The 144,179-nt window shown below is 40.8% G+C and overlaps 1 protein-coding gene across 4 annotated transcripts; it reads right to left on the bottom strand.

Moving 5' to 3' along the window:
• Positions 1–24,484: 24,484 nt before the first annotated feature.
• On the bottom strand, positions 24,485–90,306 carry WSCD1 (WSC domain sialate O sulfotransferase 1). Of its 4 annotated transcripts, none has more exons than XM_087957307.1 (10): positions 89,745–90,016; positions 89,457–89,548; positions 66,425–67,120; positions 55,250–55,364; positions 51,922–52,106; positions 47,902–48,023; positions 33,218–33,395; positions 30,284–30,448; positions 26,262–26,462; positions 24,485–25,343 (listed from the first exon to the last, which is right to left on the bottom strand). In XM_087957307.1, the coding sequence occupies exons 3-10, from the start codon at positions 66,849–66,851 to the stop codon at positions 24,991–24,993; spliced, it is 1,746 nt and encodes a 581-aa protein (XP_087813433.1). In that variant the 5' UTR covers positions 66,852–67,120; positions 89,457–89,548; positions 89,745–90,016; the 3' UTR covers positions 24,485–24,990. The 4 variants fall into 4 exon arrangements, with proteins under 4 accessions (XP_087813433.1, XP_087813429.1, XP_087813420.1 ...); XM_087957303.1 differs by lacking the exon at positions 89,457–89,548 and adding an exon at positions 88,905–89,001 and having other exon boundaries at positions 89,745–89,849; XM_087957294.1 differs by lacking the exon at positions 89,457–89,548 and having other exon boundaries at positions 89,745–90,306.
• Between the last annotated feature and the right edge of the window lie 53,873 nt (positions 90,307–144,179).

The following is a 144,179-nucleotide window of genomic DNA, read 5'->3' as shown; positions in this document are numbered from 1 at the left end:
TCCTTCTTCCTTCCTTTTCCTCCCTCCCTCCCTCTTTCTCCTGTTTTGCAAATTCTTAGAAAGGACCAGAGCCCAGCCTTGCTACACGCCTAATCTTGTGAAGGACTTTTTTAAACATTATTTTTTTTATTGAAGAGTTTTATACAGAAGTAAAAATGGTATAAATTTAAGAAAAAGAAAAATGGGAAAAGTGGTGAATAGATAAAGAGAAAATAAAAATAATAAAGAAGCAACTTCCAATCTTCTTTACAGCAGTTACAAATAAACTGATCATCAGTCCTATTCTTTAAGGTCACCTCATGGTTTCATCCTTCCCATATTTTGTCTTTTCTAATCCTCGGGTCCATATAAATCACCAGGTTCCCCCCCACACACACACATTTTCAGCAAAAAGTCCAAAAAGTGTGACTAATAAATGTAGTTGTTGAAATGTATTTGAATATTAATACTTAATCGGACAAGTTAAATTCTTCATTTCGCAAATTCTGTCATCATCAGCAACCATAGTTTTTTCTGAATCTCTCCATCTTGGTGCATCTAATAATTTTACTGCAGTTACCATATAATAAAACTTTGTGAAGGACTTTTTAATATTAGAGTTGGGGCTTTCAAATGTTGTGTGGGGGACTTCTGTCCTGAGAAAATTATAGAAAACTTTCTGTTCTGTTGAAGTGATGTAGAGAAAAATCAGCCACCCAATTCCTATACCTACAAATTTGTTTGAGAATTTCAGAAGAACACTGAGCCTTGTCTATCTAGACCTTCACCAAAACTATCCTGCTTAAAATCAAGGTATGCTGAATTTCCTTAACTTTCCCAATAGTAGGAGAGGAGGAGGAGGAGATCTGGAAGAAGAAGCAATACATTCAACAGTATTCACTCATTCATTTTTATTTATCAAATTCTGACCACCCATCTCCTTCACAGAATGATTCTGTGACCAATTTAGCATATGTTCCAGGATGTGAGAATAAGTTCTCCACCCTAAGGAAGAAATTTGAACTCCAGGCCTCCTCCTTCCCATAGGGTAAGTCTTCCTCTTTAATCTTCATGATGTTTTGGCCCTGCTTTATTAATTTCCCATTAAACCAATTTCTATGGAGATCTAATATTCACTCTTAAAACAGAGCAATTCTGGTTATATTAACCTCCACAGAATAGGACAGCCTCCTCAGTGTCACCTCTCAAGAAACTAATATGTCTTTCACTGGCATGGAATATAATGAGATGTTCAAATATAGAAAACTGAGTTATTGCTTCTTTCACTTAGAACATTTATCTAGCCAGGTCCTTCCAACTCCTTAAGAGCATTGCTTATAATTTACTTTTGACCTTGTTTTACCAAGATCAATCTGTCAGGAGGATATCTTTTAAAATCGTCTTTATTTTATTAGTCTTGAGTTACATAGCACATCTTTACATGCACAGATTACATTGTACTGTAAGTTGTGTGTATTTGGGGTATATGTGCATATCTTTCGTGTTGGTAGGCATGTGCAGTTATTTGCAATATATAGGTGTTAGTGTATGTGTGTATGCACTGCGTGTAAGCACCGGACTTTTCCCCTTCAACCGAAAAGAATGAACTTCTGAAAGCTAGGTACTTCAAAAAGAATTCTTTATTGAAAGGAAGTGATCCCGGTACTAGTCAAAGCAGAGTCTAAGATGCTTCCAGGCATACAGTAATAGATAAAGGGAGTTAGAACCCCTCCCCTTATTCTGATGTGGATTTAGTCAAACAAAGAACCAACATGTTAATTCCTCACCCCCTTTTCGGGGAACATATCTTAGAAGAGTTTCCCAGGGTTTATCTTTCAGAGGTGGAATTTTTATGGACCCTTCTCCTCTTGCTACCTCTCCGAGAGGTGACAGGTTTCCAGACATCTGGCTCCAGTCTTCCAGTTGTATATCATGTGAAAGTTATACAGATTCAATATAAGATTTAAGATATTCAGGTTCTATATTCTATATCTATCTATCATCTATCTATCTATCATCTATCTATCTATCATCATCTATCTATCTATCTATCTATCTATCTATCTATCTATCTATCTATCTATCTATCTATCTATCTATCTATCTATCTATCATCTATCTATCTATCTATCCCTTTAAGAGAAGAAAAAGAGGGAAAAGTACACTGCAAATGTGTAGATCGTAATGAAATGTATTAATGAAGTTTATTATTATTTATTTATTTCATAAATAATTGACTATATTATTAGGATGATAATATATCCCAGGTTTCAATGGCTGTGTTGACTTTGACTATACCTGAGAAATTAGATAATGATAAAATTTGGTTTGAAAAGGAAGGAAGGGAGGGGGGAAGAAAGGGAGGGAGGGAGGGAGGGAGGGAGGGAGGGAGGAAGGAAGGAAGGAAGGAAGGAAGGAAGGAAGGAAGGAAGGAAGAAAGAAAGAAAGAAAGAAAGAAAGAAAGAAAGAAAGAAAGAAAGAAAGAAAGAAAGAAAGAAAGAAAGAAAGAAGGAAAGAAAGAAAGAAAGAAAAAAAAATGTTACTTGCTTTGGCTACTAGATGATGGCTGGTTTTATGTTCATTGGTTTAATAGTTTTATTTATTTATTTATTTTCATTTGTCAATCGCTTACAAGATAATAGGTATAAGTATATACATAGTTATGAATACATGAAATGGGTACATATAAGAAAAATAAAAGAAACAATAGGACAGGGACGGTAGGCACGTTGGTGCGCTTATGGACAGACCTCTTAGGAAAGGGGTGAGGTCAATATTAGACAGTTTTCTGAAAACCAACAGATCAGGCCCCCTTGGTTTCTCCTGCCTGAGCAAATAGAATGTCCCAAACATTCATTGCGCTTTTAGCATAATGAATGTTTGGGACATTAATCTGAAAAATTATCCTGAGAATTCTCGTGTAAGGCCCTCATTGGAGCTTAGGGATAACACGAAAAGCCAGAGAGTCTGCAGGTTCCTGGAGAACTGATTGCACTTTGGAAGTGGGAAAACTGTCTCACACACCATCTGCAAGTTAGGGAAAATCATGCCCCAGATCATTTAACTCATTCTTTCCTCCATTCTTCTGTTGCATCATAGCAGCTCAGAAAAGGGTCAGACCATTTGAACAGATGCCTTGCAAATGGCTTTAAAAATTAAAATGGATTCTAGAATGCAAATTGTGCTTCCTTGGGCTCTTGCTCTACTGTGCAAATCATATCAGGAAAGTTTTCAACTTACAACCATTCATTTAGTGATCCTTCAAAGTTACAAAAGCATTTGAAAAAAGAGTGACTTATATCCATTCATTCAAGGGTGGGATTCAAAAATCCCAGCAACTGGTTTGCTGCCCGGTTGCTGAGTGGGCGTAGCCATGGTGGCCATGGCCTACCGGAACTTCCGGGACGGCCATTGTTTGCCTTCCCCAGGGTTTGGAGGCTTCCCTCAAGAGGGTGAAAATGGCCTCCCCTGGGGTCCAGAAGCCCTCCGAAAGCTAGAAACAGGCCTGTTTCTGGACTTCTGGAACTTCCGGGAGGGCCGATTTTCACCTTCCCCAGAGTCCGGAGGCTTCCCTTGAGCTTCTGGGAGGGTGAAAATGGCCTCCCCCAGGGTCTGAAGACCCTCCATAAGCCAGAAACAGGCCTGTTTCTGGACTTCCGGAAGTCCCATTTTTCATCCTCCCACTTATCTGCATCTAAAATGGGCCACGTGGAGAGTCCTGGGAGGGGAGGGGAGGGGAGGGAAGGGTGGTTCAACTACCAGTTCAGCGAACCAGATGTAAATTTAACATCTGGTTTGCCCAAACCAGTCCGAACCGGCTGAATCCCACTCTTGCATTCATTGCATTTATGAGGGCCATCTGTAATAATGGTAGCCCTTGACTTACAATAATACCTTTAGTGACTGTTAGAAGTTACAAGGACACTGAAAAAAAGGGTTACTTACAACTAGCCCTTGCATTATGACATTGGTAATATTCCCCACAGTCACATGATCAAAATTTGGGCACTTGACAACTGGCATGCATTTACAATGAAGGTTGCATCCCAGAGTCATGTGATCGTCATTTGCAACTTTCCTAGTTGGCTTCCGGCAAGCAAAGTTGATGGGGAAAAGCTGGATTAGCTTAACAACTATATGATTCATTTAATAAATGCAATGAATCACTTAACAACCATGGCAAGACGGTTGTGAAATCAGGTGCAATTCACTTAACAACTGTCCTGTGTAGCAATGGAAATTCTGGTTCCAGTTAAGGTGGTAAGTAGAAGACTACCTGTGATCGTAATTCTTTCAATGTTTAAATAATTCATAAAGAATCATCCATAAAGCCAAGAAGCAATGGGTGGAAAGTAATCAAAGAGAGAAGCAACCTAGAACTAAGAAGAAATTTTCTGACAGAACAATTAGCCAGTGGAATGACTTGCCTCCAGAAGTTTTGGACACTGGAGGTCTTTGGACAGCCACTTGTCTGAAATGTATAGGGTTTCCTGCCTGAGCAGGGGGTTGGACTGGAAGACCTCCAAGGTCCCTTCAAACAGGGTTATTCTGTTCTGTTGTTCTGTTCTATTCTGTTCTATTCTGTTCTATTCCTATTCCTATTCCTATTCCCATTCCTATTCCTATTCCTATTCCTATTCCTATTCCTGTCCCGTCTGGTCCCATTCCTATTCCATTCCTATTCCTATTCCCGTCCCGTCCCATCCCATTCCTATTCCTATTCCTATTCCTATTCCTATTCCTATTCCTGTCCTGTCCCGTCCCATTCCATTCCATTCCTATTCCTATTCCTATTCCTATTCCTATTCCTGTCCCGTCTGGTCCCATTCCTATTCCTATTCCTATTCCTATTCCTATTCCTATTCCTATTCCTATTCCTATTCCTATTCCCGTCCCGTCCCGTCCCATTCCATTCCTATTCCTATTCTTTTCCTATTCCTATTCCTATTCCTATTCCTATTCCCATTCCCATTCCCAGTCCTGTCCTGTCCCCTCCCGTCCCCTCCCATCCCATTCCATTCCTATTCCTATTCCTATTCCTATTCCTATTCCCGTCCCGTCCCGTCCCATTCCATTCCTATTGCTATTCCTATTCCTATTCCCGTCCTGTCCCATTCTCATTCCCATTCCCATTCCCATTCCCAGTCCTGTCCTGTCTCCTCCCGTCCCATTCCATTCCTATTCGTATTCCTATTCCTATTCCTATTCCTATTCCTATTCCTATTCCTATTCCTATTCCGTTCTATTTCTATTTCTATTTCTATTATTTCTATTTCTATTTCTATTTCTATTTCTATTCTATTCTATTCTATTCTTATTGCTATTCCTATTCCTATTCTTTTCCGTTCCATTCCGTTCCGTTCCACTCCACTCCACTCCACTCCACTACTCTACTCTACTCCATTCAAGATGGATTTGGTCAAATATAGGTAATCCCCAATTCAGTTCAGTTTGTTTTCTGACCGTTCAAAGTTACAACGGCACTGAAAAAAGTGACTTATGACCGTTGTTTCATACTTATGACTGTTGCAGCATCCCCATAGTTACATAATCAAAATTTGAACACTTGACAGCTGGTTCATATTTATGATGGTTGCAGTGTCCCGGGATCATATGATCATGTTTTGAGACCTTCTGACAACCAAAGTCAGTGGGGAAGCCAGATTCATTGAAAAACCTTGTTACTAATTTAACAACTGCAGTCATTCACTTAACAAATGTAGCAAGAAAGGTTGTAAAATGGAGCAAAACTCACATAACAAAATGTCTCACTTCACATCAGAAATTAGGGGCACCATTGTAGTCCTAAGTCAAGGACTACCTGTACGTATGTAAGCTTAATCAGCCATAAATTATTTTGGTGTGGGTTTTTTTGTAAAAATCCCACTGAAGTTCTTTGTGTTTAACATATGCCAACATTAATTTAAAAAAATTAAATTAATGACAGTTAGAACAATTAGCCAGTGGAATGACTTGCCTCCAGAAGTTGGGAACACTGGAGGTCTTGAAAATTACCACAAGCAAATATGTCAAGAGAGTTTCAGCAGGTCTGGGCTGGGATATACAAGGCATTAGACTGGAAAATAATAATCATAAAAAGCAAATGACAGAAAAAGACTGCAGCAAAAATGCTCTTACATTTTTGCCAAAGCTATCCAAACATGTCCTCGAGTCACTAAAATTCAAGTTTGATTTAAAGGAGAGAGGTCTGTGTGTGCATAGCCGTACACACATCGTATATTTAGTCACATTTTAAAATGTGCACTTTTTAAAAGGGTGTTTTGGTTAAGACGGCAGATTTATGGGAGTTGAAATGGAACCGCGTAATAAGTGAACATTTGAAGGAAACTCTAAATAATTCGGGGACATGTTCCTTAAAAGCTAAGTTGTGTTTTAACAAATAGGGCTTCCAGCACTTTTATAATGAAGGGGGTCATCCATTTTCAATTGCTTTTCATTGATGTTTTTAGAAGGCCAGCTCTTTTATATCTAAATCCATTATAAGGTAAATCTCCAGGGGGCTCAGAATGGGTAAGTGAGAAGGGCCTTGGGGAGGGTTACTCCTATTTGTAGCCTTTTGCTGTGAATTGATCTGGAATGCTTCTCGGTTCTCTGAGTTGCTCCAGTGGACGAAATGACAGAAGATATGTTTGGAACACTTTTGGAGAAAAACAGATGGGCGTGGGAGAAATGGAAATGGGAGAAAAAAAAGTTATGTGCGTACGAAATTATGCCCACATAATACTTTTGTTTTATGAGTTGCATGCCAGGTCTGAAATTTTGTTTCGGACTGATGCGTGGGTTACAATAAGGCTTTTGGGTACTAATCAGAACAGTGTCCCCAAAGTGCTTTTTTCATGAGGCAACTGGACTTTCTGGTTTTTCTTTGAAGAAGTTTTGCTTCTTATCCAAGAAGCTTCTTCACCTCTGACTGGATGGTGAGGAATGGAAGGATTTGAACTCCTTGCAAACAGCTGGTCATTTGCACTCTTTTAGTGAGTAATTAAAAAAGCACCTTTGGGACAGCCATGATCTGGATCAGGGGTCCCCAACCACCAGTCCGCGGACCGGTACCGGTCCGTGGAACAAGTCCTACCGGGCCGCTGGTTTGCTGGGCGCCGCCATCTTTTTGATGAAAAAGTGCTTCCGGTGAGCTTTTCCGGTAGAAAGCTCACCGGAAGCACTTTTTCATCAAAAAGATGGCGGCGCTTACGCTCGATGAGCTTTTCCGGTAGAAAGCCATTTCTACCCGGAAAAGCTCACGAGAGCGCCGCCATCTTTTTGATGAAAAAGTGCTTCCGGTGAGGTCACCGGAAGCACTTTTTCATCAAAAAAAGATGGCGGCGCCCAGCTGATGCCGGTACCGGGCCGCGGCATAAAAAAGGTTGGGGATCACTGATCTGGATGACTGAGAATCTCCATAAACATTCAGAACAGTAGTTATCACAAAAGAAAGAAAAGAAAGAAAGAAAGAAAGAAAGAAAGAAAGAAAGAAAGAGAGAGAGAGAGAGAGAGAGAGAGAGAGAGAGAGAGAGAGAGAGAGAGAGAGAGAGAGAAAGGGTTCAGAGAAGATAAAAAAAGATGATAAGGGTCTGGAGACTAAATCATACGATGAACAGTTGAGGGTATGCCTAGCCTATCGAAGGGAAAGATTAGGGGAAACATGATAACTGTCTTCCAGAACTTGAGAGGCTGTCACAGAGAAGAGGGGATTAATGAACTTATTCTCCAAAGCACCAAAGGGCAGGACAAAAAGTAATGAGTAGAAGCTTCTTAAAGAGAGAGCCAAACTAGAAGTAAGGAAAATTTTTCTGAGAACAATCACTGGAGGTTTTCAACAATAAGCTGGACAACCATTTGATTGGGATGGTATAAGCTCCTATCTTGAGCAGAAGGTTGGACTAGAAGACCTCCAAGTTCCCTTCCAGCCCTATGATTCTATGATTCTAAAAAGCCCTTTGTGACATGGGGTCTGGTTTACCTAAAGACCCCTTTGCTTTCTGCACATCGTATATGATTCAACAGCATTGGTGCGCTTTGAGTCCAATTTAACTAACTGGACTCAAAGCACAACAAGGCTGTTGAATCACACAAATGGTGTGACCTGATAAGATCCAGGAAGTGGGTCTTCAGTGTCATAGTAACTATTGTCAGGAATGATTTTAACTCCTCCTGAGTTCCATATTGCCCCATCTGGACCGTATTGACGCCATAAAGTTGGGTTCTTCCTTTAGATCTTGGACTAGAGTGATTAGTGGTCCTCTTATTGGATTTTGATCTGTTAATGTTGGTATTCTTCTATTGGACATTTGTTTCTGTATTGTTTGTACAGGTATATTTCTCAACTTACAGTCATTCATTTAGAGACTGTGGGAAACAGAGGCTATTGTTTTTACAGAACTGTAAGAAGACATGCTAGCCTGTGAAGAAAATATATTATATATGTTTCTAATCTCATGAGCTAGGCTGAAGCTTGAGAATTGTATCTAAGAAGGCCTTTGCTATGCTAGTAACCGGCCTTAACCAGGATTTGCTGATATAATAGTTACTCTAGAGCAGGTGTGCCAAACTCAAGGTCCGTGGGCTTTCTCGGTGCTTAGATCTGGCCTGTGGGGCTACCTTGGAAACAGCGAAGGACCGGCCTGTAGTGAGCTCCTCGGAAACTCTGTTTTTGGCCATTTATTTTTATTTTTATTTTATTTATTTATTTATTTGATTTGCCAATTGTTTACAAGATAATAAGTATAAGTGTATACATAGTTGTGAATACATGAAATGGGTACATATAAGAAAAATAAAAGAATAAGAGAAACAATAGGACAGGGACGGTAGGTATGCGTTGGTGCGCTTTATACACGCCCCTACAGACCTCTTAGGAAAGGGGTGAGGTCAATAGTAGACAGTCTAAGGTTAAAGTTTTTGGGGTTTGGGGAAGAGACTACAGAGTCAGGTAGAGTATTCCAGACATTGACCACTCTATTGCTGAAGTCGTATTTCCTGCAATCAAGTTTGGTGCGGTTTACTTTGAGTTTGTATCTATTGTGTGCTCTTGTGTTGTTATGGTTGAAGCTGAAGTATTCATTGACAGGTAGGACATTGCAATGTATGATTTTATATACCATGCTTAAGTCAGACCGAAGACGGCGTAATTCAAGGTTTTCTAGTTCTAGAATTTCAAGTCTGGTGGCATAAGGTATTCTACAACGAGTAGAAGAGTGGAGAACTCTTCTTGTGAAATATTTCTGGACTTTCTCAATTGTGCTAATATCAGATACGTAATGAGGGTTCCAGACTGATGAACTGTATTCGAGTATTGGTCTAGCAAATGTTTTGTATGCTCTGGTTAGTAGTGTGATATTACCAGAGAAAAGCTACGTAGGATTAGGTTAACAACTCTTAATGCCTTTTTTGGCTATGTAGTTGCAGTGGGCTCTAGCACTTAGATCATTAGAGGTGAGTATTCCAAGGTCCTTTACAGAGCTTGGGTCATCAACAAGATCTTGACTATTCAGCTTGTATTTTATTTTCTGATTTTTTTGCCAATATGTAAGACAGAGCATTTATTTGTTGAGATTTGAAGTTGCCATTTGTTTGACCATTCAGATACATAGTCAAGATCTTTTTGTAGGGTAGCAGTATTGTCTGTGGTATTGAACAGCTTTACATCATCAGCGAAGAGAACGCAATTGCTCTTAATATGATCACAGAGGTCGTTTATGTAGAGTATGAAGAGAGTTGGTCCTAGAACACTGCCTTGGGGGACACCACTATTGACAGGTACTGGATTTGATAGGACGCTCCCAATTTTGACCATTTGTTGTCTGTTTGACAGGAATGCTTCTATCCAATTATTCAGTTGTCCAGAGATACCATAGGATTTTATTTTTAGAGTAGTTTGTCGTGTACCACTGAATCAAAGGCTTTACAGAAGTCTATGTAGATTTCGTCTATTGCTTTGCCCTGGTCGAGTTGTGTCGTCTATATGTTTTTGCAGTGTAAAAGTTGCAGATTACAGGATAGTTTTTTTCTGAAACCAAATTGTTTATTGGAGAGTAGGTTGTTTGTCTCTAAGTGGAGGATAATGGATTGGTTAATAATTGATTCCATGACTTTACAGGTGACGCAGCATAAGGATATTGGCCTGTAATTTTCAACTAGGCTTGGGTCTCCCTTTTGAAGATGGGGGTCATATGACTGTGGCTTGTGACCATAGGTTAGGCAAGGAGCTGGTCCTGAAAGATTTTTCAAAGATTATGCTTAGAGGTTTGGCTATGGCAGTGGATAGCTTTCTTAAGAAGTAGGCACATATTCCATCCGGTCCAATAGATAGAGATGGTTTTAGATTGCGTAGTGATTTTTCAACATTGTCTTCTGAAATCAATATGTATTAGATCATTGTTGTTATCTGTGGTACGGCTAGGAAATACTGGGCATGATCCATTGCTGTTTACAAATACTGAGCCGAAGAATGTGTTAAAGAGGTTGGCTTTAATGGTGTCGTCAAGCAGTCTTTACCATCAGGTCCTATCAAGGGAGGGATGGACCTTGAGTCTTTTAGTTTGTTGTTTACAAAATTGTAAAAAGCACGGGTGGAATTGGTGCTTAGAAGGTTTTCCTCTTGTTTAATGTGATAATTGGTGCATTCGGTCTTTATCTGGTGGCATAAATTTTTGTATCGGTTTTTGAAATTGGCAATGTGATCAGATTTGTTTTTCCGCCAGAGTGATCTCTTTTGGATTGAAGTTTCCTTATTGATATGGGTAATCTGCTTTTTTGTTTTGTTTTGGGAGTTGTTGTTGGAACATATAGTTTGATGACTCTTTGACTTCAAGTAAAAATATGTTGTAATGGTCTTCAACAGTATTGCATCCAGTGAATAGAGATTGCCAATCAAGGGATGAGAGATCGTTGTCTATAAGATCATAGTTGCCTTTTTGAAGTTACAATTGGGGATTACATCATTGTGGTGATTTTTGTGTGGACGTATGTTGAGACAAAAGTCAATCATATTGTGGTCACTACTGGAAAAGGGTTCTTTAGTTTGTATTCCGTAAATTAAATTCAAACTATTGCAGCAGATGAGATCGAGGCAGTTGTTTAGTCTAGTGTTGTTGGTTGACAGTCAGGCCATGACAGTCTCCTGCAGCCCTCTGACAGAGAAAATGGAGCTTATAGGTGCGTGCGGTCCCATGAGCTTTATTTTCGCTGGCAGAGGGTTGCAGGATGCCGTCGCAGCTGAAAATGGAGCTCGCAAGGGCCGCACAGCCCCTCCCCCTTTGAGGTCCATTTTCACCAGCCGAGGGCTGCAGGAGGCTGTTGTGGCCAAAAACAGAGCTTGCGAGGACTGCGCGCACATACCCCAAGCTCCGTTTTCACTGGTAGAGGGGTGCAGGAGGCCATCACAGCCAAAAATGGACCTTGGGAGCCTGTTTTCACTGGCAGAGAGCTCGGGCTACACAGGCAGCCCCAACACGAGTGACATCAAGCTGGCCATGCCCCCCCCCCCATGGCCACACCATGCCCCCCGAGGTCAAATACAACCCTGATGTGGCCCTCAATGAAATCAAGTTTGACACCCCTGCTCTAGAGACAACCTATCATGCCCTTGTTAGAGTCAGACTCTGAGGGAGAGGAGGAACAGCCAACAGGGAGTGGAGGTGTGGCTCCAGAGGTTGTGGAGGAGGCTGGGGAAGGGCAGAGGCTGGCTGGACAGTCAGAGGAAGAACCAGGCCCATCCCCTCTTCATCCTGGGACATGCAAGGAGGAACGGAGAAGGAAACAACTTGGCTTACGAGAGAGGAAGCAGCCATGATCCCCCTCATTGGTTGCAGCTGGGGAGAATAGTATATAAGAGAGAGGTTAAAACACAGCATTGCCAGAAGCAAAGCGTGTTTTATTTTGGGCTGAAGTTACTTTGGTTGGCGTCCTTCCAACAGACTGTGCCTTGTTATCTCCTTGAAGTTGGTAATTACTTATCTTAGTCTCTTGTGGAATTTCCTTCATTGTAGTTTGTTTTGGTTTTTTATTTCACCTTTATCTCCTCATTAAGTTCGGACTGTATTGCTTTCTTTTGACTATTTTTGAGTAAGTTATATCTCCAACTGAGAATTATTGAACAGTGGGGCCAAGTTGGAGGCATTAAAGGACATTTATTTACTTTTTGGATTTTGTTACATTTGTGTTACACTCCGGGTCAAGGACCCCTAGGAACTAGGACCATAAAAGGTAATTCATAAATAAGGGCAGGGGGCGATAGAGTTAGAGTAGTGAGAGATGTAATCAGGGGCAGAGATAATGTATTCACTTAGACGTTTTGGATAGGTTGTGACGGCATGAATACTAAGCCAATGAGGAAAAGGTAGGAGGGAAAGATGTAACAGCAACAGAGAATATAAGGCAAACATATTGATGATTTAGAGAGTGTGTACACTGTACCTGTGTGTGTGTGGTAATACACCCTCATTGCAAACTGAAGAATAAGACTACCAATGTTTTCTCTTGGAAGTTTTGGCTGGTTATTGTTTCTTTCAAAACTAGACAACGAATCCCACAGAGACCATTTGAACTTGTGAGGGGTCCTTGGTGCTCTCTGAGCTTGCTTGGTTTTCTTGCAGATCGTTTCACTACCCAAACTATGTAACATCATCAGTGCTAGTAAGGAGTGTGGTTTGCTGTCCGTTTACATTCTGATGGTTTGCCCTGACAGTGTTGGTGGGGGTGAACTTAGAGATTCTTTGGCTGGACTGTTTACTGTCAGCTTCTTTGGCAGTTTGGGTCAAGGTTCCAAGTAACAAACCCAAAGCAATCAAAACTCTGAGACCTGTAGTTTCCTCAAAGTATGGATTTATTAGGAATGTCATATTGGCACAGCTGGGGAAAACTCGACTCTGAAGGACCTGAGGTTTTCCCCACCCGAATCAAAACCCAAAGTTCTTGCCTCCCAGGACACACGTCCACTCACATGGTCCAATCAGGTTGCAGTTCCAGCTCCAGCTGGCTTTTGTCCATGCCTCTCCAACACCTTGTAGGACAGTGATGGCTAACCTTTTCAGCTTGGTGTGTCGAAAATCGGGAAAAAGTGTAGCCTTCCTCGGGTCGTGTGTCACTTCAAGAAATATCAATAATTTGGTTTATGACGGATTGGGCTGGGGTGATCACACAGGGCTGTGAAACTCCTCTCCCTGGTCTCAGGGCTGCAGGTGCGGGATGTGGGGACCGGAAGGCCACCTTACAGGGCTGTGAACCTCATGGATCTCCTTTCCTCCTGTAGCGTTCCTGAGGTAATGAAACTGACAAACCTCAGTTTATGGCGGTTAAAACTGGTTCTCTGCTGCAAAGATCTTGCGGGAGCGGTAACACCACGCCTCCACGCAACAAGCAGGGAGCAGGGATTGGAGCAGAGCACAGGCAGCCTCTAAATGTGCAGGTTTTCCCCACACCAACAGGCGTGTCAGTCAAAGTGCCTCGGCGTGTCACGAGTGACACGCGTGTCATAGGTTAGCCATCACTGTTGTAGGACGTCCTTGGCTCCCATGGGAAAGAATGTTATTTTGGCTATGCATCCTCCAGCTATCTCTATCTCCCCCACTCATGTTCCCACAGCTCCAAACAGCCTGGCTGTGGCCTTGCTCCTGAAGATGCTCCCAAAATGGTTTCAGCCCAAAATGGCTTCAGGGCTGACAGTTTCTCGATTGGGATATTGTTTGCTTGATTGTTGATCTGATGTTAACCTTGGAGTTAATCTATGCTGGTCTGGGTGCATTCAAACTTACAATGGCACTGAGAAACAATCCTTCCATTTATAGTTAATAGTAGTTAATAGCAGAAACTGTGAGAGGGATCTTGGAGTCCTAATGGACAACCAATTAAATATGAGCCAGCAGTATGCTGTGGCTGCCAAAAAAGCTAATGCAATCCTAAATTGCATTAACAGAGGGATACAATCAAGATCAAGGGAGGTATTAATACCACTCTATAAAGCCTTAGTAAGACCACGCCTAGAGTACTCCATCCAGTTTTGGTCACCACACTATAAAAAAGATGTTGAGACTCTAGAAAAAGTACAGAGAGCAACCAGGATGATTAGAGGACTGGAGACTAAAACATATGAAGAATGGTTACAGGAACCGGGCATGGCTAGTCTATTGAAGAGAAGGATCAGGGGAGACATGATAGCAGTCTTCCAATATTTGAGGGGCTGCCACAGAGAGGAAGGGGTCAAGCTATTTATAAAGCACCTGTAGGCCAGACAAGGAATAATGGATGGAAATTGAACAAGGAGAGATTTAACCTGGAAATAAGGAGAAACTTTCTGACAGTGAGAACAATCAACCCATGGAACAGAAGTTGCCCTTGGAAGTTGTGGGAACGTCATCACTTGAAATTTTCAAGAGATTGAATTGCCATTTGTCAGAAATGGTGCAGGGTCTCCCACTTGGGCAGGGGGTTGGACTAGATGACCTACAAGGTCCCTCCCAACTCTGATTATCTGTTATCTCTTATGACTGTCCCAGTATCTCCACGTTGCCTGATCAAAATTCAGATGCTTGGGAACTGAGTTGTATTAACAGTTGCAGCCTGCTGGGACTGCAATTTGGACCTTCCCAGCCAGCCTCTGACGAAGGAGGTCAACTGGGGAAGCCAGATTGATTTAACAACCATGTGACTCACTTTGCGACTGCAGTGATTCCCTTAACAGCCATGGCAAAACATGTGAAATCGGGTGTGACTCTTTTCACAACTACTTGGCTTAGCTGGTCCCAATTGTGATAATAAGCTGTGGGCCAGCTATACTGCATTATTTTAAATTACTGTATTTTGCATTATGTGGTATCCTAATTTGGGATAATGATCAGATAGCATATTAAATAAAATAATAAACTTTATATGGAGAGACATGCAGCAGAAAATAAACAGTGGCATATTCTGCTGGACTAATTAACTGACTTCACCCACTCCCCTTCCACCCATCTTTTTAATTTCATATTATTGCACTCACATTGTTTATTATTTTATTCCTTTGCTGTTGTTATTTTTAATCATTTTTTTCCTGTTTTCACGTGGTAAGCTGTCCAGAGTATCCCCACAGCAAGATGGGTGTCAAATAAATTTAACGAATAAATTCTGCCTGAAAGCAGATAACAGATAACAGAAAATCAGAGTTGGAAGGGACCTTGTAGGTCATCGAGTCCAACCCCCCGCCCAAGCAGGAGACCGTACACCATTTCTGAAAAATGGCAATCCAATCTCTTCTTGAAAGTCTCAAGTGATGGCGCTCCCACAACTTCTGAGGCAAGCTGTTCCATTGGTTGATTGTTCTCACTGTCAGAAAGTTTCTCCTTGTTTCCAGGTTAAATCTCTCCTTGTTCAGTTTCCATCCTTTGTTCCTTGTCTGGCCTATAGGAGCTTTAGAAAATAGCTTGACCCCTTCTACTCTGTGGCAGCCCCTCAAATATTGGAAGACCGGTTTCATGTCTCCCCTGGTCCTTCTCTTCACTAGACTAGCCAAGCCCAGTTCCTGAATCCGTTCGTTGTATGTTTTAGCCTCTGGTCCCCTAATCATCCTGGTTGCTCTTCTCTGTACTTTTTCTAAAGTCTCAACATCTTTTTTATAATGTGGTGACCAAAACTGGATGCAGTACTCTAGGTACTGGTCTTACTAAGGCTTTATAGAGGGGTATTAGTACTTCCCTTGATCTTGATTGTATCCCTCTGTTAATACAATTTAGGATTGCATTAGCTTTTTTGGCTGCTGCTGCACACTGCTGCATCATATTTAGTTGGTTGTCCACTAAGACTCCAAGATCCCTCTCACAGTTACTGCTATTGAGCCTGGTTTCACCCAGTCTATATGTGTACTTTTGGTTTTTCTTGCCTAGGTGTAGGACTTTACTTTTCTCTACACTGAATTTCATTTTGTTAGATATGGCCCAGTGTTCTAATCTGTCAAGAGCCATCTGGATCTTGAGCCTATCTTCTTGGGTGTTAGCTATTCCTACCAGCTTAGTATCATCTGCAAATTTGTTAAGTTCCCCTTCTATTTCCTCATCTATGCCTTTAATGAAGATATTGAAGAGTCCTGGGCCTAAGACGGAACCTTGTGGCACCTCACTGCTTACTTCCCTCCATGTAGACTTAGACCCATTAAGGACTACTCGTTGAGTACAGTTTGCCAGCCAGTTGCGAGTCCATATAGTGGTGGTGCTATCTATTCCACTTATTTCTAGCTTACTAAGAAGTAGGTTGTGATCTACTTTGTCAAATGCCTTGCTGAAATCTAAATATATTATGTCCACAGTATTTTGCTGGTCTACTAATTTAGTCACTGTGTTGAAGAATGAAATAAGATTGGTTTGGCATGATCTGTTTTTAACAAACCCGTGCTGACTGCTAGTTATTACTTTACTTGTTTCTAGATGTTGGCAGATTTGTTTTTTTATTATCTTTTCCAGTATCTTCCCAGGTATTGGTGTTAGGCTGATTGGTCTATAGTTTCCTGGGTCTGTTTTTTTTTTCCTTTTTGAAGATGGGAACCACATCAGCTCTTTTCCAGTCCTCTGGTACTTCCCCGGTGCTCCAGGATTTTTGAAAGATATGGTGCAGTGGTTCTGAGTTGACCTCTGCCAGCTCCTTTAAAACTCTGGGATATAATCCATCAGGCCCGGTGATTTGTTTTCATCAAGGTCAGACAGGTGTTCTCTTACTATTTTTTTGCTTATTTTAACTTTTATTTCTGGTCTGTCTTTTACAGTTATGTTTTTGGTGGGTTGAGCTATAGTTTCTCTTTGCGTGAAGACAGATGCAAAGAATGAGTTAAACAGTTCTGCTTTCTCTCTGTTGCCTGTTACTTCCTTGCTATCTTCTCTCTTTAGTGGATTGACTGTTTTCTTGATTTTTTTCTTGTTATTTATATGTTGGAAGAAACTTTTTTTTATTATCTTTGACTTTTGTTGCAAGCCTTTGTTCGTTCTGAGCCTTTCCTTTCCTGACTTCGTCTTTGCAGATTCTGCCTATCTGCTGATATTCTTCCTTAGTTGTATGCCCTTCTTTCCATTTTTTTGTACTTGTCCTTTTTTTCTTTCAATTTGCCAGAGAGATCTTTGTGCAGTCTTGCTGGTTTCTTCTTGGATTTCTTGTTTTTCTTTCTCAGTGCTATTGTGCTGGTCTGGGCTTCTATGATCATACTTTTTAGAGTTTCCCAAGATTCTTGAGTTGTTTTCCCCTTTAGGATTTTCATCCATGGAATCTTTCCCAAGTTCTCTCTGAGTTTATTGAAATCAGCTCTTTTAAAATCCAAGACTCTGGTGTCATTATGTTCTGTTGCTTGTGTTTGTGTTATGTTGAATTCTAGTGTGGCATGGTCACTCTCACCCAAGGTTCCTGCTGTTTCAACTCCCTCTATCACTTCTTCTCTGTTTGTAAGAATTAAATCCAGTATGGCTGTCCCTCTAGTTTCACCCTCTACCTTTTGGACAACAAAGCTGTCATCTAGGTTGGTTAGGAACTTATTTGATCTCTCACTTGGTGCAGAATTAGTTTTCCAATTGATATCAGAATAATTGAAGTCTCCCATTACTATTGTTGTGTGTTTCCTGCATATGTTTGTTAGTTGGCTGGCAAAAAGGACATCTATTTTTTCTGCTTGATTGGGTGGCCTATAATATACACCTATGGCCGTGTCGTTCTTTTTTTCTTTTATATTGACCCATATGCATTCTAGGAGGTTTTCATCTTTGGTTTCATGCATTTCTGTAGCAATATAGTGGTCCTTTACATACAGTGCAACTCCACCTCCTCTTTTATGGGGTCTGTTTTTTTTAATAGTTTGTATCCTTCTACCAGTATGTTCCAGTCATGGATTTCATCCCACCAAGTTTCTGTTATTCCAACTATATCATACTGTATTTACCTTCATGTATTCGTAGTTCGAGTTCACCCTGTTTGTTTCCCAGACTTTGTGCATTTGTATATAGGCACTTGAGATCTTTATGTCTGACACTGTGTTTACTGCCTACAATACATAATCTGTGTTGTGCCTGTCTGCCCCTACTTTCTTGCCACCTGTTTGATTAGTGCACATGGTATGGCACTCACTATTAAGTGCTTGGTTTTGGTTGGCATCAAGGTTGATAATCTTACCTGCACAAACATCTATTTTGCACGCACTGGTATCCTTATTAGTTTTAGGTTGCTGGGGACATAAATGTTCTGAATCCATTAATTCTCTGTCCCTGCTGTTCAGTTTAAATGTTTATCCAGGAAATCTGTGAATTTAATGCCAAGTAACTCAGTCCCTTTCTTTGATGGATGCAAACCATCTCTTTTGTACAGTTTTTCATTGGACAAGCTGCAGACATCATGACTAATAAAACCATAACATAAATTCAAAACACTGCCAGAAAAAATTCTCAAGAAATTCTCAAGCAATCTGGGGACATGAGAGATTTAAAAAAAGGAGCTTTTTCCACAGATGACAAGTTTTAATTAACACTGACATTTGCTTCATGTTTTTACTCATTGAAAGGAGTATCTGTTTCTCTACTGTACTAGGTACCAAACCTGTGCTAGCTCGACTGCTGTTTATGTTTTTATTGTCATGTGTTTTACAGTGCTTTTGTCTATGGGTAGCCACTCAGTAAGAATTTGAGATGGGCAGCCATGATAAATAAATAAATAAATAAGCTAACGTTGCTAATGTTGTCTGTGGTCATGTGGCTAGCATGGCTATATGCTAAAGGCATATGGAATGCTGCTACCTTCCCACTGAATTGGTACCTATTAAACTACTTGCATTTGATGCTTTCGAACGGCTAGGTGGGCAGGAGCTAGGGCAAGTAACAAGAGCTCACCACATTGCACGGTGTTCAGGTCTCGAACCTGGGCTGTCAGTTTTCCACCTGACAAGTTCAGTGTCTTTAGCCACTGTGCTATCACACCACCTTAGATGATAGAGATAGATAGATAGATAGATAGATAGATAGATAGATAGATAGATAGATAGATAGATAGATAGATAGATAGATAGATATAGATAGATGATAGACAGACAGATATGATAGATATGAGAGAAAGGATAGACAGATATAATAGATAGATGATAGATATGATAGATGATAGACAGACAGATATGATAGATAGATGAGAGAGAGAGAGAGAGAGAGAGAGAGAGAGAGAGAGAGTCACTCCAAACTTAAAAGCTGATTTTAACATTGGTTTGGGATTAAAAAGAGGCATAAAAAAGCAGAGTTCATTGAAATGAATGTGAAAGAAGTCAATTTTTTTTTTAAAAAAATTGAACGTTCTCCTTAGCATTAGAGAAAGGAGGAAGATAATTCAGCCAATAAGTCTTTATTGCCTTTCTTTTCTTCCGTTGAACAAATCAATCGGACTTGTGCAGTAGAAAGCATCTCCTTTAATGAGCATTTCTGCCACAGGGAGGTGATTCACAATTTTTCGAAGGATTTTAAAACTGCGGTCGTGACATTCACTGGACTGAACAAGACTTAGGCGGTGGGGTGGTTGGAGACAAGCCAGATCTCAGGAGAAACCTGGGAAGGAGTGCCTTCCTCCCATTAAGATTTTTCTGTGAGAATGAGGGGAAATGTAGAAAAATAGGGAGAGGCGATTTGCGATGAAAGCTGGGAAGACACTCACTGAGTTTCTTGGCTGCGGTCCCTAAGTTAACTTCAATGGCACCACATGCCACCCCCAACCTCCAATTCCTCTGGAATCCTCTTCTCCTTTTGAAAGCATTTCTAAAGCCAATTCTTTCCCATCGCATTGAATGAGAATTAATTGGGGCACGGATTTGAGTCTTTGAGCACTGTTGTTACTGGAGATGTGTTGGACAGGCAGCCGAGTTCGTGATTTGACAGCACTATCTTTAAAGGAATTGATTAACACAGCAAAGATGAATAAAAAAGATAGGCTAGTGGAATAATTAAGTCAGCTCTTTCCTCTTTCGTGTTTCTTTTTTTCTTTTTAAAAGTAGAAAAGTGGGTAAGATTTCTCGCCTCTGACATGGCAAAATGCCCTGACAGATGGCTTGCAATGGTTTCTAATGTTCCTTTTTGTGGAAAACAAAGACGAGTATTACTGAAGCAATCGCTAAATTTCAGTCTTCTGCATGAAAAAGCATGCAGAAGGACTACGTTTTGTCCCTGGGTCACTGAGCTGGCTGATCATTTTATTTGCCAGTGTCTGGTGGATAATTTGGTTATACTGAGATTCATGCTTTTAACTTTGGCACCTCGGTGCTGGGAAATTTCTGAAAGCCTGTGACCTTCATAAAAGGATTGATTGAGTTAGAAACTGGTTGAAAATGTTAAGAGATTCAACCACTGCAAAAGCTGAAGGAACTGTTAGGAAAGGCTTTGTCTCCAGCATCTACTCCACCTATTTTATTTATCTAGATCATAGAATGTAGAATAATAGGGAGGAAGGGACCTTGGAAGTCTTCTAATCTAACCCCAGTTTAAGCAAGAGATCCTATATCATTCCATACAAATGGCTGTCCAGTTTCTTCTTAAAATCCTCCTGTGATGGAGCACCCACAACTTCTGGAAATAAACCATTTCACTGATTATTGATTAACGGATAACAGCTAACAGATAATCAGAGTTGGAAGGGACCTTATAGGTCATCTAGTCCAACCCCCTGCCCAAGCGGGAGACCCTACACCATTTCTGACAAATGGCAGTCCAATCTCTTTTTGAAAGTCTCAAGTGATGGCGCTCCCACAACTTCCGAGGGCAAGCTGTTCCATTGGTTGATTGTTCTCCCTATCAGAAAGTTTCTCCTTATTTCTAGGTTAAATCTCTCTTGTTCAGTTTCCACCCATTATTCCTTGTCTGGCCTTCAGGTGCTTTAGAAAATAGCTTGACCCCTTCCACCCTGTGGCATCCCCTCAAATATTGGAAGACCGCTATCATGTCTCCCCTGGTCCTTCTCTTCACTAGACGAGCCAGGCCCAATTCCTGTAACCATTCATCGTATGTTTTAGTCTCCAGTCCCCTAATCATCCTGGTTGCTCGTCTGTACTTTGTCTAGAGTCTAGATTATTCTTACTGTCAGGAAATGTCTCCTTATTTCTAGGTTGGATCTCTCCTTGATAACTTTCCATCCATTACTTCTTGTCTGGCTTTGGGAATTCTGGGAGTTGAAGTCCACAAGTCTTAAAGTCACCAAGTTTGGAGCTGTTATAGATCATTGAAAACCTGTTTTTCACTTTCATTTCCAGAACAGAAGTAGCTGCTTACTCTCTGCACATTTTATCTAGAAAATTCAGTCAAAAACCAGAAAGTCCAGCTGCCTCTTGAAAAAGCACCTTTGGGACAATCACTCAGATATTTTCTTCTTTGCAATCCAGTTATGGCAAGTCTTGAAAAGTGGTGGGATTCAGAATGTTTTACTACCGGTTCTGTGGACATGGCTTGGTGGGCATGGCATGGCTTGGTGGGTATGGTTTGGTGGGCTTGGCAGGGATAGGATACTGTAAAATCTCCATTCCCACCCCATTCCTGGGGTGTGCAAAATCCCATTCCCTCCCCACCCCACTAACCTGCTTTCCAGCTCTGTTCTCCTGTGCAGGGCAACAAAAAAAGACCCAGCCAATCAGCTGGGACTCGGGAGGCAGAGAATAGATGGGGGCGGGGCCAGTCAAAGGTGGTATTTGCCAGTTCTCCAAACTATGCAAAATGTTTGCTATCGGTTCTCCAGAACTGGTCAGAACCAGCTGAATACCACTTCTGGTCTTGAAGCTTCTTCATACAACAACATAAGCATCTCAATCCACACCCCTGTTTCCAAGACCAGTGCATAGCATCCATTTGAATCCATATCCTTCCAGTAGTTCCAACAGTTGCAGGATACGTCTCTTTAATGTACCTTTCAAAAGCAGAAGCCTTTGAGCTATTAGATCAGGCTAGATGGTGATGCAAAAAACTTGAGATAAATTCTGTTAATTTTCACAGGAAGAATCATGTTTTCCTTTGGTATGCACCTTGTTCAAAAATATTGAAGCCATCTTTCCTAGACCGAATAAGGATCAGAATTATAGACAGTTTATAACAGTGTGTTGTTTATGCTGGCTGGGGAATTCTGGGAGTTGAAGTTCATGCTTCATTATCAAAGATTCCCTAAACCTTTATGGCAACACAGGGAAAAACTACAATATCTGAGTTGAAAATCCTACTATATTTTGGATTATTGGTTTCCACAAGCATTATGTTTGCTGTTTGAACCACATTTTAAATAGTGAAAATATACTCTTTTTAATTTTTGTTAAATTTGTTGAATTACTTCTCCTTCTGATACCTTGGCAGTATGGTTTGTACGGCCTGCAGCAAGGGTTTTGTATGTTCTGTTTTGCAAATGGCCATTGTCAATTGGGTACTTCTTAATGTTTGCATCTTCTGCATTTCATTTCTCTGTTATTTCTCAATATAGAACAAGAGCCTAAGCAATTGGCAGTACTTAGCTATTCTTAATTGATCTCAGAATAGAATTGGGCCTAGTCTTTAGCTTGACCTCTTGGGTATTATTCTATCCCCAAAGCTTTTGCTGTTCTGGCAGGAGAGGGTTAATTTCTTTCTATTTAGTTAGGTCAAGGGTCTTCAAACTTGGCAAGTTTAAGACTTGTGGGCTTCAACTCCCAGAATTCTTGAGCTAATGTGACTGGAGGAGGAATTCTGGGAGTTGAAGTCCACAAGTGTCAAGTTTGAAGACCCCTGAGTTAGGTTATAGGTAAGCTTGGCAACTCTGACCTTGCTGGCCAAAGTAGCCAAAATGCTCCCTTCATAAAGAAGTGTTTAGGGATTATTACTTACTTTTCCTGTTCATCATTTTCTGTTACAAGCATTGATGGGAAAGAGAAGGGAAGTGAGATCATTCAAGCCTCCATCTTCCATTTAGAGAAGCCACTCACAGTTTTTCAGGTGCCATCTCAACCCATCTGGGGGATATTGCAGGTGAGTAGCATGTCCTTATACACCTTCATTCAGTTTAGGCCTGAATAAAGGGGCTAGCCTACCATTCTGGCACAGTAGTAGGCTAGTCCCAACTTTAAAACTGAAACCACTGTAAAAGTCTGACTCACAGACGGACACAATACAGAAGCCTGATGATGGCAGATGAGATTCTGCCGAAACATTGCTACAACTTTAAAAGCACAACTACAATGACGTGGGAAAATACCCGAACAAAGCTGAATGCCATACATACATACATACATATATATATATATATATATATATATATATATATATATATATATATATATATATATATATATATATATATATACACACACACACACACACAATATATATATACACACACACACACATACATACACACACACACACCTACCTTATCCAGTGTCACGATCCATGTCTCTTAAAATGAATACACTCCTCTTATTTAATTATTTAAGGGCCAGAAAGGCATTGTGTTTGCACTGTTTCTGGAATTGTTATTATAAACCAATTAAAGAAATAAATTTTATGAAAATAATTTCCACCAAATTAATTTCATCCCTAAACCTATAATCCCCAACACACTTACCTGGAAGTAACAGATAACAGATAATCAGAGTCGGAAGGGACCTTGTAGGTCATCTAGTCCAACCCTCTGCCCAAGCAGGAGACCCTACACCATTTCTGACAAACGGCAGTCCAATCTCTCTTGAAAGTCTCAAGTGACGGCGCTCCCACAACTTCTGAGGGCAAGCTGTTCCATTGGTTGATTGTTCTCCCTGTCAGAAAGTTTCTCCTTATTTCCAGGTTGAACCTCTCCTTGTTCAGTTTCCATCCATTATTCCTTGTCTGGCCTTCTGGTGCTTTGGAGAATAGCTTCACCCCTTCCTCTCTGTGGCAGCCCATCAAATATTGGAACTCTGCTAACCTTTTCTTTACTAGACTAGCCATGCCCAGTTTCTGTAACCGTTCTTCATATATAAATCCCATTGTACTTCCCATTATATTTGTAAATCCATATTCATATTCAAATTCATATGTAAATCCCATTGTAATTGTCAAGTCTTACAACCAATGGTGGGCTACTGCCATTTCAGACCGGCTCGCCCGTACCAGTAGTTCTGACCACTGGCTGGGCCCGCCCCTCCGCCCCAGTGCTATCCCGTCCTATAAAACTGACTCGCTTGCCCCGCCCCTGCAACCTAGCTGAGTTCCGCACCTTTCCCACTCTACTCACCATGGCTGCCACGCGCAGGAAATCCCCATTTTTTGCAGCCACGTGCAAGCGCAGATGGTGCGCACGCACACGAAGTGCATGGGTGCACACAAAGGGGACATGCACGCACGCGCGCACGTTTTCGTTTCTGCACTAGACAAACCGGTTGTTACAGTATGTGGAGTCCACCCCTGCTTACAACTAAGCACACACATACAGGATTATCCTGTAAATAAGAAAGAGCAAGAAGCACTGCAATATTTTCATGTATCAAATCCCGTATGACGTGGCGGGGGAAAAAAGACAAAGACAATTATTGTTTTTCCCATTAACTTGCTTCACTAAAAATATTTATCAGGATGAGTTTTGAAACAAAAGAACCAACAAACCAAAACCCCAGGGGAAAAATACACATTTGAATTGCCAAAAACCTCTATAAAAATGTTTTGATACTCTTGAGAAAATATTGCTAGTAGGCAGTAAGGATAAGAGAAAGGACACTGTTGCTTCCCGCCCCCAGCCACATTTCCCAGAATTAGCAGTGCACAAAAATGTTAAAATTCGTAGCCATTTATAGAGAGAAGGACACACACAGGCAGAGATGCTAATGGCTTTTGCCTCGGTTTATAACCTAATTTCCATCCTTCATTGCTTGCCTTTCATAGCACTTAGTACCCTGAAGACTGTCCAAGTCTTAAGAATTTGCATTCATCAGCAGACTCTGTGCAAATCTTGCTTTTTAAATGCTATAAAATCCTGGCCTTTTCTTTAATTTCATTATTCGGTCTTTCTTTAACAACGCAGCAAGCTGGCTGCAGGGCATCATCTGCGCAAATACATTTTTGGCAGCCCAGTAAAGTTCCTCTCACGTAGGGCTTTGTCCACTATCACAATAAACGGATCAATCACTTCTTTCATTTCCTTTGTGAAGGGTTCAAACCCTTTCTGCTTGGCTCCCGACCGCTTGAAATTCCCATCTCGGTTGTTTTCAACGCAGAGGAGCCGGTCGTAAGTCACTGTGATGTTCAGAAATCCAACCATCTCCTTCAGCTTGGGAAGAAGGGCTTCTTCTAAGTCTTCATAATGAACCACGAGGAGATGCTTGCCGTATTTAAGCCAGTCAAGCACATGAGAGGCCCACCAGGAAGCATAGCTGTTTACAAAATCAGGCCATTCTGGGGTCGAGAAAGACAATAAAGATGTTTTATATGGCTTTTTAGAGCACTGTGCAGAAAAATAATCTCTTGCATCTTCTTAAATCTAGTCAACTAACTGTCAGCACTAGATTGGCACTAGATAAGAGTAAACAGAATTCAAGAGGGGCTGGAGTTGGACCATTTCTGGGAACATCATGATTCTAGGCTGATTACTCACTTGATTCTGCCCCAAATTTTGCCTGCTCTTCTCCCATAGTAGGTAGCTATAGAAAAGTAGAAATAACATTTGAAATAAAGCTGTTCGGCTGGCTAACCTAAGAGAGAGGGCCTTTTCTGCAGTGGCCCCACGTGTCCCTCAAGGATTTGCTTAAAGCAGGGGTGTCAAACTCAAGACCCGCAGGCTGGATTGAGCCCACAGGTTGCATAGATCTGGCCCATGGGGCCGCCCTGGAAACAATAAAAGACCAGCTCGAGGTGCCTCTGCCAGTGAAAATGGAGCTGCAGCCCTCCTGAGCTCCGTTTTTACTGGCAGAGTTGCAGGAGGCTGTCCCAGCCGAAAACAGGACTTGGGAGACTGTTTTTGCTGGCAGAGCACTCAGACCATCACAGGCGCCTCCGACACGAGTGACGTCAAGCTGGCTATGCCCACCACATACACCCTTGCTCCAAGGTCAAACACAACCCTGATACAGCCTTCAATGAAATCAAGTTTGATACCCTTGTCTTAAAGGTTACTCATGGGAAGGATTCAATGAGGTCCAATCTATGTTAAAAGTGATAGCAGCTCCCAATTTATCTGTGGGCAAGAAAACAATTGCTACTCTCTCACATTGAAACCCTTGACATTCTCATCCCATAATGAATTAATCATCTGAGGAAGTTGCTGAGAGATGTTATGGGCTGATTTGGCACAAGAGAACTCGCTATCCTAGTTACCTTTACTTTTCCAGTTCTGGTCTGTGGCATATCCAAGATGGCCAGCACACTTCCGGTTGAATTCTGCCACCAACGATTTGTACGGGTTGCGTATTAGTAAGATGGCTGCATCAAACATTTCAATTTCCTTTCTGCCACTTTCGTGTGTTTTGACACAAATAGTTCTTCTGCTTCTCCAGTGGTCTTTTTCTCCTTTGAAACCTGGGCAAGAAGTAAAGACTGGGGTTACTATTGTCAGAGTCTTAAAAAGTCTCGGATACATGTTTCGTGAGAAAATACTTTCTTCTCTGTAATTCCTCCCCATATATTGAAATCATCTGAAATAGTTCACCTATATATGATGTCATTGTCATCAGGTGGTGTTCCAGGTCAAGTCTTTTTTGTTGTTATCCGAGTTTCCATTCACAGAGCAAAGTGAAGTTGACATTAAAAGTAGTCATTAAAAGCTTGGTTATTAAAAATGGTGTGTGTTTAATTGTCTTAAAGGAACGTGGTGGCTCAGAGGCTAAGACACTGAGCTTGTCGATCAGAAAGGTTGGCGGTTCGAATCCCTAGTGCCATGTAATGGAGTGAGCTCCCATTACTTGTCCCAGCTTTTGCCAACCTAACAGTTTAAAAGCATGTAAAAATGCAAGTAGAAAAATAGGGACTACTTTGGTGGGAAGGTAACAGCATTCCATGAGTCTTTGACATTTACTCATGCCGGCCACATGACCAAGGAGACATCTTCAGACAGCGCTGGCTCTTCGGCTTCGTGATGGAGATGAGCACCGGCCCCTAGAGCCAGAGATGACTAGCACATATGTGCAAGAGGAACCTTTACCTTTACCTTAATTGTCTATGATTTAAATTAATTTTCATTCTGAATTAATTAATTAATTAATTAATTAAATGTATTTGCTGCCCATCGTGTGGTTGGGTTACAGCATAAATATATTTAAATCATCAAAGATAAATATTCCTGATACAATAAAATGAAAACATCATCGAAGTCAAATCACAGTTACGAGATGGGAATGTCAGCGTTCCGAGTAATGCACCCAATGAAAGCAGAACTCCAAGGCAGGTGGATTCCTCAAAGAATGTATTTATTGGATACATCATATGGGCACAGCTGGTGAAAACCAACTCTAAAGGTTTCCATGGTTTTCATTTAATTAAAATAATAAAACTTCCCCACTTTCCAGTGTATATCAGTCACATTGTCCAATGAATATAGCTGGCTGGTTTCTCTCCTCCTTCACCAGCCACCTGTTACAATGACCTTGGTTCCTAGAGGAAAATGTTTTGTTTTGACTGTTAGCTGGGCTATCTACTTCCCCCCCTCCCTTCCCCCTCTCAGGCTTCGTGGAGACTGTGAGGCAGCACAAGATGGCTTCTGTCAGGTTCGCTTCAGAGGTGACAGAGAAGGAGAGAGCCAGATTGGGGGAGGAAAGGAGGTGAGACAAGTTGTTAATTAATCAACCATCTCCAGTGTGATACTCCTCCACTGAGGTCCCTACCCAGCAGACAGAGTCAGATCTTAAGGCCTTTATGGAAGGCTAGTGTTAACTCTATTAGGTCAGTTTATTAGGTCTATCAGGTCAATTTCATTAGGGCATCGGTCTGAATCCTGACAGTCAGTAGAGTGAGAGCCAATGTCACCTCAGGGGGTAAGATATTCCAAAGGGCAGGAGCCATGACAGAGAAGGCTCCTTAAACAGATAAATAGATAATCAAAGTTGGAAGAAATATTGTAGGTCATCTAATCCACCCCCCCCACCCAAGCAGGAGACCCTACACCATTTCTGACAAATGGCAGTCCAATCTCTTCTTGAAAGTGTCAAGTGATGGCGTTCCCACAACTTCCGAAGGCAAGCTGTTCCACTGGTTGATTGTTCTCACTGTCAGAAAGTTTCTCCTTATTTCCAGGTTAAATCTCTTCTTGTTCAATTTCCATCCATTATTCCTTGTCTGGCCTTCAGGTGCCTTGGAAAACAGCTTGACCCCTTCCTCTCTGTGGCAGCCCCTCAAATATTGGAAGACTGCTATCCTGTCTCCCCTGGTCCTTCTCTTCACTAGACTAGACTAGCCATGCCCAGGTCCTGCAACTGTTCTTCATATGCCTTAGTCTCCAGTCCCCTATTCATCCTGGTTGCTCTCCTCTGCACTCTTTCTAGAGTCTCAACATCTTTTTTATAGTGTGGTGACCAAAACTGGATACAGTACTCTAGGTGTGGTCTTACTAAGGCTTTATAGAGCGGTATTAGTACCTCACTTGATCTCGCTCCCAGCCTCCTTTCCTGGCTCCCACCAGCCAAAATTCCTTGGTTGATGGGATTTGCAGTATGCCCTCTCTGCCAGGGCAGGTAGGGCAGGCCGGTGCCATTGGGGTGAGACAGTTCCTCAAGTAACCTGGAGCCATTTAAAGGTAATAACCAACACCTTGAATTGTACCCGGACTTGATCATTTAAATATCTAAAGATTCTAATTATATGCTTGCATAGTATAATTGGTGAGCATTATTTAGCAATATAAGCATGTTATGGGGAATGGGGAATTAAATAAATGTAGTCTCAAAAACTGAAACCAAAGAGAGGGGTGATCACATTGAGAACACACAATCTTGGGTTTGGTCTAAAGAGGAATTTGAAAGAGGTTTTTAAGAATAAGCAGGGTACAAGGATACATCTCTTCAAACTGAAAACCTCATTACTTTAATTAGTCAATTCATAAAAGCAACCCTACCTTTATTTTATTTTATTTTATTATTTTAATTTATTTTTTAAAAATTATTTGCTACCCATCTCACCACTGGCCAGGTAAAAGCAACCATGCCTCTAATATGATTCATTAATACAGCCATTCTTACTTCAGGCTCAGATAAAAGATATAACCATTTTAATGTCAAAATCATAATAGCTGTGTATTTTATGAGCTAGCTGTAGCAATATTTAGCATTTGACATTTTTCAGGGTCATGTAAAAGTCTAAAAAGAAGGAGCTGTTCCAAAGAGAAACTTTTGAATCCATGCATTCAGAAGCATCTCTTTCAAATAATTTTCAAAGCATATACATCCATAATACAGGATAGATAACAGGAATTTAGAACATCTTAGCTAATGTAATTGGGCCCATAGTTATCATAACTATCCATTTCCTTGGAATTCTGGATGCTTTCGTCTCAAAAGATCTAGAAGATAGTAGCAATTGTCTAGCTTGCAAACCAAAAGTAAGCCAAGGTGGTAGAGACCATGCTGGACATTTAGAGGAGGTAATATAGAGTGGTTTTGCCCCTTAACAGACACTTGGAGATGGGCAACAATTGTGGCAGCCATTTTGGAAAATCACCTACCACATGTCCCAAAGATGCTTTTTCAGGAGGCAAGTGGACTTCCTTGTTTTCTCTGAAGGTGTTTCACTTCTCATCCAAGAAGCTTCTTCAGCTCTGACAGGACAGTGGGGAATGGAAGGATTTATATATGAAGAAGCTTCTTGGATGAGAAGCGAAACATCTTCAAAGGAAAAATAAGGAAGTCCCGCTGCCTCCTAAAAAAGCACTTTTAGGGCAACCATGACCTGGATGACTGAGAATCTCTACAGACTTTTAGCTATACAATTTGGGATGAACATCCTTGGAATAGTATGGGATTTCCAGAGAAAAAAATGCAGACTACAGGAACCAGGAGCATTACTCAGGTGACCCTGAGGATACAGATAAACCTCCAAGTGCTTCATCGACCCTCTAAAAGGATGCAAATGACCAGCTGTCTGCAAGGAATATAAATTCTTCCATTCCCCTCCATCCTGTCAGAGCTGAAGAAGCTTCTTGGAAGAGAAGCAAAACGTCTTCAAAGAAAAAACAAGGAAGTCCAGTTGCCTCCTGAAAAAAAGTGCCTTTGGGACAACCATGACCTGGATGACTGAGAATCTCTACAGACTTTCACCCACCACATGGCTCCATAGTTTATGTTGTCCACTGACTTCCAAAAGGTTGCCTGCTTCGAATCCACAGCTTCATCCAGCAAAGAGTCAACACATACCTTTATTATACAGAGTTCCATCAAAGTAATAGCTCCCTGTGTAGACTCCTGTGGCATGCTCTATCAAATGGCGAACCCACGTGTTTCCAGCTCCTGGGAAGCTCGACAAAGCAACAAGGGCTTTTGATTTGGTGGGGAGAAAATTGCGGTCAATACAACGGGTATCTGCAAGCAAATATAGATGACATATTTGACCACAGTCAAATCAAAATAGCTCCTCCCATTACTTATTAAGTTGCTTTTTTACTAATACTGTCGTAGAATAACAGAATGACATAGTTGGAAGGGATTTTGGAGGTTGTCTAGTCAAACTCTCTACTCAACCAGGCAACCCTGTATCATTTCAGACAAATGGTTGTCTAATCTCTTTTTAAAAAACCTCCAGTGTTGGCATACCCACAACTTCTGAAAGCAAGCCCTTCCATTATTTATTGTTCTCACTGTCCAGCATTATAAAGTGGTATTAACACTTCATGAGATCTTGATTCTATCTTTCTATTATTGCAGCCTAGAACTGCATTGGCTTTTCTGGCAGCTGTAGCACACTGTTGAGTCATATTGAAGTGGTTGCGCACTAGGACTCCAAAGTCCCTCTCACAGTTGAGCCAGGTGTCACCTACTCTATACTTGTGCACTCAGGTTTGTGGTGCCCAATTCTGTCTTGAGATGCTGGATGAACCAAGCCAGATTTGTTAAGCTGTGATTTGTTTTTTGGGGTGTAACATGCTATGTAAAGTGAGCAGTTATGTGGTATGAAGCCAAATTAGATGTATTGGGTGAACCCACTTGGACTCTATAGGAAATATTGCTTATTTTTAAAATGTTGAGATTTATATCTATTTACTACTTAGTAAATTTATAGCCTATCTTTCTTCAAGGAAATTTTCTTTCTTTCTTTCTTTCTTTCTTTCTTTCTTTCTTTCTTTCTTTCTTTCTTTCTTTCTTTCTTTCTTTCTTTCTTTCTTTCTTTCTTTCTTTCTTTCTTTCTTTCTGTCTTTCTCTTTCATTCATTCTTTCTTTCTCCATGATTTTTATTCTACTTGAGCCACCCACAGTCACATGACAGAAAGATGGATGGCATATAAATCTCATAAATAAATAAATCATTTTTTTTTCAGGGGCTATTGATCAAAGGGCTGATGTAACAATGGGGAAACTGGAATTTGAAAATCTCCCTTTTTAAAAAAAAATTTTTTAGCAAACACAGTTGGAGCTCTTTTTACAGATGAATGTGTTCACACTTGGACACACAGGGACACAAACCAACAGACTGTGGTTTATCTTTCACTGCAAATGGCTTTCAGGCAACATTAAAGAAGATGAACATTGATAAGACACAGTTTCAAGGGGAAATGCTCAGAAGCTCTGAAACCATGAAATGAATGCAGCTCAACCAGAGAAAAAGAAACAGCAGTTGAAAAAAACCTGTGAACCTTCTGAAAACAGCATTAAAAACACAGGAGAACAAAACAGAGTATAAGGATGAGAGTTTATTTACGTATTAGATTTAGACTCTAAGAAGAAAGATTTAGCCTTTCCTCCAGAAGTTTATCATAGTAAAAAACAGAACCTTTTTTCTTCAATGTTAAGCCCATAATTATCAGGCATAAGGAACCAAAAACGACACAATGAACTGATCAGAGTGGTATGTTTATTACTGCTCGCCTATAGGCAAGAATCTTGCCAGATTAAAGCACTCACTGCACAACTACTAGATAAATACTGCAAAGATTTAAGGAGGATCTACCATCAGCCTCTTCCTCCCAACAAGGGAGTCAACTGTTTCATTTTCCACCTCTCCTCAATGCCAAATTCCACCACAACTTCACAAAGATGGTTGCCCTAAGAGAGGGAGAGACTGTCCCGAAGCCATCCAATTTGACCTTTCTCTAGCACATGTCAGATTTGAAACTGGATCTTCTGGTCCCATTCAGGATAGTAACTGCTACAACAGGGCAATTTGAATTCTGCCTCACCCAACATCACCATATAGGCTCTTGGATACTCTTATAATGGTATGTTAAATTGTACTCTAAAAAGAGGGCAGGACCTCTAGAAACAAACCATTCCTAACCATAAGGAGGTGAACACGATGAAATGTGTGGTGATGTCCACAATGCAAGGTTCACCTTTTTCTATTTGTGTTGCATGTCTGTCTGTCTATCATCTATCTATCATCTATCTATCTATCTATCTATCTATCTATCTATCTATCTATCTATCTATCTATCTATCTATCTATCTATCCCTGTGTGTCTGCAAGGGTGGTAATAAGGGGAAATGACAAAAGACAGGCAATCTCCAGAACTTTAGTTCATGGAATAAAATTAATATCCAGCCAGGTTGATCATTGGTGACAATTCTGGAGATTGAAATATGAAAGTGTTAGTCTAGACCAGTGCTTAACAACAATCTTAGCCATTTTAAGATGTGTGGACTTCAAATCCCAGAATGACAATAGCAATCTTATATATACCACTTCATAATGCTTTATAGCCCCCTCTAAGTGATTTACAAAGTCAGCAAATTGCCCCCAACAATCTGGGTCCTCATTTTACTGACCTTAAAAGGATGGAAGGCTGAGTCAAACTTGAGCTGGTCAGGATCAAACTCCTGGCAGTGAGCAGAGTCAGCCTGCAATACTTCATTCTAACCACTGAACCACCACGACTCTTATTTAATGACACATTTCTTATTTAGTGGACACCTTACGACGATGCCTGCTGGGATGTTCTGGAAATTGAACTCCATACTTCTAAAATGGCTACAGTTGGGAAACACTGCTCTAGAATTTTGTTGAAACACAGTAAATTTCTGTCTTCTTTCCTCAATCCCTGTGTGTTTGTCTGCATGTGCATTTACTATATAAATATTAATATGATGATAGATGATATGAGTATGAGCAATGTAAGTCTCAATGGACTCTCTCCTTACCTTGGACTGGAGTTTGATAAACAAAGTGATGGTCTCCTGTATTTGAAACTTCAGCCGTACCTTTGACATTTTCAAGCCTGCTGCAAAATGATCTGTCAGAACTATTATGCAGCGGGAAATTAATTGTTGCAAAGCCACAATGGCACTGAGGCCTTCTAATAACTGCCAAAGGGAATTCCTAATCAGGAAGAAAGTGAAGAAAATCAGGCTGTCATCCATAGTGGTAAACATCAGTAAATATTAGATACCCAATTTATTTACCCAATTTATATAGCCACCTATGTCACCAATATACCACTGGGTAGCATTCAACAATCAAATAAAACCACAATATAAAAACAATCATTATACAAATATAGACAATAAAATGGTTAATAATTTAAAAATCATTTAAAAATGGAGTATGCAAACCATAAAAAGAGAATTACAGTTACCACATATCTACCATATAGAGAGAGCCAGTTTGGTCTAGTGTTTTAAGGCACCAGGGTGGAAACTGGAAGTCCGTGAGTTCTAGTCCTGCCTTAAGCATGAAAACCAGGTGGGTGACTTTGGGCCAATCATGAGGGGACTGTGAGTTCTAATCCTGCCCGAGGCATGAAAGCTGCCCGGGTGACTTTGTGCCAGTCACTTTCTCTCTGCCCTATTCCTCTCACAGAGTTGTTGTTGTGGGAAAAATAGGAGAAGGGAGGAGCATTGGGTATGTTCACTTCCTTGAGTTTATTATTTATAAAAATAATAAAGGTGGCATGAAAAGAAATCTAAAACTATTTTCAGTATTATCCACAATAGGGGAGCCTTTCCCAACCCTAGTGACATAACCAGATCCCCCTTTTTCCTCATTTTTTATTTCTTTTTTAAATAGTATTTTATTATCTTATAAAATACAAAACCACAAAAACAAATAGTTGGAAGCAAAAGGGAGGGAAAAGGGAAGAGAGAAGTGTTGAAAAGAAGGGAAAAAAGGGGGGGGGATTGACATCTGACTCCCTCTGGTGCAGTACAGTAAGGCATTAACATCCATCCTCAACTTTTTCCTTTTAAACAGTAGTACAAACCAAGGGTGGGATTCTACCGGTTCGGCCCAGTTCAGGCGAACTGGTAGCTCCAAAGATACAGCTGGGTGTGAACTGGTTGTCTCCGAAGATCAAGGTGTTTCCTTTTTTTCCCCACCACTGATCGGATGTTTCCTGAAGATCAGCTGTGCTGCGTGATTTAGATTATTTAGAAAGCAGGAAATCGTGGGATTTCTTGCTTTCTAGCTAATCTAAATCGTGCGGCACAGCTGATCCCCACCTCGTGGTTGTACTGCTTTGCCTAGGAGGTTCCCTGAGGCCCAGGAGGCAAAAAACAAAACAAAACCCCATTCCCACCCAGTCCCATGACCACCTGGCTACGTCCACCTAGCCACACTCACCTAGCCAGGCCCACAGAACTGGTAGTTTAAAAAATTTGCATCCCACCCCGGTACAAACTAACCATTTCTATAGCAACCAATCTATCTCATTGGTAAAATCCGAAGTCCAAAGTTTCATTGTTTTCTACCTCAAGCACAAGGTAGAAACAGAAGGACTTATTTTCTTTTCTCCGATCAAAACAGTCCGATTACCCATCGCCGCCAGCTCCATCAACTTTTGCAGCCATTCATCCATGGTGGGGATCGAAATTGTCCTTCCAACGTAACCTAAACCCTGAGGGACTTTCTGAACATTAAGCAGGGAAGAAGCTACCCTAATGAGGGAAATTAAGTCCTGAGCTCTTTTGAACTTCATTTTCAACGTGTTGGAGCCTTTTGGGAAAGATGGTGTCAGATGAAGAGGATTAATGAGGCTGTCTGTGAGGATATTGAATTTAGTAGCTGGAACATTAAAGTGTACAGGAGGCCAGAAGACAAAGTTGTAGTTGATTAATTAGAGAATGCTGACTGTTGCAATCTACGCTATGATTGTTTGATGTGGGTGTAAAGGGGGACTTTCCCTTTTCCCTCTCCTTTTCTGTGTGTTCTGTGTACAGGTAGTCCTCAACTTATGACCACTATTGAGCCCAAAATTTATGTTGCTAAGTGAGACATTTGTTAATTGAGTTTTGTCCCATTTTACAATTTTTCTTGCCACAGTTGTTAATGAACTATTGCAGTTGTTACATTAGTAACACAGGGTTGGGTTTTGTATTTTTTTTGGTCTTTTAATGACCCTGTAATCCCTTGCATCGGGATGGAGTCAAGACAGCTGAATGCAGTTTAGTGTTTACTGGCCGGATGCCCTTCCTATCGCCAATGCGGAGTGCGTTGTGCCCAAAGAGAGAAATATCTGCCTCTACCTAGGTTTGAACTCACAGCCTCCCGATTATGAGGCGAGAGCTTCACCTCTAGGCCACTATCATTCACGGTTGTTAAGTGAAATCTGGCTTCCCCATTCACTTTGCTTGTCAGAAGGTTGCAAAAGGGGATCATGTGAACCTAGGAAACTGCAACCATCATAAATATGAACCAGTTTTCAAGCAACCAAATGTAAATCACATGATCATGAGAGTGCTGAAAAGGTCGTAAGTGTGAAAAATGGTCATAAGTCACTTTTATCAGTGCCATTGTAACTTCAAACGGTCACTAAATGAACTGCTGCAAGTCGAGGACTACCTGTACTGTTTAATTTACCTCATGATGTTTCTGTATTTCTGACTATCTTGTGGGTTTTTTTTTTCTTTCTGGATGATGACAAATACTGCTGTAAGTTTGTATGTTCAATATATTTATGTATATAAAAGATTACAAGTTTGTTTTAGTGGCTCCAACTTCATCTGAACAGCTACTGCATAATTCGATGACACCATCAACTGACCAAAACTCTAAATTGTGCAATCTAACACAATGTACAGTGTATCTACTCTGAAGTAAACCCCATTGAGTTCAATGAGACCAACCCCAGCCAACACATGAAGGATAGAGTTTATAAATTAGTCGTAAAATATCTGTCCTCCCCTTAGACAATCCTATGGAAAGTACCAAAAGCCAAAAAGATATGACTGCTCTTTAGAAGGCCAGATCCTGAAGATGAAACTCAAATACTTTGGCCACCTAATGAGAAGGAAGGACTCACTGGAGAAGAGCCTAATGCTGGGAAAGATTGAAGGCAACAGAAGAAGGAGACGACAGAGAATGAGGTGGCTGGATGGAGTCACTGAAGCAGTAGGCATGAGCTTAAATAGACTCCAGAAGATGGTAGAAGACAGGAAGGCCTGGAGGAACGTTGTCCATGGGGTCACGATGGATCAGACCAGAGGTGGTATTCAGCAGGTTCTGACCAGTTCTGGAGAACCGATAGCGGAAATTTTGAGTAGTTCGGAGAACCGACAAATATCACCTCTGACTGGAGATTTTACAGTATCCTTCCCCTGCCATGTCAACCAAGCCATGCCCACAGAACCGGTAGTAAAAAAAAATTGAATCCCACCACTGGGTCAGACACGACAGCAGCAGCAATCTGTCCTCAGATATTCATTTTGACACAAAACAATGTATTAAAGATGCATACATCTGTAAATAGGTCAAAGTAATCATTACGATTCCAGAAAAAAAATATTCAAATCTAATTCCTTTCTCCCTAACTTGTATCTATTCATAAATCCACTGTATGTGCTTGTTCTGATTTTGCATTAAACCTACATTTTTTATCTAAGGAAAGAATGTGTGTTTCTAAAACTGTTGAGGGTATTTGAATAAATACCTGTGCTAGAGATGAGAATAATTTTTACTGATCTGTATTTAATGATGGGGGGGGGGGGGCAATGCCAAAATTATACAATTGCACATCTTGCAAATGCTTATAAAATAATCCTCAGGGTTTTACAAAACAGACTTCACAGAATGAGAATTGTCAGGGATAAAAGCTGAATTCAGAAAAGGAAGGGATCATATTGCTTAGCATCTGATGGATAATAGAACAAGCAAGGGAAATTCAAAAATATGCCTACTTTTGATTGATTATTTCAAGTCTTTTGGATGGATTACAACTAATTATGCCTAGTGTTTAAAAACATGGATATAACAAACTAGTTCAACAGCTTATTATAAAATTTGGATGATGAGCAGGAAATGAATCTTGAATGATAGTAATTAATTTGACCTATAGTTAGAATGTAACTGTGGCGATGAGTGTACCATTGGAAGATCTGAAAAATCAGGTTAGAATAGATCATTTGTGGGAAAGCGTATCTATATGGTCATTAGGAGTCAACAATGACTTCAAGGCCCTTAATAATCAGATGATTTAAATAAGAAAAGGGATAACTGAGACTATGAGACTAAAATAAGACTAAGGATGTTGGAGGTCATAATGTAAGCATGATTAAATGTATATATGTGTATATATATATATGAACAAATGTATATAAGAATGTATATACTTGTATCATATTAGAATGAAAAACAAAAGTTATGTCAAAATGACTTCACCATGTTCAATGTTTTTAAACGTTATGTTTAATAAAAAACTACCGTGTTTCTCACAAAATAAGGCCGGGCCTTATTTTTTTTTGACCCCTGAAAAAACAGCTAGGCCGTCTTTTCGGGGATGACTTAATTCCACCCCCCTTGCATCCTCAGGTGGGCGGGCGGCGACAGCTTGGATGTTGACCTCGGCGTTGGTGGGGCACTTCGTATCGGGAGACCTTCCGCCACCATTGCTTTCCCTTCTCCCTTGCTGCCACGGCGTTAGAGCAACGCCACAGTGTTTGGCGCAGCCATGTGCGGCCTGTCAGGGCTCCTCCCTGCAACTGGAGCCCTGCAGAGACACTTGGCTTCAGGCGCTCCTGTCGCCGTCTTCCCTTTGCCTTCAAAGGTAAAGCCAATTATTTTAAAAATGACGCCCTACTACAACAAAGCCTCCCCTGCCCGAGAGGGCAGCCCAACCCCACATGAGGAGGTAAATCTCCCGGGGCCGCAACACAGGATCGGCCCACCTCGGGAGAAGTGCCCAGCCGCCATCCCTGCCTGGCGCCGGGCAGAGCGTGAAGAGCTTCGCCTGAGGTGCCCAGCACAGCTGACAGGCAGGCCCTCCTTCCCGGCAGCAAAGCGCTCACCAAGGCAGCGAGCGCCTCCCCGCCGGACCCTCTGCTCATCCCGCCAGGGCCGCGCCAGAGCTGTGTGGGCTGGGCAGAGCCAGGAAAGCGAGCCGCGGGTGTGCGCCCGCCTGCCAAGCAAAAGAGTCAGGCCGACCTGAGCTTGGCTTCCTTCTCAAGTCCCTCCAGCATGAACCCGTGGGTGCCACCGGGAGAGGCTGCCTGAGGCAGTGATAGCGCCCACCCATCCGCGGACAGGGAGGCGAGGTGATGGCAGCGACAGGAGCGCCTGAAGCCAAGTCAGGTGCTGGATCATATTTATGATGGTTGCACTTTTCCAGGGTCATGTGATCAGTTTTTGCGGCCTTCTGACAAGCAAAATCAATGGGGAAGCCAGACTCACTTAACAACCGTGTTACTAATTTAACAACTGCAGTGATTCACTGAAAAACCGTGGCAGGAATGTTCATAAAATGGTTAAAAAAAAATCACTTAATAATGGTCTTGCTTTCCAAAAGAAATTTTGGGCTTAATTGTGGTCATAAGTGAAGGACTACCTGTACATATTGTCAATGCTGTGGTTCTCCCAATTGTGGCATAGGAGTGTAAACATTACATTATTAGAAAGAGCGAACAGAGACAGTGATGGATGTCTTTGAATTGAGGTACTAGAAAAGATTGTAAAGAATGCCTTGTATACCAAGAAGAACAAATCATTCAGTGCCAGACAAAGTAAAATTGGATGGCAGTAGTAATAAAGCTAAAGTTTAAATACTTTGGGTCCATATTGTGAAGGCAAAGAGTTATTGGAAAAGAGCTTGATAAAAACTGAAAGCAATAGAAACAGATGCCAAAAGGTGGCTAGTACTGTGTTTTTCCCAAAATAAGACGCAGCCAGAAAATATTTTTTCAGGATGCTCGTAATATGGGCCCTACCCCAAGAATACGCCCCAATTAACATTGTCAGCCTGATGGACACATTTACCACATTTCCTTGAAAATAAGCCCTAATTCAGGGGTGTCAAACTCAAGGCTGCATCTGACCCACTTTGGGACTCTCTCTCCCACCTCATAGGGTTGTTATTGTGATGCAAATAAAAGGAGAAAGTTTGGATATGTTGAATACATTTGCAACCTTGAGATATTTGTAAAAATAATACAGGTGGGATACATTTTTTCCCTGTAATCCTTTACATCGAGGTGGAGTCGAGCGACTGAATGGGGCTGAACATTTACTGGCCGGCTGACCTCCCTGACACCTATGGATAGTTCAGAGCAGACCGAAGAAAAAAATAGAAAAAAATGAGCCCAGAGAAAAAAATATCTGCTGCCACCTACGATCGAACTCACAGCTTCCTGACTGTGAAGCAAGAACTCCACTTCTAGGCCACCACGCCACTCAAAGGTGGGATACAAATTAAATAAATAAAATGTGTGTGGACTTGAAAGGAAGCCTTGTGATCCGGTGAGTCTTATGGCTGAGAAGATGTGATCACCTTTGTGGATCAGGGCATCAGGAAAGAATAAGTCTATTCTTTTTCCTATCTCTGCAAAACAGAAGGTCAGTTCAAAGCAGGCAGCAGCTATCAACTACCCTATATGTGCCTGATGAAAAGGATCCAATGCTAAAGAAAACCCAGGCTCTCTAGGTAATGATCCCCTCCAAATGAGGTAATTTATGAAGATCCCCTAAGGCTTTTTTCTAATGTTCCATCAGCATGACAAGGCATTAAATAGTTGTCAACATAATTGGGTTCAAACTGTCCCCTTCTGACTTCCCCTTTAGGTTAAAATCATGGCGGGGGAGAAAACTGTGGCTCTCTTTAGTCCATTTTAACAGGCTAGAAATAAATTTAGTTTGATTACATGTAAAAAATCCATTTTCTAACAGAAAGGCATTAGCAGATTTTCCTTTTCCTTCATAGAGATGACGTCTAAGGAAAACAGTGAGGTTTATCTGAGCAAGACAGAGCTGTGATTTGGACTGCTAAATTGTATCTTCTTGGATACGCAACACCACTAATCTCTGTAGAAAAGCTTGTCGCTGCCTTTGCACAATAGGCTAAGTTTGGTTAGTATTGACCCATAATTGAGTTTTCTGTGGCTTAGCCCATTATCTAACTTATTGGCTGGATAATGGTCCAGTGTGTAGCACAAATCCAGAAAACAGGTTAATTTAGTAACGAGGTTAAGAATAATGTTTGAACACCACCATTGAGTTGGAAGAGACTGCAGGTAGTTGTTGACTTACAACAGTTCATTTAGTGACATCTCGAAGTTACAAGGGCACTGCAAAAAGTGATTTATGACTGCTTTTCACACTTACGACCGTTGCAAGGTCCCCATGGGCACGTGATCAAAATTCAGACATTTGGCAACTAGAATGTATTGATGACAGTTGCGGTGTCCCAAGGTCATTTTGCAATCTTCTGACAAACGAAGTCAATGGGGAAGCCAGATTCACTTAACAATCATGTTACTAACTTAACAACTGCAGTGATTCGTTTAACAAATGTGGCAAGAATGGTTGTAAATGGGGCAAAACTCACTTAAGAACTGCCTTGCTTAGCAACAGAAATTTGGGGCTTAGTTTTTGTCAGAAATCGAGGACTACCTTAAAAGATAGTTAACAGATAATCAGAGTTGGAAGGGACCTTGTAGGTCATCTAGTCCAACCCCCCGCCCAAGCGGGAGACCCTACACCATTTCTGGCAGATGGGAGTCCAATCTCTTTTTGAAAGTCTCAAAACTTTCACAACTTCCGAGGGCAACTTCTGTTCCATTGGTTGATTGTTCTCACTGTCAGAAAGTTTCTCTTTATTTCCAGGTTAAATCTCTCCCTGTATTTAGGTCACGAGGTTCAACTTTTTATTGAAACGAGCACAGATTAAAGCATCTCGTACAGAAAAGCACATGCATCAAAGTGGTGTTCACCTCCAAAATTGGTGGTTCAGTTGTTCTTAACACTGGGATGTGTTTCCTAATGTTCATTTAGACCCTGCCTCCTTATAACGTAAAGTTGTTATTTTGTGCCCTACATTTAGCAAAAATGGAAAACTGACTTGATCTTTCCCCATATGCAGGGGTGAGATTCTACCAGTTCGCACCTATTCGCTAGAACCGGTTGTTAACATTCTAAGCAGTTCAGAGAATCGGTTGTTAGAAGAAATTACTGGCCTAATCCTGTAAGAAAGGCAGGAAGGAAACATTCTGGTGTTGCTTACAGAAACTGCCTCTCCATTAACCCTTATTACATTCTTGGCAGGACTAGACTTCCTGTCTCAGGAACTTCTCTGGAGTTTTTTTCCCTTCTATGCTGGTACTTTGCTTGTGCGGAGTGACCATTCAAAGTTACAATGGCACTGAAAAAAGTGATTTATGACTGTTTTTCACACTTAGGACTGTTGCAGCATCTCCACAGTCACGAAAGGCCAGGCGAGGAGATGCGTACCTCGATGTGAGTGATATTGAGTTGGCCACGCCCAGCCAGTCACATGACCACCAAGCTGTGTCCACCCAGTCACATGACCACCAAGCCACACCCACCAACTAAGCCACGCCCACAGAACCGGTTGTTAAAAAATTTGAATCCCACCTCTGCCCATATGACACCTCTTCTTTCTATAGCAATAGCACTTAAGACTTATATGCTGTTCCACAGTTCTTTACTGCACTCTCTGGGTGGTTTACAATGTCAGTATATTGCTCCCAACAATCTGGGTACTCATTTTACCAACCCTGAAAGGATAGAAGGCTGAGTCAACCTTGATCCAGTCAGGATCGAACTCCTGGCAGTGGGCAGAGTTAGTCTGCAATACTGCCTTCTAACCACTGTGCCACCACAGCTCTACTGTTGTCTTTGCTCAAAATTAGGCCTTTCAAGAGTGTAGCAAGACATCTAAAATTGATAGCACACTGATTTTGAGTTCTGAATGGATTCTTTGGACATCTCAGTGGGTTTCTGACACTATTCAGGACATCCTGGAAGTGTTTTGAACTCCAAAACAGCCCCACTTCCAATTCAAAATAGATTAACTGGAAATGTCTTGTGCTCACTATGAAAATATTTCTATCAGGGGAAAAACAACCTGTTTCAAACTCAGGACAATTGTTTCCTCCTCAAAAGAAATGTTTTGAGCCCAAAATGTTTTGAATGCAAAATTCCTACAGGTGGTTCTCGACTTAGGATCACAATGGAGCCCATTAAATTGTCATTGTCGTTAAGCAAGGCACCAATGCAATTCCGGTTCTCCCTTTGCAATCATTATGCTGATCATGGGGTGCTTCAGGGGGTGGAGGAAGCTCTGGATAGTTGAATGAATGGTCAGAAGCAGGAGTGGGGCTGCTGGGGGTTTGCAGGGGTTCGGGAGAGCCCCTAGCTAAGATTCTGTGCAGTTCAGAGAACCCCCAAATCCCACTCCTGGCTGGCCCCACCCATCCCGCCCCTCCCCTCCCAGGAGTCCCCACCTGGCCCATTTTGGATGCAGGTAAGTGCAGGGCATGCGCAGAGGCTCTGGGAGGGTGAAAAACGGGCCTCCTGGAAGTTCAGGAAGGCCGGAAATGGGCCCGTTTCCGGCCTCCAGAGAGCCTTTGGAGCCCCGGGAGGCTGTTTTCGCGCTCCCGAAGGCTTGAAAAAAACCTCCGGAGCCCGGGGAGGACAAAAACACCCCCCTACTATGGTGCAGGAGGCCAGTTTGGCCACGCCCACCATGGCCACGCCCATCCAGCAACCAGGCAGAGAACCCTGTGCTAAAATTTTTGAAGCCCAACCCTGGTCATAAGTTGAGGCCTGCCTGTATAACCCCCATCCTCAATTTCTCCCCATAGGACTCTGATCTTCTTAACCCCAGCCTTATTAAAATTCCTGGAACCTCATAAAATTGGAACTAACCGCACTCAAGTTTTATTAATCCTTTTGTTATTTAATCCTCTTTGCAGAGATTAGTTATCTGCTTAGGGGTATTTGAAGGGTCAAAAAAGATGGTGATCAAAACCCACACTTTATCCACATGAGTAAAATCCGGCCTACTTTTCTGTGTGTGTGCATGTGTGTGTTGCATAAAACAAATACATATTTTTTTTAGTGCAATTGCCATTTTGATATTTTGACTGCGCCCAGAAGGACTCCCCAGGGCAGAGAAGAGGAATTGGGGTTAAAAACAGAACTTGTTACAGTGATCTGCCTTGACATTTTGATGGATGTGATGAAGGCTTCTTTGGGGCTGTCACCCTATTCAGCCACAGGCAAGCAGATGTGTGTTATTCCAAATGCTTGGTTTTGCCTTTTGTTTTCCACTTTGAAATACAGCATCATTTTCTCACAGACAAAGCCATGATCTGACATTAAACATGTTCAAAATAAATCACAGCAGGAACAAACTCACTTTTTGCTTTTACATAAACAATAAAGAGAAATATTAACAATCTATGTTATCATGGAAACAATACTGGAGGCAGTGGTGGGATTCAAATAATTTAACAACCGGCTCTCTGCCCTAACGATTTCTTCCAACAACCAGTTCACCAAACTGCTCAGAAAGTTAGCAACCAGTTCTCCTGAAGTGGTGCAAACTGGATGAATCCCACCACTGACTGGAGGTGAAGCAGACCCCAGAGACCTGGAGGGCTAGGAAAATATATCTCTCCCTCTTCCTCCCTCCCTCCCCCCTCTCTCTTCTATCTCTATCTCTATCTCTATCTATGTATCTGTCTGTCTGTCTCTATCTATCTATCTATCTATCTATCTATCTATCTATCTATCTATCTATCCATCCATCCATCCATCCATCTACCTATCATCTCTAACTATCTATCTACTATCTATCATATCTATCATATCTATCTATCTATCTATCTATCTATCTATCTATCTCTATCTATCTATCTATCTATCTATCTCTATCTATCTATCTCTATCTATCTATCTATCTATCTATCTATCTATCTATCTATCTATTCTATCTATTCTATCTACAGTATCTATCTATCTATCTATCTATCTATCTATCTATCTATCTATCTATCTATCTATTCTATCTACAGTATCTCTATATCTATCTATCTATCTGTCTGTCTGTCTGTCTGTCTATCTGTCTATCTATCTATTCTATCTACAGTATCTCTATATCTATCTATCTATCTATCTATCTATCTATCTATCTATCTATCTATCTAATGCATACATTGCCCATCTCACTGTGCAAAGTAACTCTGGGTGGCTTACAAAGTAATAAGAACAAAAATATAGAAACAATTATAAATATAAGAACAATTGAAGTTACAAAGAATTAGTAATTCTAAAATTAATTGCACAGGCCTATAAGTGTAAGAAGGGGGCTAGATGTCTTCTTCAGAAGAACAGAGTTGGAAAGGACTCTTGGAGGTCTTCTAGTCCAACTCTCTGCTCAAGCAAGAAACCCTATACCATTTCAGACAAATGGTTGTCCAATCTCTTCTTAAAAACCTCTGGTGTTGGAGCACCCACAACTTCTGAAGGCAAGTCGTTCCACTGATTAATTGTTCTCACTGTCAGGAAATTCCTCCTTGGTTCTAAGTTGCTTCTCTCTTTGATTAGTTTTCATCCGTTGCTTCTTGTCCTGCCTTCAGGTACTTTGGAGAATAGTTTGACTCCCTCTTCTTTGTGGCAGCCCCATAACATTGCTCTCACCCTAGTCTTTTTTTTTCTCATTAAACTAGACAAACCCAATTCCTGCAACTGTTCTTCATATGTTTAAGCTCCAGTCCCCTAATCATCTTTGTAATCATCTTAACATCAATGACAGATATATTTTCTATATCAGAAACCCCTACCCATGAGAAGTTAGGAATCTGAAGACCCAGAACTTGCAAACCTCTTTCATATATATATATCCCAAGACCCTTATTTGATCTCATTTGTCAAGGAATGGTGGCATAGGTTGCTGTAATTTTGTAGCAGAAAATATAGGAAAATTGAAATGTTCTGTAATAATAATAATGGCCCAGAGAAAAATGCCACAGTAGAAATAAATCATGAACAATAATGCAGTTGAAATGCTAAATGGCCAAACCATTAGGCGCCATCAATCTGAAGCCAACAAGTATCTGAGCATTTTACAGTTGGATAATATCAAGCATGACAAATTAAAAATGTAATTAATGACAAATATATCCAAAGAATGAGAAAAGTGCTAAAGACAAAAATGAATGGGGAAATACTATCAAAGCCATCAATATCTGGGCCAAAGCTGTGACACAATATGCTGCTGGAATTATTAACACGACACAGGCTGAACTGGACAATTTGGATCAAAAAACAAGAAAGCTAATGACTGTTCACTATGCATTACATCTCCATAGAGATATTGATGTATTATATCTGCCCTAGGACTTCGCATTAACAGAGGGATAAAGTGTTAATATCACTGTATAATGCTTTGGTAAGACACTTGGAATACTGCATCCAGTTTTGATTGCCACGATATTAAAAAAAAAATCTTGAGAATCAAGAACAAGTGCAAAGAAGAGCAAGAAAGATGGTTAGGACCAGTGGTGGGATTCAATTTTTTTTTACTACTGGTTCGGTGGGTGTGGCTTGGTGGGCGTGGCAGGGGAAGGATATTGTAAAATCTCCAGTCAGAAGTGGTATTTGCTGATTATCTGAACTACTCAAAATTTCTAATACTGGTTCTCCAGAACTGGTCAGAACCTGCTGAATACCATCTCTGGTTAGGACCCCGGAGGCTAAAATGTACAAAAAAAAAAAAAAAAACATTTGCAGGAATTGGGTATGTCTAGTTTAATGAAAAGAAGGTCTGGGGATGACATGATAGCAGTGACCTTTCTCCCAGCCCAATCCACCTCACACAGTTGTTGTGGGGAAAATAGGAGAAAAAAGTTGTGTTGGATATGTTTCCCATCTTGAGTTATATAAACACACACACACATACATACACATGCATACACACACACACACACACAAATACAGATATACATGTATATATACACATACATACACACTACACTGTTACATAATGAGATCCTAGGTTCTTGAACCGTGATGGTGCAGTGGTTAGAATGCAGTATTGCAGGCTACTTCTGCTGACTGCTGGCTGCCAGCAATTTGCAGTTCAATTCTCACCGGCTCAAGGTTGACTCAGCCTTCCATCCTTCCAAGGTCAGTAAAATGAGGACCCAGATTGTTGGGGGCAATAGGCTGACTCTGTAAACCGTTTAGACAGGGCTGTGAAGTGCTATTGCTATTGCTACTCTATGCTTTTGAAGGCCAACATGAGCTAAAGAACTTGAGGTTGTGATTTCATATTATATAATAATAATGGCAAAGTATTACATGGCCAGTACATTAAAGAAAAAAACCTAGCAGGCAAAACAGGTAACAAAAAGGACTGGCAACGGGTAAGAGCCAGAAAGTTGAAGAAAGAAACAGAGGAGCTAATTTTAGCTGCACAAGACCAAGTCTTAAGGACAAATGCATACAAAGCCAGAATTGAGAAGAGCACAAGAGACGGGAAATATCGTCTCTGTAAAAAGGCTGAGGAAACAGTGGACCATTTGGTTAGCTAGTGCAAGAAGATCACACAGGGTGACTACAAACAATGGCATGACAAAGTAGCAACAATGATGCACAGGAAATCTCCAGGAAATAGTTCTTGCCAGAAAGCAAGAACTGATGGATTCACAGATAGATGAAGTAATATGAAACGAAGAAGCTAAAGTGCTCTGGGATTTTAGACTTCAAGCAGGCAAGCACCTGCCACATAACCACCCAGACTTAACAATGTCTGTCTAGTGGATGTTGCACTTCCTGGAGACAGTGGAATGGAATGGAATACAAAGAACTGGAGAAAAATCACACAATATACAGACTTGCAAACAGAGGGAGAACAACTGTGACAATAGAAAGCAAAGATAATGCCAGTAGCAGCCTTGGTTGCAGTTCCAAAACATCTTGGATACCACTGGCATTGACAAAATCACCATTGATCAATTGCAACAGGCAGCTTTACAGGTAGTCTTCAACTTACGATCACACCTGAGCCCCAAATTTCGGTTGCTAAGTGAAACATTTGTTAAGGTTTCTGCCCAGTTTTACGACTTTCTTGCCACAGTTGTTAAGTGAATCACTGCAGTTGGTAAGTTAGTAACATGATTGTTAAGTAGATCTGACTTCCTCATAGACTTTGCTTGTCAGAAGGTTGCAAAAGGTGATCACATGACCCCAGGACACTGCAACGTCATAAATATGAATCAGTTGCCAAGCATCTGAATTTTGATCATGGGGTATCCATGGGGATGCTGCAATAGTCATAAGTGTGAAAAACGTTCATGTGTGAAAAAAGATCATAAGTGTGAAAAACGGTCATAAGTCACTTTTCCCCCCATTAATGTTCTAAATTTGAATGGTCATTAAATGATCTGTTGTAAGTCAAAGATTAACTGTACTTGGAACAGCTTACATCCTGCATCAATATCTTATTAAACAACATCCAACTGTGTGACCAACCATAATAATATATTAAACTAGGAAGGAAGGAAGGAAGGAAGGAAGGAAGGAAGGAAGGAAGGAAGGAAGGAAGGAAGGAAGGAAGGAAGGAAGGAAGGAAAAGAGGATAAGGAAAAGGAATTCTTACCTTTTTGGAGCAAAATTCAGAGCACATCTCCACTGTCAAATTGGAATGTATTAACGAAGCTGGCAAGATGTTTGTTAAATTTTCTGGCACTTTAAAACATCCTCGATAGATAATATTTTGCCCTGCAAAGGAAAACAAGAAGTTTGTTCTTCAGTAATAGCAACCAGGAAAACCTCCCATCACCACAAGGAATGTACACAAGCACACACACCTACTTTCACAGGGAGAGGGAGGGGGAAGAGAGAGGGAGAGGAAAATAATCTAGTTTCTGTGAAGCCTACTCACAATTCCTGATTTCTAGCTTGGCCCTATCTGCTTGTAAAAAGCTTGATTTGAAATGATCCCCTTCCTTTGAGGGAAATAACACTATTTTTTTCTGTGCAAATATCTCATCTATTCTGTTCCTTCCTCCTAATTCTCCCCTGCAAGGCTTTGAAAAACTCTTCATTTAAAAAAAAAAAAATCTCCAAAATTGTTCCTCTTCCAGGAGAGACCTCGAATTTCAATGATTTGCAAAAACAGCTTCAAGAAGCCTCCTGTGTATTTGTGTCTGGTGTGTCTGGAGGGGAAGGTTTTATTTTTTTACACAAAACATTTCTTCATCTTTATTCCTTTTCATAAGCAGGAAGGTTATTTCAGTGTTCAAATACTAAATAGAGTTCTACTGTGATGATCTGTCTATGAAGATACTCAGTCATCCAGGACATAGTTGTCCCAAAGGTGCTTTTTTTCAAGAAGCAACTGGACTTTGTTTTTTTCCTTGAAGATGTTTCGCTTTTCATCTGAGAAACAGTTCTTTAGAACTGAAGAAGCTTGTTGGATGAGAAGCAAAATGTCTTCAAGGAAAAAGAAAGAAAGGACAGTTGCCTTTTGAAAAAAGCACCTTTGGGACACTGTGATGATCAGAAATAAAAACAGCTAAATCCAGAGGGATCCAAAACTTTCCAAAAGTTTGAATAACATTCAGTTACAAAAAATAAAGTACCTATGAAGATTTGCCAAAGAGCCTTGAAAGCTAGGAGACTTTAATGAAGGAGGAAGCCATGGATTCAGTGGTGGGATTCAAACATTTTTACTACCGTGGCTTGGTGGGCGTGGTGTGGCTTGGTGGACGTGGCAGTGGAAGGTTACTGCAAAATCCCATTCCCTCCCCACCCCACTAACCTGCTTTCCAGCTCTGTTCTCCTGTGCAGGACAACAAAAGAAGACCCAGCCGATCAGCTAGGACTCGGGAGGCAGAGACTAGATGGGGGTGGGGCCAGTCAGAGGTGGTCTTTCCAAACTACTCAAAATTTCCTCTCTGGGTTCTCCAGAACTGGTCAGAACCGCTGAATGCCACCTCTGCATGGATTGTACATAGGGATAATGTTGTATACAGATAGTTCTTGACTTATGGCCACAATTGAGCCCAAAATTTATGTCACTAAGTTAGACAATTGTTAGGTAATTTTTACCCCATTTTTGCAACCTTTCTTGACACAGTTGTTAAGTGAATCGTTGCAGGTGTTCAGTTCATCACACGGTTGTTAAGTGAACCTGGCTTCCCCCTTGACCTGGCTACTCAGAAAGTCCCAAAAGGGGATCACGTGACCCCAGGACACTGCAACCGTCATAAATACATGCCAGTTGCCAAGCGTCCGAATTTTGATCATGTGACCACAGGGATGCTGCAACGGTCATAAGTGTGAAAACCAACTTTTTCAGCGCGGTTGTAACTTGAACAGTCCCTAAATGAATAGTTTTAAATCGAGGACAATCTGTATTTCATTTTGACTTCTGTCCTTTAAAGGGGGAACGTCTAAGAACCCGAGCTTCTCTATTTTCAACAGAAAACAAAAGGAAACCTACAAAGACATCACATTCTTCTTGATCACTAGGTTTTTAAATGAAATGTTCACAAAGTCCTGGTTTCATTAGAGAACAGGAGGGATTCAGGAGATGGCAAGTCCCTTATTAGAAAATTCTTAAGCAACTGATTTTTATGTGATGAACCAATTAATCTTGATTAAATCTGCATATGAAAGATGACAAAAATGCATTCTCTGCCCCATCAGGACAGAAGAGTCAGCCAGAATGCGAAAGTACCTTTTTGGATGACATACTTTGCAGAATCTGTAAGTACCACGATTAAGAGCAATTTACTAAAAAAAAAAATTAATTAATTGGGGCACATTTTAAGAAAAATGCAGAGGTTGCAATTCTTCAGCCAGAAATTTTTTGATTAAGTTCCATTGAATATTGCAGGCTTTATGTCTAAGTCAATCAGAATAAGATAGCAAATGCCAATCACTTAATCTTCCTCCCAATTAATCAATTAAATGGTCCAGCTATTTTAATCAATAATAATGCCTTTTTACTTAGGCATTTCTCAGAGCCAAATTGGTATCCATCATAATTTTGAAAGCTTCAAGAATAGAGTTTCTTTTCTTTTTTTATAAAAAGTTTCTTTTATTTTTAACAACAAACATAAACGTAAAACAACAAATAACACCTTCTTTCAGTTATATAGTTGGTTGGTACATGTGTCTTGTGCACAATATCTATAGTCTTTACCTCTTAAATTTACATTCATATTGCATTGATTCACTTTTCATATCATATTATATTATTATTGCACCATCATTAGACTTTAATTTCAATTCCATATTATCCTTTAGAGCAAATCTCAATTCTTACTAATTTTTATTCGTGTTATAATTTATTCAAAAATAATCAGTTGTAACCTATCACTGCTATTGTATGGAAGTATAATGGTTATTCTATCTAACCATAGATAGAATAAATCCCATATTTTATAATACTCTTTTTCTTCTTTTTCTTTGTTTCATAAAAAAGGGGAATAGAGTTTCTTGTCACAGGTGTTTAGTGAATCACTGCTGTTGTTAAATTAGTAACATGGTTGTTAAGTGAATCTTGCTTCCCCATTGACTTTGCTTGTCAGATGGCCTCAAATGGTGACCATGTGACTCTGGGACACTGCAATCATCATAAATATGAGTCAGTTGCCAAGCATCTGAATTTTGATCACGTGACCATGGGGATGCTGAAATGATCGTAAATATGAAAAATCATCATAAGTCTCATTTTTCAGTGCCGTTGAAACTTCAAACGGCCACTAAATGAATGGTTGTAAGTCAAGGACTACTTGTGTTCCCTCTTTCCACTCAAACACCCCCAATTCTGGGAACAAACAATTAAATCAGTCAATAAACCCTAGGCTGCATTTGTACTTGAAGAAGCACAGGTGCAAATTTTGCAATTGGCCAAGAAGCAGGTTAAATTCTGCAGGTTAAAAATCCTTTTTATTAGCAGCGGGAACAATGTTAGCATTCCTTCTCCACAAATGACATGCATAGGGAGCTATATATTTGAGCAAAATAAGAATGAATCAGATATTTAAGATATGTTATTTCCCACTCATAACAGGATAACTAGAAAAGGATGAAAAATGAAACGTTGTTTTTCCTTCAAAAACAAAAAAGATGAACAAAGTTTACCCTGACTTTTTTTTTCATTGCCAAATTAACTCTTACTCATTACAGGGTTGTTGTTGTTTTTTTAGAATCTTCCATTTTTTTCTCTTGTTTGGTCCCTTAATGATGGACTACAGATAGGACAGGAGCTAAGAACCCCACAACAAAGTCAGTTGTAGAAAGTCCTAATCTATATGTCTGTAGGGTCCTTCCATATCATACCATGAGTTGATGTGAACATCAGCAAAGAGACAACCTAGAATTGTACTAATCAGGTGAATATAGAGTTCAAAATGTAATCCCATCAATTTCCCAGTTCCATCTCCTGGACCCATAATAGAGATTTAGAAGTATTTTCGGGTCCCGCCCATAAAGCCTTCTGCTTGATTGTTTGTCTGGTATTAATCCCTGCTTATCTACTTACTTACTGCTTATCCCTGCTTATCTATCAACATCGAATAAACAGTCAAACAGAAAACAATACATGCATTCTGTTGCCCAACCCTATTGGGAATAAATACTCACTTAAGAAGCTTACATCACTTACGTCGTTTAGGCCCTGCCCCTGATTCCTCCACCTGGTAAACAGACAGCCTGTTGATACCTCCACAGATGGTCCTTTTCTCCCCTTTACACTCATGGTTGCACTCTTCCTGCTTTGCAATATTCACTGGCAGCTGGTTTCCACAATAGCATTCTGCTCCATATACCAAGCCAGCATATTTATAAGCCCTGGGCAAAACCAAAAACAAAATACTTCTTAGATCATCATTGCAACCTATACCAGAACCAAATCTTGAGTGATATTCAACAGGAGAAGGCGGGGGGTGGGGGGTATCTTGGGAAATGGTGGTATGAAATGGATGAAATCAAGGGGAAACTGAAAGGAGAAAAGTTGAAGAAGGAAAGGTAGAGACTCCAAGGACGCTTTGTAAAGCCCTTTGTAAAGGCCACACTTGAAATACAGCACAATATTAAAAAAAGATGTTGAGACTTTGGAAAAAGAGCAGAGAAGAGCAACTAGGATGATTAAAGGACTGGAGACTTAAACGGTTGCAGAACGGTTGCAGGATTTGGGTTTAGCTAGTCTGGGGAGAAAAAACGACATGATAGCAGTAATCCAACATTTGAGGAGATGCCACAAAGAAGGGGTCAATTTATTCTCCAAAGCACCGGAGGGCAGGACAAGAAACAATGGGTGGAAACTAATCAAGGAGAGAAGCAACCTGGAATTAAAGAGAATCTTCCTAACGGGGAGGACAATTAACCAGTGGAACAGCTTGCCACCAGAAGTTGTAGGTGCTCTATCACTGGAGGCTTTTAAGCAGGGGTGGGATCCTACCGGCATAACAACTGGTTCGGTGAGCGTGTGCTGCACGTGCATGCATAGTACTTGCAAAACAACTTATCCTGCAAGCAATCACCATCTCCCGCTGACGCGCGGCACTCAGCTGTGCCACGCAAAGCAACTAAGGTAAGAATAAAGGACAGCCTAGAGCCTGGGCAGGCGGGTGGGCCCAACCGAATAAAAGAAGATCTTCAGAGAGAACCAGTTTGGTGTTAGCTGCTCTTCAGAGCTACCGGTTCTATAGAACTGGGCTGAAGCGGTAGAATCCCACCCATGCCTTTAAGAAGAGACAGGAAAGCCACTTGTTTGAAATGGGATAGTGTCTCCTGCTTGAGCAAGGAGTTGAAGACCTCCCAGATCTTTTCCAACTCTTGTTTTATTCTAATATTCTGACTCTCCTGGATCAAGCCAAGGACCATCTGGTCTACCAGCATTTTTTGTCAGACAGTGGCCAAACGTGCAGCTGTAGGGCCCAATCCTACTCACTCTTTTGATACTGTTGACCTAATGCTGCTGGGTAATAGAATATAGAACAGAGGATCATAGGGCTGGAAGAGAATTAGGAAGAGACCTCTTCATCTAACACTCTGCTCAAGGACACCTTTATATCATCCTGGTCAACTAGTTTTCCAGTCTATATAGTATTTATAATATAATAGTAGTATAGTATATACAGTGGTGGGATTCAGCTAGTTCTCGCTGATTTGGGCAAAGTGGTTGTTAAATTACTTGCCTCCCCACTATCAAAGTGGATCCTAGGTACTGTGTTGCACTGCAATGGAGAAATGGGCAACGGAGCAGCCGGTGTCAGGGGAGGAGAAGGCCACTTTCCCTCTTTCTTCTCCCTGCTCCTCCCCCTTCCCTTGTGCTAGCTAGCCATTCTGTTCCACATTTCTCCAATGCAGCGCAGCACCCGAATCCACTTTAATAGTGGGGGGGGGGCAGGGGGGCAGTGTAATTTAACAACTGATTCACCCAGGGTGAGGTTGGCCATCGTGGGAGGCTCATCCCACCTGCTGGGTGGAGCTGGAGGGATGGGCCACGCCTCCCATAACAGCCAACCTGATCCTGGGTGAACCGGTTGTTAAATTATCTGAATCCCACCACTGAGTCTACAGCAGTGGTTCCCAACCTTTTTTTCACCCCGCACCCCTAAAGAAATTTCACTCGAACCTCGCACCCCCTGAAATTTAGACTTTAGGAACTACTGAACGCGTTAAATATATGGTAGGATTGAATCTTTTCAGCTATGTATGTGACGGCCACTAAATAACGATACTTAACTCTAAAATGAAAACCAAGTTAATCCATTGCATAATAAATAAAAATGCCAACATATAACCAATATCCTATTTATTTACCTGGACTTTTCTCTCACCACCTGGAATATTGTCTCGCACACCAGGTTGGGAACCCTTGGTCTAAACAGGGGTGGGCAAACCGGCCCGAGGGCCACATCCGCCCGTTGGTCTTTTAATCGGATTTTGACTTGTAAAGACAGGCATTTCGACACCAGGTAGCGGCCCATCTGTCAATTTTAAAAGTCAATGAGGCCCCGAGCCAAAAGTTTGCCCACCCCTGGTCTATAATATATTTGGGAATAATCTTGGGAGACAGAAACAAATCAAACAAGCAGCTGCTAAACCCACTGAAAGAACTGAGGTATGGCAAATACCTCAGAAGGGACCCTCTCTAGTTTCTTCAGTTGTAAAAGTGAGGGGGGTGGGGAGAGATATACTTTCAAACTTGGATATCAGCCTTGTGAGGTAGTCTAAACAACAAGCACATCAATAAATACTGCCCATATCTTTATTGTAAGGCTACATTAACAGATTTTTTTGCAAGAATGAAAGCACATCTCTCTCCCCTCACCTTTACAGTCCAAGAAACTAAAGGGTGTCCCTTCTGAGACATTTGCCATGTTCTCATCCCTTCTGGGGACTCAGGTGCCTCTTATCTGACTGTTCCCCTGGCTGTAGCCCTTCCTTTTGTCTCCCAAGGTCATTCTCACATACCATTTCATGCTGAATATATATATATATATATATATATATATATATATATATATATATATATATATATATATATATATATATATATGTATGTATGTATGTATGTATACATAATATGTATATGTATATATATATATATATATATATGTATATATATATATATATATATATGTATATATATATACATATACATATATACATATATGTATATATATATATATGTATATATATATATATATATATATATATATATATATATATATATATATATATATATATATAGAGAGAGAGAGAGAGAGAGAGAGAGAGAGGAGGGAGGGAGGGAGGGAGGGGGAGAGGGAGAGAGAGAGAGAGAGAGAGAGAGAGAGAGAGACTGACTCAATATGAAATGCTATGGTATGTATAAAAGAAGGACCAATTCATGTTAGATGGATTTGGCCATTCCTGTCCTGAAAACTTTAAGAGCAACAGCATGCAGAAGAAATAAAATACTCTTTCTCTTATTTATTTTTTACCTCTCTGCGCAGGCTTCTTGGCAATGGGAAATTGTCATTTTTCTCAAGTCAAAGAACACAGCTCCTTTCAATGTCCTTTTTCTTGAGTCGTCAGCAAAGCAGCCAATATAAGTGCCTTCAGCATATAAAAATACAACCGACGGTTAGAAATAATCTTGAGAAAAGAATTGAATACAGAAAAACCACAACAACAACCTAGCATTCTCCTTTTAAAGAACAGCCTTGTATTCAGGGGTGGGATTCTACTAGTTCAGACAGGTTCGGGCGAACCGGTAATTCCAGTGATCATTTGGCCCCACCCACCTGCCCCTGCTCTTTCCTGTGCTTTATTTCCTTGTTTTGGTGCACAGCTGATTTGTGTGGTAGAGCAGTTTTGCCGTGCCTCAGCTGTTTACTCACGGGGGCTGCAGTGGAAGGTAAGTATTATAGCTGAAAATGGGCTTTTTAAAATGGTATATGTGATCACCGAACCGGTTGTTACACCGGTTGAATCGCACCACTGCTTGGATTCCTCTCCTATAATAGCTGTAGCCTCACATTCTGCCAGGAAGAACCAATAAAACATGATTAAGAACTAAGCTTCATGTAAGAAAATATGTAGCACTTTTATTAGTAGTCCTTGGCTCACAATCATTCATTTAGTAATCATTCGAAGTTGCAGTGGAACTGAAAAAAGTGACTTATGACCATTTTTCACATTTACAACCATTGCAGCATCCCTGTGGTCATATGATCAAATTTCAGAGGCATGGCAACTGACACATATTTACGACAGTTGCAGTGTAGGGTTACGGGATCACCTTTTGTGACCTCCTGACAAGCAAATTTAATGGGGAAGCCAAATTCATTTAGCAGCTGCAGTGATTCACTTAACGAATGTGGCAAGAAAAATTGTACAATGGGGAAAAACTTGCTGAACAACTGTCTCGTTTAGTGTCATGCCTTTGTTGGAGTCTGATTCTGAGCGGAAGATTAGGCAACTGACAGTGAGTGGGAGTGTGGCTCTGGTGGCTGTGGAAGAAAGTGGGGAAGGGCACAGTCCGGCTGGGCATTCAGAGGAAGACCCAGGCCCACCCCCTCTTCATCCTAGGGCATGCAAGGAGGAATGGAGAATGGAGCAACGTGGCTTATGGGAGAGAAAAGGGCCCTGATCACTTTCATTAGTTGCAGCTGGGAGAACAGGATATAAGAAGGGCATTTGCACACAGCACCTTGCTGCATTACCTTTGTCAAGGCTTATCTGGGTTTTGGCGTCCTCCCAACTTTGTGTGCATCATTATCTTTTGGAAGTCTGCAATTTATTATCCTGGCCTGTCGTGTTAATTACTTCAGCGTGGTTTGTGTTGGTTTTTTTATTTCTAATTTATCTGTACTTTCGGTTCGGACTGCATTTCTTCCCTTTGTAGACTGTTTTTGGAAGAGTTTGATCTCCAGCTGAGGATAACTGGATACTGGGGGCCAAGTTGGAGGTATTAAAGGCAGGGGTGGGATTCAATTTTTTTAACAACCGGCTCTGTGGGCATGGCTTAGGTGGTGGGCATGGCTTGGTGGTCATGTTATTAGCTGGGCGTGGCCAACTCAACATCACTCACATCAAGGCATGCATCACCTCACCTGGCCTCTCATGACTGTGGGGATGCTGCAACAGTCGTAAGTGTGAAAAATGGTCATATGTCACTTTTTTCAGTGCCATTGTAACTTTGAATGGTCACTCCACACAAGCAAAGTACCAGCAAAGGAGAGAGAAAAAACTCCAGAGAAGTTCCAGAGACAGGAAGTCTAGTCCTGCCAAGAATGTAATCAGGGTTAACGGAGAGGCAGTTTCTGTAAGCAACACCAGAATGTTTCCTTCCTGCCTTCCTTACAGGATTAGGCCAGTAATTTCTTCTAACAACTGGTTCTCCGAACTGCTTAGAATGTTAACAACCGGTTCTAGCAAATAGGTGCGAACCTGTAGAATCCCACCCCTGATTAAAGGGAATTTATCTACTTTTGTGACTTTGTTATTTTTGTGCCACACCCCGGGTCACCACACTTAGCAGCAGAAATTTTGGGGTCAATTGTGGTTGTAAGTCAAGGACTACCTGCACCATGCTTCCCCTCCCTCTTTTGCTTCTTCTTTGTCTCATGCAAAGCAATGAGAATTTATTTTTCAATTCTCACACGTAATATCATTATTTATTGAATATTAACAGAACTCAAGTACTTGCTCTAAAACATACTGAGGGTGGAGCTGTAACCGAATAAAATTAGGACATATTTACATAATGCAGAAATGATTTGGCAGGAACGACAGCTGCCACCTTAGGTGACTTTCAAAGAAGAACAGTAGAATTCATGGAGGATCACAGTCCAGACTTGTCTCTGGAGGTGTGATAGCAACAGTGGAAAATGATGAACCTTCCAGCCCTGCTTACAAACTTCCACTTTGTGATTGTAAGGATATATTCACAAAACACATTAGAATAATATTCCCTGATTCTAGGCAGACTTTTGCATTAATCAGAGAAACAAGAAAAAAAAAAAAGGCCAGAACCAGGGCTCGAAAGCAAAAGTGATATAATTTCTTCTGGCCTTATTAAGGCATGTTTTCCTGAGTTTCTCTGACTTTGACATCCTACTTGGAAAAATCTTCAAGCAACGCAACCTTTATTTAAAGCCAATCTTCCTTCATTCTCCGCACTGACCCCCTCCTTCTGTAATGCAAAATTAAAATGAAACCATCAAGTTTGCATCTCTTTGATAAAGCTGCTGAATTCAATCTTGCACACTGTCAGGCAAATGTAGAGAGAAGAAGATAGGAAAAAAGGCATACCTGGAGCGATGAAGACTAGCCATTTATTTCACTTCTTGTGAAAGGACATGAAACGATTTTTAATTATGTACGACCTATGCAAACAGAAGAGGAACTTTTACGCTAGTGGGGGAAAAAATCCCCTTGTTATACCCCTGTCAGAGTTTGAATCCTAGGAGGAAGACGAACAGCTGACAGGGAGTGGGAGTGTGGCTCAGTTGGTTGTGGAGGAGGCTGGGGAAGGGCAAAGTCCAGCTGGGCAGAGCAGGGAAGAGATAGAACAAGGGAGAGAGAGTTCAGAGGAAGACCCAGGCCTACCCCCTCTTCATCCTAGGGCATATAGGGAGGAATGGAGAAGAGAGCAGCGTAGGTTGCGTGGCTTACAGGGGAGGAATCATCCCCCAGATGGCTTTGAATCTGCAGCTGCAGAGGATCTAAACCTGCCTCAGAGAAACTCCCACCTTCAAGCCATCATAGAATTAGCCAATTAGATGAAATCTGGGTGATTGTTTAGTTCAACAACCTGAATAGCTGGCTAGGGAATTCTGGGAGTTGAATCCAAATGTCTTAAAGTGGCCAAGGTTGGATACCCCTGGTGTAAAGCAACATCATGTTAACAGATTGCCTAAGTCCATTTGGTGTTCCTTTACAGGGAACAGAATCAAGAAATTCAAGATGGCAGCTTTGAATAATTACAGCTACCAACCTGACCTTTTCTGATATACACCACATCCATGATCACTTCCATACACAAGCTTTTTAGACTTAAATGGATGCTTTGCTTTCTTCTTCTTTTTTCCCCTCCATTTTTTCCCCTCCCGTTCAGTCTCTGAACGAAAGCTTTTCACAGATGGATCCAAAATAAATCATTCAATCTTCAGCTTTTTTCCCCCTCCTTTTTTCTTTTTGCTAAAAATAGCCAATAGAATCTACATCACTCTCCCTTTGGGACAGGGGTAAGGAAAGAAGAAAAAAATCAGTGAAATAGGAGGAAAAGCTAGAACTCTTAAATTAAAATGTTGAGACAAGGTGAATTGTATGTTTCTTCTAAAGAGGTGAACATTGGCACTTTCCAAACATGCAATTAGGAAGTTCACAAGCTGTGAACAGACACCCACAATAAGCTGTTAGGAAGGTGGGAGTTTCTCTGAGGCAGGTTTAGAGAGCTTTTTTTCATCCTCTGCAGCTGCAGATTCAAAGCCATATGGGCTTCCTCAGGTTGTTGTTGCATTGTGAGATAAATGGAATATTGTGGTTTAACCTTTTTTCCTCCTGCTATCAACTCTGAAGGGAACCTGGCTGAAACCATCTTTTGCTGCCTCATAGTTGCCACGAACTCTGAAGCAGGGAAGGGAGGAGGAAGTAGATAGACTGGCTAACAGTCAAAACAAAAAGTTATCTTGTGGGAACCAAGGTCATCCTAAGAGGTGGCAGTTGAAGGAAGAGAGGAGGGACCAAGCTGCCTCCCAGCTACTTACATTGGACAATGTAACCGGTGACATTTGGGGTGTGAACTATTTGTTCTTTGAATTAGTCTAAAACTGCAGGAACTTTTGGAGTTGGTTTTCACTAACTGTGCCGATATGTTGTATCCAATAAACATGTTCTTTGAGGAATCTACCTACCTCAGAGTTCTGCTTTTGGAAGATGCATTACTTGGAACACAGACACCTGCTTTAACTAACAGTTTTTAATTAAGATGACAGGTACTTTTTGATCTATGACCACAGTTGAGCACAAAAGATTTGTTGCTAAGCAAGACATTTGTTAAGAGAGTTTTGCCCCATTTTGAGACCTTTCTTGCCACAGTTGTTAAGTGAATCACTGCAGTTGTTTGGTTAGAAACACAAATGCAGCATTGCAGGCTAACTCTGCCGACTTCCAGCAAAATCGGCTGAGCCTTCCATCCTTCCGAAGTGGGTAAAATAAGGAGCCAGATTATTGGGAGCAATATGCTGACTCTATAAATCACTTGTAAAGCACTGTGAAGTGGTATATAAGTATAAATCTATTACTATTGCATGACTCAAGGACACTGCAACCATAATACTTGCCAGTCCAAATTTTGATCAAATGACCATGGGGGGTGCTACAACAGTCATAAGTATAAAAATGGTTACAAGTCATTTTTTGAATGATGTTGTAACATTGAATAGTCAGTAAATGAATGGTTGTAAGTAAAGGACCATCTGTAATATTATAAAAGGCTTCTTAAGGCTTTTATATTAAGGCCTGCTCTGATATTTTGAGCCTCATCTCCTGGCTACCTTCAGTGCTCACATAGATGCTCGCACCTGTGTTTACTTTACCCTCTGGCTCACCTAGGAGGCCATAAAAAAAGCTAAACAGAGTTGGTGTAAGAGATGACCAGGCTGATTCTAAGGGAAGTCATGAATGTGCCCACAAAAGATCTAAGTTCAGCCCACCTTGAATTCCTTCTCTTCTGATCTCCTGCTGATCCTTGTAGATGGCTTACATTTACAACAAATCTTTATAGCAGGGGTGGGATTCTACCGGTTCAGACAGGTTCAGGTGAAGACTAAAACATATGATGAGTGGTTACAGTGGAGTGGAGCAAGTGGCTAGTTTTAAGTTTCTGGCCCTAAAAGAGGACCTGACCTGGGGCGCCCACATTGCAGCCCTGGTCAAAAGGGCCCAGCAGAGATTATACGACCCGAGACTTCTCAGAAAACAACAACTGAACGAAAAACTGCTGGTGACCTTCTATCGCTGCTCCATAGAGAGTATCTTAACTTAGTGCACCTCTGTATGGTTTGCCAATTGCACAGGGGCAGATAGGAAAGCACTTCAGAGGGTTAATGTCATTGCCCAGAAGATCATTGGTTGATCTCTCCCTTCTTTGGAAGAGCTTTATACCTCCCACTGCCTTAAGAAAGTTCAAAAGATTCTCAAAGATCCATCTCATCCTGGGCACCCTTTTATTGAACTATTACCATCTGGCAGATGGTACAGAATAATAAAAACAAGGACAAATAGGCTGAAAAACAGCTTCTAACCCAGGGCAGTAACTCTTTTGAATTCTACTGGATAGTGCAATATTAGTGCAATATCAGGGGTCTTCAATTCAATTGTATAGAATGTGAAGGATGTGTGTTTGTGTTTATTTTCATGGTCATGATGTGCACTGAAGATGGTGTTTGATTTCGTTGTGTGAAGTGCAATGACAATAAAGTAAACTAAACTACAGGAACTGGGCATGGCTAGTCTAGAGAAGAACCAGGGGAGACATGATAGCAGTCTTCCAATATTTTAGGGGCTGCCACAGAGAGGAAGGGGTCAAGCTATTTCCCAAGACACCCAAAAGCCAGACAAGGAATTATGGATGGAAACTGAACAAGGAGAGATTCAACCTGGAAATAAGGAGACACTTCCTGACAGTGAGAACAATCAACCAGTGGAAGAGAAGTTGCCTTCGGAAGTTGTGGGAGCTTCATCACTGGAGGCTTTCAAGAAGATAAAGACTGAATGCACCAATTATCACATTAAACAAGAGGAAAACCTTCTATGCACCAATTCCACCCGCGCTTTTTACAATTTTGTAAACAACAAACTAAAAGACTCAAGGTCCATCCCACCCCTGATAAGACCTAATGGTAAAGACTGCAATGACGACACCATTAAAGCCAACATCTTTAACACATTCTTCGGCTCAGTATTTGTAAACAGCAATGGATCATGACCAGTATTTCCTAGTCGAACCACAGACAACTACAATGATCTAATACATATCAATTTTACAGAAGACAATGTTGAAAAAGCACTATGAAATCTAAAACCATTTCTATCTATTGGACCGGATGGAATATGTGCCTACTTCTTAAAAAAGCTACCCACTGCCATAGCCGAACCTCTAAGCATAATTCTTTGAAAAATCTTTCAGGACCAGCTCCTTGCCGAACCTATGGTCACAAGCCATGGTCATCCCCATCTTCAAAAAATCTTCAAAAAGGGAGACCCCAGCCTAGTTGAAAATTACACACCAATCTCCTTATGCTGCATCACCTGTAAAGTCATGGAATCAATTATTAACCAATCCATTATCCTCCACTTAGATACAAACAACCTACTCTCCAATAAACAATTTGGTTTCAGGAAAAAACTATCCTGTAATCTGCAACTCTTACACTGCAAAAACATATGGACTACACAACTCGATCAGGGCAAAGCAATAGACGCAATCTACATAGACTTCTGTAAAGCCTTTGATTCAGTGGTACACAACAAACTACTCCTAAAACTAAAATCTTATGGTATCTCTGGACAACTGCATAACTGGATAGAAGCATTCCTGTCAAACAGACAACAAATGGTCAAAATTGGGAGTATCCTATCAAATTCTGTACCTGTCAATAGTGGTGTCCCCCAAGCCAGTGTTCTAGGACCAACTCTCTTCATACTCTACATAAATGACCTCTGTGATCATATTAAGAGCAACTGTGTTCTTTTCGCTGATGATGTAAAGCTGTTCAATACCACAGACAATACTGCTACCCTTCAAAAAGATCTTGACTATGTATCAGAATGGTCAAACAAATGGCAACTTCAAATCTCAACAAATAAATGCTCTGTCTTACATATTGGCAAAAAAAATCAGAAAATAAAATACAAGCTGAATAGTCAAGATCTTGTTGATGATCCAAGCTCTATAAAGGACCTTGGAATACTCATCTCTAATGATCTAAGTGCTGGAGCCCACTGTAACTACCTAGCCAAAAAGGCATTAAGAGTTGTTAACCTAGTCCTACGTAGCTTTTTCTCTGGTAATATCACACTACTAACTAGAGCATACAAAACATTTGCTAGACCAATACTTGAATACAGCTCATCGGTCTGGAACCCACATTACGTGTCTGATATTAGCACAGTTGAGAAAGTTCAGAAATATTTCACAAGAAGAGTTCTCCGCTCCTCTACTCATTGTAGAATACCTTATGCCACCAGACTTGAAATTCTAGACGTAGAAAACCTTGAATTACTCCGTCTTCGGTCTGATCTAAGTATGGTATATAAAATCATACATTGCAATGTCCTACCTGTCAATGAATACTTCAGCTTCAACCATAACAATACAAGAGCACACAATAGATACAAACTCAAGGTTAACCGCACCAAACCTGATTGCAGGAAATACAACTTCAGCAACAGAGTGGTCAATGTCTGGAATACTCTTCCTGACTCTGTACTTTCTTCCCCAAACCCCAAAAACTTTAACCTTAGGCTGTCTACGATTGACCTCACCCCTTTCCTAAGAGGTCTGTAGGGGGCGTGCATAAGCGCACCAACGTGCCTACCGTCCCTGTCCTGTTGGTTTTTTTTATTTTTCTTATATGTACCTATTTCATGTATTCATAACTATGTATATACTTATACCTATTATCTTGTAAGCAATTGACAAATCAAATAAATAAATAAAATAAATAAATAAGAGATTGTACTCCCATCTGTCAGAAATGGTATAGGGTCTCCTGCTTGGGCAGGGGGTTCGATTGGATCAGGGGTCTCCAACCTTGGTGCGTGCATAAGCGCACCAACGTGCCTACCGTCCCTGTCCTATTGTTTCTCTTATTCTTTTATTTTCTTATATGTACCCATTTCATGTATTCACAACTATGTATACATTTATACTTATTATCTTGTAAACAATTGGCAAATCAAATAAATAAATAAATAAATAAACTTTAAGACTTGTGGACTTCAACCCCCAGAATTCCTCAGCCAGCAAAGCGGGGAGTTGGTCCACAAGTCTTAAAGTTGCCAAGGGTGGAGACCCCTGGACTAGATGACCTACAAGGTCCCTTCCAACTCTGATTATCTGTTATCTGAACACCTTACTCCAAATATCAGCTGGCAGAAAACTGATGTGGGCCCACCCACCTGACCTTGCTCTTTCCTGTGCTTTATTCCCTTTTGTTAGTACACAGCTGATTCATGTGGCAGAGTGGTTTGCTGTGCCTCAACTGTTTTATTCACAGGGACTCCTGTAGAAAGTAAGAATTAGGGCTTTTTTAAATGCAGAGCACATGCATGGAGCATGTGATCACTGAACTGGTTGTTATACTGGTGGAATCCCACCCCTGCTTTATAGCAATAGCGCTTTAGACTTATATACCACCTCACCATGCTTTATAACCCTCTCTAAGCAGAATCACCATATTGCCTCCAATAATCTGGGTCCTCATTTTACTGACCTTGGAAGGGTGGAAGACAGACTCAACCTTGAGCTGTTGAGAACTGAACTGCTGGCAGTTGGCAAAATTAGTCTGCAATACTGCATTCTAACTACTGTGCCACCACAGCTCTCATTTATACCCATTTGAACTGTCTGGATCTCCTGATTTTCCTAGTGCTTAACAGTTGGGATTGGTTGATGCTGGGATGAGAGACCACCAGAAAATGACTAAGCTATTGCCTAATTTGGGAAATAGAAAGAAAAAGCATTCTGGAGGAAAGCAATTGCAAACCATGGCTCTATTGTGGCTAAAGATGGTGCTTAAATATGCAACCATTGCAGGGAGGTACTCAAAAGAGGTAAGATGTGAGCGTGAGAGCAGAATCAAGAACCTGCCTTCTGCATGCATGTAACAACAATGCACATGCTAAAGAGGCAAGGTTTCAATTGCACTCTTCTCCTTGCCTTCTCTTTGGATCATTAGATTTGATTAGATTAGATTTCCCATACTCAACAATATTTTGGCTGAGCCCTTTGCCATGTTTGGGCCTTGGGCATTATCTCTCATTGCCAATTGACACACAACAGGTATTTCCAGGAATGGGCATTCACTCACTCCCTCACTCCCTCATTAATATATATTAGTCATTTCATAAAGGCATTTGTCTGAATGGGTATTCATGTATTGATTCATTAAATTCATAAAAAGCATGTCCTTGAATTGGCTTTTCTTTCTTTCTTTCTTACTTACTTACTTACTTACTTACTTACTTACTTACTTACTTACTTTCACATTCGTCAATTCATATGGCTGCCCATCTTGGAAAAGGAAAAGATATAATGCAGAGTAGGTAAGGCTTTGACAATGTATTTTATTTACTATCATTATTTCCCTAAGCTCCCAGGACAACCACAGATGGAAAAGATACATGCATTAAGCCGTGTGTGTGTGTGTGTGTGTGTGTGTGTGTCAGAATGAGACTGGTTCCCGCATTGTCTAGGCATAATTTCTCACCCTGGGCAGCTCTACAATGTACAGTCTCCAACTCACAACATGGTGGCTAGGAAATCCTAGGAGTTGAAGACCCCACATCTTCAAGTTGGCACAGTTGAGAGGTGCTGACCTATGTATGGTACATAGGATAGGAAGGGAGAAGAGGGGCAAATTTGCAAGAATCTGTTACTACAGGCTATCACAACAAAATATAGTTCTAGTCATCTTGTGGAATCAGTTTCCTGGTCTACCTATTTATAAGGTTGATCGGTTGCTAACCATCATTTAACCTACCTTATCTCACAAAGGTATTGTGAAGGTAGAATGACAGATGGTGAATTATGAGCCACTCAAAGGAAAAGTGAGCACAAATGAAATGCTTTGCTCATTTTGGGTTTCCTGTCATCATCACCATCACCGTAGCAGCTATTAAATATTCATTTAAATTTGTCTCTTTGTTGATATCTTGGTGGCATTTTTAAAAAATATTTTCTACTTCATGCTATTGTAAACTGCCTGGTGCACTTTGATAAGCAGAAAGGTGGGGCATCATCATCATCATAGTAATAGTAATAGTAATAGTAATAGTAATAATAATAATAATAATAATAATAATAATAATAATAATAATAATAATACCGTATTTGCCGGGCGTATAGACGACCCGGCGTATAGGCGACCCCACCACCACCGGAAACGCCTCCAGAAATCCCGGGGCTGCAGCGGCAGGGCGGAGTGCCAGGGCCATGGGAAGAGCAGGAAGGCTGCAGCCTCGGGCGGAGCGAGGCGGCGGGATGAAGCGGAGCGACGCAGGGATCCGGGAAGCCAGAGGCGCCGCTGCGTCCAACAAGCATCCGAGCGGCAGTGGATATACCGGCATATAAGACGACCCCACTTGGAGGCATGTTTTTCGGGCAAAAAGTCGTCTTATACGCCGGCAAATACGGTAATAATAATAATAATAATAATAATAATAATAATAATAATAATAATAATAATAATAATAATAATAATAATAATAATAATAATAATAATAATAATAGGAAGAAGAAGAAGAAGAAGAAGAAGAAGAAGAAGAAGAAGAAGAAGAAGAAGAAGAAGAAAAAATAATACCCACAGGAGATATTTCAAGGTATCTACGTCTCCTTTCCAAAATACATCTGCAAAATCTAGTGCAAACTTCAAAACCAGATTTACCTTTGCTTTTGGAGGTGTGCTTCGGTGTTTTTGCTCCAGAAGCCGGAACAGGTTCTTGGTCATTTACAAATCGGAGAAACCACCGCCTCCGTAACTGTCTCAATTCAGAGTTTCTGGAGATCAACCACCGCGGTCCATCTTTCTGGTCCAGGTTGGATCCATACACTGTCTGCATGTTCACAAGAAGCTTAGAAGTCAAGCGAGGCATCTGAACTGGTCTGCTTTCTCCATTGGCATCCCACAGCAAAGTCTCAGCAATGGGTAGGCCCTGATTCCTGGAGGACGCTCGGGAGCCCTGCTGCAGAACCAAGCGAGATCGCTGTAGGAGGAGAAGGCTACCTGCCATCAAATAAGCAGCCGTGAGGAAAAAGAGCAGAAACTGGGTCCTCCGAAGAAACTTTTGTGGTCTGAAAAAGGATTTGGCCATACCCTTCCTGGGAAACTGAGCCACTCAAGCCTTTAGAACAGCTTTGAAGCCACGCCTTGGCTTCTGGCTAGGGCCTCCCATGAGTTCGTCCGATTATCTCAGAACCTTTCCTGTCTCAACTACGCTTCCTTCTGCAATCACCGCCAGCCTTGTCGCCATAGTTCTCTGCACGGAGGAGGTTTTAGAGGATCAAGAACATCCAGTCAACCATTCACAAGCATTTTCCTCGATCGTGGCCAGTCACACTTCAAAGACTCGGTTCCTCAGATCTGCAATAAGAAAGCACAATCTGTTCAGTTCCAGTTTATCAATTTGTATCCCTCCTAATCCGTTCTATTCCTCTTTAGCTGAAACCTAATCTGTAATTTACCACAGTCTGTTTCTATCAGAGTCTGTAAAAGAATAATCCTTCACAAATGCTGGATGAGACATAGGGTAGGAGAGAGAAACAAAACAGAGACTTTCAGCTGGTTGTAGTAGCTCATTGTTCCTTCTGCTTTCTCTGATTTTCACCCCTGAGTTCACCCTGAGAAAGTTTGGGAGGATAAAAAAAAAATGTTCTTTTAGCAGCTGTGAACTCAGAAAGCTCAGACTGCCCAAGGAGCTGCTGATACAGATCTACAGAGGAATTATTGACTCTGTCTGAATATTGAGTTGCACTTCTATAGCTGTCCGGTTTAGCACAGCAACCAAACAAGACAGGCACAGCCTCCAACAGATAGTTAGGACTGCAGAAAAAACAATTGCAACTAACCTGCCTTCCACTGAGGACCTGTACATTGCCTGACTCAGAAACAGGGGCTGAGAAAATATCTGCAGACCCCTCACATCCTGGACAAAAACTGTTTCAACTCCTCCCCTCGGGACTCCACTATAGGGCATTGCATACAAAAACAACTAGACACAATTTTTTTCCCCTTGTGCCATCATTCCAGTGAATACCTAATTACTACAGTATTGCCTTATGTTTAAATGTATTTACCCATGATCATATCAAGAGCAACTGTGTTCTCTTCGCTGATTATGTAAAGCTATTCAACGCCACAGACAATACTACAACCCTCCAAAAAGACCTTGACTATGTATCAGAATGGTCAATCAAATGGCAACTTCAAATCTCAACAAATAAATGCTCTGTCTTGCATATTGGCAGAAAAAATAAGAAAATAACATACAAGTTAAATAGTCAAGACCTTGTTGAGGATCCAAACTTTGTCAAGGATCTTGGAGTACTCATCTCAAATGACCAAAGTGCTAGAGCCCACTGTAACTACATAGCCAAAAAGGCATTAAGAGTTGTTAATCTAATCCTACGTAGCTTCTTCTCTGGTAATATCACACTACTAACTAGAGCATACAAAACATTTGCTAGATCTATACTTGAATACAGTTCATCAGTCTGGAACCCATATCATGTATCTGATATTAACAAAACTGAAAAAGTCCAGCAATATTTCACAAGAAGAGTTTTCCACTCCTCTACTCATTGTAGAATACCTTATGCCACCAGACTTGAAACTCTAGACCTAGAAAATCTAGAACTACGCTGCATCCGGTCTGATCTAAATATAGTATATAAAATCATACATTGCAATGTCCTACCTGCAAATGAATACTTTAGCTTCAATCATAACAATACAAGAGCACACAATAGATACAAACTCAAGGTTAACCGCATCAAACTTGACTGCAGAAAATACGACTTCAGCAACAGAGTGGTCAATGTTTGGAATACTCTACCTGACTCTGTGGTTTCTTCCCCAAACCCCAAAAACTTTAACCTTAGACTGTGTTCTATTGACCTCACCCACTTCGTAAGAGGCCTGTAGGGGGCATGCATAAGCACACCAATCGTGCCTACTGTCCCTGTCCTATTGTTTTTTATTCTTCTTATAAGTATCTAACTCATGTATTCAAAACTATATTTATTCTTATACCTGTATCTTGTAAGCGACTGAAAAATCAAATAAATACTAAATACTGAATATTGCTATTATCCTTTTCATCTTTCCTACAACCTTCTCCAATTGATATCTTATGATTATATTACTTTGTTTTTTGTATGTACAGAGAACTTACGCACCCAGGACAAATTACTTGTGTGTCCAATCACACTTCACCAATAAAGAATATTCAATTCTAATTCTAATTCTTATTTTCTTATTCTATTCTATTCTACTCTACCCTACTCTATATTGATTTCAGTGTCTAAAATGGAACCATGCAGAAATGAATTCAGACCCTATTTTAAAACTTGCTACATAACCCTATTTTCAATCAAAATATCCTTGGATATTGGGTGGGCCAGCCAAGGAAAAGTTAAAACTTAATTTAAATTAAAGCCTAATTAAAACTTAGCAAAATTAATTGAATAGAGTTGAAAAGATTGTTCCCCATGTATTTAACAATTATCCCCTTCTGGAACATTAAAATTACATCACTGCCAGTTGTTTCAGGAGCTCTGAACTGCAACCAAGTCTCAGATGGGGCTGTTGACTGTGTGTTCTTCTTTTAAAGCACCTAATTTGCATTCCCAGGATTCATAAATCAGAATATAGTTATCCATATTTCACATTCCTCCACATTTTCCATTTCACTTTTTTCAAGAAGAAAATGTGCACAAGCACATATATTTTAGGCAAATACTGATAAAAGAGAACTTTAGGGGAAATGCAAATTTTAGAGAGTAAATCTACGTTTAGAGAGTAAATACAGATGTTCATACTATCTTTGAAAACTCTATGAAAAAGAGTTTTATGTTTGACCTTATGTAATACTGACACAAACTGGAACTAGACTGATTTATCCATTCCTAAAGTAATAAATATGCCCGTGTGCCAAGCCTAGTTAATGATAATTGAATCCATATAGTTTTCTTGGAAATAATATAGGTTTGCCATGGCCTTTCTCTAAGCTGTTTTTCAAATTCCCAAACTAACCTATGGGGATTTTCGGATGGGCGCTCAGCCAATTACAAACTAAGTCCAATTCTGCATAGCTTCCTAAATCAACAAAATAAGTGCCCATAATCCCTACCAAAGGCACTTTTAAAACTATTATTTTCCCCTCTATGGGATTTTTCCTGTGGTCTTGATTTTCAAGGAATAGTTTCTGAATGTTTGTGTCAGCTCCAATGATCAAATAAACTATCCAAAATCAATGTCTGTGGAGATTGTTCAGTCATCCAGGTCATGATTGTCCCAAAGGTGCTTTTGTTTCTAGAAGCAACCAAAATCAAATAGAGTATCAAAAGTTTGAGTGGCTTGTGTTTAAAATAGTAAGACCTGTCCATGGTACAGGTAATCCTCAATTTATAACCACAGTTAGGATCGGAACGTCTGTCGTTAAGCGAGGTGATTGGAAGTGAGTCATTTCTGATTGTTATGACCTTTCTACCATAGTTGTTAAGTGCATCATCATGGTTGTTAAGTGAATCAGACAGTTGTTAAGAGAATCTGGCTTCCCCATTGACTGTGCTTATTGGCAGCCAGCTGAGAAAGTCAAAAATGGAGATCCTGTGATCCTGGGATACTTCAACTGTCATAAACTCATGCTGGTTCCCGAACATCCAAATTTTGATCACATGATCACAGAGATGCTGCAATGGTTGTAAGTGTAAGGAGCAATCATAAGTCATTGCAAAACAACCATAAAGTGAAATACTAATACCACTCTATAAAGCCTTTGTAAGAAGACCACACCTAGCCACTACATGTAGTTTTGTTCACCACACTATAAAAAAGATGTTGAGACTCTAGAAAAAGCACAGAAAAGAGTAACCAGGATGATTAAGGGACTGGAGACTAAAACATACGATGAATGGTTACAGGAACTGGGCATGGCTAGTCTAGTGAAGAGAAGGACCAGGGGAGACAAGATAGCAGTCTTCCAATATTTGAGGGGCTGCCACAGAGAGGAAGGGGTCAAGCTATTTTCCAAAGCACCCAAAGGCCAGACAAGGAATAATGGATGGAAACTGAACAAGGAGAGATTTAACCTGGAAATGAGGAGAAACTTTCTGGCAGTGAGAGCAATCAACCAATGGAACAGAAGTTGCCCTCAGAAGTTGTGGGAGCACCATCACTTGAGACTTTCAAGAAGAGATTGGACTGCCATTTGTCAGAAATAGTGTAGGGTCTCCAGCTTGGGTGTGGAGTTGGACTAGATGACCTACAAGATCCCTCCCAATCTGATTATCTGTTCTCTGTATAAATGCGAGCTGGTTGCCAAGAAGCTGACATGCAGTCTCATGACCACACATGGCCCAGCCCTCAGAACCAGGTCGTAAGTATCTCAGGGGAGGTTCATCATAACTTCAAATGGTCGCTAACCACTAGTCATAAATCAAGGGCTACCTGTAATCTAATCCAATCATTCTTTTATTATCATTGCTGATAAAATTATTTATTTGATTGTGATAAAATTATTTATTTGATCATGATAAAATTATTTATTTGATCATGGCTGCTGATACAGGTTTACAAAATTGCTGATAAAATTATTTATTTTATCATTGTTGGTGATACAGTTCCACAAAGGACTGCTTGACTCTGTCATTTGCACCTCTGTAACTGTCTGGTTTGGCACAGCATCCAAACAAGACAGAGACAGACTTCAACGGATAATACTGCAGGAAAAAACAAAACAATTACAACCAACCTGCTTTCCATTGAGGACCTGTACTAGTCAGAAAGAGGGCTGTGAAAATATCTACAGATTCCACACATCCTGGCCATAAACTCTTTCAACTTCTTCCCTCAAAGTGATACTAATGGGTATTGCACCTAGAAAACAAGGACAATTTTTCCCCATGCCATTGATCTGCTAAACAACTAATTTTCACAACACTATCTTATGCCCTGGGATGTCAAACTACCTAGTTGGACTGTATTACTATTATCCTTATCATGTTTCCTATTACCTACTTCCTTAGCTTCTTATGAGTATAACTTTGTTTGTATCACATGATTTATATTGTTTTTATTTAGTATCCTAGTATAATTTATGTTGATCACTTATTTAGTATCCTATGACTATCATTGAGTGTTGTATCTTATGATTTATGAGGATTGTATTTATGATTATGATCATGATTGATCTCTTGTTACTTGGATGTACACTGAGAGATTATGCACCGGAGACAAATTCCTTGTGTGTCTAATCATACTTGGTCAATAAAGAACCTTACAGCAACATGCCCGTTCCCGTATACTATGCACAGAACTCAAAAATCATCTAGACAATGGAGAGAAGGACCTGTACATTGATTACTGTGCAGACTGTATCAAAAGAAAGTCACACAACCCACAACTAAGCATCAAAACCTTCTTCAACCAATCCACCATCACCCAAGACTAGGCACACATGCCTCCAACTATCTCAATTCAAATTACAACTGGCCTTAAATGCAAGCTACTCAATGCAAGAAGCCTTGTAAATAAAATACCTGAATTTCTCCTCTTACTAAATACGACTAAATTCGACATCATATTTGCCTGTGAAACATGGCTCAACGCATCTCTCCCTGACTCCATTACCTCAGTAAGAGACTATCATGTTTACTGATCCAATTGTGAAATCCATAGAGGAGGTGGTGTCGCTATCTTCTATAAAAAGTCCTTACATATAAAAAACATCCAAGATACCCAAGAGCTTGCTCTTCCTGAGACCATTATCTGTGAACTGACCTTAAATATCACATTTCGGTTCTTACTATGTTACAGAGCCCCTGATTATGACATCGAACAAGTAAACAAGCTAAATTCACTACTAAGATGGGCAACATCCTGCCCACACGCTTTTATCTTTCTTGGTGACTTCAATCTACCTCATATTAACTGGACCCTAAACGAATGTACAACTGAACCCATACATGCAACCTTCTACAATGCTGTACAAATCTGGGACTGGAACAACTAGAAACCAACAATACAAGGTTTAACAACTGCCTCGATCTCATCTTCTACAATAGTTTGAATTCAATTTACGGAATACAAATTCAAGAACCCTTTTCCAACACTGACCACAACATGATTGACTTTTGTCTCAACATACGTCCACACAAAAATCATCCCAAAAAAATCCCCAATTCTAACTTCAAAAAAGGCAACTATGATCTTACAATCAACGATCTCTCTTCCTTGATTTGCAATTTCTATTCACAGGATGCAATACTGTTGAAGACCATTACAACTTATTCTTATTAGTAATCAAAAGAGCTATCAAACTATATGTACCAATAACAACTCCCAAAACCAGGAAAAACAGATTACCCATAACAATAAGGACGTTTCAATCCAAAAAGAGATTACTTTGGCGAAAAAACAAATCTGGTCACGTTGCCAACTTCAAAAGCTGATACAAAAATCTATGCCACCAGATAAAAACTGAATGCACTAATTAGCACATTAAACAAGAGGAAAATCTTCTATGCACAAATTCCACCCGTGCTTTCTACGATTTTGTAAACAACAAACTAAACGAATCAAGGTCCATCCCACCCTTGAAAGGACCTAATGGCAAAGACTGCAATGATGACACCAACAAAGCAAACCTCTTTAACACATTCTTTGGCTGAGTATTTGTAAACAGCAATGGATCAAGCCCAGTACTTCCTGGTCGAACCACAGACAACTACAATGATCTAATACATATCGATTTTACAGAAGACATTGTTGAAAAAGCACTCCGCAATCTAAAACCATCTCTATCTATTGGACCGGATGGAATATTTGCCTACTTCTTAAAAAAGCTATCCACTGCCATAGCCAAACCTCTAAGCATAATCTTTGAAAAATCTTTCAGGACCAGCTCCTTGCCAAAACTATGGTCACAAGCCACGGTCATGCCCATCTTCAAAAAATCTTCAAAAAGGGAGACCCCAGCCTAGTTGAAAATTACAGACCAATCTCCTTACGCTGCGTCACCTGTAAAGTCATGGAATCAATTATTAACCAATCCATTATCCTCCACTTAGAGACAAACAACCTACTCTCTAATAAACAATTTGGTTTCAAAAAAAATAAAACTATCCTGCAATCTGCAACTCTTACACTGCAAAAACATATGGACTACACAACTCGATCAGAGCAAAGCAATAGACGCAATCTACATAGACGTCTGTAAAGCCTTTGATTCAGTGGTACACGACAAACTACTCCTAAAACTAAAATCTTATGGTATCTCTGGACAACTGCATAACTGAATAGAAGCATTCCTGTCAAACAGACAACAAATGGTCAAAATTGGGAGTGTCCTATCAAATTCTGTACCTGTCAATAGTGGTGTCCCCCAAGGCAGTGTTTTAGGACCAACTCTCTTCATACTCTACATAAATGACCTCTGTGATCATATTAAGAGCAACTGCATTCTCTTCACTGATGATGTAAAGCTATTCATGATGTAAAGCTATTCAACACCACAGACAATACTACTACTCTCCAAAAAGACCTTGACTATGTATCAGAATGGTCAATCAAATGGCAACCTCAAATCTCAACGAATAAATGCTCTATCCTACATATTGGCCAAAAAAAAGCAAAAAATAAAATATAGGCTGAATAGTCAAGACCTTGTTGATGATCCAAACTTTGTCAAGGATCTTGGAGTACTCATCTCAAATGACCAAAGTGCTAGAGCCCACTGTAACTACATAGCCAAAAAGGCATTAAGAGTTGTTAATCTAATCCTATGTAGCTTCTTCTCTGGTAATATCACACTACTAACTAGAGCATACAAAACATTTGCTAGACATTTGAATACAGCTCATCAGTTTGGAACCCATATCATGTATCTGATATTAACACAATTGAAAAAGTCCAGAAATATTTCACAAGAAGAATTCTCCGCTCCTCTACTCATTGTAGAATACCTTATGCCACCAGACTTGAAACTCTAGACCTAGAAAATCTAGAACTACGCCGCATCCGGTATGATCTAAATATAGTATATAAAACCATACATTGCAATGTCCTACCTGCAAATGAATACTTTAGCTTCAATCATAACAATACAAGAGCACACAATAGATACAAACTCAAGGTTAACCGCATCAAACTTGACTGCAGAAAATACGACTTCAGCAACAGTGGTCAATGTCTGAAATACTCTACCTGACTCTGTGGTTTCTTCCCCAAACCCCAAAAACTTTAACCTTAGACTGTCTACTATTGACCTCACCCCTTTCCTAAGACGCCTGTGCATAAGCACACCAATGGTTCCTACCGTCCCTGTCCTATTGTTTTTTATTTTTCTTATAAGTATCTATCTCATGTATTCAATACTATATTTATTCTTATACCTGCATCTTGTAAGCAATTGACAAATCAAATAAATACTAAATACTAAAAAAAAAAAAAAGCCCAGTGACAACCTTCAAGCTTGCAAGACTTCTGAGGTTTCTTGGAAGTCCAGAGAGGAAGGAAGCTTTCTAATTATATGCATATACTCGAATTCTCCACCCTTTCAAATCCATGCATATACACACAGTCCTCAATTTAGAACTATTCATGTTTTAGACACTGAAAAAAGTGAGGAATAGTTGTAAGTTATGGGCTACTTGTACCTCAATAGGCCGTGACAGTAGCTTTTCTCTTCCTAGTGGTAGGGTTTATCTTATTTATCTATTTATTTATTTTGATTTGTCAATCGCTTACAAGATAATACAGGGGTGGGATTCTACAGGTTCACACCTCTTCGCTAGAATTGGTTGTTAACATTTTAAGCAGTTCAGAGAACAGGTTGTTAGAAGAAATTACTGGCCTAATCCTGTAAGGAAGGCAGGAAGGAAACATTCTGGTGTTGCTTACAGAAACTGCCTCTCCGTTAACCCTTATTACATTCTTGGCAGGATTAGACTTCCTGTCTCTGGAACTTCTCTGGAGTTTTTTTTCCCTTCCTTTGCTGGTACTTTGCTTGTGTGGAGTGACCCATTCAAAGTTACAATGGCACTGAAAAAAAATGACTTATAACAATTTTTCACATTTATGACTATTGCAGCTTCCCCACAGTCACGAGAGGCCAGGTGAGGAGATGTGTGCCTCGATGTGAGTGATGTTGTTGAGTTGGCCACGCCCAGACAATCATATTACCACCAAGCCACACCCACCACCTAAGCCACGCCCACAGAACTGGTTGTTAAAAAAATTGAATCCCACCCCTGAGATAATAGAAATAAGAATAAACATTAGTATGAATACAGGAAATAGGTATGAATAATTGGGGACATAGGACAGGGATGGTAGGCACGATTATGCACTTATGCACGCCTCTTACAAACCTCTTAGGAATGGGGTGAGGTCAATAGCGGTTAGTTTGAGGGTAAAGGAGTGAGGGTTTGAGGATGTAACAATAGAGTCAGGCAGTGCATACAAGGCATTGACCACTCTGTTGCAAACGTACTTTCTGCAATCAAGTTCGGAGTGGTTTACATTAAGTCTGTATCTGTTGTGTCCTCTTGTATTGTTACCATTGAAGCTGAAGTAGTCATTGACTGGTAGAACATCGTAGCAGATAATTTTGTGTACTTTGCTTAAGTCCAACTGTACGCAGCATAGTTCTAAATTGTCCAAGCCCCAAATCTCAAGCCTAGTGGTGTAGGGTATTCTATTGCAAGCAGAGGAGTGTAGTACTCTTAATCTTAGCTGTGTCCAAGACAAAACAGAGGGTGTAGAGCAGTGTTTTAAGACCACACCTGGAATACTGTACCCAGTTTTGGTCACCACTTTATAAAAAAGATGTTGAGTGATTCGAGTCCCGGGGGTTAAAACATATGAAGAACTATCTGCTAAATGTTGGAAATACAACCAGGTCGCAGGCACCTATTACGATATGTGGTGGACATGCGATAAAGCAAGAAAATATTGGGAGAATATACATAAATGGCTGGAAACAATAACTGAACAAAATATTGAGTTTAAACCAGAAACGTACTGTTTACATTTAGGTTTTTAGGATTTTGACAAAGCAACCACATATTTAGTGTTACACATATTGACGGCAGCAAGGATTACATATGCTAAATACTGGAAAAATATGAATACTCCACCAGACGAGATTATAATTAGAAAAATTTGGGATTGTGCTGAAATGGATAGATTAACTTTAAAAATTAAAGATAAAGATGATTCAAAATACTTTCGGACATGGAATAAATTTTATGAATGGATGGAGAAAAGAGGTAGAAATTAGAGAAAGTAAGATTATGAAGGTTAATATATATATTGAAAGTAAAGAGGTAAATACACATAAATGTAGTAATTGATAAAAATGAAATTAAGAAGTAACCTAGATCAACTCTTTTGGTTATACTATTAGAACTGTTATTATACCATTACTATTGCGATTAGTTTGTATGTTGAGATTTATTACCAACGTATGTTGGTCCTGTTTTATTTGTAAATAATGCTCTGCCAATGCACCGTTATTCAAAAATGTCTATGAATGAAAATTTATAAAAATAATAATATAAAAAAGCATATGAAGAACGGTTGCAGGAATTGGGTATATCTAGTCTATTGAAAAGAAGGAATAGAAAGGCACACCAGCAGTGCTCCAATATTTGAGAGGCTGCCACAAAGAAGAGGGGGTCAACCTATTTTCCAAAGCACAAGAAGACAAGACAAGAAGCAACGGATGGAAATTAATCAAGAAGAGAAGCAATCAAGAACCAAGGAGAAATTTCCTAACAATCAATCTGTGGAACGACTTGCCTTCAGAAGTTGTGAAGTGCTCCATTACTTGAGGCTTTTAAGAAGCGACTGGACAGCCACTTGTTTGAAATTTATTTATTTATTTATTTTTATTTATTTATTTGATTTGCCAATTGTTTACAAGATAATAAGTATAAATGTATACATAGTTGTGAATACATGAAATGGTTACATATAAGAAAAATAAAAGAATAAGAGAAACAATAGGACAGGGACGGTAGGCACGTTGGTGCGCTTATGTTTGAACAGCGGGGTTGGACTACAAGGTCCCTTTCAACTGTTATTCTGTTCTGTTTTTCAAACTTGGTGACTGAAAGATGTATGGACTTCAACTCCCAAACTAAAGATGATGTTAAGTATGACTCAAAATCATACTGATTTTGAGCATATAGCTTGTCAAATGCCATTTTATGTCCTTCCTTTGAAATGTTAGGTCAGATAGCTCTGCAACCAGATAAAGGGTTTAGAACAAATTTATAGAGAAGAACAGTCTTTTTTTTTCCCCTTATCATTTACAAACATATTTCCTCTCTGTATATCCTACTTGCATCGTGCACAAAACTATGTGGTCGGGATTAGATTTTGGGAGGAAAATAAGAAAAAAAAAACCTGCCTCTGCCTATCAGCATCCATTGGTATTCATCTGACTAGTGTCCTGTCAGTGTGTGAGAGAGTTGAGGGCTGTTTGGAAACTGAAGCAGTATTTGCTATGTGAGCAAGGAGGAGACAGCAAGGAGCGTGGGCGTGGCTTAGCTTAACTGTTCTGTACTAAAGTTGCTTGGTGCCCTGAAACTGAAACTCCTCTCCTCTGCTTGTGTTTTGCATTTGGAACAGATTTCTTTTCAGGTGGGGAGAGGGAGTAGAACTCCTTAGCATCAGAGGGTGTTAATAATAATAATAATATACAAAACACTAATGCTCTGATGGTCATTTCTCAAAATCCTTTCTTAGTGAGCACCTAGAAGCCAAGAGGAACATACGTGCCAAATTGCAAGTTTGTAGGCTTTAAGGTTCTGGAGATTTTGTGATGATGCGTGAGTGGTATTTCGCTTTTAAATATATATAAATATATATCTTGCCACCTCACTTTGATCCTGAATCCAATGGCTCAGTGTTATTTACCAAGCTAAAGGAGTCACTTAGGTCCTCATCTTCTCCAATCTGCTGATTTTTCTTGGTGAGATTTTTACCATTACAGGAAAAATGTGATGATGGCGCCATGTTCAAGGAAGAAGGTGCAGAAATATGCAGAGCATATTTGCCCAACTTTTCCCAAACAGTTTATTTTTGTGTGTGGAAGAAATAACCTGAGGCAGCTATTCAAATTCGCATCCCTTTTGATAATGACTCATGGTCAAATTCATTTATTCTTGGGATGCAATTATTTAGCCTTAAACCAAGATAAACTAGATCATCGGAACAACCCCCTTCAATTAGAAATAAATACATCACTAAGGTGCAACAGTTAGGTATATAGTGTCAAGCTTGAAGCACACTTATGCTGTTGCAAACTATTAACACTTCTCAACTTGCCAAAGAGCCGGGGGTGGTGGTGGCAGGGTGAAGGTCCCAGACCTTGAAGAAGAGCCATGAGAACCAAGGACACATTGGCAGGTGCTTGCCAAAACCAGAGACTTCTTCTCATAACAATACAATGGCACTCAATTGGACAATGTGACCTGCACTAATAGGGGGAGGGGGAAATCCATATTGTAACTCTGTGAGTTTGTGCAGGAATTAGGTAGAGCTGGTTTTGCCTTCATCGGTGCCGAAATGATGTACTCAATAAAGTCTTGCATTCGGACACCTGAGGATTTCAAAAGGGCTTGCTTTACTTGGTGTCACCAAGCTTGGTTCATCGGTTGGAACGTTGACATATTGATTGAAGAGAGTGTCAGGATATCCACAGTTTGAACCTCTAATAAAAGCGATCCTTGGCCCCATTTACAGTGCTTTACAGCCCTCTCTAAGCGGTTTACAGAGTCAGCATATTGCCTCCAACAATCTGGATCCTCATTTTACCCACCTCGGAAGGATGGACGGCGGAGTCAACCTTGAATCTGGTGGGATTTGAACTGCCAAATTGCAGGCAGCCAGCAGTCAGCAGAAGTAACCTGCAGTACTGCACTCTAACCGCTCTGCCACCGAGGCTCAGCTTTATTAGAGATCACGTTTATATTGCAGCATTGCATAGCCACAACTGAGAATTGTGCGCCAAAATCCCTGAGTTCTACTTTCCCCCTGCTTTACTGTCTCTCATTGTCCCTCCCAGTGCAATCAATCCAGTTCATGCAAGATGTTTTCATAATGGTCAGTCCAAGCACAGGTTGGAATGCAACTCCTTCCTTCTTCCAGCTGGGTGACCTTGAGGCCAAGTCTTAAACAAGTACAGTTTCTACTTTCTATTACCCAAGCATTCCACCCTTTCATTCCTCTTCCCCACAGTTCATGGCAGTCTGTCACTGCATAGCAGTGAAACACAGCAAGCATAGTAGAGAGCCAGTTTTGTGCACTGGTTCAGGTATTGGTCTGGGAACTAGGACTGTGAGTTCTAATTCCACCTTAAGCATGAAAGCAGGCTGGATAAATTTGGGCTAGTCACTCTCTCTCAGCCCAACTCACCTCATAGAATTGTTGCTGTGGGGAAAATAGACGGAGGAAGGAGTATTAGGTACATTCATCAGTTACTTATAAAGTAATAAAGGTGGGATTAAAAAATATAACTTATAAATATCTAATATTGAACAATCCTCCTGTCAGAAGAAATGGGGATTTCTGTCTTGCAGAAGAACATTTAATAACTGAAATGACAAGTTCCAATTGAGTTCATCTGAAATATTTCCTCCTCCTTCCGCTTGTTTCCAAATGCAATGAATTCTACATTGTGGTCAGAAAACTGCTCAGCTCCATTAGTTTATTTTAACACTGTTCCAGCATAAATTAACTGCACATTTATTTTGGCTCAAAACAACTGTCATTATGGAAAGCAACTTATTCCATTACAATCCCTTCCCACTACCACCCTCTAAATTTGGAATAACTGCAGTAAAAGTGTCACTAGTAAGGAAGCTCCAATATACACCTATAAACAGAGCACTGTTATTAATAGAAAGGTCAACTTGGCTAACAATAGGTTACTCCAGAAGGCACACAACAGAGAGTTGTCAAGAATAATTGAACAGTTTCACATACTGTACATTAAAGTATCCATAGATATGAACGGGAAAATTTTGGATTGATATCAATCTGGTCCATTTTGGCTGCTTTCCAAACAAGCATTTCCTCCCATTCTTAGTGTAAAATAACCAGATCCAAGAAAGAAAGAAAAAACTTAGAAGGGAATATTTGTAGTTCATAATTCAGCTGTGGAGTCCTTGGGGCTCTCTAAACTTGTTTGTTTGCTTGCAGATGTTTCGTTGCCAGGCTAGGTAACATCATCAGTGCTTCCTGTTTATATTCAGGAGTTTGCAAGCAGTCAAGCAGAAAATAAAAGCTTAATCAGAGAAACACCAAGGGGGAAACCACACTACCACCAACACCAACAGGGCAAACTATTATACACTGCTCAAAAAATTAAAGGGAACACAAAAATAAGACATCCTAGATCTGAATGAATGAAATATTCTCATTAAATACTTTGTTCATTACATAGTTGAATGTGCTGACAACACAATCACACAAAAATTATCAATGGAAATCAAATTTAGCAACCCATGGAGGTCTGGATTTGGAGTTACACTCAAAATTAAAGTGGAAAAAAAAACACTACAGGCTGATCCAACTTTGATGTAATGTCCTTAAAACAAGTCAAAATGAGGCTCAGTAGTGTGTGTGGCCTCCACGTGCCTGTCTGACCTCCCTACAATGCCTGGGCATGCTCCCGATGAGGTGGTGGATGGTCTCCTGAGGGATCTCCTCCCACACCTGGACTAAAGCATCCCTCAGCTCCTGGACAGTCTGTGGTGCAACGTGGCATTGGTGGATGGAGACATGATGTCCCAGATGTGCTCAATTGGATTCAGGTCTGGGGAACAGGCGGGCCAGTCCATAGCATCAATGCCTTCGTCTTGCAGGAACTGCTGACACACTCCAGCCACATGAGGTCTAGCATTGTCATGCATTAGGAGGAACCCAGGGCCAACCGCACCAGCATATGGTCTCATGAGGGGTCTGAGGATCTCATCTCAGTACCTAATGGCAGTCAGGCTACCTCTGACGAGCACATGGAGGGCTGTGAGGCCCCCTAAAGAAATGCCATTACTGACCCACTGCCAAACCGGTCATGCTGGATGATGTTGCAGGCAGAACAACGTTCTCCATGGCGTCTCCGGAACCTGTCACATCTGTCACATGTGCTCAGTGTGAACCTTTCATATGTGAAGAGCACAGGGCACCAGTGGCGAATTTGCCAATCTTGGTGTTCCCTGGCAAATGCCAAACGTCCTGCACGGTGTTGGGCTGTAAGCACAACCCCCACCTGCGGACGTCGGGCCCTCATACCACCCTCATGGAGTCTGTTTCTGACTGTTTGAGCAGCCACATGCACATTTGTGGCCCGCTGGAGGTCATTTTGCAGAGCTCTGGCAGTGCTCCTCCTGTCCCTCCTTGCACAAAGGCAGAGGTAGCGGTCCTGATGCTGGGTTGTTGCCCTCCTACGGCCTCCTCCACATCTCCTGATGTACTGGCGTGTCTCCTGGTAGCGCCTCCATGATCTGGACACTATGCTGACAGACACAGCAAACCTTCTTGCCACAGCTCGCACTGATGTGCCATCCTGGATGAGCTGCACTACCTGAGCCACTTGTGTGGATTGTAGACTCTGTCTCATGCTACCACTAGAGTGAAAGCACCGCCAGCATTCAAAAGTGACCAAACCATCAGCCAGAAAGCATAGGAACTGAGAAGTGTTCTGTGGTCACCACCTGCAAAACCACTCCTTTATTGGGGATGTCTTGCTAACTGCCTATGCTTTCCACCTGTTGTCTATTCCATTTGCACAACAGCATGTGAAATTGATTGTCAATCAGGGTTGCTCCCTAAGTGGACAGTTTGATTTCACAGAAGTGTGATTGACTTGGAGATACATTGTGTTGTTTAAGTGTTCCCTTTATTTTTTTGAGCAGTGTATATTACTCAGGAGCAAACACCACACTCATTAGCACTGATTATGTTACCTGATCAGGTAACTAAATATCTGTAGGTGAACAACCAAGCTCAGAGAGCATCAAGGAATTCACAAGAGGGAAAAACACTGAAATGTTCATAGACAATGGGGATTTTAATCTTGCATTTTATTTCTTAAAAGAACCAAAGATCCCTCCATCTTTTCTCTTCTTTAAGACTAAACAGGTTCATGTGCCACCTGTGAGGTTGTTTGGTCACATGATCAATCCAGGAAACTCTACAAAGGCAGAGAGGCCTTGGAGAAGAATCCTACAGTCCATGCTGTGAATGAATGAGGCATTTCATTATTCAAAGAAAGTAAATAGTGAGATTCGGGCTAAGCTGAACATTTTTAAAACGCTAGAGAGATTCTAGTCTATGGAATTCCTGTTGCTCTCTGGACTTGTTTGCTTGAAGACATTTTGTTATCTGATTAGAGTAATATCTTCAGTGCTGAATAACACTGAAGATGTTATTTAGTTGGATAACAAAACCTATTTCCTGTTGACCAGGAAGGGAGACAACGATTGGCCATTATTTTTTTATCATTTTGATCACATTTAACCTATATACATTTTTACATCACATTCAGAATCACCATGTTGAGGAATGACAACATTTTGATAATCCAGCGTGTTTCTACAAACTGGCATTGACAAAAGGCTTCCCCCATATATTGCAGAGTTGCTTTTCTGCGATTCTTCCAACAGAAATTGCGATGACTTATTTTACTTTGTTTTTAACACGAGTGATGTATCACCCAAACTTGTTTTAATGACTGGTCAATAAAAGCAGTGGGAAATGGCTGTCAAGGGAGGTCACTAAAGGCACAAGGGATCGATTTGTTTTTCCTCGTATTAAATGTCTAGATCCCTGTTTCACAACCTCAGCAACTTTAAGATGTGTGGACTTCAACTCCCAACATGCTGGCTAGAGAATTCTGGAACTTAAAAGTCTGCACATGTTAAAGTTGCTGGGATTGGGAGACACTGATCTAGATAAAAGTCTGCAGAGATTCTCTGTCATCCAGGTCATGGTTGTCCCAAAGATGCTTTTTTAGGAGACAACTGGACTTGTTTGTTCTTAAAGAAAAAGCTAACACTTTAAATTAAACACAGAGGCAATTTCTCCATATATTTTGGACTATTCCCATAATACGTAAGCTATCATTCCTATCTTAAAATCTCCAGGAAGGGTCACCATGCCCAGCCTCTCAGCCTATGCCAGCTTCACTTCAATTCTGGGAGATGAAGTCCACACATCTTAAAAGTTTCCAAGGTTAAGAAATGGTGGTCTGTGTGACAACTGCAAAAGACTAAAGGCCCTGTACATTTCTGTAAGTACCAACAAGGTTTGACAATGTTAGTCCCACTGAGGATCTGATGATGTCCATTCAGGTTTTCTATTCCCAGAATAAATAAAAGCTGTTTCTGGAATTGTGTAGGTTTTTTTTTAATAAGTGAAAGTAACATCAATGCATTTTTCATCATCCTAGCCTTAAAGAACGCTTCATTTAAAACCTGGAAAAAATATGAATCACCCAAAGTTGGACAGCGTGGGTGGCAGGAAAAACAACAGAAAGCTATACTTCCTGACTTTATCATCACACCATGAATCTAGCATCATTTTGTTATGCAAGAGTTACACATTAAACAGAAACAAGATTTCAGAGAGGCACCAAACTTTCCCCCTTGCATGTTGAGTGACAACTGACAGCTCACACCTAGCATGAATGAGGCTTAGAACAATTAATTGGTGGAACAAGTTGCCTTCAGAAGTTGTGGGTGTTCCAACACTGGAAGTTTTGAAGAAGAGACTGGACAACCATTTGTCTGAAATGATAACAGTGTTTCCTCCCTGAGTAGGGAGGTTGAACTAGAAGACCTCTAAGTTCCCTTCCAACTCTACTATTCTGTGGTATAGAAGTATTCTGCACATACTCAGAAGAATTCTCTACATCAGTCTTTCTCAATCTTGGCAAGTATGGACTTCAATTCCCTAAAAAGGGTCAAAGAAGCCCTCTCCAGAGGAGGAGGGATAGGACACCACCTATCTCCAGTCCACAACACAGTCCTTTCAACAGTTCCAACAAGGCTCCACAGCCATTTGCACTACTCAGGTGATCCTGATGAACCTCCAGGTGGCCTCAACGACTCGCTAAAAGAATGCAAATGACCAGCTGTATACATCCTTCCATTCCCCACCAATCCATCAGAGCTGAACATGCTTGTTGGATGAGAAGCCAAATATCGTCAAAGGAAAAACAAAAAAAGTCCAGTTGTCTCTTGAAAAAAAAAGCACCTTTAGGACAACTGTGAGCTGGATGACTGAGAATCTCCATAGACATTCAATTCCCAGAATTCCCCAGCCAGCATGCTGTCTAGAGAATGGTCAGATAATGAGGGCATAGCCTGCAGCTGCATAATGGGTAAAGAAAGAGACTCAGAAATGAGCCTCCCTAACTTTTCAGGCTGTAAAGGAGACAGTGGGAGATCTGTACTTTCAGACTTAACCTTAGAGTTAGCTCATCTAGTCATGTTTCTTGTCTGTTTTACTTGGGAACACCGGCATCGATGTTGCAAGTCCAAATCTCCCATTTGGTTAGAGCAGAGCTAAATTAGCCCTCATATCCCATCCCAGAATATTGCAGGATTTGCTACACAGCTTTTAGTTGCTTTAGTTTTATCTTGATTGAACATTTTAATGTTCTTATACATTTTGGCGCCTTCAAGTTACAGGTTGTCCTCGACTTACAACCACAACCGGGGGCCAGAATTTTGGCTGCAAGTCATTGCCGTCATAAGTTGAGGCACCACATGACTGGACTCAGTTTTACCACTGGTTTTTACCATGTCATAAAAAGTCACCGTGGTTCTTAAGCCAATCCCCTGGTCATTCAGCAAATCCATTCTTCCGAACGGGCAGGTTTTTGCCAGAAATTGGTAAAAAAATAAAATAAAATTGCAAACTGCAGTTACATGTCTGTAGGATGCTACAACTAATCATAAATGTGAGCCAAGTGTCCAAAATATAATCACGTGACTATAGGGAGGAGGTAAGCAATTGTAACTTCAAGGATGGATCATAAGTAGCTTTTGAAAAAGTCTATCTTAACTTAGTATAACTAAGTATACTGTAAAATCCCATTCCCTCCCCACTCCACTAACCTGCTTTCCAGCTCCGTTCTCCTGTGAAGGGCAACAAAAGGAGACCCAGCCAATCAGCTGGGACTCGGGAGGCAGAGAATAGATGGGGGCGGGGCCAGTCAGAGGTGGTATTTGCCGGTTCTCCAAACTACTCAAAATTTCCGCTACTGGTTCTCCAGAACTGGTCAGAACCTGCTGAACACCACCTCTGGGTAGCAGTCGTAACTTCAAGGATAGCTTTTTTAAAGGTCTATCTTAACTTTGGCTGAGTCACAAATGACTCAGTTGTGAGCCAAGGACTGCCTGTAATCTTGACCCCTAATGATTACATGGAGAGGTTTCTGTAGCTTTCTAGGCAGAATGTGATTTTTCCCATCATTTCTTCCCAGCTGGCTTTGTGTCTAAGAGAGGGCTAGAACTCCAACCTCCCAGTTGCTAGAACTCCCAACCTCCCAGTTGCTAACCTGGTACCTTTAATCACTGCACCAAGCTGGCACTCCTGACTGAGCATGACTGAGGCATACATAATGCTTTAACAATGGGCAAAGAAACCAAATGCCCATCTTTAAACGACCAGGTCTTTTTCTTCTTAAGAAAAATCAGATTACAGTGGCGGTCAAAAATTTAGCTTTTATCTGATGGGCAGGAGCAATATTTATTTCATTTTAATGTATTTTATGAACATCAGAAAGGGAAAGATACAAGTGAACAAAATTAGAAGAGTTTTGCAGGAAGCTCTGCAGGTTGCCAGGATTTAAAAAAGAGTGGAAGGCTAAATACAGGTAGTCCTCGACTTATGACCACAATTGAGCCCAAAACTTATGTGGTTAAGTGAGACACTTGTTAAATGGGTCTTGCCCCATTACTGGAGCTGATAAGTTAGTAAGCCAGTTGACAGTTGTTTCGTGAATCTGGCTTCACAACAGGGGAATCACCTTGGGATACAACAACAGTCATACATATGAACCAGTTCCCAAGCATCCAAATTTTGATCCCTACGATCGTAGGGATGCTGCAAAGGTCGTATCTTTGAAAAATGGTCACATTTTTTCAGTGCTCTTGTAACTTTGAACGGTCACTAAATGAACGGCTGTAAGTCAAGGATTACCTGTAATCCACTCTCTCTCTGGTCCCAGTGACTGACCCAAATTCAACCTCGCATCATTATTCTGGGAGTCCAATCCCTTGTTCAAGCAAGAGACCCTACACCATGCCAGACAAGTCGGTGTTCAGTCTCTCCTTAAAAGCCTCCAGTGATGGAACTCCCACAGTTTCTAAAGGCAAGCAGTTCCGCTGGTTAATTGTTCTCACTGTCAGGAAATTTCTCCTGAGTTCTAGGTTGGGATCTCTCTCTAACCAGCTTCCAATCATTGCTTCTTGTCCTGCCTTGAGGTGCGTTGGAGAATAGCTTGATCCCCTCTTCTTTGTGACATCCCCTCAAATTTCGGAACACTGCTATCATGTCTCCCCTGGTCCTTCTTTTCATTAAGACTAGACATACCCAGTTCCTGCAACCGTTCTTCATACGCATTAGCCTCCAGCCTCCCAATCATCTTTATTGCTCTTTCCTGCACTTTTTCCAGAATTTCTATATTTTTATAATATGGTGACAAACTGGATGCAGTATTCCAGATACGATCTTAAAACACTGCTCTACACGATTACCTACTGCTTACTTACCTGTTTGGCAAATCACATGCTCCCTTTGACTCTTGACACAGGGACATTGGGTTTATTGCAAATACATTTTGAGTCACATTTTGTATATTTACTTATTATTCTCTCCTTATCTTCCTGCTTGAATCTATACCTGCACCGATCCCTATCCCATACATGCACATCAAATCGGGCCACCTTTTTCTATGCAATTTCCCCAACATATCTTTGTACACAAAGTTTCCTAATATACACTTTGCTTGGCATGCTGTTTCTTCATAACTGTTTTTTGTTCATGCATCTATCACCCGGCTTCCTTCCTCCCCCACCCACCCCCTCCCAGGAAAGGATGTGTGCCTACTACCCCTTTCTCAAGCACATGTTGTTTTGTATAAAAAGTTTTGAGGACATCCTGTATATTTCCACCACCCGTGCTATGACTCAGACTGTACTGGTGGACTGTATCTTTCTGTTCTAAAGGAAATAGGCAATTATTGCTCTTAACATCCTTAATGTCCTAGAGCCTTTAGAAAGAATAGTTATTGGTGGACCTACGTCCTCTTGGGAAACCCAATTTGATTTCAATTTGTCTTGGGTAATAACAGCCTCTCAGTTTAATGACCTAAGTGGCTTTGTTTCCTTCTTCTGAGGATCAAAAGCTAACATTCAGCTGCATGAACAGGCAAGCCTTGATGACTTAAAGGGCACCCAATAGATACTGAAGTGGCATAGGGCAATCAGGGGCTATGGAGAATATGTGGAGCAGGACAGTGGAAGGAAGGCAGATACCCCCATGGAAATGCAAGAAATTGCAAGGATGCCCAAGGAGATGGTGAAAAGCAGTAAATAAACATGGTACTGTAGAGAAACTATATCAAACTGAACCTGCACTGGTCATGGGTACTACCATCAAGAACAATTTGAGATTTCTATATTCATCATAGTCAGGGTTTCAGTGGAAAAGGGAGGTTTGGTGAAGGAAAGATATTCTTGGAATTACTTTCAAAAACATTGCTGTTACCCTGGAGAAATAAAGAGACTGACTGAAGTGGAAGGGAAGAATTCCTTCCTTCCTTCCTCCCTTCTAAAGTAGAACTCTAGGCTTGCTTCCTGCAGTCTTACAACAATCCATTGTGAGTCAATCACAACATTTGAAGATTATGGTGTGAAAAATATGCTCTAGCACAAGATTTAAACTCTGCGTTTACAGAAATAAACTTGAGCTTTGATGTGTGTGTGTGTATTTCGGTATACTTATGACCATCTGTGCTCTATTGTCTTTTATATCAACATTAAAAAGGGGAAGGAAGACCACTGAAGAATTCTTATCAAATTTAAGGAAAACTGAGCTTTTAAAATAATAATAATAATACTCTCACTTTGGATCTTCCTGGAACTGTTTGGGAAATACTTCCTGGCAAGCCAATAGGATTTTCAGAGATGAAGGAATAAGTTTCTCTCCCGAAGAGAGAACCCCTAGAAAAAAAAGCTTTGCATAACACCAATTTCAGAGAAGCAGCTCTCTTCAGCGTGAGAGGACACTGTTTCCAATACATCTTTGAAAAAGGCCTGAGAGTTGAAAGCACCCAAAATGCCAGCAGACATTCCCCTCCAGCAATCGAGCCCCCAAAGCGAAAGACGCTATTTATAAAGTCTTGGAAAATATATCTTGGCATTAAGAAGGACGCTTGGAAGAGAAAGCGGATTCTACCTGATGTTTTGTTTGTTTTTTCCCCTCGGAAACCTGACCAGACAAACCTCCTCTTTGGGCAATAGACCCAGATACAAATTGGTCCTTCCAAACGCCTCCCTTGGTGTCCTACATACGAGAGATGAAACCCATCTCCTTCTTGAGCAGAGGGTTGGACTAGAAGACCTCCAAGGGTCCCTCTTCCAGATCTATTCTGATCCTGATCCACTAACGACCCAACCTCTTCGTGAGACCGCCGCGTCCGTCTCCTCTCCCCTCACATTTGGAATGAGCCCCCGATGGTTTTTATCCTTCCGTGAGAGATGCTGCCTCCTGTATTAAATAAAAAATAAAAAGACACGCAATCCCTCAAGGCTGGGGTGGGGGGGGAGGGGGGAGAGAAAAGAAATCTGTTGGCGAAGGAAGCCCGGAAAAGTTCTCCGGTCCCGAGTCAAGCAGTGGAGGCTATAGGAACGTGCCAAGCTTTCCCCCATGTGCCAGGAAGAAAGGAAGGAGGAAAAAGACTCACCTCTGGAAAACAATATTCCAAACTCCGATTCTGCAAGCGAGAAAAGTCCCTGGCAAAGCAGGCAGCCTCAAACTGGAACTCAACGTCGGGGGGGAAAAAACAACAGCAGATCTTTCGGAGGTGCCCTTGACTTAATCCTTCTTCTGCCAGTCCGGTGGAAGCCCGCAGAAGCTGTAATCCACCCGCATCTCCGCTCCGGCGGCTCTGGCTGGGTCTCGAAACTCAGCCTTTGAATACCTTCAGCTGTTTATATCAGTAACTAACCGAGCCTTAAGAGCGAGCAGACTCGGTTGTGCACATGCTCAGTGGGCACCCAGCTTTTGTTCCTGCACTAGCTGAAAGCTCTCCGGGGTCCTAAGTGACTCACTCGACCACGGTTTCCCAAAACGACAAGACGGGATGCGAAAATATCAGCCGCGTCGCTTCGGGAGCTTGTGCTTTTTTTCTTTTTTTTTGGCGATCTTGTCTGCGGAGGCTGCAGGGTAAAGAAGAGCGACCCCGTGGGAGCAGCCCTGGGAGACTGATCGGATGCCATATCAACTGGGAAGACCTCCTCCTCCTCTTTTTAAAAAACAACACAATTTCACCGCCGTCGTTCTATACAGCTCTGGATGAATTCCTTCAAACAAGTCCAAACAAACAGCTACAGGAGCTGTTGTGCCTATGCGCCCCTGCTTTGCTTAACCTCCAACTCAAATAGAGCAGAAGAAGCACATATCTAAATATTTCATTACTTGAAACCATTTGTAGGGTAGAGAAGGGTGGGTAGGTAGGTAGGTAGGTAAGAGAGAGGAAGGATGGATGGGAGGCAGGAAGGAAGGAAGGAAGGAAAGAAGGATACAGGAGGAAGGGTAGGGAGGGGAAGGAAGAGTACAGAGGGGAAGGAAAGGGGGAGGGGAAGGGAAGGGGAAGGAAGGATACAGGAAGGGAAGAGAAAGGAAGGAAGGGAGGAAAGAAGGAAGAGGGAAGGGAAGGGAAGGAATGGGAGGGAGGGGAAGGAAAGGAAGGAAGGTTAAAGAGGAGAAGGGAAGGGAAGGGAAGGGAAGGGAAGGGAAGGAAGGAAGGAAGGAAGGAAGGAAGGAAGGAAGGAAGGAAGGAAGGAAGGAAGGAAGGAAGGAAGGAAGGAAGGAAGGAAAGACCCTGCTGTGTTAAGTTCTAAAAGTTTTATTTGATCCATGAATTGACATTAAACTAAAAGTGATTTCTTTATTTCAAAAAGTGGGAGGATAAGGGGTGAAGATTTGTTGAAAGGTACTTTAACTGGTATGGCAAACTAATTTCTCTAATGTTTAGAGAAGAAGAGGGATGCGTACAGCAGAATGAAAAACCCAATTATGGGCTTTTTTTCTAGAGAAATAGTGGGTTTGCCAATGTTTTTTTTTTTTAAGTGCCAAAATCTATACCCTTCAGAAATCCCAACTTAATGCACAATTCAAAATATACACACAGAACATGTTCATCTGGGAGAGAGATAAATGGATGGACAGATGGACAGACATGAATACATAAAGTATGCACCAATGTGGTTTATTGTGGGAAAATGTGGGGGAAAATGGGGTGGCTGCTGGAAAGTTATGCAAAGATTGTATGCTAATATACATGTGATTGCTTCTTTTCTCCCCCCCCCCTCTCCTCCCCCAAAATTGGTACGCAGCAGGCAGAAACACATTGTGGTGAACCAAATGAAGAACTCAAAATGAACTGACAGTATTGTCTGTTGCTCAATAGGAGGAGTAAATTGCAGTTTCTGGTGTGATAAGAGAAAAGCTTTCTTAATAAAAAGTGTTGGGTGAGGAAATGTATCCGTTTCACTTCTTCCCACTTTCATAGTCTTTTAATCTCAAATTCTTTCTGTCTTGTTTATGAAGAAACATGGGAGGGATAAACACGTTGCTTTTAAGGAAAACCAATAAATAAATAAACCTTTACACTCTTAGCCAACTGCACTAACTGAACATAATAGCTGAGTTCTTAAGATCCCAGTGTTTTAAAGGGGAGAGCACTCAGTGAGAAATGACCACCAATCTAATTCAGACTTTTAAGCATGGTTGATTACCCCAGCATTCAAAGATTCATTTAAAAGCTAAGCTGGAACTGGGCAGCTTTTCCTCTATGTCAGCCACAATGATCGGGTTAGAAATACCATGTTAGGGGGGGAAAAGTGAGATAATAACAGAATAATTTCTGATGCTAAGGGAGTCACTTGTTAAGTGAATTTGGCCCCATTTTACATCCTTTCTTACCATGCTTGTTAAGTGAATCACTCAGTGATGGGATTCAAATTTTTTTTACTACCGATTCTGTGGGCATGGCTTGGTGGGTATGGCTTGGTGGGCGTGGCAGGGGAGGGATAGTGTAACATCCCATTCCCTCCTCACCCTACTAACCTGCTTTCCAGCTCCGTTCTCCTGTGCAGGGCAACCAAAGAAGACCCAGCCGATCAGCTGGGACTTGGGAGGCAGAGAATAGATGGGGGTGGAGCCAGTCAGAGGTGGCGTATGCTGGTTCTCCAAACTACTCAAAATTTCTGCTACCGGTTCTCCAGAACTGGTCAGAACCTGCTGAATGCTACCTCTGATTTTACCCATCCCTATATTCTGAGCAAAAGGAGGCTATGGAACATGTGCCCCCATGTACCAAAGCCCCTTTTAATCATCCTTTTAATTCCACCCGTGCTTTTTACAATTTTGTAAACAACAAACTAAAAGACTCAAGGTCCATCCCACCCCTGATAGGACCTGATGGTAAAGACTGCAACGACGACACCATTAAAGCCAACATCTTTAACACATTCTTCGGCTCAGTATTTGTAAACAGCAATGGATCATGCCCAGTATTTCCTAGCCGTACCACAGATAACAACAATGATCTAATACATATCGATTTTACAGAAGACAATGTTGAAAAAGCACTACGCAATCTAAAACCATCTCTATCTATTGGACCGGATGGAATATGTGCCTACTTCTTAAAAAAGCTATCCACTGCCATAGCCAAACCTCTAAGCATAATCTTTGAAAAATCTTTCAGGACCAGCTCCTTGCCTAACCTATGGTCACAAGCCACAGTCATCCCCATCTTCAAAAAGGGAGACCCAAGCCTAGTTGAAAATTACAGACCAATCTCCTTATGCTGCATCACCTGTAAAGTCATGGAATCAATTATTAACCAATCCATCATCCTTCACTTAGAGACAAACAACCTACTCTTCAATAAACAATTTGGTTTCAGAAAAAAACTATCCTGTAATCTGCAACTCTTACACTGCAAAAACATATGGACGACACAACTCGACCAGGGCAAAGCAATAGACGCAATCTACATAGACTTCTGTAAAGCCTTTGATTCAGTGGTACACGACAAACTACTCCTAAAAATAAAATCCTATGGTATCTCTGGACAACTGCAATAACTGGATAGAAGCATTCCTGGCAAACAGACAACAAATGGTCAAAATTGGGAGCGTCCTATCAAATTCTGTACCTGTCAATAGTGGTGTCCCCAAGGCAGTGTTCTAGGACCAACTCTCTTCATACTCTACATAAATGACCTCTGTGATCATATTAAGAGCAATTGCGTTCTCTTCGCTGATGATGTAAAGCTGTTCAATACCACAGACAATACTGCTACCCTACAAAAAGATCTTGACTATGTATCAGAATGGTCAAACAAATGGCAACTTCAAATCTCAACAAATAAATGCTCTGTCTTACATATTGGCAAAAAAAATCAGAAAATAAAATACAAGCTGAATAGTCAAGATCTTGTTGATGACCCAAGCTCTGTAAAGGACCTTGGAATACTCACCTCTAATGATCTAAGTGGTAGAGCCCACTGCAACTACATAGCCAAAAAGGCATTAAGAGTTGTTAACCTAATCCTACGTAGCTTTTTCTCTGGTAATATCACACTACTAACCAGAGCATACAAAACATTTGCTAGCACAATACTCGAATACAGTTCATCAGTCTGGAACCCACATTACGTATCTGATATTAGCACAATTGAGAAACTCCTCTACTCGTTGTAGAATACCTTATGCCACCAGACTTGAAATTCTAGAACTAGAAAACCTTGAATTACGCCGTCTTCGGTCTGATTTAAGCATGGTATATAAAATCATACATTGCAATGTCCTACCTGTCAATGAATACTTCAGCTTCAACCATAACAACACAAGAGCACACAATAGATACAAACTCAAAGTTAACCGCACCAAACTTGATTGCAGGAAATACGACTTCAGCAATAGAGTGGTCAATGTCTGGAATACTCTACCCGACTCTGTAGTTTCTTCCCCAAACCCCAAAAACTTTAACCTTAGACTGTCTACTATTGACCTCACCCCTTTCCTAAGAGGTCTGTAGGGGGCGTGCATAAGCGCACCAACATGCCTACCGTCCCTGTCCTATTGTTTCTCTTATTCTTCTTTTATTTTTCTTATATGTACCCATTTCATGTATTCACAACTATGTATACACTTATACTTATTATCTTGTAAACAATTGGCACATCAAATAAATAAATAAATAAATAAATAAATAAATAAATAAATAAAATAAATATAAAAATAAAATAAAATAAATCTTGGATCAAAGTTACATACCACCATTAATGTTTTGCTACCATTGGACATGCTTTGAACAAATGCAGAGATGGAAGATTCATTAATTCAAAGGGCTCCTTTGAAACTCAGCATAGTTGTACCGATCACTGTTCTGTATTCCTGTGGTTTCTTGTGTATAGCAAGAACAGAAAATATTAAATGGACTAAATCTTTCAAGACCACCAATTTATTTTTTTAAAGGTTTCAGCTCAAAAGATCTTTTGTCATCTTAAGAGATTTCAGAACTCAACTCACCAGGAACGCTAAACATTCAAATGGTCCTGTCAATATTGCTTTCTTCCGTATTTTGTTTTTAAAGTTATTTTTACATCTTTTCTAATATTAGTTCTTTTTTTTAAAAAAAATGTGATCAAACATACATTTCTTAGTTAGCATTGCCTCCAAATGAATGTGGGTTTCCTGTTTCAGAACTCTTCATTATCGAGACTTCTGGGAATTGAGATACACAAATGTTAGGGTTATTTGAGTTAGGGAAGGCTAAAGTGGCCTAGTGGTTAAGACACTGGGCCTGAGGACCAGAAGGTGGGCAGTTCAAGACCCAAGCATGTTGTGATGGGGTGAGCTTCTGTCCTTGGCCCAGCTCCTGCCAACCTAGCAGTTCAGAAACATGCAAATGTGAGTAGATAAGTAAGTACTTTGGTGGGAAAATAACAGCATTTCGTATGCCTCGGCGAATAGTTGCATTGGCCACATGACCCTGAAGCATCTTTTGACAATGCTAGTTCCCTCACCTGGGAAATAGTGATGAGCATCGCCCCCTAGAGTTGGACATGACTGCACAGAGGAAATCTTCACCTTTTTCAAATGAGAAATTGGAGAGATTGAAGAAAATCTTGTTTGGACCACCATGCTTTACACCAGATGTCTCCAAACTTGACAACTTTAAGACTTGGGGACTTTAACTCCCAGAATTCTCCAGCCAGCTATGCTGTGGGTGTAGGAGTTAAAATCTGGGAGTTAAAATCCCCAAACCTTAAGGTTGCCAAGTCTGGGGACCCCTGCTTTATACCTTCTAAACAAATCCCTCAACTGTTGCAAGTGTGGTATATATAATTTTTCTACAATGGTCATTCAGTTCTGAACTTTGTGATGTAGTTTTTCAATCAAGGGATACATTCAAGGGATCACACTAGAGAAAATGGCATTTGAAAGGTCAAGTATCGGATAAATTATTTTGCAAAAACATATACCGTAAGAAAAACTCTATATAAAATATGCGTATGAGGAAACGTGTCCCGAAAAAGCCTATCTGAAAAGGGCTGCAGACAAAACGACATAAAAAATTCATGATGACATTTAATTAAAAAAAAATATGCTCAGGTGGATGTAAAATCGCAAAAAGACGCGAAACAAATGTAGGCTATGAAAGGAAAACGCATCGAAAGCCAGATAGATTTTCCCATTCTTAGTAAGATGTATCATTCTACTAAGTTATAGAGTTACCTAGAAGCCTTGAGAAGAGAAAGCCAGGCAAGCGATATAGTTAGATATCAAGAGAACTTCTGAGCTGTCAACCAAAAGAACGGATTGTCCTGCTAGAGTTTTAGATGGTCATCTCAGAGACATTTTAGTGAATCCTGCACTGAGCCAGCAGTTGGACTAGAAAAACTTCCAGGAATAGTTCTGTGATTCTGTAAAGTAGAACTTCGGAAATGCCATTTCAAGGAAATCCATAAAAACCCGGAACATAATAAGGTTGGAAGGGAACTTGGAGGTCTTCTAGCCTAACCTCCAACTCAGGACTGTGCACCAGGGGTGTCAAACTCGTGGCGGCACATTGTTGTCATGTGACACATCTTGACTTTTTTCCCCTTTGCTAAAATTAGGGTGGGCGTGGCTAATGTGCGACATCTTTTTTGAAATCCTTTTTGTAACGTTGATGAGCAAAACTGGATGCAGGATTCAGCGGTGGGATTCAAATTGTTTTACCGCTGGTTTGGTGGGCGTGGCTTGGTGGGCGCCAGCACACAGCTTTTCCCACCATCAGCTGAGACCTGGAGAGCCAATCAGCTGAGAGGAAAAAAGAAGAGAAAAGCGCAGGGGCAGATGGGAGGGGCAATCCTGCGCTTTTCTCTTCTTTTTTCCTCTCATCTGATTGTCTTTTTAATTTTTTTTACTACTGGTTCGGCCAAACCAGTCTGAACCAGTAACATACCACCACTGGTGCTAATACTTCACACGATTTTGATTCTATGCCTCTGTTTATACAAACAAGGATTGTATTCGCTTTTTTGACTGTGGCAAAAAAAAAAAGGTCTGGATTTCTATACCGAACGGTGCTTGGATAATATAATTCCAGCCAGGGTTGTAGATTTGGCTTGGGAGGACAATGAGTTTTAGTTCTTACATTTTTTTTTAAAGATAAGTTGATTCTAACTCTCAAAAGTCATTTCCAGAATGAAGGTTGAGTGGGTTGGAAGACTGGTTATTCCATCTTCTTTCCCTCCCTTGCCACACACCTGCATCCATCTTTACATTTATGATTGCTCTACATCCAAAATTCTCTTGCAAGAAATTTCTGCAGGGATGTTTATAAAATCTCATGATGGGAATTACAAAGTAATGATGTTGTCAGGTGTATGAATTTAAGGAGTGTTGATTTCTGTACTTTAAAAAAAAAAAATTCCTGAAAATTGTGTGTATGTACAGTAGATGGGTAGGGATAGCTGGATCATTGATGTTGATGCTCTTGGGTTTTTCCTTTAAAAAAATCCTTATTTTTTTTTTAATCTCAGCCCCTTTTATGTGTAAAATCAACTCTTTGTGTACCACTTAACATTTTAGGGTGAATATTTTCTTTAATTTCCTATAATTATAAACTCCATTTAAAGGAGGTTGTGTGGAACCCAAGGATTCTAGAGAGCTAACATACAACTGCACATCATAAAAAAAGAATCTGGTTTGTGTGTGTACCACAATACACTGAGATGGTCTGAATCATCCAAAAGGAAACAAACAAACATGAAAATAATATATGAATAGAAATAGGAATGGAATGGAATGGAATAGAACAACAGAGTTGGAAGGGACCTTGGAGGTCTTCTAGTCCAATCCCCTATATAATTTCAGACCAATGGCTTAAAATTTTCAGTGTTGGAGAATTCACAACTTCTGGAGGCAAGTTGTTCCACTGATTAACTGTTCTGTCAGGAAACTTCTTCTTAGTTCTAGGTTGCTTCTCTCCTTGGTTAGTTTCCATCCATTGCTTCTTGTCCTGCCCTCAGGTGCTTTGGAGAATAGCTTGACTCCCTCTTCTTTGGGGCAGCCCCTGAGATATTGGAACACTGCTATCGTGTCACCCCTAGTCCTTCTTTTCCTTAAACTAGACATAGCCAATTCCAGCAACCGTACTTTATATGTTTTAGCTTCCAGTCCCCTAATCGTCTTTGTGGAGTCAATGTAGTTGCTCAGTCATAAAATCTGCATTTCCCTCTGCAGCCTGTAACCTGCAGAATGGGAGTTCAGCTTTAAAAGGAAATATCAGAGCAGGGGCCTCTAAATTCTATTCCCAATTTGTGAAGAAAGGAATTGGGGGGGTCTCCAAGGCAAGGATAAATTTTCAAAATGTGAATTGAGATAGTAGTATGCAAATTTGAGGTGGGCAGGGGTGCCAGGCATTTTTAAAATCTAATCAGGTTCGTGCAGAAAAAAATGGAGGTAGGTAGAAATTCATTTTGGGATGTGCTCCTCATTTTGCTTATGCAAGCCTACTTATGATTTGGAAACTCATGTCATGGCTGAATTTTGCTTTTTTTATTACTATATCAAAAGCTCAGAGGGGACACAGATGGTTATTTAAGTCAATGGTGAAAACTTGACTGTTCAATAACTCCGAGGAAGGAAGGAAGGAAGGAAGGAAGGAAGGAAGGAAGGAAGGAAGGAAGGAAGGAAGGAAAGAGAGAGAGAAAGAAAGAAAGAAAGAAAGAAAGAAAGAAAGAGAGAGAGAGAAAGAGAGAGAGAGAGAAAGAAAGAAAGAAAGAAAGAGAAGAAAGAAAGAAAGAAAGAAAGAAAGAAAGAAAGAAAGAAAGAAAGAAAGAAAGAAAGAAAGAAAGAAAGAAAGAAAGAAAGAAAGAAAGAAAGAAAGAAAGAAAGAAAGAAAGAAAGAAAGAAAGAAAGAAAGAAAGAAAGAAAGAAAGACTACAGTTGTTAATCAATAATGCACTGGCCAAGGAAAGAAGTAATACTCAGGAAAGAAGGGAGGGAGGGAGGGAAGGAGGAAGGAAGGAAGGAAAATATAACACCTCACATTGCTCAAATATGCTCTGAGCAAGAGAGCCAGAGTATTGATTTATCATAAACGAACGAGTTGTTAATAATGAAAACACTTACACTGTGTTCTGGCAATAGCCATTGCAAAGTAGGTCTTAACCATTTTGCAACAAATCTTCCATATCTATAATGATTACTTCAGACCTTGCAAGCTTGCATTTATTTTTGCCAATGAACAAGCCATGCACAGGAATATATATGAAAGTTTCATGATGATTGCGAAGCACATTATGAAGTGCTCTTAGGAGTAAAACCTCCCCACCAACCACCGCCACCTCTCAAGTTATGGCAGGGATGTTCCTAAGAGGGATGGCTAAAGAATGCCAGGAATGTAAGCCAGATGTATATTCCCCTAGCAAAGTCTCCAAAGTTATAGCAATAGCCTTATATGCTTCTTCACAGTGCTTTACAGCCCTCACTAAGCAATTTTACAGAGTCAGCATATTACCCCCCAACAACCTCGAAAGGATGGCAGATGGAGTCAACCTTGAGCCAGCCAGGATCAAACTGCTGACAATTGGCAGAATTAACCTGCAATACTGCATTCTAACCACTGCGTCACCATGGCTCCTATGTAGGAGTTATGAAAGTCATCTCAGCTGTCCACTTAAAAGGTAGGCACCTGTACTGTGCAGGGGTGTCAAACTCAAAGGCCCATGGGCTGGATCCGGCCTGTGGGGTGCTTAGATCTGGCCCATGGGGCCACCCTGGAAACCACGCCTATGCCAGCTTAATGAAGGGGGGGAAAGTCCCGATATGTCACGTGATGCTGCCGTGACGACATGAATTTGACACCCTGAGATAAAGGTTTTCCTATTGGTCATGACTGATTTAAGTGCACGGTGCTCATCTCTGTTTTTTGGTCATGTGGCCAGCCTGGCTATACACTAAAGGAGCACGGAACATTGTTACCTTCCCATGGTACCTATTTATCTACTCTCATTTGCATGCTTTTGAACTGCTAGATGGGCAGGAGCTGAAGCCGGTATCGGGAGCTCAACCCATTACATGGAACTCAGGTCTCAAACCCGGGCTATCAGCTCTCCAGCTCAGCATTTTTAACTGCTGAGTCATTGTGCCCCCAAATAACATCTAAATAACATCAATTCATGCTTTCTCAGATTCATTTTACTCCTTTCATTCATAATTATGCCTATAACTTCACTTCCACACACCTGTTCATTAATTCCTTTGCACAAGTTCAGAGAGCATTATTAAATTCTCTTGCATCCATTCTTGTTTTAGCCTCACAAACATGCAACATACCTGTTTTCTTTCATTTCATTGGTTAATTTGTGTTCTTTACCATTTTATCCTCTTATCTTCCAAGCTGCAATCTTCTACAGTATATATACCATGTTCATCCCCAATCAGCCTATAAATATTGACCTCTGCTTCCCAGTGAAATTGAATTTTTAACAGGTAACTCAGTCCCCTAAATTTACTAGTGTGCTACATTCCCTACTAACCATAAGGACTGTGTTGTTCATTTGGGACAAGTTTTATCCTGTGTGCCATAAGCACTATGTATTTAGCTGGAGGTTAAAGTATATGAAGAACAGTTTGTAGGAATTGGGTATGTCCAGTTTTAAGAAAAGAAACATTGGGAGTGACATATCTAAGGCTATCATATTGGAATGCCAGGAGTGTTTCAATATCTAAGAGGCTGCCATGAAGAGTGGGAGGGAATCAACCCATTCTCCAAAGCACTTTAAGGCAGGATAAGAAGCAAGAAACTAATCAGGGAGAGATACAACCTAGAACTAAGGAGAAATTTCCTGACAGAACAATTAATCAGTGGGAATTCCATAAGTTGTGGATGCTCCATCACTGGAGAGTTTTAAGAAGAGATTGGACAGCCATTTTTCTGAAATGATGTAGGATCTCCTATTTGAGCTGGGGTTTGGACTAGGAGACCTCCAAGATCCTTTCCTATTCTGTTATTCCATGCAAGCTAAGGGTTTCTGATCTAGAGGCTGTCTACAAGCCAACATATGTTACCTAAATCCTACCAGCCGGAAAACAGATGCAATGTAGTGACACATTCAGGGTATGCATACAAATGCTCACAAGAATAAATACCTAGGGATTTTCTGCTTAGGGGCATTACAAAACCCATTATGTAGGGTCTTGGAACAAATAAAATGCACTCTCAACCCAAAATAGGCCTATAGATCCTCATTTGTTGCTGAGGAAGAAAAAAGAATCCATTCCACGGATGAATTTTCCATTGCTCCAAGCTGGAAAGGATGAATTTGAAATGCCAGCATCTCATACGCTGATATCAACAACATATATTCAGACTGATATACATATTCGTTTTTCCTTTATAGCCACTGTGTGTGTGTATAATCCCATTGCAATTTATAATTCTGAGCAGGTGGAAGTAAATTATTTATAAACAAGAAGAGCGGAAAGAGGTTGCTTCCTGCCTTGAGGGTGGGTTTATCAGCAATGCTAGTCCATTCCCTCTTTCCATCAACTTTGAAGCTTTCTACACTGAACCACCTCCAGGTCAATCAGTTTTGTGAAAGGTGGCACGGGAAGAAGATTGAGGTGTCCCGCAGGAGATAACACCAGATGCTTGAGGTGTCAGTTAGAAGATAGCATTGGAGATTTGGAATGTCAGTCCGGGGCTCTGAAGACGTCAGCTGTCAGAAGATAGTCAGGAAGCTAGGTGTTTCAGATGGAAGATGGCACTGGACACTTGAGGTGTCTCTCAAGAGCTGACACTAGAAGTTATAGGTTTCAGTCAAATGATGGCATTGGTGACTTGGGATGTTGGTTACCATTCCATGGAAGCTCCTGAAATTATTCTCTGGGACTCAAGGGGAAGGATCTTGGAAACAGAAGGTCCTTGTAAACCCAGAGCTTTGGAGAAATGAAGGACACCTTGAGAAGTGCTGTCTTTTTGCTTAGAGATAAATGACAGTGATGCCTACCAGAGATTTATATTGCTATTACTGGTAGTAATTTTATTCTTTCAAGCATTCTTACTTCCATTCCAGAACTGAGAGAATTCTTTTCAATAGAGACGTACAGATTCCTTTTCTTAATTTTTTTTTCCCGGCCTTTCCCTTGACTTTCTCTTTGAATGTTTTGACCTTGAAGATGGGTTACTATTAATCGTAGACACAATTGATACCTGTGTCCTGAAAACCTGAGCTCCCAACTTTGTAATTAACCCATTTTCTGAGTTTGTTCGATATTAATCATAAGCTGACCAAAATTTCAAAAGTTAAACCCCAAAGATCCAATCCAGGTTAACACTAATTAATCATAGGTTGTTGTGCCATTGAAACTATTTGGAGGTTAATGGACCTGGTTAAAATGTTATATTAACATATCCATGTAAATCAGGGGTGTCCGAGAGCTGGCTGAGGAATTCTGGGAGTTGAAGTCCACAAGTCTTAAAGTTGCCAAGGTTGGACACCCCTGATGTAAATAAACTAGAAGCTGAATCCTTTTTGGGTGCAGGTGTGGGTGTGCAACAATACAACGAGATGGGCTAAATTTTCTAGCCCTCCTTGTGAACTATGTTATAAAAATAAATATTTACCCTTATGCAAATTTCCTTATAACTGATTCTGAGGTTTATTGTAATGGAAAAGGATACATGTATGGCTTTTTAAAGTAACAAATAGATGTATTTATGGGAATATCAGAGGTTGTTCACCATCAAAGCATGGGCTTCTACATGCTTCTTTTTCTTGGTACAAAGCTAAAAATGTAGCTTGAGTGAATGAGTGATGTATTATGTAGCTCAGCTAGGTGAGAAATTATCTCCACACTGAATGATCATGCTGAAAATTCAGTTCTTGATTTTATAAGAGGTGAAGCAAGCCATGGAAACATCTTCAGACCGCTTGACTAAGAGAGCAATAACCACAGCCATATCCATATGCAGGAAGGAGAACCATGATATAAGAATGAGGACCAAGATATAAAACAAAGAACAGGTGGGAACTTCATGCAAACATATCTAGAGAGCAAAATGATTGGTTTTGGGGTTGTTCTGGTTTAAATTTCAGCCTGTGTGGGTCACAGGGTAGTGGCAAGAACTGTGTGATGGTTGTGAGAATGGGCAAGAGTTAACTAGCTGTCAGGATTCTGGCAGTTACCCCAATTAAATCATGAGTCTTGAGTCAAACTTCCAAAACTTCAGAAGGATTTATTGGGAGTTAACATGTCCGGCACTGGAGAATATGAATTATGTGACTCTGAGACACATAATTCATTGCCACCCTTGATCCTGCTTTCCCCCTCCCCAGGTGTATCATAATTCATATTCTCCAATGAGACACATCCATAGCCAAAAGTCATCTATCCTGTTCTCCAGTTAGAATTTTGCGTAGCAGAAACTTCAGTCACCTAGTGACTATCTTTGAGAACTATTTTTGGAATGCATTTTCGATTTCCAAGCTGCCATACTGCTCTTTCAAACCCCTTTTCACCCCTCCCTTTCTGTTGGCAACTCTAAAAAGACCATAGAAATATTTTGTGAGTTGACATCTCACTCAATAGCCTTCTCTGTTGATAGTGAAAGCAAAAGATGTTTAGCCTAGAAAAGGTACTCAGTCATCTTTGAGTTGAACTCAGTTTCCCATCATTGTACTGAGGTAACCATATAGGTAGCAATGAAGAAATCATTTGCTGCCGTCTTCTGCTGGAATGTGTTTCTTTGTCCCACCTTACAGATGGTCTAATCCAGGGGTCCCCAACCACCGGTCCGTGGACCGGTACCGGTCCGTGGAACAAGTCCTACCGGGCCACTGGCTTGCTGGGCGCCGCCATCTTGTTTTGATGAAAAAGTGTTTCCGGTGAGCTTTTCCGGGTAGAAAGCTCACCGGAAGCACTTTTTCATCAAAACAAGATGGCGGCGCTCAGCTTTCAGTGAGCTTTTCCGGGTAGAAAGCCATTTCTACCCGGAAAAGCTCACTGAGCGCTGGCGCCGCCATCTTGTTTTGATGAAAAGTGCTTCCGGTGAGCTCACCGGAAGCACTTTTTCATCAAAACAAGATGGTGGCACCCAGCTGATGTCGGTACCGGGCCGCACCATAAAAAAGGTTGGGGATACCGGGCCGCGGCGTAAAAAAGGTTGGGGATCACTGGTCTAATCTACTGAGATCTTCCATATACACATTAACACCAAAACTGATCCTGCTTTGCTTCTGACAAGGTGACTCAAGTGCCTTTACTTCATTTGAGAAGATAAAAGAAAGGATAATTGAGTTGACTTCTACTTTTGGGAACTTCACAGGCAGATCCACATTGCTCTCTTGGACACTTGAATTTTTTCTCCTTTGGGGGGATCTTTTTATTTATTTACTTTTTATTTATTTGAAAGACACTTTCCTAATCAATGGAAGACTACAAAGTCTTTTATTAAAGGCTGAAGTCCATTTATGGATTAAATTACAAAAGCAGAATTTGATGATAAAGCATTTTAGTGTTTAAACAAGAAGAGAGAATGGAAAATTTAAATAACATTTACAGACTAAGAAATGTTCTTCAGAACAACAGCATTGGATGGGACCTTGGAGATCTTCTAGTCCAACCCCCTGCTTAGGCAGGAAACCCTATACCATTTCAGACAAAAGATTGTCCAATCTCTTCTTTAAAATTTCCAGTGTTGGAAAATTCACAAGTTCTGGAGGCAAGTCATAATCATTCCACTGATTAATTGTTCTAGCTGTCAGGAAATAAATGATTAATAGATCCACGAGGAAAGTGAAGAGCAGGATTGCATCTGCTCAGAATTGGAAAAGCGATAAAATTCTGGCAGAGGGAACAGTGTTTGAGAAAATATTTGAATGTGCAGAGATGAATAGATTAACATTGGCAATGAAAGAAAAAGAAGAAACCAAATATTATATGATATGGGATACATTTTATCAAAGGTTGGAAAATAAAACAAGCTAAAATTGAGCAGATGAAATAAGTGAATATTGATATAGAGATAACAAATGCAAGAGAGAATGATTTACAAAGGAAAGTGATTATGGTTATATTGGTAAGAAAAGTACTTAACTATCATTGTTAGCACAAGATATATGTATCCAGTCGACACACTGTTTAAAGGAAAGATGGATTTATTGCAAATATATTTTAAAAATTGGAAAAAAAAACAAGGAAATTGAAGAGCAAAAATGGACTATGTTTTTTTTTAAAGTTGGATGTTTCGTTTTGTGCTTGCCATTTATGTTTTTGTACTGTATATAGCAGTAGCACTTAGACTTATATACCACTTCACAGTGCTTTACAGCAGTGGCCCCCAACCTTTTTTGTGCCACGGCCCAGTACCGGCATCACAAAATGATTCACGGCCCGGTACTGGCATCAGCATGCATGACAAGGCAAGGCGAGCCGAGCGACCAGCCAGCCAGCCGTCCCCGCTTCTCCCACCACCTTCAACTCCTCCTTTGTACCTTTGTCGATGGGCTTCAGGACGGCTTCGGGACGGTCGCTCGGCTCGCCTTGCCTTGGGTGCTGAAAGAATCCTCGCGCCTTAGTTTCATTCAAAGCCCCCCCCCTTCGATGAAACTAAGGCGCGAGGATTCTTTCAGCACCCAAACGCTGCTTTCCAACCGGAAAAGCTCACCCGGAAGCACTTTCTCGTCAAACAAGATGGCGGTGCCCAGCAAACCGGCGGCCCGGTAGGAAATGTTCCACGGACCGGTACCGGTCCGCGGCCCAGTGGTTGGGGACCCCTGCTTTACAGCCCTCTCTAAGCAGTTTACAGAGTCAGCATGTTGCTCCCAACAATCTGGGTCCTCATTTTACCCACCTCGGAAGGATGGAAGGATGAATCAACCTTGAGCCGGGGAGGATTGAACCCCTGGCAGTTGGCAGAATTAATACTGCATTCTAACCACCGCACCACTGCAAGCTCTTTTGTTTATGTAGTCTGATTGTCTAATGTCTATTTTATGAATAGAATTTTAGTAAAATTTATATACCTGTATAATGTCTGTATAAGGACCTGACTCTGTGGAGCTATAATCAAATGAAGAAAAAATAAATGAAGATGAAATAGAGAGAGCCCTTTCTTTAAAGGGCCATAACAAAGAGAGATGTCAACTATTTTATAATGCAACCCAACTATCATTGGCTGGATATGGATCCTTCAACTTGCCTTATCACAGTCAAAGTGCTCTGAGTTGTGTTAAAAAATTGGAAACAAACAGTTATTTATGTTGATCCCCAGGTGGCTCGCTACTATCATCCTTCAGATCTACCAATCTCGTGCTTCACATAGATAACTGCAGCAACATCTTTATACTAAAAGGCTGTTAAGGAAATGATACCATAGGTGGCAGGGAAGTTATAGATGGGGTGGGAAAATTAACAGAATGCAGCTTAAAAGGAAAGACAAAGTGATAAGTTTAGAGAAGAAAAGAAGGAAAAAGGAAAGGAAATAAATCAAAGAGACTTTCCATTTTATTGCAAGTAGTCCTCAACTTATGACTGCTTGTTTAATGATGGTTCATAGTTAGGATGGCCTTGGAAGGGGTGAAGGTGACTTAGGAGCAGAGATGCAATTCAACTGGTGTAACAACCGGTTCGGTGAACGCATGGTTCGCACGTAGGCAGAACATTTGCTACTGACCTTCTCTAGCAATCCCTGTGTATTAAACAGCTGGTGTGTGGCAATCCACTGTGCCACGTGGATCAGCTGAGCTTGAAAACTAGGATATAAAGCACAGACTAGAGCTGGGGCAGGTGGGTGGACCTAACAGCTGATCGTCAGAGCAAACAATTCGCTCACAGCAGCTGATCCTTGGAGCTACCGGTTCATCTGAACTGGGCCAAACCAATAAAATCCCACCCCTGCTTAGGGAGCCGTCCTTGAAATTATGAACATTGCACCACTCCCTATACTCATGTGATCACAATTTGGATGCTTGGCAACAGATTCATGTTTATGAAGGTTTCAGGATCTTGTGATCATGTGATCATGGTTCCTGATCTTCCCAGCCAGTATCTGATAAGCAAAGTCAATTGCGGAAGCCAGATTTTCTTAATGACCGCATGATTCATTTAATAATTAATTTGTTTGATGACTGCAGTAAAATTGGTCATAAAATCGGGTCCAGTCACTTGATGGCTCGCTTAACATACACATCACTAATCCAATTGTGATCATAAATTGAGGACTACCTCTAATTCAGATGAGGGGATTTTCAATACTAAAGAGGAAGCAAACTGATGCAGAAAGGCCAGGTATGCAAAATGGTTCAGCACCATGACCACCAGCACAGGGTTACTCTACCCTAAATGGTCAAGAAAATGGCCAATTTTCATGGAACTAGAAAAGAACAGTTTGGGATTTATGGGGTCCTTGGAATTATCTGAGCTTAATGGTTTTCTTGCAGACATTTCATTACAAAACTAGGTAACATCATCAGTGCACCAAAGACCCCACAATTTACCCATGAACTACAACTGTTCTCCTCTTTCAGTTTTGGGTTTGATTTAAAATTCATTGACCTGCAAGAGTCCCAGGAATATGTGGAAGACTGCATGGTGCTGTCAGAATGGTAAGAGCCAAAATATTTTCCAAATTGCAGGGAGTAAAAGGATTTAAGAAGTGAAATGGATATTGCAAAACTCATGTAAGGTTAAAGCTCTCGTGTTGTTATCTGAACCTCTAAAAAGGGTGATATTGCATTGTGAGAGTGAAACAAAGAATGTCAGTCTTTCAGAGTCTTTGCCCTTCTTTCTATCTTCCACTGTTCCATTTAAAAAATAAAATAAAGCAGTCTGAAAAGAGAAATTGGAGACTGGATAAACATTGTCCAATTGAGCCAAGTCAAAAGATGGAGGTAAACTGCCTCCTCCTTCAGGGCAGGTGAAATGAAAAGTTTTCATTGAAAACTTAAAAGGATAATCCTTGATGTATTAGGCAAAGCATCCTTTGTTTCCACTATCAACAGAGAAGGCAATTGAGCGAGGTTTGGTCTTGATCATTGTCACAACCATCAAACAGCTCCTGGTCACTTACAACCACTTGAGTCCTGCCACATGTCTCTTCCCAGAAGGCCAAAAACCAACAAAGTTTGCATAGTTCCAGTGGAGGGATTCAGCTGGTCCGCACTGGTTCAAGTGAACCAGTTGTTAAATTACACACACACACACACACTATCAAAGTGGATCCTGGGTGCTGTGCTGCACTGCAATGGAGCAATGGGAAACAGAGTAGCCGGCATGAGGGAAGAAGAAGGTCGCTTTTCCTCTTTCTTTTCCCTGTTCCTCCTCCTTCCCTCATGCCTGTTTCTCCATTGCACTGCAGTGCCCAGGATATACTTTGATAATGTGTGTGTGTGTGTGTGTGTGTGTGTAATTGAACAACCAATTCCCCCAAGGTCAGGCTGGCCATCATGGGAGGCTCATCCCATACGTGAAGGGGAGCTAGAGAACAGGGATGGGCCACACCTCCCATGACAAGCCTGACCCTGGGCGAACCAATTGTTGAATTATTTGAATCCCACCACTGCATAAATCTGATGCATGGATGGCAGAATTCAACTTTTCAAGGACCCTGGCCAGTTCCTCAGATGTAACTGGATTGAACTTGCCCAGATAAATGGAGACGTTTGGAGTCATCTCTGCAGTCCAATTGTGGCATCTAAATGTCTTTTCAAAGGAAGAAGAAGAAGAAGAAGAAGAAGAAGAAGAAGAAGAAGAAGAAGAAGAAGAAGAAGAAGAAGAAGAAGAAGAAGAAGAAGAAGAAGAAGAAGAAGAAGAAGAAGAAGAAGAAGAAGAAGAAGAGGAGGAGGAGGAGGAGGAGGAGGAGGAGGAGGAGGGGAGGAGGAGGGAGGAGGAGGAGGAGGAGGAGGAGGAGGAGGAGGAGGAGGGAGGAGGAGGAGGAGGAGGAGGAGGAGGAGGAGGAGGAGGAGAAGGAGAAGGAGAAGGAGAAGGAGAAGGAGAAGGAGAAGATATCCAATCAGTCATGCCTGACTTTTGGTAATTCTATGGGCCAGGTCTCTTCATGTCTTCCAATCTTGCACTACTTCTTTGAGTTGTTCTATTCTCTGGCTGGTGTCAGCTTTGATGGTGTCCAACCACCATGTTCCTTGGCAGCCAGAATTTCTTGACTGGCCACCCAAAGAGAGCCATTCAAGTTTGGATTCCTGTGAAGTCAGCTTAAATGCTTTCTGCCCAATGGCTGTGTTCACACAACCTATATAACATACTCTAGGTTTGAATGATAAACCAACCAATCAACCAAGCAGGTTTAGGAAACATTCTACAACAACAAAACAAAGTTCAATTGAACCAAGCTTTGTCTGAATGTATCTGCTGAATATTTACTTGAACTAGTTAAGTGTGCCTAGAAAGAATCCCATTACTATTGTAGTTCGAGCTTTAATGCCACCCAGCATGCAAAGGTTTCATATGAAACATGAATGTATTCTCCAGCATTTATAAAAACCACTTTTTGCCAACAGAAAGTGGAGGATTTAAAAAGTACAGCTCAGTAAATATGGTTGCCTTTTGCATCACGGGTTTTTTATTACATTTTTTAAAAGTTCTATTAAAAATTAGCATTCATTTCTGTTGCTTTCCCCAGTGTTCATAGCTTTTGCCTGTGGCATATAGGTTTCCTCAGAGCAAGATTTCTAACTTATGTTTCTCTGTTATTGTCTTTTTTATGTAAATATCTGCACTGCAGGTTCAGGCTTTTTAAAGCACACAATTCCCTGATCTAATCTCTCTTTCTCTCTCGTTTAGCATTTTCATACAGTATGCACTTTACATTAGCATATATTTTTTTCAGATGCCTTGTCACAAATAAATATTTGTGTTCCTTGTGTGCACATGTTAGTGCACATGTGTCTGTGTGTGTATTTTTGATGAGGATAAAGGGAACTCTCTTTGGAAGTTCTGTTTCAGGGTTTGAGATTCCAGTTCCTTCTTTATCCATGTGCTGTTCCTAGGAAACTCCTCGTGAAGCCAGAAATAAGTTCCCTTGCAACAACAGAGGAAAGGAACCATGTCAAAGAGAGTCTTCTTAATTGGTTTGCTGTAAGTCTATCTGCGAATTTACTTTTACAGTTTTCAAGCTTATGTTTTTAACTCTGACTTGCAAGGACACACAGAGATGACTCATATTTACATACCACTCAAAAAAAAGATAATTAAAAAAAAAAGATCTAGGAAAAACAAAAAGGGTAGAAAACATTCCTCTCGCCCAGCAGCCAGTTCTCAGATAAGCGGGGATTAATACCAGACAAACAATGAAACAGAAAAACAATGCTCCAATCATGGGACCACTCAGGAGGAAGCCACACACAAAGCTTTTCAGCTATCTGATAACATAGGGAAGAGGAGGAGGAGGAGGAGGAGGAGGAGGAGGAGGAGGAGGGAGGAGGAGGAGGAGGAGGAGGAGGAGGAGGAGGAGGAGAGAGAGGAGGAAGAAGAAGAAGAAGAGGAGGAGGAGGAGGAGGAGGAGGAGGAGGAGGAGGAGGAGGAGGAGGAGGAGGAGGAGGAGGAGGAGGGAGGAAAAAGAAAATTCTAAATGCAGTGGAACCTCAGGTTGCAAACTCTTCTGTTTGTGACCAAATTGGGTAAAAAAAATCCACCCGATTTTTGAATCACGTCACAATTCAAAAATCATGTGGTGAACAAAATCGGTATAGAAAAATTCCCTTTCCATGTCAATTTCCCCATCCGCGCCATTTTTTTAATGGGTCTGCGCATGCGCAGTCAGTCGTGCTTCCAGTCACGACCAAATTGGGTTGCAATCATAGTCCTGGAATGGATTATGGTCGCGATCTGAGGTTCCACTGTATACAATAAATGCTCATTGTTGAAGGGGAAAATATAAATAGAAACCTTCACATTCAGATATATTTATGGATGTGGCATCAGAGATACCTGAACAGAATTGGTCAGCATACTATAAAAGAGATGTTGGGACTCTAGAAAAAGTGCAGAGAAGAGCAACCAGGATGATTAAGGGACTAGAGGCTAAAATATACGATGAACCATTGCAGGAACTGGGCATGGCTAGACTAGTGAAGAGAAGGACCAGGGGAGACATGATAGCAATGTTTCAATATTTGAAGGGCTGCCACAGAGAACAAAGGAGTCAAGCTATTTTCCAAGGAACCTGAAGGCCAGATAAGGAATAATAGATGGAAAGTGAACAAGGAGAGATTCAACCTAGAAATAAGGAGACATTTTCTGACAGTGAGAACAATCAACCAATGGAACAGCTTGCCTCCAGATGTTGCGGGAGCTTCATTACTGGAAGCTTTCAAGAAGATACTGGAATTGTATTTGCACAATATTGGAAAAACGAGAACACTCCATCAGATGAAAATATAATTCAGAAAATATTGGATTATGCAGAGATGGATAGATTAACATTGAAAATAAAAGATAAAGGAGATACAAAGTATTACTTAACGTGGAATGGGTTTTATCAATGGTTAGAGATAAAAAGTAGAAATAAGATGAAGAAAGAGCATTGTTATGTTCAAGTAAAACATGAACGTTGTTTATAACTATGTATGCTAATATAATCAATAAGCTAATATATAATTATAAATATGGTTAGAATCATTTTGTTGTACTGTTACTATTGCTATCAGTATATATGTTACAATTCTTCTTCTTCTTCTTCTTCTTCTTCTTCTTCTTCTTCTTCTTCTTCTTCTTCTTCTTCTTCTTCTTCTTCTTCTTCTTCTTCTTCTTCTTCTTCTTCTTCTTCTTCTTCTTCTTCTTCTTCTTCTTCTTCTTCTTCTTCTTCTTCTTCTTCTTCTTCTTCTTCTTCTTCTTCTTCTTCTTCTTCTTCTTCTTCTTCTTCTTCTTCTTCTTCTTCTTCTTCTTCTTCTTCTTCTTCTTCTTCTTGTAAAATGATATGCCTGGACAATACATTGTATTCAAAATACCTATATATAAATTTTTAAAAAACTTTACTTTAAAAAAAGAAGAGACTGCCAGCTGTCAGAAATGGTATACGATCTCCTGCTTGGGCAGGGGGGTGGACTAGATGACCTACAAAGTCCCTTCCAACTCTATTAATCTGTCTGGTTGTCAAACAGAATCTGGGCATGTGATATCCAGCTTTTACATAACAGGAAGGACATTGGCAAGACCTTGGAAGCTGAGACATATGGATTACATTTGCAAAGTGTGTTTAACCTAATTGCTAAATTTGGACATTTTCTGGGTTTGCAGAGTGCATTAACTCTAACCTACATCACAATAAGCCAGAAAAACTTACCTGAGTAGAACTGAAGTCACTCTAATTGACCTGAGTAGATTAGTAGTACGAACATAATCTTCAGGGGACAGGAAAAAAAAGATGGATTTGTGCTTATCTACAGTTCGGTTTTCCTCAAGAGTTACAGGACATTCCCAGTTATAATAAAATTTTAATCATGAATAATGCTTCTGGTTCATTGAAGTGTAACTGTTGAATCTGAGTAGCTTTGTGCAAATATGATCATAAAAGCTCTGTCTATATAACTACTAAAACTTCATTGTGTTTGTCTGTTTATACCCTCAAGTTGGCCCAAACGGTACATTATTCTGTAACAATTTTTGAGCCACGGCAACTAAAATCCACTAACTTAAACAATGTGTAAAAAAAAAACACCAAAATCCTGGCCCCATTCATTAAAATGTGGAATTAATTTTTTTACCATGTTAGATCAGTTTTGCTCACAAAGTTATGGTTGTTGAACAGCTCCATGGTCATGTGTTCATGATTAGCAAAGTCAATGGGGAAGCCAGCAGGAAATCGAAAGTTACTCCCACTCCCATGCTTTTTTGCCCATCCATGTTTAAATAAATATAGGCAGTCTACAATTTACAACAGTTTGTTTAGTGACCATTTGAAGTTACAATGGCACTGAAAAAAAGTGACTTATGATCATTTTTCACGCATATGACTGTTGCAGTATTCCCATGATATCCAGATGCTTGGCAGCAGATTCATATTTATATGACATCAATCTTGCAAGTCTGAAAATCCAGCTCTCCCACTGCCTGATTTGCAGCCTGGTAAGTTAGGAAGGGTCCCTTTGGAGCCTCTTTCTCCATCCATTATGCAGCTGAGGACTATGCCTCCTCTTATCTGTCCATTTCCTAGGCAGCATTTTTTTCACTCCTTCTCCCAAAGTCATTCCCACATGCCATTACAGTTCCTGTGCTTCCATGAAATCCAAGCCAAGGCATTAAAGAGGGATTCCTTCCCAGTGGGCATTTCCAATAGCAGTGTTACCATCACCTCCAAAGGGGAAGTCCTGCCTTTGAGAAAGGTTTCAAAAATAACCATATCCCAGAAAAATTGGGAAAGGGTGGGAAATTTTCAAAGAAAAATTTTCAAACATCAGTTTGGCTCCAGTTTTGCCTAACTTAGAGAAGAGAAACAGTAAGGTGTGCTATTTGAGCCTCTATTGGAAAATCACCTTACACTGATTTATCAACTGACTGCAACAAGCTGGCTTGGTAGAGTGGTGGTTCAAAGTCCCCCAATTTTAATTCAGGGAAGGTTTATATATAATGTAGATGCATTGACATTCCTGGGAAGCACAATAAAAACAGTACAGTGTTTCATCTTTTCCAGAGATGTTCTTTTAAAATCTATCTTACCTTAACTTTTCCTTCCTTCCTTCCTTCCTTCCTTCCTTCCTTCCTTCCTTCCTTCCTTCCTTCCTTCCTTCCTTCCTTCCTTCCTTCCTTCTTTCTTTTCTTCCTTCCTCTCTTCTTCCTCCCTCCCTGTCATTCTATCCCTCCCTTTCTTCCTTTCTTTCTTTTTTCTCTCTCTCTTTTCTTTCCTCTCTTCTTTCTCATTTTATCCCTTCCTTCCTCTTTCTTTCTTTTTTCTTTCCTTCCTTCCTCTCTTCTTCCTCCCTCCCTGTCGTTCTATCCCATCCTTCCTCTTTCTATCTCCTTCTTTCTTTCTTTCTTCCTCTCTTCTTCCTCCCTGTCTGTCATTCTATCCCTTCCTTCCTCTTCCTTCCTCCCTCCCTTCCTTCTTTCCTCTCTTCTCCCTCTCTCCCTATCATTCTATCCCTTCCTTCCTCTCTCTTTCTTCCTTCCTTCCTTTCTTTCTTTCTTTCTTTCTTTCTTTCTTTCTTTCTTTCTTTCTTTCTTTCTTTCTTTCTTTCTTTCTTTCTTTCTTTCTTTCTTTCTTTCTTTCTTTCTTTCTCCTCTCTTCTTCCTCCCTGTCTGTAATTCTATCCTTTCCTTCCTCTTTCTTTCTTTCTTTCCTTCCTTCCTTCCTTCTTCCCCCCTCCCTGTCATTCTATCCCTCCCTCCCTTCTATAACATGCTGACTCACTCATTTGTTCGGAGGACTTGACAACAGCAATTAGTAAACTGCTGTGTTTGGGGCACCAATGAAATTCCTATCCGGATTCCAAATTAGAGTGAGCAACAATCTGGCAGGACTCCTTCACGGGTCAGAGCTCATGCCGTTAGCATTCCACACCTTACTGGCATCAGAAGGAGAAGTAGTAGAGACTGGGCAATTAGTCTCTCTTGGTCAATTTCAACTTAATTACCACAATGTTTTCAGGCAAGAAGAGCAAATCAGGCTAATTAGTAATGACCCTGTTTTGGGGAGGGGGCCTTCCTCCTTCATCTTAAAGGACATAACAAATAAATTCAAATGACAGTTAGACAGGTCATCAAGAGTCAGAAGAGAGAAATGATCAATTAATCACAACAGAAACAGGGCAAATTTGAATGGTGCGTTGTAGTTATCAGCTCCTTCTTTATTATTTATCCAAATAGTCAAATATGATGATAATATACTGCCCAATTTTGAGTAGTGTGCAAACTTATCGCAATTAAAATTCACTTAAAATTCATACCGTGTGACACCAATTATAGCAGTGGCCTTCTATCACAGCTCAATATTAAGAGCTGGTTTAAAAAGAGTCTTACAATACCAGTAATGTAGGGGTGAACATCTTTCATATAAAATAGGAACAGCCATTAAGAAGGCTTTTTCTTTGTGGTCTATGCAGTTCTTATTTTTAATCAAAATATAATATCTCTAGGCAGAATCATATTGGCTAAGGCAGCATTGCTTAGCCTGAATAATTCCCAGGTATGTGGATTTAGGGGACTGGAGGCTAAAATATATGAAAAATGGTTGCTGGAATTGGGTATGTGCCAGCGTTCCAATGAAACTCCCCATTTCATTCAGCACTCTGAAACAATGTTCATCCAAGTAAGAATTTATTAAAGAAGTCATACTGGAACATCTGGGAAAACCCAAATCTGAGAGTTCCAGGTTTTCCCTTCATAATTGAAAAGCAAAACCCATCGCCTGCACCCACCAGTCCATCACATGGTCCAATCACCCATCATTCCAACTGGAGACAGTGCAGGGTGACTTGTCCTTGACTTTATGAGAAGAATGTTGTTATGCCTAAACTTCCACCTCTCTATGAAATCCCCCCTCCCACATTCCCAGGCACTAAGATGTGGTAGCATGGAAGCTCCTCAATAAAATATGTCTTCCAAAGCTGACAGTATGTCTAGTTAATGAAAAAGAAGGACTAGCAGTGTTCCAATATCTGATGATTTGCCACAAAGAAGAGGAAGTCAAGCTATTCTCCAAAGCACCTGAGGGCAGGACAAGAAGTAATGGGGGGGGGGGGAATTAATCAAGGAGAGAAGCAACATAAAACTAAGGAGAAATTTCCTGACAGTGAGAACAATTAATCAATTGAACAACTTTCCTCCCAATGTTCTGGGTGTGCCAATACTGGAGGTTTTTAAAAAGAGATTGAACAAGCATTTGTTTGAAATGGTATAGGGTTTCCTGCTTGAGCAGGTGGTTGGACTAGAAGACCGCCAAGGTCCCTTCTGTTATTCTATGTTCTAGCTCCATTTGGACAAATCCAATGATATCCCCTTGACTGTTGCTAATTGGTTTTTACTAACATTCAGCTGGAGGCTGTCATCCTCAATATAATTCCTTCCTTCTACATCTTGCAGTCCATGATGAAAATGAGTAAATCGTGACCTTCTTCTGTATAATGTCCTATCAGAGTGTGATCAAAGAGGGATTTAGGGGAGAGGAACTCAGAAATCAGAGACAACATCGGTAGCCAAGTTGTAGAATGACATGAAGTCCTCCAGTGAAAAAATTGGCAACGCTTTGGTTTAAATATGCTTTGAATGAATCATTGAATGTTAAGTGAGTTGCATCTCATTTTACAACAATGATATTACTAAGTAGGGTAATGAAACATCTGCAAGAAAACCACCAAGCTCAGAGAGCACCTGAGCTACAAATATTGCTTTCTATAATATCCACGGGAATTTTGTTAAGTTTCTTTTTGGTTCGAAAGATTTCCGAGGGAGATGGAGGAAGATGGAGGAAAATCCAAGAGAATTCCCTCAAAGCCACTCATTCTGAAAACAAGCAAGAGCCTTAATCCAAACGCCCTATAGAAAGTACGAAGGTGAAGCTGATGAAAGGAAAATAACAAATACAGTATATGAACTCCTTGTTTACCTGTCAAAGAGAAAGGAAAGCAGGGTTCGCTCCCACCCTCTATTAAAAAGCAGTTCATCTGGATTCTGCATCAGATAAAGCTAAAGGCAAGGAGGATTTTTTTAAGCCCCGTTGTGAGTATATGTAGTTGCCTCTGAAGGAAGAATTAAAAAGGTATATGCAAAATGATCCTGAAAGAACAACAATCATTAACTTGGAAAGCTTATTGAAAAGCATTCTCTCTCTCTCTCCCTCCCTCCCACTCTCTCTCTCTCTCTCTCTCTTTCTCTCTCTCTCTCCCTCCCTCTCCCTCTCCCTCCCCCCACCTCTCTCTCCCTCTTTCTCCCTCCCTCTCCCTCTGTCTCCCTCTCCTTCCCTCCCTTAGTTTGGAAAGCTTACTGAAAAGCATTCTCTCTCTCTCTCTCCCTCTCCCTCCCTCCCCCCTCTTCCTCTCCCTCTCCCTCCCTCTCCCTCCTTCCCTCCCTCCGTTTCTCTCTTTCTCTCTCTCTGAAATGTCACAGCTAGTTACCAAGCAACAACTGCAATGTCTCTGCTGCATTCACAACAAGAGCACACTTTCAAAATTTGGCAAGTGGCACATCAGACAAGCAGGAAAGATGCAGGAATGCAAGGGTCTCGATCCTCCCAGGAAAAAAAATTCTGGAAAAGCAAAGGCTAACAAGCCCACCAGATTTCTGACTTCTTCTCTTATCCCTGCCTCTCTTCACTTTTAAATTTAGCCGGTGCTCTACTCGGTCAGCACCTACAATGGTTGGTTCACACATCATGATAACCCTTAACCTTAAATTAACCCAAGGCATTTCTTCCGCTCAAATAAAAATACCGTCTTCAGGATTAGTATGAGGAATTCACAGGGGCAACATGTGACAATGAGTAAGTTCTGACCACTAAGCCACCCAAACCCAATTGTCGGTGCATACGTAATCCCTCGACCTACAAAAACTCTCTTTAGTGACTGTTAAGTTACAACAGCACTGAAAAAAGTGACTTATGACCAGTTTTCACACTTACCACTGTGGCAGCATCCCCATGGTCACGTGACCAAAATTTGGACACTTGGCAACTGGCTTATATTCATTATGGCTGCAGTAGTCCGGAGGTCATGTGACCCTCTTTTGGGAACTTCTGCAATGTCCATAGGGAAGCCAGATTCACTTAACAATCTTGTTACTAACTTAATAACAGTGGTCATTCACTTAACACGTGTGGCGAGAAAGGTCATAAAATGGAGCAAAATTCATTTAACAACTCCCTTGCTCAGTAACAGAAATTTTGGGTTCTTTTCAGAGGTGATATTCAGCCAGTTCTGACAGGTTCTGGAGAACCGGTAGCGGAAATTTTGAGTAGTTAGGAGAACCGGTAAATATCACCTCTGGTTGGCCCCACTCCCATCATTCACTGCCTCCCAAGTTCCAGCTGATCGGAGTCCCAGATGATTGGCTGGGTCTTCTTTGGTTGCCCTGCATAGGAGAAGGGAGCTGGAAAGCAGGTTAGTGGGGTGGGGAGGGAATGGGGATTTTGCAGTATCCTTCCCCTGGAGTGGGGTGGAAATGGAGATTCTACATTATCCTTCCCCTGCCACGCCCACCAAGCCATGCCCACAGAACCGGTACTAAAAATATATGAATACCACCACGGATTCTATTGTGGTCATAAGTTGCAGTCTAGACTAGAGCAAGGACATCTTCTGGGAGGGTAAAATGAATCAAGATGTTGGCCACAACTATATGATCATCACATGTAAGAAAGATGAAGGGCCAGGAGCGATCATGGTTGCCATCTTGGTTTATTGACATTCCACTTCAAGATGAGGCTGAATTGAGTGGAAACTTGACCTACGTGAAATGCTTTCTCTTGTTCATTCTCCTATGAAATAGGATGTGATTAGATTATTTCCAAATATTCTCCACTGCTATTAGATGATGTGTCTGTGTTACATCCCTTAACCTCCTCAAGAAGTGATGGAAGAACCCACTCTTCAAAGAAGAATTCACCATCACCAGAATCCAGCTATACAACAGCTTGCAGGCACCTTAACTATCCAAGAAGAGTATGGATCTAAGGAGCTGATGGCTGAGCAAACAGTCCTTAGGATCCTGTCCATTTCCTTAAGTCCATTCACAGATAACAATCCCCCTCCCTCTGTGGCCTGAGCAACTCTACATGGCCTGAATCAAAGCTGGCATTCAACTTTGTCCATCAGATGCTTTGCAACTTCCTCTGCAAGGCTTTGCAAGTAAGCTTCCTTTCATAGGAGAGCTCATAATAGCTTAAAATCTCTCACTGTTGACATATGCATGTGCCTCTGCCAGCAATGTCTTTTATTTATTTCAGCCATGTATTTCCTGCCCCAAAGCTATCAGGTTGTGTTGTGGTTAGCCGGCAGCAGGTGCAGACAGCTGAGGAGAGCGAGGACTCAGATCAGGGGCCAGGACCATTAGAGAGTGGACTGCTGCCTTCAGAGATTGTGGGGGCTGGCAGCAGCGATGAGAAGGTTCCCGAGGAGCCTGTGCCAAGTGCATGTGCGTGCATGGCTGCTCGCAGGAAAGAGCAGCTACAACATCATGGGTGACTCGGGGGTAATGGCCCCTTCTTCAAGAAGATAAAAGTCAGCTGTGAAACAAACATACTTTGCAGAAGGCAAAGACGTTTTGAAACTCCAGCCTTGTGGACATTCCAGTATCCTGAGTTTGTATTTGAACATTTTTGTATTGCAAAATATTTCTTGTCTGTTATCTTTTGGCAAGGCTTGCACAGTTTGGCAAGGCTTGTGCTTATCACAGCTAATTATTTTGTAAAAGCATTACCAGGTTTTTGTTCCTTTTGGATTGTGTTTGATTTGTCGGAAAAGGGCGTGGGTCAGAAGAGGTTGGAAGTATCCAGAGGGAGAACCAAATGAAGTCAAGATGGCAATGCAACTGTATGCTTGAAGCTCTTTATGCATGCCTGTGATCCTGAAGTATACACAAAACAGGTGGGGCTTCAGTCTCATCACTGGAACTGCCATCTCCACCCACATGGTTACCTCAGTATCCAGCTGTTGAAATTTGTAGACAAAGTTTTTTTTTTTTTTTTGAAAATGTTCCAGGTTGTCCTAGGTTGAATTAACAGAGGGATAGAATCAAGGTCATGTGAAGCGTTAATACCACTTTATAACACCTTGGTAAGACCACACTTGTCATATTGAATCTAGTTTTGATCACCACGATATAAAAAAAAGATGTTGAGACTCTGGAAAGAGTGGAGAGAACAGCAGCAAAGATGATTTAGGGGACTGGAGGCTAAGACATACGAATAATGCTTTCAGGAACTGGATATGTCTAATCTAATGAAAAGAAGGATGAGGGGTGACATGCTAGCAATGTTCCAATATTTGAAGGGTCAACCTATTTTCGAAAACAATGGATGGAAACTAACAAGGAGAAAACCAACTCGAACTAAAAAGAAATTTCTAGACAGGGAGAACAATAAAACAATGGAATGACCAGAAGCTGTAGGTGCTCCAACGGAGTGGGTGGGTGGTGGTGTTAAAGAAGAGATTGGACAACCATTTGCCTGAAATGGTATAGAGTTCCTGCCTCATCAGCGGGTTGGGCTACAAGACCCCCAAGATCCCTTCCCACTCTATTTATTTATTTATTTATTTATTTATTTGATTTGCCAATTGTTTACAAGATAATAAGTATAAGAGTATACATAGTTGTGAATACATGAAATGGGTACATATATGAAAAATAAAAGAATAAGAGAAACAATAGGACAGGGACGGTAGGCACGTTGGTGCGCTTATGCACGCCCCCTACAGACCTCTTAGGAAAGGGGTGAGGTCAATAGTAGACAGTCTAAGGTTAAAGTTTTTGGGGTTTGGGGAAGAAACTACAGAGTCAGGTAGAGTATTCCAGACATTGACCACTCTATTGCTGAAGTCGTATTTCCTGCAATCAAGTTTGGTGCGGTTTACTTTGAGTTTGTATCTATTGTGTGCTCTTGTGTTGTTATGGTTGAAGCTGAAGTATTCACTGACAGGTGAATACATTGCAATGTATGATTTTATATACCATGCTTAAGTCAGACCAAAGACGGCGTAATTCAAGGTTTTCTAGTTCTAGAGTTTCAAGTCTGGTGGCATAAGGTATTCTACAACGAGTAGAGGAGTGGAGAACTCTTCTTGTGAAACTCTGTTATTATGGTATTCCTTGTTGGCAGAGATGCCACCTAGGAGATGGCCTTTTCCTGCTTCGCTTCACACTTTGAAATGCATTTTCTCAAATTGCACTTGGCTTCCACCCATCCGTCCTTTCGAAGCTCAGCCAAGGTTCACCTCTTTCATCAGGCTGTTCATTGTTAATTGATGTCTGGATTGGTTATAACTTATGTTTTTGATTTTTTTTCCCTTATGGAATCCCACCTTCTTTTTATTTATTGCCAACCAAACAGGATTGTAGCAACTGAGAAGAAACCTGGGACACAAATAGAAGAAACACATACATAAATAAGTGGGGGAACGAGTGCATGAAATAACAATGGAGCAGAATGGATAAAACTGTCCATTTCTCATCCCCCGCCTTTGGTTTGAAGGTAAGTTCTACTAGTACTGCATAAGAAGAAAATTGCAGGAAATACGACTTCAGCAACAGAGTGGTCAATGTCTGGAATACTCTACCTGACTCTGTGGTTTTTTTCCCTAAAAACTTTAATCTTAGACTGTCTACTATTGACCTCACCCCTTTCCTAAGAGGTCTGTAGGGGCCGCGCATAAGCGCACCAACGTGCCTACTGTCCCTGTCCTATTGTTTCTTTTATATATTTTTTATTTTTCTTATATGTATCCATGTATTCATAACTATGTTTTTACTTATACCTATTATCTTGCAAGCAATTGACAAATAAAAATAAAGAAAAGAAAAGAAAAGAAAAGAAAAGAAAAGAAAAGAAAAGAAAAGAAAGAAAGAAAGAAAGAAAGAAAGAAAGAAAGAAAGAAAGAAAGAAAGAAAGAGAGAGAGAGAGAAAGAAAGAAAGAAAGAAAGAAAGAAAGAAAGAAAGAAAGAAAGAAAGAAAGAAAGAAAGAAAGAAAGAAAGAAAGAAAGAAAGAAAGAAAGAAAGAAAGAAAGAAAGAAAGAAAGAAAGAAAGAAAGAAAGAAAGAAAGAAAGAAAGAAAGAAAGAAAGAAATGTTGGAGGAATTGGAAAGTGTGGAAGGAGCCATTTGATTGCAAAGGGGATGAAATCAGGGATCTTTGGAGGGGGTTAAAAAAAGTCAGGTTGGCAGTCACAGCTGTGGAATTAGGTTCTCACCCTGTATTTTTATCCATTGCATGTGCAATACATATTTAAAGAAGTAGGGCTTTGATTCACCAGCTGATGTCATTAACTTCACTATTTAAAACTCTTGCGGACACCCCAGGTTGAAGTGACATGATCTGCTAATAAGGAATCTGTCAGAAGTATAGACCACAGCTAACAGCTGCAATGGTGCTGCAGTGGTTAGAATGCAGTACTGCAGGCTACTTTTGCTGACTGCCGGCTGCCTGCAATTTGGCAGTTCACATCCCACCAGGCTCAAGGTTGGCTCAGCCTTCCCTCCTTCTGAGGTGGGTAAAATTGAGGAGCCAGATTGTTAAGGGCAATAGGCTGACTCCATAAACCACTTGGAGTGGGCTGTAAAGCACTGTAAAGCAGTATATAAGTCTAAGTGCTATTGCTATTGCTAGTGTTTGTATGGTATGTTTGTGTGTGTGTGTGTGTGTGAGAGAGAGAGAGAGAGAGATCGTATATCATTTATTATTAATAGTATTTAAGACTGATGAGGTGAATAACAAAGTTGGAAGGGACCTTGGAGGCCATCTAGTCCAACTCCCTGTTCAAGCAGGAGATCCTATACCTGTGATGGTGATCATTGCATAATGTGTCTGAAGTAGGATTTGACTCTGGCCTACCTCACCAAATTGACGCCACTCCAGCATACTTTCCTTACAATGGCCGCTCAATTTTGGATTCACTCCACAATCATAAATGAAAGCAAATATACACATCCCATACACGCGCATGGTGGAGCTGAGCTGGGGTGATGGCTCGCATGCCCACAGAGAGGGCTCTGCATGCTACCTCTGGCCTAGGTTCCCCACCACAGTTCTAGAATCTCCCAGTCTTCAACCTCATTGGATGATAGTAGTGTTATGAAAAAAAAGGAGGAAAAAAGAAGACCTCTATTTTCTCCCTACCATTCATAATTTTGCAATCTTCTATCATCATAAATTCTATCTATTTTCTCTTGTGTATACTAAGAGCATTTACACCAAGACAAATTCCTTGTTATGTCCAATCACACTTGGCCAATAAAGAATTCTATTCTATTCTATTCTATTCTATTCTATTCTATTCTATTCTATTCTATTCTATTCTATTCTGTTCTGTTCTGTTCTGTTCTGCTCTGCTCTGCTCTACTCTATTCTACTCTACTCTACTCTACTCTACTCTACTCTACTCTACTCTACTCTACTCTATTCCCATAGATTTATTTCCTAATAAGCTACAAAGAGGAGCTCTCCAAATCTTCTTGTTTCTTTGAATTGGCCCATTCTGAATTGTTTCTGTCTCGACAAGTTTGCTTTTGAGATGTGGCGGTCAGAAAGATACACATTATTTCAGGGTTCCTCAAGCTGCAGATACATCAAAAGACATCCAGCCTTGTCAGTTTTGCTTGGAAACTTCCCCCCCACCCATGAGCTCCAGATGGATTTTAATCTTTCTCACACCATTTTTCACACACGTGGGCTGGCATTTTCATTCCACTATCGTTTTGATTACAAGAGCCACCCCAGGTCAGTCCCTACCAATAGTACAAAATATAATAATAATAATAATAATGCTTGATTATCAGAATTTCTATTCTGCCTTCTTACCAAATTCAGATGTCAGCTAGAAATGCAATCACAAAGTGACAATGACAAGTACAAAATTGCTATGGTCTGTGAAACCAGCCGAGTAAACAAACAGCTAAATAATATACATTCTGGTGATGAATTAAAAGATTGATCCCGAAGTTAAAAGGAGGGAATAGCCAAAGATATTTAAAGGCCATTAGATGATTAAGAGGGACGTATCTTGGGACAAATGTTATAAAATATTGCATGTTATAAAACAGGCAATTCATAAATGGAACAGCTCCTTCATTCAAGATTAAATCAATAAAAGCACACCGAGCCAGCGGTTTCCTCATGGACAGCTTCAAACCATCATAGAGTTATGAATTCAGGAGAGAAGATTCTGGATAGAGGCTTCCAGCCCTTAAGAATCATCTTCATGAAGCCCTTGTGTTATGTGTATGTGTGTGTGTGTGTGTGTGTGTGTGTGCCTGTTGGCTGTGAGGAACTTGGGGAAGCTTTTCTCATTCATCCAACATACCATTTTTCTTATGGGATTTTTGATGCACCAAATGCTCTTCTGGGTATGGGAACGTATGTTATTAGTGATGGAGGAACATCACTAATATGTTCTGTATGTTCTTTCTAATATGTATGTTCTTTGTGGAGGAACAGAACTCCTGATGTCCCACTGTTGAACCACCTCTCACTATAGCAATAGCAATAGCACTTAGACTTATATACTGCTTCACAGTACTTGTCAGCCCACTCTAAGCGGTTTACAGAGTCAGCATATTTCACCCAACAATCTGGCTCCTTATTTTTACCCACCTCGGAAGGATGGAAGGCTGAGTCAACCTTGAGCCTGGTGAGATTTGAACTGCCAAATTGCAGACAGCCAGCAGGCAACAGAAGTAGCCTGCAGTACTGCCCTCTAACCACTGCACCACCATGGCTCAGATTATGAGGTCACTTAGCCTATCAGAGTAAGTGGAAGCTTCAGTTTGGGCTACTCTCAGGCCCAAATCCAGAGATGACACAGCAAAGTACAATCAAGTTCAACCCTTTATTTGCTTACACCTAGTGGACAGATTCTTGCCAGATTAAAGCTATAACCTAACTTACTAGATATATCCTGATTCTGGGGTGTGGCTACTTGAAACTCTTCCTCCTTGCCCCATCTAGTTTGTGATTGCAGTCTCTTAATCTGAAACTCTCTCTGAGAATACTCTGTGTTGCCAAACTCTCCCCCACTGCTTCTCCAAGTGTGCAGTCCATCACAACCAATAAAAGATTCCAGTTCCTATCTGGGAGCCCTGATGGCACAGTGGTTAGAATGCAGATTGCAGGCAAACTCTACTCACAGCCTGGAGTTCAACCTTCCATCCTTCTGAGGTCAGTAAATGAGGACCCAGATTGTTAGGGACAATATGCTGACACTGTAAACCACCCAGGGAGTGCTGTAAAGGACTGTAAGATGGTATATGTCTAAGTGCTAATACTAGCTGAAAAGCACTACAAAGTGAACCATGAACTAGAGTAGGCATCATCCTATTATTCACGCAGAATTCATTTCTTGTTATCACAACCCACCCCTTTCCAAGACTCCGTTCCCATGTAGTTGCACTGATTCCTCTAAGGATAATTGGAAGGAGATGAAAAATTTGCAAAATGTCCAGTGTGACATTGTTATTAAACTCCACCAATGTGGTTGACATTGCCATATGAACAGAAGGGATGGGTCATGGGTTGTGATGCCACATCTGCCATCTTGCAGATTTGACATACACATACATTGATGGGATATAACAAAAGCCCTGTTGGTTCATGACACATTGATGTCCCAGTCAGATGCGGTTGGGATACTCACAAATAAGAATAAGAAAACCAAAAGCCAGTACAATCTTAAGTTGCATTCACAGAGGGATACAATCAAGATCAAGTGAGGTACTAATACCACTCTATAGAGCCTTAGTAAGACCACACCTAGAATACTGCATCCAGTTTTGGTCACCATACTATAAAAAGATGTTGAGACTCTAGAATGAGTGCAGAAAAGAGCAACCAAGATGATTAGAGGACTGGAGACTAAAACATAGGAAGAACGGTTACAGGAACTGGGCATGGCTAGTCTAGTAAAGAAATGGAACAGGGGGGACATAATAACAGTCTTCCAATATTTGAGGGGCTGTCACAGACAGGAAGGGGTCAAGCTATTTTCTTGTTCTTTATCTTTTTTGTAATGCAATTGTATCTGCGCACAGGGCCGCCATGCTATCTCCGGTTTGAAGTAATAGATCTTTATATCTTACAATATTATCAAAATCTAAAATGTTTGGATGTGTAACTGCCTCCATTGTAGATAACCACAGTGGGGCCTTACAGTAATGTACTTTTTTATCTTTTCCCAAATATTTAGTAACACATTCCTTATATAATGCCTTTGAAAGTACAAGTGGTGTTTACTCTTTCCATCCCACATAAATGCGTGCCATCCAAGTTGGAGATCAAAGTTGAATGTTAAGATCCTTTTATTTATCAAATTAACCCAGTCTTTAAGACAGGTTGCTATTGCAGCATAATAGTATGTTTCTAAATCTGGAAGACCAAACCCTCCTTTCTTTCTATCATCCTGTAATAATTTATATTTTATTCTGGGTTTTTTCCTTTGCCATATAAATTTGGATATATGTTTATTTAGTTCTTCAAAAAAGCTTTTTTCCAACTTGATTGGCACCATCTGAAATAAGAACAACAATTTTGGCAAAATATTCATTTTTACTATTGCAATACGACCTAATAGAGATATTTATAATTTAGCCCAATTATCTAAGTCTTTAAATATTTGGATTGTTAATTTATCATAATTATCTTTTTTAATTGATGAGCACCTAGCTGTCAGCCATATCCCCAGATATTTTACTTTATTTACCACCTGTATCCCTAATCCCTTTGTTAGTTCTTCCTTTTGTTCATTTGTACAGTTTTTTGTTATCACCTTTGGTTTTTCTTTATTAATTTTTTAACCCTGCCACCTTTCCATATTGTTCTATTTCTTTCATCAAGATAGGTGTCATTTCCAGGGGATCTTCCATTATAAAGAAATGGAACAGGGGAGACATAACAGCAGTCTTCCAATATCTGAGGGGCTGCCACAGACAGGAAGGGGTCAAGCTATTTTCTAAAGTACCTGTCGTCCAGACAAGGAATACTGGATGGAAACTGATCAAAGAGAGATTCAACCTAGAAATAAGGAGAAATTTTCTGACAGTGAGAACAATCAACCAATGGAACAGCTTGCCTTTGGAAATTGTGGGATTTTCATCACTGGAAGTTTTCAAGAAGAGATTGGAATTGTATTTGCACAATATTGGAAAAACGAGAGCACGCCATCAGATGAAAATATAATTCAGAAAATATTGGATTGTGCAGAGATGGATAGATTGACATTGAAAATAAAAGATAAAGGAGATGCAGTGTATTACTTCTGCCATTTGTCAGAAATAGTGTAGTATCTCCTGCTGGGGCAGGGGGTTGGACTAGATGACCTACAAGGTCCCTTCCAACTAGTTAATCTGTTAATCTTCATCTTCCACTGTTGAACCCCAGAACCTAGAGTTTAAGGGATGTTGCCCATGATTCTGAAATAGTCAACCTGATCGCTCAGTCCTCCATAAAACTACCTTTTAAAATGAAGTAAAGAAATATCTGTCCTTGCTTTTGATGGCAATCAATTCTACAGCCTATTGTGTAAAGCCATCCTGTGAATTGAAACTCTCAGGAAAAAACTTCAATAGATGACTCCAATATTTAACCTTGTGAGAGAGGTAAAAGAAACATTTCTTTTATATAGATATACACATAAAATAGCTTTATTAGATTTCAACGTCAAACATTTAAAAACTAACATAAAGGTGAAAGGGAATAAAAAAGAAAGGTGACAAAAAAGGTATGCATCAAACAAATATTACAAAAGCTTTTCTTTTAGCAAAGATATATTAACAATGCAACCACCTCTTCCTAAGTTTAAACAAATAACAACAATCTATAAAGTATCTTAAAATACTGTCAGAATATTTAAAAAATAATATTCATAAAATGTACTTTTTGTAATTTCATTTAACAGAGTAAATTATCAAATGTTGACAACTTTATATTTAAGAAGGTACAATATTTCTCTAGTCAAACCCAGTCTAATCTCAGAATCAAAAGTTGATTCAGTCTCTTTATCTTGCAAGAAAACTAACTATGGCCTCCAAGCCACATAAAATTTAACCAAATTATTTTCTCTAAGCAAAATAGTCAGTTTTGCCATCTCAAACAGTTTCATTAATTTCAAAATCTATGTTTCCAATTTTGGTTAGGTAGCCTTCTTTCCATCTTTGGGCATATAGCAATCTTGCCACCAATTGTAGGAGAAGAGCATGCAGAGCTTGGGGGCAGAGTCAAGCAAGTCAGAAGCCTAGAGTCATTACATTCCCACAAATGGTCTAAATCCAACCTTTCTTGAATTCCATTGACCCTTATCTAGTTCTAATCAGCTGCTATGGCCTATTGCAACCATCTGCCAGTGAAAATGGAGCTCAGGAGGGCTGCAGGCACCGCGGGCCGATCCTTCGCTGTTTCCAGGATGGCCCTGCGCGCCAGATGTAAGCACCCCGTGGACTCCAGGCCTTGAGTTTGACATCCCTGTTCTAGATTCTGGTTCTTTCTTTCTTTCTTTCTTTCTTTCTTTCTTTCTTTCTTTCTTTCTTTCTTTCTTTCTTTCTTTCTTTCTTTCTTTCTTTCTTTCTTTCCATTTTTCCAGCTCCTAAATCAATATGCCAAAAATGGAATTGTATTCCTCTTTGCATCTACAAGTCTGCTACTTCCTTTTTTTGTTTTGTTTTGTTGATACATTGCATGCTGTGATCAACAATAAAACCTTCCATAGCAGGGCAGAATGGCGATGTAGCTCTCCTTCCATCAGGGACGGTGACAAAAAACATCAATCAGCGCAGTTATATACATAACAGCTCAATTAAAAATAGGTACAATGAACAGCTGTACTTCAACATAGAACCTTTCTAGCACAAAGGGAACATGGGGAGGCTAAAAAAAAAATCTTTTGCATGTATTAAGCATCTGCCCAAATGTTTTCTAGCCAAATTTTTCAAGCAAGCAGTATGTCAAGCTGTGTTCTTTTATGTACTTGCAAGTATGTTTGCTTTATAGATCTGACTTTTTCAATCTCATCTTCCGGATGCTTCAGTGTTTATTTTAGGAATGTGGTGATACTGCTCTTTATTTTTCCCCCCTGTTTTTCCTTGCTATGTTAATGTGTTGAGCCCAGTTCTTTCTTTTACATTCCTACTCAACTGAAATACATCCAGGCAAGCACAAGTGTTTAGAGAACATACACGGAATATTTTCTGCAGGGTCTTTGATTCTCTCTGAGCTTGGTTGTTGGCTTGCAGACCCTTCATTACCCAACTAGATAATGTCATTAAGGCTGATGATGTTATCTAGTCAAGTAATAGAGAGCCGGTTGAGTCTAGTGGTTAAGGTACCATAGCCATAGCACTTAGACTTATATACTGCTCTACAGTGCTTTTACAGCCCTCTCTAAGCAGTTTACAGAGTCAGCGTGTTGCCCCCAACAATTCTGGGTCCTCATTTCACCACCTCAGAAGGATGGAAGGCTGAATCAATCTTGAGCCTGGTGAGATTTGAACTGCCAAATTGCAGGCAGCTGGCAGTCAGCAGCAGTAGCCTGCAGTACTGCATTCTCTAACCACTGCACCACTGAGGCCATCATGCTACCGTGTTTCTCATATAATAAGGCCGGGTCTTATTTTTTTTTTGAGCCCCCCAAAAATGGCTAGGCCGTCTTTTCGGAGGTGACTTAATCCCCCCCGCCTTGCATCTTCGGGCGGGTTGGCGGCGACGGCTTGGATGTTGACCTCGGCATTGGTGGGGCACTTCGTATCAGGGTCAACGCAGGCAGCACCATATCTGGGTGTGCAACAAAAGTACTTCCTAACGCCAAGCTCCCCCACCATTCCCCCCATTTCGCATGTTTTAATATAGGCCTTAATTTGGGGAGAGGGGCTTAATTTCATTTCATGCCTATAAAACATGCTGGGACTTCCTATTGGAGGAGGCTGTATTGTTGGAGAAACAGGGTAGAAAGGAAGAGACTGTGAGTTCAAGATCTGTTTTAGCCATGGAAGCCAGCTGGTCAACTTTGAGCAAATCACACTCTCTCTCTCTCTCTCTCAGCCCAACCCACTCACAGGGTTCTGGTTGTGGGGAAAACAGCAGGAGGAAGGTGAGTTGGATATGTTTGCTGCCTTGAGTTATTGTACAAATAATAAAGGTATAAATGAATCAACAAAGCTCAGAGATCACCAAGGACTCCACAGTTCAGTCTAGAACTACATATGTTCTTCTTTTGAGAGTATTTTCTCTTCTTTTGAGAGTATTTTTTTCTGAATTTTTCTATGATCCTGATCATAGAATCAAAGAAGTGAAAGGAGCCATCCAGGTCATGCGGCTCAGTACAGCAATCCTTATAAATGCATCTCAGAGAGAGATTGGCTGTCTATCCACCACCACCAGTGAAGACAAACCCACAACTGAGCCACTGGTTTCACTGTCAGATTGGATTTACTGTTAGGACATTGTTCGTTGATGTTCAACCTGCTTTCTTCTAATTTACATCCATTATTCCACACTCTGCATTGTGGAGCGATAGAGAACAGTCTTTCGGATCAATCAGGATAGAGCTGGAAGGGACCTTGTCCAACTTGGAAGGGACCTTGTCCAACTTGTCCAACTTGAAGGTCTTCTAGTCCAACTCCCTTGTTAAGCAGGAGACCCTACATCATTTGAGACAAGGGACTGTCCAGTGATGAAGCACCCACAACTTCTGAAGGCCAGCTGTTCTACTGGTTAATTGTTCTCACTGTTTGGAAGTTTCTCCTTAATTATAGGTTGCTTCTCCCCTTGTTTCCATCCATTGTTTCTCATCTTGCCTTCAGGTGCTTTGGAACAATACCATTATATCCATTCTTGCTCTTTTCTTCTCATGGAGAATTACATCTTCAATCTTTTTCATTTGTCTACGGTCCCTGATCAGCCTCACTGCCCTTCTTTGGACTTATTTTAATTATTTTGACTTGGGATGGGATCTGCTCCAGGAAGAATAAAGCAGCTGTATTTCTAATAGGAGAGAAGTATGTAGGTCAAGGTTAAAAAATGGAATAATTGGTGCTTTCTGAAATTGATTGTTATCTTGCAGATGTTTCCTTACTCAACTAGATAACAACAGCAGCACCGAACTTGTTATTTGGTTAGATAATGAAATGTCTGCAAGCAAATGATCAAACTCAGGAAGCACCAAGGGCCCCACAAGTCTATTTCTTCCATGATTTGAGAAGAGTAAAATGTCTTTGGATTCTTCCTAAAATTGCATTTGTCTTTTATTACAGGCACCAATGTGCTGTTAAACAGTTTGGTTGAAAGTGGTGAGGAATAATGAACTGAATCATACAAGTCGGGCCACGCTTATAAATCCACTTCCTTTCAGGATGCAAACTAATACACGTAGAAATCTATGTGCACTTATATAAACTAATTTAAGGTAGAGCTTTTAGAATACAGCATTCAGTTTCGGATTTGCATATCTGGGACAGACGTTGACAACCTGGAGCATGTCCAGAAGACAGCAAAACAGAAGATGAGAGGGTAGAAGAAAATAATTGTAAGTAACAGCTGGAGGCATGCTTAGCAAGAGGAAGATAACACTGCTGGAAAACATGGTAGCTGCCTGCAAGTATTTCAAGAGCTTTTAGAAAGTGTTCAGTGTTGGTGTTTAGTTCTGAGTGGTTCCAGAAAGCAAGACAAGAAACAAGAGACTTTGACCTTGATTAATTACAAAAAAATAATAATAATATCAGGAGGAGTCCAATGGTGGAATAGTTTGCTTTGGGAAGTGGTGGGCTCTTTTAAGACTTACAGAATAACAGAGTTGCAAGGGACCTTGGAGGTCTTCTAGTCCATTTCTCTACTCAAGCAGAAGAACCTATACCAGTGGTGGCTAACCTTTTTAGGCTCCTGTGCCAAAAATTGTGTGTGTGCTTGCATGCTCATGCTCATGTGCCAGCACCCAGAAGGCAATGCACGCCCCCCCATGCACCCTACACATGCGCGCGCAATCCCACCCCCCTGCTGCCCCCTTAACTGCACTGCACCTCACGGCTTATTTTTGGCCGGTTTGAGGCCTTTTTCAGCCTCCCAAAGGCTTGAGGAAGGATTCTGCAGGCTTCTGCAGGTTTTGTAGGCCGAAAACTAAGCCCGTTTCATCACTTCCGGTATTTTCAGAAAAACAGGAAGTGATGAAACGAGGCTAGATTTCGGCCTACAAAGCTTGTAGAAGCCTGAAGAAGCCTTTCTCAAGCCTTTGGGAGGCCGAAAAAGACCTCAAACCGGCTGAAAATCAGCTGTGAGGCGCGCACATGCACAGTGAGGTAAGTTTGCCTGCAGCTCGCGTGTCGGCACAAATGGCTCTGCGTGGCACCTGTGGCACAAGTGCCATAGGTTCGCCATCACGGACCTATACCATTCTGGGCAAATGTTTGCCCAATCTCTTCTTTAAAACTTCCAATGTTGGCGTAATGCCCCTGGTGGAGTCTGACTCTGAGGAAGAGGAGGAACAGCCAACAGGGAGTGGGAGTGTGGCTCCAGAGGTGGTGCAGGAGGTTGGGGAAGGGCAGAGGCCAGCTGAGCAGTCAGAGGAGGATCCAGGCCCATCCCCTATCCATCCTAGGTCACGCAGGGAGGAGAGGATCAGGGAAAAGCGAGGTCTACTCAAGAGGAGATTACCATGATCTTCCTCGTGGCTTGCAGGTGGGAGCTATGTATATAAGTTTGCAACTGCGCAGTTAGAATTTGCAGGAGTCAATTTAGTGTTCACCTTGAAAGAGGTTTATCTTTGCTGGCGTTCTTCCCATGGACTTTTCTCGGTTATTTTCCTGGAGTTTATGATTAGTTATCTCGGCTTGTTTCAGAAGTCTCATCAATCTGGTTTGTTTTGGTTTTCTGTTTGCCTCATTATTTACTTTTGTGACTTTAAACGGTGCCTAATAAAACAGTGAAGTTAAGATGAAGGCCTTACCTGACTTTAATGTATGTTTTGGGTTTTGGGTTATTTTGAGAGACTACAGGTCATCACAGTTGGAGCACCCACAACTTCTGGAGGCAATTAATCCCACTGATTAATTATTCTCACTGACAGGAAATTTCTCCTTAATTCTAGGCTGGATTCCTCCTTGTTAAGCTTCTATCCGTTACTTCTTGTCTTGTTCTCAGGTGCTCTGTGCTCCTCTCTGTGACAGCCCCTCAAATATTGGAAGATTGCTATCATGTCACCTCTAAATCTTCTCTTCATTAGACTAAACATACCTAGCTCCTGCAACCATTCATCATATGGTTTAGCCTCCAGCCCCCCTAATCATGTTGCCCTTTTCTGCCCTCTTTGTGGAGTCTCAAGATCTGACCAAAATTGGACCCAATATTCGAAATGTGGTCTTACCATGCAGTGCAGTACTATCACTTCACACAATTACTATCCCCTGAAGAACTTTAAGGCTGGATGACTAGATAAAACATAGAAGTGAATTCCTGCACTAAACAGGGGTTAATTTATTTAGAATATGTATATGACTGTCCATCATCTAATGAACTTTCACTGGCTCCTAATCAAAAGTTGAACTGTTGAGGGGTTGGACTTTTTGATTTGAAAACTCCCAATCATTAAATTCCATGATTCTATGGAATACATCGAAAAGCAACAGTGTTTTGGGGAGCTATACATAATTACATTATATTAATGTTACAGCCCTATTCAAACTTAATGAGTTATTTTGCTCCATCTCCTGGATCTCCCACCCAAAGTCATAAGAGAGTTTAATATTTGCATATATTTTAGTGGTTTTTTTCCCCTGCCACCCTATGGGAAACTGAAAATACAAGACCAATTTCAGCAGAACTAATTGAAGCCAATTGCTGAATCCAAGGAAGACCCTTACGTCTTAGCACAGAATCACCTTGTGTGCAATGGGCGGCCATATACATTTGATAAATAAATAAAGTAAAGTAAATAATTAAATGTCTACCCTGTCCTTCTTTTATATGTGATGCATGTAAAAAGTAAAAAGGACTTCAACTGTCCATTTGCAACAACTATGTTCACCACCCACCCCAAATCCGATGTTCTGTATTATGGAATAAATTAATTGTAATGATTTTGCGTCATTGTAGTTCTGAGTCATTTGTTAATTTTACGATGGTTAGCCTGTATACCCATGAGGAAGGGGGTGCTAAAAATCAATTTGTTTGCTTTGCTGTGTTCACATGTGTTGGGTTATATGTCTTTTTATAGCTCTGCAGCCTTCCTGTCTGGCCTTCTCACCTCATTTCAAAACGTGCCATGCAATTTCTTTAATTTAGTTCAAGAGTGAATTAAAGAGCTGCAGATTTGGGAGACTTAAGCCTGCAAAGAAAGAGTTGAAGACAACATAGAATATAAAAATTCAAAGTTGGAAGAGTCCAACTCCCTCCTAAAGCAGGAAACCTTATAACATTTCAGACAAATGATTGTCCCGTCTCTTCTTAAAAGCCTCCAGTGTTGGAGCATTCACAACTTCTGGAGGCAAGTAGTTCCACTGATCAATTGTTCTAACTGTCAGGAAATTTCTCTTTAGTTCTAGGTTGCTTCATTACTTTCTATCCATTACTTCTCATTCTGCCTTCAGGTGCTTTGGAGTGTAGGTTGGCCCCCCTCCTCTTTTTTGTGGCAGCCGCTTAGATATTGGAATCCAGCTGTAATGTCACCCTTAGTCCTTCTTGTCATTAAACTAGACATACACAATTTCTGCAATTGTTCTTCATACGTTTTTGCCTCCAGACCCCTAACCATTTTGGTTGCTCTTCTCTGCACTCTTTCCAGAGTCTCAATATCTTTTTTTTTTTATATCGTGGTGACCAAAACTTGATGCAATATTCCAAGTGTGGTCTTAGCAGGTATAAACTGCACACAAATTTGGACACTATTTGAAACCACAGACTATATTCTAGAAAGAATTGTATACTCCCTCCTAGAGAAAAAGGTTTTTCCCCCCAACAGATTGAATGAAACAGATTGATTTTTGGGGTGGATAGCCCAGCCATGAGCACTTCAGCTTCAACCAGCTATGCTTCTGTTCCAGAATTAAATTCAGGCCATTGACAAGGGCCAAGATAATAGTGCCCAAGTATGAAAATGCATGAATCCAGTCTAAAGTTTTTAAAGTGAAAAGCTAAAAAGTTAATGAACCTCTTCCTGGAATATGCCAGGAGCTGCTTTTATGTGTGTTTGTGTGTAATGGAGGAAATCCTTTACCATTTCAAAGGAGACTTTTGAAAGCCCTTCCATTTGTGTATTTCCCTTCCAGCTGGTTTATATTAATACATGCTCACAAAATATACCAAGGTAACTTGCAAGAATATTCACTAAGAAGGCAAATATAAGGATGATTAATCCACAATCAAGGTAAAAGCAGAAACAGCTAGGCGCTCGGATCACATCTCTGAAAAGATGTTGCAACTTTTTTTATTTTTTCCAGAAGTTGTGGCTGCTCCATCAATGGAGGTTTTCAAGGAGGGACTGGACAGCCATCTGTCTAGAATGATATAAGATCTCCTGCCTGAGCAGGGAGTTAGACTAGAAGACCTCCAAGGATCCTTCCAATTCTGAATTTCTATGTTCTATGTCTTCAACTCTTTCTTTGCAGGCTTAAGAATAACCCTATTATTCTAAGTTTTATGTTCTAAAGTTAGTTTTATATTATATAAATGTGTATATAGTGTGGGAGAAATATCGATCTGGTTCAGTTCCAAGCTGGGAGAAAGGCACTGGAGATAAAATGGAGGCTGGAGGCTGGTTGGAAAGGGGGTCCATTTATTGATGAAGCAGAACCACCAAGCACATGTGATTCTAGGTACTGACCACATGGAGTTGAGAGCGGTGGGGGTGTTATACCTTCTCTTGGGCTTTGCACTTGAGCTTCCTGTTCCTGTGCAAGAACATGTATTCTATTGGCTGTGTAGGAGTCATAGCTGGCTCTATAGGTTATCTGAGCTAAGTTTGGTCAAAGTTTGGTGTGCTCTGAGATGATGATGCAATGAAGGAGCTTTCGACAATTCCTATTGTAGCTGAGAGCTACTTTGTTCAGACCTTGCTGCAGAGAACTTTTGCCTATGAATAGAGCTACCTAAATACTTGGCTTCTTTTAATAAGCTCTTTATCTCTTAACTGCTGACATCTGCTGAGGTCTATTAAGAAAGGTGGAGGCTGCTTTAAAAAACATGTTTCTCCATTTCTCATCCAATAATATTCTGCCTTCTTAAAATATTTTTCAAAATATTTCATTCTTCTATGAGAGGGGTGGGTGCTAACTTTCTACAATAAAATAGCAGTTTCGAAAGAAGTCCTGATGTATGGGGTTCCCACTGAAAATAATTGGCCCTAAGTAATCTAGGGCTTTAAAAGTGATAACCAGCACCTTGAATTGTACCCAGAAGCAGCTCCCACACATACAAGTCTAGGCTTGTGCAAAACAATTTGGACTGCTGCATTCTGAACTAGCTTCCTAATACTTTTGATGCTGACTGCATCAAAAGTAAGACACGCAACCCAATACCCAACTTTTACCCTCAACCACTACCCTACCTCAACCACCTACCACCACCCACCATCACCCAAAACTACCCACCACCCACCATCACCCAAGACTAGGCACGCACGCCCCCAACTACCTCAATCCCAACTGCTGCCGGACTTAAATGCAAACTACTCAATGCAAGAAGCCTCGTGAATAAAATACCTGAATTTCTCATCCTCTTAAATATGGCTAACTTCGACATTATATTTGTCTGTGAAACATGGCTCAATGCATCTCTCCCCACTCCATTACCACAGTAAGAGACTATCATGTTTACCGATCAGATCGTGAAAATCGTCGAGGAGGTGGTGTTGCTATATTCTATAAAAATCCCCATCTAAAAATATCCAAGTTACCCAGGAGCTTGCCCTTCCTGAAACCATCATCTGTGAACTATCCTTAAATATCACAATTCGATTCTTACTATGTTACAGAGCACCTGATTATGACATCGAACATGTAAACAAGCTAAATACACTACTAACATGGGCTACATCCTGCCCATACCCTTTTATCTTTCTTGGAGATTTCAATCTACCTCATATTGACTGGACCCTAAATAATTGTACAACTGAAATCATACACACAACCTTCTTCAATGCTATTACAAATCTAGGTCTTGAACAACTAGTAACCAACAACACTAGACTGAACAACTGCCTCGATCTCATCTTCTGCAATAGTTTGAATTTAATTTCCGAATACAAACCAAAGAACCTTTTCCAGTAGTGATCACAATATGATTGACTTTTGCCTCAACATACCCACACAAAAATCACCACAACGATGTCATCCCTAGTTTTAATTTCAAAAAAGGCAACTATGATCTTATAGATAACCATCTCTCATCCTCGATTGGCAATCTCTATTCACTGATGCAATACTGTTGAAGACCATTACAACATATTTTTACTTGAAGTCAAAAGAGTCATCAAACTATATGTTCCAACAACAACTCCAAAACAAAACAAAAAGCAGATTACCCATATCAATAAGGAAACTTCAATCCAAAAGAGATCACTCTGGCGGAAAAACAAATCTTGGTCATGTTGCTAATTTCAAAACCGATACAAAAATTTATGCCACCAGATAAAGACCGAATGCACCAATTACCACATTAAACAAGAGGAAAACCTTCTAAGCACCAATTCCACCCGTGCTTTTACAATTTTGTAAACAACAAACTAAAAGACTCAAGGTCCATCCTCCCTTGATAGGACCTGATGGTAAAGACTGCAGCGGCGACACCATTAAAGCCAACATCTTTAACACATTCTTCGCTCAGTGTTTGTAAACAGTAATGGATCATGCCCAATGTTTCCAGCCGTACCACAGACAACAATAATGATCTAATACATATCGATTTTACAGTAGACAACGTTGAAAAAGCACTACGCAACCTAAAACCATCTCTATCTATTGGACCGGATGGAATATGTGCCTACTTCTTAAGAAAACTATCCGCTGCCATAGCCAAACCTCTAAGCATAATCTTTGAAAATCTTTCAGAACCAGCTCCTTGCCCAACCTATGGTTACAAGCCACAGTCATTCCCATCTTCAAAAGGGAGACCCAAGCCTAGTTGAAAATTACAGACCAATCTCCTTATGCAAGTCACCTGTAAAGTCATGGAATCAATTATTAACCAATCCATCATCCTCCATTTAGAGACAAACAACCTACTCTCCAATAAACAATTTGGTTTCAGAAAAACTATCCTGTAATCTGCAACTCTTACACTGCAAAAACATATGGACTACACAACTCGACCAGGGCAAAGCAATAGACGCAATCTACATAGACTTCTGCAAAGCCTTTGATTCAGTGGTACCCGACAAACTACTCCTAAAAATAAAATCTTATGGTATCTCTGGACAACTGAATAACTGGATAGAAGCATTCCTGTCAAACAGACAACAAATGGTCAAAATTGGGAACGCCCTATCAAATCCAGTACCTGTCAATAGTGGTGTTCCCCAAGGCAGTGTTCTAGGACCAACTCTCTTCATAATCTACATAAACGACCTTTGTGATCATATCAAGAGCAATTGCGTTCTCTTCGCTGATGATGTAAAGCTGTTCAATACCACAGACAATACTACTACCCTTCAAAAAGATCTAGACTATGTATCTGAATGGTCTAACATATGGCAACTCCAAATCTCAACAAATAAATGCTCTGTCTTACATATTGGTAAAAAAATCAGAAAATAAAATACAAGCTGAATAGTCAAGATCTTGTTGATGACCCAAGCTCTGTAAAGGACCTGGGAATACTCACCTCTAATGATCTAAGTGCTAGGGCTCACTGCAACTACATAGCCAAAAGGCATTAAGAGTTGTTAACCTAATCCTACGTTGCTTATTCTCTGGTAATATCTCACTACTAACCAGAGCATACAAAACATTTGCTAGACCAATACTCGAATACAGTTCATCAGTCTGGAATCCTTATCACGTATGTGATATTAACACAATTGAGAAAGTCCAGAAGTATTTCACAAGAAGAGTTCTCCACTCTTCTACCCGTTATAGAATACCTTACGCCACCAGACTCGAAATTCTAAAACTAGAAAACCTCAAATTACGCCTGCCTTCGGTCCGACTTAAGCATGGTATATAAAATCATACATTGCAATGTCCTACCTGTCAATGAATACTTCAGCTTTAACCATAACAACACAAGAGCACACAACAGATACAAACTCAAAGTAAACCGCACCAAACTTGATTGCAGGAAATACGACTTCAGCAATAGAGTGGTCAATGTCTGGAATACTCTACCCGACTCTGTAGTCTCTTCCCCAAACCCCAAAAACTTTAACCTTAGACTGTCTACTATTGACCTCACCCCTTTCCTAAGAGGTCTGTAGGGGGCGTGCATAAGCGCACCAACGTGCCTACCGTCCCTGTCCTATTGTTTCTCTTATTCTTCTTTTTATTTTTCTTATATGTACCCATTTCATATATTCACAACTATGTATACACTTGTACTTATTATCTTGTAAACAATTGACAAATCAAATAAATAAATAAATAAAATAAAAATAAATAAATAAATACTCTTCAAGAACAGCCCCATGTACAGTGCATTACAATAGTCCAGACAGGAGGTGACCAGGGTGTGGGTGACTGTGAGAAAAGGGCATAACTGGTGCACAGGAATGGGCATTACTGGTGCACAACATAATGTTGTGCAAAGGCTTTCCTGGCCACCACTGACATCTGCCTCTCGAGTAGGAGTCACAAGTCCAGGAGAATCTCTAGATCAGGGGTGTCGAACTTAAAGTCTGCAGGCCAGGACCGGCTTGTGATGTGATTGGATCTGGCCTGCAGGGCCATCCTGGTCTACCCAATTCAAAGAGGAAAGATCAGACCAACGTAGCTTTGGCCTGGTCTACCCAATGCAAAGAGGAAAGATCACACCAGGGTAGCATCAGCCCAGTCTACCCAATGTGAAGAGGAAACATGCCAGCAGTTTGGGGAGTGGTGTCAAGCTGGTCACACCTAACCAGTGGGCCATGCCCACCCAGTCGGCTACTCACCCTGAGGTCAACCACAGTCCTGATGAGGCACTCAATGAAATTGAGTTTGACATCCCTGATCTAGATTATGCACAGGGTCAGTCTGGGAAAGTGTACACCCATCTATTACCATGAAGAGATGGTAATTCTCCAAGAACCAGAGTCTATAGAACTATAGACTTATGGACCTATAGCAGCTGATTTGAAAGTTAGATCTTCTTAATGCACAAGGGAGCTCCAACATACTGGTCCCATCATATGTTACCAAGCCTTCTCCAGTCACATAACAGGACCAACCATGCAAAGCTTTGATTCAAACCAATCTCCAGATCAAAATGACTTTCCAAATTGGATCAAAGCAAAGCAGAGGCCTCTGAATCAAAGTGAATGAAGCAATCTGATTCAGTCATTTGATTACGCAGTTTGAAGTGTGGTATCAAAGAGAATCATGTTTCCAAACCGAACCAAACATTCACATTGGATCAAAGTGACAATCTGAATCCTATCGGTGATCCAAATTAGATGAGAAGTGATCTGCATGCTCTATCGAGTTATGCACTGCCCAAATGCATAGGTAGTCTGCCATATAAGCTATTGAGAAAGTAAAATTCCGGGATTTTCACTCTTAATATACTGTATTTTGAGAGCCTCTATTGAAGAAGGATGGGTCGTATATTCTACATCAGCAGAACCAAATCTATCTCTCAGCCCTTGTAATTTTATTGAAAGTCAAATGTACATAATTAAATGGCCTTGTAGATTTGTTTCTCCTTGGAGTATTTTATATGCTGAAATTGATGTATTTGCAGTGCTTTTAGTTCTGGCTGAATCCACATCTCCAAATGGTTTGTGAGATGTATTTTTTTTTTTAATGGATATTAGGATTTTCTAGCAAAACCTTCTTCATGAAAATGAAAAAAGCTTTCTGATTCAGAGGGGCTCTAGCCTAATTGATCCACCTAGCCAGAATGCATCTGGCTGCCTATTAAGAGAAAGCAAAGGCAAAAAGGTAAAAAAAAAAAATAGATACACATAGCCACCCTTGTGCATTGAAATGAAGTATTCAGGATATATATTTATATAAAGGGAGGGAGGGAGAAAAGGAAGGAAAGAATTATATCACAAAACTTTAAAGGCATGAATATTTAATAATTTCATAACATTCTTCTCCCTCATAGGATCTCTAATAGGTATGTTATGTTTCAGGAAACAACTAACAGTCAAATAGATCCTGTCTTTTCTTTAGGTAGGTTATCCATGAGACCTGCCTATCCAGCCTCATCCATGAGTGATGGAACATCCTTAACCTCCATAAGAAGATGATTCCACTCTTGAACATATCTTACCAACAGAGACTTTTGCCCACAGGTGGGATTCTACCAATTCGAACCTATTCGCTAGAACCAGTTGTTAACATTCTAAGCAGTTCGGAGAACCGGTTGTTAGAAGAAATTACTGGCCTAATCCTGTAAGGAAGGCAGGAAGGAAACATTCTGGTGTTGCTTACAGAAACTGCCACTCCGTTAACCCTTATTACATTCTTGGCAGGACTAGACTTCTTATCTCAGGAACATCTCTGGAGGTTTTTTTCCCCCCTCATTTGCTGGTACTTTGCTTGTGTGAAGTGACCATTCAAAGTTACAATGGCACTGAAAAAAGTGACTTATGACCCTTTTTCACACTTACCACTGTTGCAGCATCCCCACAGTCATGAGAGGCCAGGCGAGGAGATGTGTGCCTCGATGTGAGTGATGTTGAGTTGGCCACACCCAGCCAATAACATGATCACAAGCCATGTCCACCAGTCACATGACCACCAAGCCACACCCACCAACTAAGCCACACCCACAGAACCAGTTGTTAAAAAATTTGAATCCCACCCCTGCTTTTGCTGGATATTTTAACAAAATCTGGGTGATTACAACTTGTATCCATTATTTCCAGTCCTGATTTCTATAGCAATGGATGGGTAGTTTCGAGCTGAGGTCTCCTCAGTGCAGATCAGCATAGAAGGCAATAAGGAATTCAGGCTCTGTTGATATAGTGCTTTTTCTAATGCCAGTCAAAATGGTATTCGCCACTCTAGCAGCTGTTTCACATTGCCCACTCATATTCAGCATTGCTATTGTAAACCACTCATAGTTACCCTGTGGTAAGATGGGCAATAAGCTTAAGTAATGCACCCATTGAAAGAAGAACTCCGAGGCAGGTAGATTTCTCAAGGAACAATTTATTGGATACATCATATTGGCCCAACCGGTGAAAACCAACTCTGAAAGTTCCTGCAGTTTTCACCTAATTAAAAAGTGAATGTTTCCCCTTTCCCCCAGGTCATCGGTCACATTGTCCAATAGTGGTGCTGGCAGGTTTCCTGGTTACTCTACTCCTCCTCTTCTCAGCCACCTGTTGGAATGACCTTGGTTCCCACAAGAAAACTCTTTATTTTGAGGGCAAAGTCAAGCTATCTAATTTTTCCCCCTTCCTTTCTCCCCCTCTACCTTGTGGCAACCATGAAGCCTCAAAGATGGCCTTATCTTCAGGGTTGACATCTAATGAATAATAATAATAATCAGCAACATCATCAAACATCCATCTTTGCCTATCCCACTTTCCCAGGTCCTTGGAAAGGACTCGATAGGTAGACAAGAATGCCAAATCTAGTCTGAATTTGATAGACTGTGTGACAAAGGTAGACTGTGTGACAAAGCAACATCTAGCAGACTGTGCGATGAATCATAATAATACAAATTATCCATAAGAAAGACAAAAAAAATCTGTGTCATGGCAGTATCTGGAGATAGTAGAATAGAAGAGAAAGAACTGGAGAAGATAAGAACATATGAAGTTCTGCAAATAGAAGTAGAACGACTGTGGCAAAAGAAAGGAAAGATAGTTCCTATAGGCACTTTGGGTGCAATCCCAAAATAACTGGAGCACTACTTGAACACTATCAGCATTGACAAAATCACCATCAGTCAATTGCAAAAGGCAACTTTACCTGGAACAGCTTACATTCTGTGGCAATATCTGTAATATCATCAAATATCTACAACTGCCTAACCCAGGTCCTTGGAAGGGCTCGATAGGCAGACAAAACTGCCAAATCCAGTCTAAATATCTGGCTGATTGTGATACAATAGCAATAGAACTTAGACTTATATGCCACTTTACAGTGCTTTACAGCCCTCTCTAAGCGGGTTACATATTGCTTGCAACAATCTGGGTCCTCATTTTACCCACCTCGGAAGGATGGCAGGCTGAGTCAACCTTGAGCCTGGTGAGATTTGAACTGCCAAACTGCAAGCAGCCGGCAGTCAGCAGAAGTAGCCTACAATACTGCACTCTGACCACAGCGCCACCGTGGCTCAAACCATCATAATATTTGTCAGTCTGTGTCCTTTTCTACCTCTTGATAAACCTATCTTGTCTACAGACCCTATATGCTTTTATACATCCTACATTTTTCTTGCCTAAATGATTTCCTTGCCTAAATGAACATAATGATTTTTATTTCTCTTGTTGGGTGAGGTAATGTTACAAACCAGGGATGGGCTTCAAAAATTTTAGCAAAGGGTTCTCTGCCCGATTTCTGAGTGGGCATGGCCATGGTGGGTGTGGCCTAGTTGGCCTCCTGCGCTATGATGGGAGGGGCGTTTTTGCCCTCCATGGGCTCCGGAGTCTTTCCTTGAGCCTCCGGGAAGGCAAAAACAGCCGCCCCAGGCTCCGGAAGCTGGAAACGGTCCCATTTCTGGCCTTCCTGAACTTCCAGGAGGCCCATTTTCCCCCCTCCCCGAGCCTCCGCATGCGCCCTGCACTTACCTGCATCCAAAACGGGCCGCGTGGGGACTCCTGGGAACGGAGGGGTGGGGTGGGCGGAGCCTGCCAGGAGTGGGATTTGGGGGTTCTCTGAACTGCACAGAACCTTAGCTAGGGACTCTCCTGAACCCCTGCAAACCCTCAACAGCCCATCCCTGTTACAAACGTAGCAACCAGCACCACCATGTTAGATCCCCACTGATTAGCCTATGTTACAAAAGCTGAGGATAACAAGCTTTAGATATCAACTTGTCTGCCCATAACTAGAAGGGAGAAGGTTTGCTTGTGTCTCGACTCAGCTGCTTTGACATTGATCGAAAGAGACAATAAGCCAAGGAAACAAGAAGACCATGGATATAATGTCCAGAAGCATTAGATGGAGCATGAATAACTGAATGTCATATGAAATTACACCACTGACATCATGAAATCTGAACTCAACTGTCAGGCAGTTTTTCTGAATGCAAGACACAAGACCAAGTTTTCTAGATTTCCAAAGATCAAGCATCTTTGATCTTATTTTTATTTATTTATTTGTTTATTTATTTATTTATTTTTGTCAATTGCTTACAAGATAATAGGTATAAGTAAAAACATAGTTATGAATACATGGATACATATAAGAAAAATAAAAATAAAAGAAACAACAGGGCAGGGGCGGTAGGCACACTGGTGCGCTTATGCACGCCCCCTACAGACCTCTTAGGAAAGGGGTGAGGTCAATAGTAGACAGTCTAAGGTTAAAGTTTTTGGGGCTTGGGAAAGAAACCACAGAGTCAGGTAGAGTATTCCAGACATTGACCACTCTGTTGCTGAAGTCGTATTTCCTGCAATCAAGTTTGGTGCAATTAACCCTGAGTTTGTAGCTATTGTTTGCTCTTGTGTTGTTATGGTTGAAGCTGAAGTATTCATTGACAGGTAGGACATTGCAATGTATGATTTTATATACTATACTTAGATTGGACTGAAGGCAGCATAGTTCTTGGTTTTCTAGGTCTAGAATTTCGAGTCTGGTGGCATAAGGTATTCTGCAACAAGTAGAGGAGCAGAGAACTCTTCTTGTGAAATATTTGTGGACTTTCTCAACTGTGTTAATATCAGATA

Source organism: Notechis scutatus, chromosome 1 (assembly GCF_049901735.1).
Source record: "Notechis scutatus isolate UNSWTSFEM ecotype Mainland chromosome 1, rNotScu1.2, whole genome shotgun sequence".
NCBI lineage: Eukaryota > Metazoa > Chordata > Lepidosauria > Squamata > Elapidae > Notechis > Notechis scutatus.
Note: the sequence above shows the minus strand (reverse complement) of the source record. Positions and strands in the feature narration are given on the sequence as shown.

Coding starts and splice junctions, on each gene's coding strand:
- WSCD1 (XM_087957294.1), bottom strand. CDS start 66,851: ATGGCCAAATCCTTTTTCAGACCACAAAAGTTTCTTCGGAGGACCCAG. Junction 52,107..55,249: donor CAAGAAGCCTGCGCAGAGAG/GTAAAAAATAAA, acceptor GGTTTTGCCCAG/GGCTTATAAATATGCTGGCT. Junction 26,463..30,283: donor TGGAACTCTGTATAATAAAG/GTATGTGTTGAC, acceptor CTTCTTGCCCAG/GTTTCAAAGGAGAAAAAGAC.